General features: G+C 35.4%; 7 protein-coding genes across 10 annotated transcripts; 1 reads left to right on the forward strand and 6 right to left on the reverse strand.

The window, feature by feature from the left end:
• Positions 1-1,564: 1,564 nt before the first annotated feature.
• On the reverse strand, positions 1,565-15,178 carry LOC106134635 (protein amalgam-like). The gene is made up of 11 exons (XM_013334730.2): positions 15,130-15,178; positions 14,871-14,928; positions 14,355-14,407; positions 10,756-10,853; positions 7,176-7,383; positions 6,690-6,842; positions 5,508-5,636; positions 4,798-4,935; positions 4,297-4,446; positions 2,226-2,315; positions 1,565-1,686 (listed from the first exon to the last, which is right to left on the reverse strand). Exons 1-11 carry the CDS (start codon positions 15,176-15,178, stop codon positions 1,589-1,591), a joined length of 1,224 nt encoding a protein of 407 aa, XP_013190184.1. The 3' UTR covers positions 1,565-1,588.
• Positions 15,179-16,809: 1,631 nt separating this feature from the next.
• Positions 16,810-20,920, reverse strand: LOC106134634 (uncharacterized). The gene is made up of 2 exons (XM_013334729.2): positions 19,171-20,920; positions 16,810-18,605 (listed from the first exon to the last, which is right to left on the reverse strand). Exons 1-2 carry the CDS (start codon positions 20,918-20,920, stop codon positions 16,810-16,812), a joined length of 3,546 nt encoding a protein of 1,181 aa, XP_013190183.2.
• A 704-nt stretch (positions 20,921-21,624) lies between these two features.
• LOC106134632 (uncharacterized) lies at positions 21,625-23,376 on the reverse strand. The gene has a single exon (XM_013334725.2). It carries the CDS (start codon positions 23,374-23,376, stop codon positions 21,625-21,627), a length of 1,752 nt encoding a protein of 583 aa, XP_013190179.2.
• Positions 23,377-24,150: 774 nt separating this feature from the next.
• On the reverse strand, positions 24,151-43,556 carry LOC106134728 (guanine nucleotide-binding protein G(q) subunit alpha). 2 transcript variants are annotated; one of them, XM_060945743.1, is made up of 9 exons: positions 43,262-43,556; positions 42,584-42,782; positions 37,179-37,363; positions 36,051-36,205; positions 33,580-33,708; positions 31,963-32,092; positions 31,531-31,684; positions 30,104-30,211; positions 24,151-27,269 (listed from the first exon to the last, which is right to left on the reverse strand). In XM_060945743.1, the coding sequence occupies exons 2-9, from the start codon at positions 42,699-42,701 to the stop codon at positions 27,187-27,189; spliced, it is 1,062 nt and encodes a 353-aa protein (XP_060801726.1). In that variant the 5' UTR covers positions 42,702-42,782; positions 43,262-43,556; the 3' UTR covers positions 24,151-27,186. The 2 variants fall into 2 exon arrangements, with proteins under 2 accessions (XP_060801726.1, XP_060801727.1); XM_060945744.1 differs by lacking the exon at positions 43,262-43,556 and adding an exon at positions 42,861-43,153.
• A 2,344-nt stretch (positions 43,557-45,900) lies between these two features.
• LOC106134652 (fatty-acid amide hydrolase 2-B) lies at positions 45,901-64,635 on the reverse strand. 2 transcript variants are annotated; one of them, XM_013334746.2, is made up of 9 exons: positions 54,889-55,177; positions 53,843-54,025; positions 53,278-53,497; positions 50,677-50,894; positions 49,631-49,760; positions 48,451-48,590; positions 48,015-48,155; positions 47,435-47,704; positions 45,901-47,131 (listed from the first exon to the last, which is right to left on the reverse strand). In XM_013334746.2, the coding sequence occupies exons 1-9, from the start codon at positions 55,123-55,125 to the stop codon at positions 46,829-46,831; spliced, it is 1,842 nt and encodes a 613-aa protein (XP_013190200.1). In that variant the 5' UTR covers positions 55,126-55,177; the 3' UTR covers positions 45,901-46,828. The 2 variants fall into 2 exon arrangements, with proteins under 2 accessions (XP_013190200.1, XP_013190201.1); XM_013334747.2 differs by lacking the exon at positions 54,889-55,177 and adding an exon at positions 64,524-64,635 and having other exon boundaries at positions 45,903-47,131.
• A 28,833-nt stretch (positions 64,636-93,468) lies between these two features.
• LOC132902098 (uncharacterized) lies at positions 93,469-94,721 on the reverse strand. Its single transcript, XM_060945914.1, has 3 exons — positions 94,710-94,721; positions 94,081-94,315; positions 93,469-93,824 (listed from the first exon to the last, which is right to left on the reverse strand). Exons 1-3 carry the CDS (start codon positions 94,719-94,721, stop codon positions 93,664-93,666), a joined length of 408 nt encoding a protein of 135 aa, XP_060801897.1. The 3' UTR covers positions 93,469-93,663.
• A 42,960-nt stretch (positions 94,722-137,681) lies between these two features.
• LOC106134630 (uncharacterized) lies at positions 137,682-139,977 on the forward strand. Of its 2 annotated transcripts, none has more exons than XM_013334723.2 (4): positions 137,682-137,786; positions 138,573-138,741; positions 138,907-139,060; positions 139,583-139,977. In XM_013334723.2, exons 2-4 carry the CDS (start codon positions 138,579-138,581, stop codon positions 139,959-139,961), a joined length of 696 nt encoding a protein of 231 aa, XP_013190177.1. In that variant the 5' UTR covers positions 137,682-137,786; positions 138,573-138,578; the 3' UTR covers positions 139,962-139,977. The 2 variants fall into 2 exon arrangements, with proteins under 2 accessions (XP_013190177.1, XP_060801840.1); XM_060945857.1 differs by having other exon boundaries at positions 137,719-137,786; positions 138,578-138,741.
• The last annotated feature ends 4,202 nt before the right edge of the window (positions 139,978-144,179 follow it).

Consider the following 144,179-nt stretch of genomic DNA (forward strand, 5'->3'; position numbering starts at 1 on the left):
TCATCAATTGAAATTAATTTTCATAACGTATCCTTCAATAAGTTTGGAATATTTAATACATCGAATGGTTTCAGTTCGAATAACATTTATTTTTACTGGAAATTGAAAATACGACAAAAAGCTTATTCGCTTTCGTTAAAATTTATTTTCAGTACTAAAATATCAAAAAACCTTTATATTATAACCCGAATAAGTTTTATATTGTAAACCAGAACATATTTAGGTTTAGACTTTAATATAAACAGTTTTTATTGATGATCTAGTACTTGAATTTTGAAAAGTAAGGTTTTATGATATTTTAGTATAGAACAGATAGTTGAAACGGACGATTATTTGTTTTTGAAAATGTGCTAACAATGCTTGTACGAAATAACTTCGATACAATACCCGAAAGTACAATTACTACATACGAAAGCAGCAACACTGAAAAATCGGAGGTGTATCGAAAGCGATGGCATTTTGTATCATTTGAGTCTGTATGAAACACGACACACATGAACGGAGCTCCTCTGCTTCGACTCCGATTTCGAAGGTCTGGTGGCTTTAAAAGTCCAACTTTTTATTATGATAACCACAATTACATAATGCATAAGTACAACACCGGAATTGTAGTGATGATAACATGCGCTGAAGAGGTTTGTGAGCCGGCAGACCATGACCAATGGCCTGGGTGGTTCTCTGGTCACGAGCATGGAGACATATCTGGAAAAGAAAAATATATAAGCCGTCATACAGTGACGGCGGCCATTGTAGTACTGACGATTAAAGAGATTGTTTAAGGATTAGTTCACACTGAGACGAGTCGTGACGGGACATACAGTAGAGTGAATAAAACTCTTTATATTTCCGTTATTTAAGATATACTACACGAAAAGATAAATATACGATAGACGCGAGAATCTCCATATTCACAGGATGTAAACTAACCCTAAGTGCTGGAAATAACAGGCAGAAATTATGTTAAAAGACAATTTTTATTTTCCCTGTTCGACATTGGCAACAAATTAGACAAAATGGGCTAGCCCATGGTTAATCAAAGATCCATATTGATCAAAGATCATCATCTTGATCGATTGAGGATCGAATCCAGGCCCTATAATCCGGATGCATTCAAAGATGCTCTCAAGAAACCTTATCAAAAATAATACCAACTTATTTTAAAAGTTTTAAAGGAACATACCAAATATAATTCCAATTACTTAAATAAAATTAAACTTAGTTCAGAATTTTGAATAGAGCAGCGTCTAATGCACTGACCAGTCCAATTAGCCTAAAAGTGCTTTTCTAAATGTGGCATACAGTGTTTAAGTATTAAAACCGGTATACGATTAAAATAATTACTGAAAGAAGGTACAATTTTAAGATGATTAAAATTATAGTCAACATTTAGTCAGAACAATTATTCTATTAGAATTACAATAAAAAAAATCTTATGTAAAAAATCTTTAGAAACAAGTAGGTAAAACGATAACATTGCGGTTTCTCCTAAATTTTGTCGTACACGAATACAGTTTTCCCATGTAAGTAAATATTGCTTTAGAACAAGTTGACTCAGTATTAGTACGGGTAACACCTAGTAATGAAGATGTCAAGTCTCACCCAAGTTCTGCATTTGTTGTTGACTCAGCACTACTACGAAGTTGTCTGCTTCCACGTCGTCATGCGGCTCTTCCTCTAATTCAGCATCTGTTTGCATACAAATATTAGGTACGTACAATTTTAAGAACAGATTTTTGAAAGTATATTAACTGAATGAAATATTTGATTTGGCGAGTTTTTGGTTTAGTGCCCTTTTTTGTGTGACTTTGTCTTGCGCAATATATCGATGGAGCTATGTATCGAAAGGGCACTACATCGTACGGTAATGCTCAAATTACGGGATAAGACCCCTCATCACCACCACCATCATCATACATACTTATGATCACGTCTAGATCCTTTGCGGGGTAGACAAAAACTCACAGTCTTGAAAAGACCGTAGGCCTCGTTCAGCTGTATGGCTTTAAAATGGAATTGATATTCAAATAGTGACAGGTAAGCAATAGAAAAGTTAATGTAGGTATGTAAGTAGCTAGCCCGTCGTCTACAAGATGAATCCAAAACTTATTAGCCTATCCCTTAGTCGCCTTTTACGACATCCATGGGAAAGAAATGTTGTGGTCCTATTCTTTAGTGCCGGGAACCACACTAATTTTACTTATATTTTGTATTGATTGTATACTTACAAGGTTGAAATGTAGTGGTCGTTTCCATCTCCTTCAAAGTAGTTTCTATTCTCACCGTTGATGTGCTTGTGACCGTAGTCGTCACCAACGCTAAAACAACAGAAAAATTAAGACTGATCACAAACAGAAAAGTAAAAAAATCTGAAAATCAACGATAATATTGTCGAGGCGCTGATGTGACTGACTTTGTTATTGTCTTAATCAGACTAATGTGGAAACTTTAATCAAAATTTAAAACGAATAATAACTACATATAATTTAAAAACAAACATTTTAAAGAGCCTCTTCCTGTACCAACCTTGCCTGTTATGTAATATACATACATACATACATACATACATAAAATCACGCCTCTTATGTAATATTCAGGCCTTAATCCACGGAAACCCATTTCGATCGAACCATTCGCAAATTGTTACAGCTAAATTATGTAGGAGACATAACAGCACCCATAAAAATATTGGATGCAAAACGTATTTAGAGAAAGCACATTGGGCGTTTTTAAGCCGACCGGTTTCTATTCGGAGGAATGAAAAAGTAACCGCCCGTTTTAAAATTTCTGCGATATGTTGATTTGATAGTACCTACATTAATTTTGCTGTTGCTAACTGATGCTCTTATGGGATAACATAGTAATGAGAATGAACGAATTAATGAATGTCGTAACCAATATGAACCAATATATTAGGTTCTTTTGACAGAGGTTAAATAAATAAATATACGAGACAAATTACACAGATTGAGTTAGCCTCGAAGTAAGTTTGAGACTTGTGTTACGAGATATTAGCTCAACGATATTTTATTTTATGATAAATACTTATATATATGTAGAGATAAACATCCAAGACCCAGGCCAATCAGAGAAAGTTCGTTTCTCATCATACCCTGGCCGGGATTCGAACCCGGGACCTTCGGTGACACAGACAAGCGCACTACCGTTGCGCCAGAGGCTGTCAAATAAAAGAATCGTGTAAAAACTTGACTTACCTAACCTTAGTCATCGTCATGTGTGCACGCAAGGAGGTGAGGCCGCAACTTGGTCTTATGATTTTTAAAAGCTAGTTTATCATTTAATGCACAAAATAACCTAATTAAGCGTTTACGAGCGGTTAAAAATCTGCTTTGCCGTGCCGTCAAATGTATACTATTTCGCTTTTATGCAAAATTTCGCAGTTTCCCTAAAACTCATTTTAATTTGCGACGTGAAAGACGTTTAACATTTTTAATTGACGTTGTTATAGCCCGGACCCGACGCTTATTAATGGAGAGACATTTAATTGAATGTATTATTCGGGTAATAAGTTGCCCAGGCATTTTTCAGAGACAATTTAGCTTGTAACTTTTACGTGACGGTAAGCGGTAGGTAAATTTTAACAAAAGGTGTTTGAATGGTCAGTCGCTATTTTTAATATACCTGCCTTACCTTGCCTCTGAAGTCATCATAAAAGTTTTCGTATTTTATTAGCAATTGAATATGATTAGTCTGTTTTTAATGCCTATATGTAAAAAAAAGAAATATCAGATCTTTGTGTTTTGAGTTGAGATACAAATACAAAGATACCAGGTATCATATTTCATTATAACTATAATAGTAAATGCAAAATTTATATTAAAGAATCAGGTAAAACTGAAAAAAAAATCCAAGTACACCATAAAAGACGGTTATTGTCTTAAAATTGTAAACCTACAAAGAGAACTTAATGTCAGCATTTTCCAACAAAATAATTAGTTTGTGCCGAGTTATAATTAAGTTAGGAGTTGATACTTTAGTTTCTGTTGTCGACGGCTTAGTGCGCCTTTACATTAGGTCGCAAGTAGTGCGGCTGCCGCGCGATAGTAGCAGCGCGACAGTCGCGCCGTTCACACGTGGCTAAGTTCTATATGAAAATGAAAAGGCGCGCGACATTTGATTTTTCATAGTGGACAGTTTAGTCGGCGGCTTCCAGTGTTGCAAACGCACGTTCTAACATAATTTTACAATGAGCGAAGTTGCGTGGCTATATTTATAAATGCGTCCACTGCTGTCGCGCTGCCACCGCACTCCTTGCGACTAATGTGAAGGCGGCCTTACTGTAGAGTGTGACGTCATCTCGCGCGGTTCCCAGCGAGTTCTCCGCGGTACAATGGTAGGGGCCGATGTCATCTCGCGAAACGTTGTTGATTCTTATTAGGGCAACGTGTCTGTAGCTCTGCGAACTTGTGACGGCTTGATACTTTGAACCTGCGATGGTAAATAATTACTTAATTTTTAAAGACAAGTACCTACATAAATAAATCTGAACCACTACTCGATACATCAATACTATCTATAAGGGGATCAGGTTCTATCTAGGTCAGATAAATCGTTTATCGTATAAATCAATGATATAAGGAAGTCAAAATCTGCCCCAACTTTAGGTACCTACTTACAAAGCTGACAGTTATTTTCGAAATATTTAATAAATATCTTAATGATGATTCCTCTGTGTGTGAATGTGTTAATTACTTATTTATTTACAAATTATATCAAGTATTTAACGACGAAAATAACAAAACAGACGATAATTTAGTGTATATAGTTAAACATATTGACCATTTTGTAGTTTGTATCCATCGAGATGAGTCCAATAGATGACTGGGGTGGGATTCGCTTCAATCTTGCATTGGAGCACCACAGATTCTCCAAGGTAACCGCCTATCATCTTCTGAGACACTATCACCGACGGTTTACCTAGTAAGAAATATAAATATTTTTTTAATTATAAATTATTATAAGTATCAGAGAAATACACAAAAAGTATCATGTTTATTTAAAAAAAATTAATTATTATTTTTTCTTTATAAAACAGCTATGGAATTTCCTGATATTTCTACTAAAATTTCATAAAATATTTTTGGGGAATAATCATACCTACCTACCTTCTTATAGAACTTCTTCTTATAATTTAAGATTCAACCTTTTAATGAAATATAGAAATGGAATAACTTATTATTCCGAAGACTATGATCAATATTATAAGAGCAAACTCTCAAAAACTTAAACTTGGGATATTTCTTAAAATGCCAAATTATAAGTGTGTAATCTATCTCTTGAATACAAAACTTATAATAAATAAAAATTACCGTTAATTACGTATATACATAATTATGTACTAGCACATGTAGATAGAAGTACCCTCTTGCAGACTGAGACCGGTACAAATACTATTCCATTAGTGGCGATACAAAAGAAAGCGCCATCTATGTGTCGCGTTACGGCATGTATGAGTATGAGAAAAATAAATAAAAATTACTATAACGTACATAGAACATGTAGAAGAATCCTTTTGCTGACAGAAGGCGGTATTCCATTAGTGGCGATGCAGAGGAAAGCGCCATCTATGTGTCGCATCACGGTCGTTAGGTTCAACCACACGCCGCTCCATTTGCTCACTGTAAATTTCGTACTTAAATAAAATCACGCCTATTTGTGCCATTTAGTTCACGGGAGTTTAGAATTCCTATTCTTCCCCTTCATCTCTCTCTCCCACGAATGTCATGAAAGGCGACTTAGAGAATAGGCACATTCATCTAGTGCAATTTTTATCGTAATCCAATGTGTTGGAGATCGGGCGGGAGTCGCTTCGTGTGAAAACTTACGTCCAGGATCATGGTTAATAGGCGCTACCCGTGCTCCTCTCCAGAGAGGTGTGGATGTATCCAGGATTTATGCCAGGAGGAAAAAGATAAAACTGCGCATCTTTCTTATGTAGGCAGAGATTGCCTTTCCACTCGCCTCGATTCTTGCTTGGTTCTATCGCTTCATCCACTTACTTCATGTAAGGTTCAAGGTAGGTAGGTACTTTTAACCTGACCTTTCGTCAAAAGCATATTTTGTTATTATATTTGAACTGTGTTCGTTATTTTCCAGACTAGCAACCTTATTTTACTACCTACTCACAAAAATCAAAGTAGGTAACATAGGTATTACAAATAATTTCTAACAAGAACAAGTTCTCAAAACTAATGTTAGACTTAATCAAATAATAGCGCTCATTCCTAATAGAATTACTATAATTTAACTTGCTAAATTTACACTACCAAGAATTCAACTTAGGTTCTAACAAATTAAGTTATTAGGTACCAGAATCTGTTCAATTTATATAATGTAAGTAGGTACTAGATACTACTTCGGTGTATGAATGGATTTAGAAAAAAAATCTCTGCAGCTTCTAATTTTAATTTAGGCAAAGAAGTTAGCCTATTTCGTTTTAAAGGCCCTGAATATTGTAGGCCCTGAATAGTGTAAAATCGAAATAATTTATCTTTTTTACGTTAAATTCAAGAATTCCAGACACAACATTATTTCAACACAATCTAGGAATTTCAATTATTTGACAGGGTATCAGGTTTCCGCACCACAGTGTCACCTATATACTCGTAACATGTACTTACTAGTGATTGACGACTCAAAAATTGACATATGGAAAAGGATAGCTTACGTACCATTCTGGCCTTTGACCTTAAACTCCATGGAGTCCTCCCTCCTCCAAGTGATGGTGGGCTGGGGGGTGCCGGCTGCATCACAGTGCAGGGACACATTGTCCCCTTCTCTAACCATCACCTCACCATTACTCCCACTGACGATATCTGGTGGTACTGCACAAAAACTATATTAATGTAAACACGATTCAGTCTGAACCGTGTGCTAGCAACGTGGAATTGGAAGACTCTCGTTTTATTGACTGATATATCAGTTGTAAATTCGTACATTATAGTACCTGGGTGACCAAGTTGTGCTCTGTGGACGTCCGAAAAACCATCAAAACCAGTATAAACAAAATAATCACCAAATTGCGGTACGAAAGACAAATTCGAAAACCACTGTACTGTGTTCAATAAAATGAAGTCAATACTTATGGAGAAAAAAAAATCTCGTTTAACAGCACTTAAAGGATTACATTCATTTACTGCTTAATTTATTGTGCTCACCAGCGATATGAAGATGGTGTGTCTGCGTGATCATAGGCTCTGTATTGACCTGACACATATAGTCTCCAGCGTCAGACAGCCGTACGTCCCTTATGGTTAGCGCCCACACTTGGGGGTCCCCCCGGATGACCCCCACTCGGTGGTTCTTCGTTATGACGTGGGGACCAATAGTTAAAACAGTTTGGGTGTCAACGCGTAACCAAGCCACCTGTATAACGGAAAATATTATGTAATTTAACAGTGTACATAAATTAGGATAACAAATGGATTCAATTGCCGTGTGGTTCCTAGCACCAAAAGAAAAAAGAATAGCACCACTTCCATCTCTCAAACAATCAATGGTTGTCGTAAAAGGCGACTAAGGCTGATCAACTTGGGATACTTCTTTTACGCGATGGACTAGCAACCTGTCACTATTTGAATCTAAATTATATCATTAAGCCAAAAACAGCTCAGCGTGGTTTTTCATTCTTTCGGGACTGTCTACCCCACAACAGATATAGACGTGATTATATGTATGAATGGATTAAATTACAACCTTTATTATTATTATGAACCATTAAGAATTCCACATTATGCCTTTTGCAATTTATCTGGCAAAACATGATGTCAGTTACAATCTTAATTAATTTTGTGTTTGAGCAAATATGAGATGTTAATTGAAAATATTACGGCTTCCGGTATCCCCAAGCGGGTAATATTTTTAATTTACGACACAGAATTGTGGTGTAAATTAGAGCAGCAAAATTCACGGGATGATCCAGTAAAGAGCTTAGCAACTTTCTTATTTATTATGTGACTTTTGAGGATTACACATCAGGGAAATTAATAAGTTTATCCAAAACTCGGTTAATATTTTTTTAATTTTGATTAACAAGTACTTACATTTTATTTATCGAAGAAGGGGAATGGTTACACAAACAGTTTCCTAAATATGTATGCATCACACATATCACGAATATATCACGAATATCACGATGTTTCTTTCTAATTTTAAATCATACATATTGTTGTTTATGTTGGCTTTGTCTACCCTGCAAGGGATATAGACGCGACTAAGTGTTTATATGTATGTAAAGTAAGTTCAGTTTGGTATGGTATGGTATGGTAGCTCAAAAGCTCAACTAATTTAAACGGATTTATTGGTCTACTATCAAAGTCGACCCCTCGGAATGATATCATGATTCAAATTGAACAGAGCCTATTATTTGTTGATGCTCCGAAGCCCATACAATCTCTTCCTAATCAGCCTCGCACAAACGACCCTCAAACGAATTAATTCCACGGTCATTTCGCCGAATCTGACTGATTAGCATTTAACGCCTTTATTGTGATCACAGAGCAGTGAAGAACCGACACGTGCCCTACAGCGCATTTTTGTTGCTTTGTGCTTGAATAGTAAAATCACACAAGTGACGATATAAATAAAATAAAATGATACAATATTAATTGTGATGTTTATTTTTTGTTCACTTGACCGTGATTGATGACGAAAAAAAATTTTTTTTTGTAAGTATATTGATTGGCGCCTTGAATAATTATGTTGGTATACACACGAGTTCTTATTGGCAATAACGCATTAAGTTATATATATATATATAATATATGGGATTCCAACATACGCATTAAGTTGGAATCCTATATATAAAATATCATTAATTATAATTCAATTTCGTTCATGTAATTTTCCTTCGGCTGAACATCAAACGTTTTTTTAGATCCTATTGAAAAAATATATGCAGATGCAAGTTTGAATGGAGTGAAAATATATCGTAAAGAAAAGATGAATATATAATTCAAAATTATAAAAAAATATAAAGTTATTTCTTCTTCCTCCTAGGTTTAGTCCCGGTTCCTCACCACTCTGGAGAGGAGACCGGGGTACGCCTTTAACCATGGATCCTGGATTATGTGTGTCACGTTTTTACACGAATCGACTCCAATATGACTCAATACTTACTGGGGAACCTAACACGTATAATATGATGAATTCCTCACGATGTTTTCCCCCGCCGAGGAAATTCGAGTTTCCTTCGTTTTGAACTCTGACCTTTACTTTCAAATCAATTTTAGTTTCAACTTTATAACTAACAAACCTTAACGTATGTACTATTTCCATTAGTTAAACTAATAGTTGCCATATATCATTATCGGTAGCAAATGCGTTTCCATTCAACATAGTACGGTAACATACGGTAGAAAGGTTCAAGAGAATAGGGTAGCCAGTTTAAATGTACTCGTACATTAATTATCTTTATTTAGAATTAGCATTCGCTTGCGACTCCATCCGCGTAAAAAGTACCCTATCTAGTATCTCCTATTCCGTGCTCCACGCTATATGTATGCGATTTTTTTTAAAAGCAGTTTAGGAGTTTTAACAGAGAAGGGCAGAAATAGGAATACAAAATTTTTCTTAATTATTATAGGACATTTGAACATCACTTAATAATTGATATATAGCTTTTAGTTTCATATCATTGGTTGACGTCAAATCAATTACTTTAAATTAAATTTACTGCGGCTTCCAAAGCGTCAGTGCAGAAGAAGCGGTAACAAAACGCACTGCAGCATTTTCTTCAATAACGTCAACTTCGCAATTATCCAAATTTAGAATAGAAATGTGGACGAGAGAATACATTGTTATAATTTTTTTTTTGTGGTACAACTAAGTGCAATCCCAGAGCTTTTGATATGTTTGTCGCGCTCCACAAAACTACTACTTTTTACATAAAATATGGAATGTATGTATGGTTCTTGAGTAATAAAGGTGAGAACTAAGAGCTGATTCCACAAAATTTAAACGGGCACTGGTAACAACCCAAATTTTTCCTCTTCAATTTTAAGCAGGCAGAGCTGAGGGCCTAACAATGATAATAATGTTTATTAATTAATTAATTTAAAGTTTATTGTACAAAATACAAATGTATTGCACAAGAGAATTTTATATCTTATGCTAGAAATAGAATCTTATATTTAATGCTAGAAAAATTATCTACCAGTCACCATGTATAAAATATGTTTGACATAAAATCAAAAATATCCGCAAATAAATTTGAATGTGTGGTCATCCTAAACGCGCCCTACACTCGTAAATACGGGCAAAGTGTTCATTTGACACATTTGTCCCCAGCAGAGCAATTACCAAGGTGAAGTTGCTCCATTTAGGGCAACCGGCTCTTGAAATGCGCCATTGTTCTCAGATTTCGTCTCGCGTTTTAATTAAGAGGCTACTATTGATAGCGTCACAGCTTTGCATGGTAATTTCGAAGATCTGCAAGAGATGCATGTGTCTTTGAATTGATTTTTTTTGTGATAAACTTTGGACCGAGGTTATAGACTAACTTAATATAGATTTCAGAAGTAACCTGTGTAGTTGAAAAGTAAAGGATGTTCTTTAAGTTACGAGTAATTCACTAATTGTTGAAGTTAAAATAAAGCCGATGAGACATTTTATTAACTTGGTCATTCTGTTATATAGGTACAATGATGAAAGGTTTGGTCCAAAGATTCCTGTTGTACATTTTATACGTGCATAAAGTTTAAATAATTAATGAATTATTGAGAAATAATCGATAAAAACCTTGTAATTTTGCAGATTTTCCACTGTGCAGGTCAGGGTGGCGTCCCTGCCCACCACCACCGTCACGTTGGAGTCCGGGCCCTTGAACGTAGGTTCATCTGTCAAATAAACATACAATTTACATACATACGATCACGTCTTTATCCCTTACGGGGTAGACAGAGCCAACAGTCTTGAAAAGACTGATAGGCCACGTTCAGCTATTTGGCTTAATGATAGAATTGAGATTCAAATAGTGACGGGTTGCTAGCCCATCGCCTAGAAGAAGAATCCCAAGTTTATAAGCCTATCCCTTAGTCGCCTTTTACATCCATGGGAACGAGATGGAGTGGTCCTTTCCTTTTTTTTTTATTGGTGCCGGGAACCACACGGCACATACAATTTAACAGTTATTTTTAGTAAAAGAGGCCGAAAGGTTACTAACCTTGTTATTCCCCATGAGCCGTGGGCTAGTAATCTTGAATTATTTGGTCAAAATTGAATTAGTGGGTCATCCAGCTAAACGTTGCGTAACGTTTCAGTCTTTTTGAGATTGTAGCTCTGTCTTCCCCGTTACTAATAAAGTCGAAATATAGTATGCAGAGGTGGAAAAGAAAATAAGCAGATACAATTACGTATATATCCCTTGCGGGGTATACAGAGCCAATAGACTTTGAAAGCCAAAAGACTCTTAGGACTCAAGTTCTTGTATCGACTTGATAGAATTGAGATTCATATAGTGATAGGTTGCTAGCCCGTCGCCTCAAAGAAGAATCCCAAGTTTTATAAGCCTATATTAAGTAGATTCACCTCGTGGAAATACTAGTAAATAAAAAAAAGAACTTGTTTTTGAAACGGGAGATACTCTGAACCTCACTCACCCAATGCTGAACGGCGTTCAAGGGAAGTACTCTCGCAGTTTCGGGTACTCTGGACCTGACCTTTTGCCAGGACGTCCTTAATTTGATCAAGGTACGTTCGTCTAGGCCTTCTCACTTCTACCTTTCCATCCACACTATATTTGTATATCGGCTTAGTCAACCTGCTTTCATTCATCCTCACCACACGACCAAACCATCTTAACATACCCTTTTCTATCCTTGTTACTTCATATTCTTTTACAGCATAACATAATATAATTTGATATAAGTACATTACAATACATACATACATAAAATCACGCCTCTTTCCCGGAGGGGTAGGCAGAGACTACCTCTTTCCACTTGCCACTTCATCCACATTCATAACTCTCTTCATGCAAGCTCGGCGGTTTCGGTACATTACAAACATACAAAAAAAAAGTTAAATACTATTTAACTTATCAAAAAAAAGGTATATATTAATTAATACTTAATCTGAAAAAGATGTGGTGCTCATGTGACATGGTGCCAAGAACTCCGGCTGCATTCTCGCGCTGAATGGCGTATTTGGAATTTTGTAAAATGAAGTAGACGAGACTTACTTGTTTCTCTATATTATTTAATTTCTGAATTTATATTATTAAAATTCTCTCTAATAACATCTTCCACGTTGGATGGGTAACATTTATGATCACTGGTAAGTCTGATCGGGGATGTCCTGGCTAAAGGTCAGATCAAGAGTACCCTATACCGGTTGTCTTGCATGACAAATCTGGATGAAGTAAAACTATATAGTGGTGGCATCCGGCAAGGTTAAGATATGTACGTGATTGTCCGTATGTGTTTTTGGTATAACAAGTGATATACTTTTATGCTATATAGCATTTTTACATATGTAGACATATTATGTTACCGCATTCCATCCCTTCAGATCCTCTGGCAAATTACCGAGAAGCCGGTTGTACAAACAACGGTAAACAAACATGGGATTCGTTTTCGATTAGTACCTAATTCGTAATTATCGCCATAAATTTTGTAATTAAGTCTTACTTTAATTACGGTCGTTAAAATATAATGTTTAGACAAGATTTAAATTATAGGACCATAAACTTCTGTTTTTTTGTATCATACGGTTCCCGGCCCCAATTTTAACATCACTTTATTTTTATCCGTTGAAATATGTTTAGAGGTACGTCACTTAGAAATTAAGCATATTTTAAAATATTGTTTAAGCAGATCAAGAGTTCAGATTAAGATTTTTTTATTCCAACCTTCAAGTTTAACAAGATCAGATATTTAAATATATTTTTTTGAATACCTATTCAAAATACTGTCTAACGCATACATTAATAAATATTAATAATTTTATAAGTATTTCGTAAGAAACATTATTTATTACAAAAAGAGGCACATGTGGATTCCTCTTTGAAAATCCTTTGATAAGAGACGAGACGAGCACGAAATAAGAATAGAGAGAGACGAGATACCAAAAGAACATTGGTCACTTGCTCCCGATCAAATGCACCAAAGTTATTCGGTACCCGCAAACTCATTACGGGGGCTTACCCGCTTTAGTTTCGCAAAGGCGATTTATAACTAGGAGTAGGCGGCATCGGCAAAAAAGCTGCCAACAGCTTCGGGCTCTAAGTAATTGAATAGAGGCTTGCGGAGGCCTCATTATTGACTTTTTTCTTTATAAAATTAGGAGAGTGTCCAAAATGTATGTCGAGAGAATTTGTTAGAAATTATTATTCTTAGTTTGCGTTGTATTTTTTTTTTAAATCTATTGATATAAAGTTATTATCATTAAAAATGTTGCGGAGATAAGACTTTGTGAAAAACCTGATACTCATACCAGGATCATGCTAAAAGGCGTATCCCAGACTCCTCTACAGAGAAGTGAGGATGCAGCTGGGATTAGCGTTAGGAGAAAGATAAATTAATTATTTTAATCCTTTTTGATATTGCGTCTTGTGGATGAGTCCCGGGTCCGCTTATCACTACTGCTAATATTAGGTGATGCATAACTTTTCTATAACTGATAGTTTAGTTTTACTCCTTTTTAGTTAATAATATTTAAAATGTATAATAATAACTATATATCACGTAAGTGGGAGCAACGTAGGCATTTGCAGAAAACGCTACGGGCGTAACAGAGCTACACACGAGGGTGCTACGACACTTGCTACGAGCCGAAAATCGTCAAACTGGCTGTGGCGAAGTGGTAGCTGAGCATCATAGGCACAGAACTAGAACATCATATTAATAATGACGTTGTAATAATGTTAAATACAACTACGAAACCTAACTAAGTAGTAAATAAATCGAGTTAGAATTATGATGCGTAGATGTTTGCTACAAGCTCTACAGAGAGAGCTACGGTCGTAGACGTGCTACGAAACTTCCTATTTGTTTGCAGAACCGGCCGGTTGTTATTGTTGGGCCACACGTCATAAAATCGTAATATAAGCTTGATGAAATGAATGCATTTCTATTTAAAAAGATAGGTATATCTTTTAAAAATGATTATATTTTTAAACAAAATCTGGTTTTCATAGTCATAATTTGGAAAAAAAAGAAAGAATTTTTCTACGTGTAAGAGTGACTCCCGCATTTTATTAAATTAAAACGAATATAAAAATATATGTAGGAATTCTGGCAAGTAGAAAGATGAAGTTGCTGTCTACCCCTCTGGAAAATAGGCGTGCGTGTGTTAATATAGCTTAATAAAGACAAAATATTGTACACAAATAGTTTTACCTTTAGCATCACTACCGCAAAACAAGATCACCGAGATAATAAAAAATTCAACACTTATTTTGTTTATATAACACATTTCTTCTTTTATTTTAAAAATTATTTCTTACACTTATTATTTTTAACACTTTTAACTTGAGTCCGTCCCTCTTTTTATAATGAAAGTTATATTAAACACTACTTTTACACTTGAAACTTGAGTTCGTAATAAAAATGTAAGTTAAGTCACTTGTACGAGAACGCGTGTAACTTTCCCGTGGTTGCCTCAAGAGTGCTCCCGAGGGTGCCCAAACCAAACTGACGGAATCCAGGATTGCAGAAAAGGCGGGAGTATTTGCGCGTGCGTACAAAGATTTAGGAATTGAAAGTTTGTTCCAACAAATTATTCTGGTTTGGATCCAATTCTGTAGAGAGCTTATAAACTCACAAATTATGTTTTTTTTTTCAATATTGGTTTTTTATCTTTGTTCCAAAATAACTAGTCGTTCGAGGAAACTCGCGAATATTTAAAACTTTAACAAAATTGTGAATAGGTATCTTAAAAACTGCTTCTTAATCGATTGTAATGCCCCACGAACTCAAAAAGTCTATCGACAGATTCTATATACAATTTAAATTTCATCATAATCGCGTTCCAATACAAAAATACTTACAGAAAACGTGTTTAGGCCCAAATTAATTAGTAGACCTACTACCAAAATTGTATAGATTTGTCTACCTTTAAATTACTTTAACCGTTATAAATATCAGTATTTGTAAAAATAATATTGTTTAGTACTTTCGTATCCTTTGTTTATAAATTCTTTATTATCACGCCAAATAATCATTTCGGTATAAATTTTGCAAACGCATAGAACTAGAAAATGTTTTTTTTTGTACAGGTGTCCATTAGCCTCTCCTAACAGTCTTCTGTTTGCATAAATCTACGCTTGCATAGAATTTTTATAATCTAGGGAATGGTCATTGTATCTTTAGATGATGTGTTACGAACAGAAAAGCTGAGGATGTATTTATGAATAGGTAGGCAACCTATATTGAGGAAGATTTTGCCCGTAAAAAAGTATGCAGAGATCGTGGCATGTGGAAAGATGTAGTTTCTGCCTACCCCTCTGCGAAAGTATGTGTATGTAAATGTATGTTTGTCCATACTTACACTACCTAAATTATTTATGAAATTGAAAAAAATACATAAAAAATTTGATAAACTCTAAAGTTTCTCTGCCACGCGAAGATGAAAACCATCAGTATAGATATTTCGAAAATTAGGTAACAATAATGGTCGCCTTGCCAAACGTAACACGCCACCCATCCCGCGACCGACCGCCGCCACGCGCCTTGCCAGCAGCCAAATACATTATTTTTATGAGCCGACGCGCAGTAACCCGCTTCCTATTTCGACGCTTTACGCAATATCTTGAGAGTAATCGTACAGATATTATTGTTGGATGTAAATCAAATGACCCTCAAACAAACCACTTTTATTTTAAAGTTTACTGCACTTTTGGTCACTACTGATGTAATTTTTGTAACCCGCTTCTTGTTTCGATGCCTAACGCAATATCTTAGAAGTCATTTGTATAGATAGATACTCTTGGACATATTTATTATATGACCCTTATACAAACCGCTTTTATTTCTTACTACTACCAAAATCTATCTAGTATTTACAACTGACTGACTATCTTTCCTTGCCTGATAATTTTTTCAAATACAATACTTAATTTATCTACTTTTGAAAAATTACATTAAAAAATTAAGCAATTACTCCAAATAGTCATAGACAAAATAACTAGCACGGTAAGTACATTTATTGGCGGAAAAATATTTTACAAAAAAAATTATTGTACTTACATAAATACACTGCATGTCAATCACATTGAATGGAATTGATAGTATCATCATGAGGATACCTCAAGGTAATGGATTTTCACAGTCCCAAGATTTCGAAGGAAAAGCAACCAACCGTTAAAGTAGTTTTACCTGTTTCCTGTATTAGGCGGACTTGGCTTTTGAATCTTGTGACTATTAGTTTAGTCCGCCCTAACAATACATATAAAACTTTTCCGTTACTCAGTGACTGACTGAAAAACAACCCACCATTTTACACGGGCGGAACTGCGATTGTACTCTTGACGAAAACTCTTGTAATATTTTTAATTCTCATTATTGTGAGAATAATACTCAACTGATACTTAAAATAAGCAAAAATAGTTGTTAGCTGCCAACACGTTTTGGCTGCATTTCGACACTTTAATATAAAAAATAATGTTATGCATGTATCTCGAAATAAAAATTGTGTGCCAACAACCGATTCATTGAAAATAAAATAAAAGAACGCTCAAGCGAGATCCAAGGTTAAACGAGTTGACGTCAGAAATTCAAAAGGTTTTATTGTAATATATAAAATATAAATTATTTTAAGTGTTGTTTAGGTACTAGTAAAACTAGATCTATCTAGCTACCATTCTTGTGGTGGTTTGAAGCACATTTCTATAGCAAAGTATAGACTGGACACCAACCAGCCTATCGCTAAAAACATAAAACACGCTGAAAAATGATCGAAACCAAGCGGTGTTATGGCATATCCTGGCGGATGCTGAAAGAAATAATTGGCTTGATCCAAATATCGAGCATAAAACATATCAGTGAAACCGGCTTCCACCAAAACTTTTAATATTCTATTAATCGCCGGTATGAACGGAGAAAATTTCTTAAAGTACAAAACAGTAGGGCTGATTACAATTTGCTCTGGAATGATCTGAAGATGCTTCGATCCATTGTTTTTTGACAGGTGGTGTATTACTGATGCTTTGTTTAAAGCAATAGCAAAATTTATATTCCCCTTCATAACTTCCACAAGCGCATCAGAAATTTTATCAGATTTCACCGGTTTCCAATTTCTAATGATATCTTCCTCTTCTGTATAATAGTCTCTCAACGATTTTTGACCTCCATATGAATATCCGCGCGCTATAGCATCTCGAATATCAGTGAAATAATCATCATAGTAAGTGGTTTTCAGAGTATTAAAAAGAGTCGCTTGATATGCACTTCTCATCACAAAGGAAAACCATATCCAACTGTAGACTATAACTTTAAGCGCTGATCTGGACGGCATTTTTGAAATGGACATCCCCAAAAATATAACCACTGATCTAAAGAGCAAATTTGATTTAAATCGAGCAATATTCAATGGTTTTCTGATTCTGTTCCATATTTTTGTTTTGATAGAAGCACCAGTAATTATTATCAGAATAAACATTGCGAATAATACAAGTCTCGTATACATTTTTAAAGGACGGAAAAGTTTTTCCCATGTTGGTTTAAAGTCTGGTAATCGCGTGGTCCAAACCATTTCCATGGAATAATAGGGGAACGATATTTGAAAATTGCCATATTTCGTAGGAGTTAAAGGTACAGAGGCCATAGATGCATGGACACGTTTGTTGAAAACGTCTCCCAAAGACCCTGTCCAGTTGTTATCTACACTATGTCCCCACTCTGTCTTTTCGACGGGCAACCTAATTTTTAACGTAGCGTTTAAAATAGATGCAACAAGTTTTATGATATCACCATCTGCACCATATGGCTCTTTGTTGTCATCGTGCAAATACATATACGGGGGTTGATGTATGGTCGATATATAAAACGAACAGCCGTAGAAGTTGTCCAACTTTTCTGCAAAAGCTGTAAGGCAAGAATGGTTTGAACATCTTAAATCAATACTCATTTCTTCAGGGCTCTTATTTGTACATTTATCTGGTTTCATTGGATAATATGTAAGTGTAGTAGGTTCGTCTTTACTCTCTGTTGGTCGGAGAAATACAGAGTTCACCATAAACACTTGGGATATAGTTTGAAAGACCTCATCTTGATCACATCTTTTGTGATCGTTATTTGCGCAAACAATAATTATTCTTGCCGAGACGTCATAATGCGATTTTGCAAGCCACGCGAGTATATGTGCCAATTCGTTGGAGTCATGGCCGAATATTACGAACTGGGTTATTTGTACACGATTTTTCGGTATGAATTCCCCAAATTTCAGAATAACAGGTTTGCTGTAGCTGCACAAAAAGGCTTCGACACAAGCAACACAACGCAGTGTGTCAAATATAACAAGAGTGATAAATCGCCATTCAAAATTATAATATGCAATTTTTGCTGCCAATTTTCCCAGGTTCACCATGACGGTTGAAACATTTTCTTGATTTTTCAAAATAAGATCACATTCTTCGGCCATACTTGATTTTACTGATATAAATATACCTTCATGAAGTAGGAAAACAATACAATTTAATATGCAATGATGGTAAAATGAAACATACAAAACATGCCTGAAAAAAAAATCTAGCTACCAATTTCACATAATGTTCCATTAACTTATTGTTTGAAAATGCATCAAGCATTCAGCATGATTCAATTGCATAATGGATTATGAAGTGAATGTATGATTTCAGGGTTGCTTAGCATTCAGAAAAAGTCAGTCTTTGGATATTTATGTTACAATATCAATGAAACAACATGATTTTAAGTTTTAATACTGATGCTAATGATTTAAATAATTTTATTTCATATTTATGATTAAGATAAAACATTTATTAATAAAGGTAACGTCCACATTCCGTCCCCATATTAAAAATAGTCAGTTTTCAAATTTAAACATTGAATTTAATAAAATTACAATTTGGCCATATTGGTTCTTCTTAACGTCCGGGAAAATTTTCAGCTTTCCGGGTATTACTACTTATAAGGGCAGTTATCTCTATTTTACGACTTAATTTACTATACCTACTCAGTATTTAAATTAATAACTTGCAACTTGTATTATATTTGAAATACGAAATTTCTAACACGAAAAATGTTGCAGATGTCACCCATCCTGCCATCAGAATCAAATAACAGCCCTTATAATGATCAGCCTTCAATGGGCCGCTGGTTGTGGCTTCCTTAGGGTCCAACTTTTTCATATAATCTTTGTATGCTTTGTCTACGAATCCACACTCAATCAATAGTTTCAGTATTGCATTAATAGGCTGTTTAAGCGGGGAGAATTTTTTGAAAAATATAACGGTAGGTGTCTTTATAACTATTTCACTTAAAATATGAACTTGCAGATTTTTTGTTCTAATCAATGTAATAGCATTTTCGCCGCTCATGGCAATAACAAATTTTGTCCCGTTTGCTATTTTGTATAAAGTAGGAATAATGTCTTTCGCCTCTACTATTTGCCAATTATCAAAGACAAACGGGTCATCGATGTAAAAATCTCTTAGAGCTGCTCCTCCTCCAAAGGGATACTTAGCATCGTAGGCATCACGTATTGTTTCAAAACCTGAGAAATAATAATTACTTCGTAGCACAGGAATGAGGCAAACCTGATAAGTAGTTCTTAGCAAAAAACAATACCACACCCATAAGATTACAAAGGACACAATTCTTTGTTGAGTTGGGAGTTTTACTAGTGGCAGTCCCATACACACGAGCCAGGAATAGAAAACTAAACTGACTCGTGGTGGCTTCATGCCTAGTTTTTGACTGATTTTTGACCAGTATCCACTTCGTACAAAATAGGCAACAGCAATAACAAATATAAAACTGATTACTACTGCTGCTTGTGTAGAGGTCTGGACTGGATATAGAAGTTTGAATGAGGAAGGTTGTAAGGCTGCCGGATGCGTAATCCATAGAACGTTAGCATAGTAGTAATCTGTGGACATTTGGAACGAAGAAAACCTGGACAAAGTTATTGCTGCAGAAGTCATTGAAAAATTAGCAAAATCATCGTAAACGTCGCCAAGAGATCCTAACCATTGTCCGTCTTGATCCAGGTTTCCCCAACCAGAACCACGACGCGGATTTGTAACATGAAGTGTTGCATTTAAGGCCTTTATAATAATACGTAGTAAATCTCCGTCTATCCCTGTGGGTACGTCATTTATGACAGTCATATAAGGCACTTGCTGGTATATGGACACTGTTATAGGACATCGATACAGATTCTTGAGCTTCATTGGAAAGATTTCATTTAAATAAGTTTTAGTTTGGAAGAAATTCAGAGTGCTCAACTGCACTGGCCTTACAATGTTGCATCCGTTTATAAAGGGAAAATAAGAGTACCCAAGCACTTCTTCTTTATCGCCATTTTTGAGAAAAATAACATCTGTTATCTTGTGATCCCATAAAAGTTCTACAGCGTCTGCTTCCTTACAATGTCCTTTTTCTTGCGAGTCGCAAATGACAATGTGTTTCCCGGTGTTATCAAATTGGTGTGATTGCATCCAATCCAAAATATAGCCGATATTCGTAACGCTGGATCCAAATATAATATATTGTCTGGTTTTTTCTGCAAAAGGAGGGTAAAATAGTCCATTTCCAATGATGTAACTTTTCTCATATAAGCATAGTAGATTTTCAATACCATACAGCATTGTTGAATTGAAGACTACAAAAGTGATGTATCGCCATTCAAAATTTTGGACAGCAATTTTCGTTGCTGTTTCAACGAGTTTATTCATATGGTATTCGGCAGGTAAAAATAAACTATGATTAAAATTTGCAGTTAGCATGACGACTGGTGAACTGCAGCCAATCTGTGTCACGTGCAGAGTTATCACGTGATGGTAATTAGTCTGAAACGAATCTGATATGAAAGTGTTATATGACGTGATCGTTGTGGGCGTATCATCGCAATCTTGTCCATTAACTAAATTACATGGTTTTTACCTGTATTTCATTACAAAATCAAAATACGTAACAATATTAAAAATACAAGCATAGGTACAATAATGTACATTTATTAAAATTATAACTTGATTGAACTCGATTACATTTTTGGAAGTAAATTTTATGTAGGTACAAAATAAATACATATAATGAATCTTTAAATATCTACTTCATTTCCCACGGATGTCGTAAAAGGCGGCTAAGGGATAGGCTTATAAACTTGGGATTCCTCTTTTAGGCGATGGGCTAGCAACCTGTTACTATATTGAATCTCAATTCTATCACTAAGCCAAACAGCTGAGCGTGGCCTATCAGTCTTTTCAAGACTGGTGGCGCTAGGGATATAGACGTGATCATATGTATGTATGTTATTTGCGAAAAACCAAGTAATATATTAATTGTAATTTTTTGTGCAATATAGAGTTTACAAACGAATATACATACCTATGTATTTTAAAAAAGATACAAATTGCATAAAGCTTAGGATTGTAATATTTTTTACATTGTAACTTACCAGCTATCGCTTGGGGTTTGAAGCAAGACAGTGTCAGATATGAAAATATTTCGTATACAAAATTTCAAATAAGAAAACTGTAGCTGATATTACCCATCCTAATATTATAATGAAATAGCAACCCTTATAATGATCTAGTTTTAATGGTCCGCTGGATGAAGTCACCTTGGGCTTCAATTTTTTCATGTTGTCTTTATATGCTTTGTTAACAAATCCAGATTCTATCAAGGGCCTTAATACTGAATTGATGGGCTTGGCGAGAGGAGAGAACTTTTTGAAAAATATAACTGTCGGCGTGTTTATCACTGTTTCTCTTAAAATATGAACCCGTAGGTTTTTGGCTCTGATTAATGTTATAGCATTTTCGCCACTCATAGCAAGAACAAATTTCTTTCCTTTTGCTATTTCGAATAAATTCGGAATTATATCTTTCGTCTCAATCATTTGCCAATTATCAAAAACTAACGGATCGTTAATGTAAAAATCCCTCAATGCTATATTTCCTCCGAATGGATAGTTAGCATCGTATGCATCATGTATTGAATCAAAGTCGGAAAAATAATAGTTGCTTCGTAGCACAGATATAAGGCAGACCTGATAAATAGTTCTTATTAAGAAACAGTACCACACCCATAAAATAAAAATGGCCATAATTCTTTGTCGTGACGGTAGTTTTATCAGCGGCAGACCCATACACACTGACCAGGCGTAGAAAACTATACTGATCCGTGGTGGCTTCATACTTAATTTTTTACTTATTTTAGCCCACAATTTACTTCTAACGAAATAGGCGACTGCAACAACGAGTATAAAACTTATTACCAATGCGATTTGTGTCAAAATTTGGACTGGATAAAGCAATTTTAACGAGGAGGGAATCAAGGCGGCTGGGTGAGTAATCCAAACAAGTTTGGCATAGTTGTAATCAACAGACATTTGGAAGTATGAAAATCTGGACACAGTTATTGCTGCAGAGCTCATTGAGAAATTTGCGAAGTCGTCGTACACGTCACCAAGAGATCCCAACCACTGTCCATTTTCGTCGAGATTACCCCAACCGGAGCCACGGCGCGGATTCATTATGCGGAGAGTTGCATTCAATGCTTCCATAATAATACGGAGTAAATCTCCGTCTATGCCTGTGGGGACGCCATCTTTGACAGTCATATACGGCACTTGTTGGTATACGGATATAGTAATGGTACATCGGTGCAAATTTCGAAGCTTTATTGGAAACATTTCGTCGTAATTGGTTTCATTGTCATCGTTGTTCAGATTGCTTAATTTAACTGGTCTTACATTGTTGCACCCGTCTATCAAAGGAAAATAAGAGTACCTAAGCACTTCGTTTTTATCGCCATTTTTAAGAAAAACTACATCTGTTATTTTGTGATTCCATAAAAGTTCTACAACATCCGCTTCATTACATTGTTGATTTTCTTGCGATTCGCATATAACAATGTGTTTTCCGGTATTATCAAATTGGTGTAATTGCATCCAATCCAAGAGCAAAGCGATGTTTGTAATGTTAGTACCGAATATAATGTACTGCCTGGTTTTTTCGGCGTAAGGAGGGTAATATAGCCCATGTCCAATGATATAACTTTTGTCGTACAAACGGAGTAGAGTTTCAACGCCATACAACAACGTTGAATTGAAAACGACGAAAGTAATGTATCGCCATTCGAAATTTTGGATAGCAATTTTCGTAGCCGTTTCGACTAGTTTGTTCATATTATAATCGGGAGTTAAAAATAAACTGAAATTTAATCTTTCAACAAACATGTTGACTGGTAGACAGTTAAAGTAACGAAAAGTAAGTCTGACGCAACGATTTGACACCGTGGTAATCAGGCAGATATGCATCTTGTGTAAATGCATGTCATAAAATGTGATTGATTTGGGCGTAGCGTGGCAATAATTCTGTAAGTACAAAGTTGGTAATATGACACACATCGGAAATTTAAAACCATACAATCAAAAATAGAGTTACCTGAAAATTATCTTCAATTGGTTTCAGTTTGGTCATACTTACTACTTCTCTTCGTGAGGCTACTTGGGTCTTCCTGTATAGGCTTGGTTTTTTTGTATATCCTTTGAACACCCGCAACATGCGTTATAAATCGCATTTAATTAACGAAACCAAACAAGCCTTTTAAAAGTCACTTGACTTTCTATCTTTATTTTGGTAGTATGTATATTTGCAACAAATGCATGCGACTTTTGAAATAGGTAACTGAAAATGTACTGAACTGATTAAATTAAGACTGGTAAACTTAAAGTGGAAATATAAGCAGTTCGGAACCTTTCAATCCATATTATATATCGTTGCGCGCAATGCTTGTAAGTTGTGTCTTGAAAAGGCATTGAAATTGGGACAAAAGTCGAATGTGTATGATTTATGCTAGAGTTAGTAATATATAGCTTAATCTCTGTGATATTATGGGCCTATCTTTGTCTTTGTCGCACCTACGTCAAAGTTATTGGGCTTTATTTTTGGCCAGCAGTAATTATGTTCAAAACAATGAAATTCAACGTAAAATGAAAAGAAACCACGCGTTTAGCTGAAAAAAATTATATTTTATGAGAAATTATAATTTACAATATTTCATACAGGCATCCATCTTCAGTCGGAACTTAAGCTAAAATCCTCACAATCTCACGCAAAAGGTAAAGCAACGTTAGACTATAATAGTTTAGCAATATTTGTGTAGTCACCACCCAACCGTTAAATCAAACAGTTAAGATCCACTCCACACGAGTTTCAGTCCATTCGTATGGAAGATACGAATTCGACGCGGTGACGACGGCGCGCGATAAACCTTACTCCCAAATCGCACGCACTTGCGTATGCGCATGGAACGACTCGTACGTCAGGTTAGTTTTGACTGTACTCTTGGTGTAATTTGACAATCAATGCGATCTAGACGCGTTATTTGAAAAGTAGGTAACATTTTATAAAGTCCAATGTCAAGCTATATTGAGTTCTACTCTTGAGAGCGTACGGTTTAACTATTAAGACGTCGTCAGCAGTCACGTTAGCTATGAATGCGCTACGGTGTAATTTGGGAGCAAGCCTCGGCCAGCCAACCATATTGCTCATCAACAAATAAATTTAATGCCACAACTAGTACCATTTCTGACAATTTCATTAAAAATATAAATTCGGTAATTTTAACAGTCTCTCCCTGTTTGTATATAGAAGAATGAGTCATAGTTGTTTGGTTAAAATGGAACTTAATTTAGATAAGAGGTAAACTTAGAAAAAGTTCAGATTGCATACTGGAACCCGAGAAAGAAATTTTGAATATTTCTTTGAGTATGTAACCATCCAAACATTTTCTTTTAAAATTATATTAGTTTTGTACGCCCTTAAAATATTACAGCAACCGACGCTTTTATATTTGATTAAATAATATTTAACCAATCTATAAGTATCATAAGAATTGCCAAACAAATAAAAAAACTGTCAGAAACTTGGTAGTATGTGGCTCTAATCACCAATTAGAATATGTATTGTGCTTTGTTTGTTTTTGTTGCTACCTATATAATCTGCGCAATGTATTCAAACTTAGTATGGAAACGACACATCTCATGAATACGACACAATTCCTATAAAATTATTCATAGAAAGTTCAATTTTGAACTTGATGCAGTTGGCACAAAGCACACAGTCGGCTGGCCAGCGCGCCGCCCGTCGGTCACAGCCAAGCCGCGTCGGGCCTTTTCACAATATTGCTGTAAAGAAATATACTTTCCTATGTACAGGGCATACACAGAGATTGCACTTGAGTGGGTAACATCAATAGAAAGTTCCAATATTGTGCGCTAAGTTACAATTTCACATTATTTTGAGCATTTCAGACAGCTGTATATTAATTAAAGCATACAGTTTTGCTATTGACAGTCACATGTCCGACGCCTAACCTCAGAGGTAATCGATATGCTCTGGACGCATTAAATAAAGACAACAACAAATAATTTAATGTAAGCTATTATACCGACAAAATAGAAACTTTGTTTCTTACTATACATAAATAACGAAATAATAACACGAAGCAACACACTAAATTAAGCATAGCATAATAAAATACTCTAAATATGGAAAACAATTATAAAAGATTTATTTTGTGCTTCACGTACAGTTAAAAAAATTGCCAATAGCAAAACTTGGCACTGAACTGTCGGCTCAATTCACTCAGCACATTTAGACCCAAATGTACAATATATTACATACATGTGGTACAAGCTTTCGTGCAAAAAACAGGTATCGGTTTTTACAATTCACATTTCGCTTTATTGTATCCCTTGGGTTCCTAGTAAAAAAAGTTTATATCAAATGCATCAAAAATGTCCTTAAACAACTAACGTAGTATTTCCTTATACTCGACATACTGCTAGCTGAATGGAATTCTCATACACGGATCAAATCAGAAGAAACCAAATATACCAGACCACTGCATAAAGCCTACAGTTAACGTAAAACATTTTGCGTCAAGTCAATTCGTGTAGAAAAACACCATATTTAAATATAAACAGCTTAAATAATAACATATATTCAAGTAACAAAAATTCCAATGTACAAAAGTAATGTAATATTTAAATTCAATTAATAAATATATAAAATCTTCCAAGCTAACAGAACAAACGGTATCGATATATATTTTGTATATTGATTTGTTTCACTTATTGAGGCGGGGCGAGCGATCAGTGAACACATTGCCGCGCGGCGCGGCGCTATACCGGGACGTACTACGCAATACAGGTCAAACGTTCCTTCGGGCCATTTCAAATATAGAACATTCTCGAACCCACCAATAGCGATTATTTTCTTCAAATCCTATTAGTTCGATTTTTAAATACTTTAAAGACGAGCTACATCGAGGAACTTAAATACTAGGAAATAAGATTTTAAGTAGTTTATGTTAAGATAGCAGAGGTTTTGTACATTTAAATAATTTGTTCTAATAAATTGTAAGAAGCCGACGAAACCTCTGACGTGCGTTCTATAGTACCACCGCCGCCTCCAAAACTCTGCTCTCGACACTTCAACTTATACACAATAATAACGGAAGCGTTTCCTGATACGTCATTAGTTAGTCCTGTCTCGAGCCACGAGTCGATACTAAACACTCATTGGACTAGTTTGTTCAAATCCATCCGTTTGGACATAATAAAATGTATACTAATGTAGAAAGATATTATGGCAACAAACTTTACAAAAATCCTAAAACAATGACTAAAAGCAGCATGGTAAGGCCAAGTCTCACCATAACTTTTAAAATGCACAATTTAATATTCACCAATACAGACACATACATAAATTGTGAATAACTTCATCATAAAAAAACATGTCAAAAACGTGTCGCGACGTTGGGACGCGCACGAGCGTAGTCGACGGGCCGCGGCCCGGTTGTAACTATTTTTGGGTTAAATGACTTACAATCTATCCTTACTTTCTCATTAAACATTTTAAGGTGAATAAGTTCGTCCATACGATTTCAGTTCGTGAATTTACACATTCTGTCGTGAAGTGATGATGTTTTAATTATGTGTTATACACAATCACAGATCTGTGTCGGCGGCCGCGGCTCCTTACACCAGGTTGTACTCCTTAAGGTTGGATTGCAGGATCGTGTCTTTCACTGCGGCGAACACAAATCGGATGTTTTCGGTGTCTGAAATCATAATAGTCATTAAGAACATATTTTTGGATAATAATATACATATAATCACGTCTATTTCCCTTGCACGGGACAGACAGAGCCAACAGTCTTGAAAAGACTGAAGGCCACGCTCAGCTGCATGGCTTTATAAAGAAATTTTTTTGAATTAAAGATAATCCGATAAACCAAAACGTAGTTAAGTAGATTAACCAAATACTGCAAGCCCTGTAGGGTTATTCACGAAAGTTGTAAAGCATATGTATAACTTACCTACTTAATTAATAAATAGAGAGGATGTTAGCTTTTAGGCGATTTGCTAGCAACTTGTCACTATTTGATTCTCAATCCTGACATTAATCCAAACAGTTGAACGTGGCCTTTGAGTCTTTTGATGACTGTTGGCTTTCTCTATCACGCAATGGATATAGACGTTATTATATGATAAGACCTAATGCCTTGTCAATTCACACGATATTCCAATTTTAACCACTTTCGACGAGGTTTCGCATAACGATCACCAGATTGCTGCATCAGATCGGAGCATGAATTAAATGTATGTAGGTATTCATGGCGGCGATGGAAGTAATTAAATTAAATTAAAAAAAAAATAGTACTTCATCGTAGCTTTTAGAAATCGGAATATAAGACGACAAAAGTGGCTTATTGCGACGTTGCTATCAATGGTTTGTCGTTTCCATATAGCTTTTGTATAATCATTTCATAAGTTTTCTTGTACATCTTTACAAATACACAGAAACTGCGTGCGTATCAAGTTGGACACACAATTCATTTTGTCTTATTCCGAATTCTATGTTTTGTACCTATACTAGATTTATGTATTCCTATTCGAAGTTACTTCATTAAACTGTACTTTAGAAAGTTGTTTCAATAAAAAAGCCAACAAGACCGAATAAAACCGAACAAAACACTGTAAAATTTTATCCAATAGCACCTCTTTTAATCATTGTATATTTAATGTAAATTGATTTGATTTCTGTAGTTTTATTAAGATGTTTATAAACTAACCATAGTGGTCTAATAATAATCAAGTGACGATAAAAATCCATGTCATTCTATGTGTTTATCATTGTCAATTACAGTAAAATCCTCACCTCTCTGGAGTAGAGACAACTTTTTTCAGTAAGTAGGTACCTACATTGGGTATTTATCTAATATAAGAATAATAAATTTGGTCTACTATTTAATTCTCAAATAGATTTATTAAATATACATCAAAACAATACTTCTCATGAACATGAATTCAAAATCATTCGTCATACTCGTACGTCTCGTCATAATCTTTTTTTATGATGAGCTGCTCCTGCTTCTAATATTATTTTTTTAAGTTTTGGTAATAATAATATGTTTATATAAAGTTATTTAGTTTTATTTACCCTAATTACCCATAAAGCCTAAATAAAGTTGACCCTTAGGTGCAAGGTTTTTTTTTCTGTTATATAGTTAGTTATATTACCATTACCCATAGTTGCGGTTTTTGCCATTCTCAATTACGAGTCTTTTTAGCTCGCATATAATCTCCCGCTACCAATCCAAGGTAACAAATAATTTATCACTATTTTGCAAAAAAAGGTAAATCTATAGGAAATAAATAAAAGCATGCACACAATAAGAAAAATAAACGTTTAATGCGTCATAACAATAATATAATAGAGGCATTTACAAATCATGCAAGATTGAACTCCTTCAATGCGGACTGCATTATGGTGTCTTTGACGGCACAGAATACAAGCTTTATGTTTTCCGTATCTTTAAAAATATCCAAGGCAGCATGCGAATAGTAAAACAAATAAAGAACATGCAAATTAGCACACATAAAAAATAGAACGACAAATTAATTGCGTTGGAAAAATTATATATATATATACGAACTACTTGAACCGCTTATATTTATTTCTCTCCCTAATTTAATGGTATGAAAAGAAATAATTTTGTCACTGATCAATTGCATTCTCAGTCAGTGTATCTCTTTACATGCCGTGTCAAATTTTACGGGCGGCTTGGGTATAAAAATATGACGAAATCATTTAATAAGCGCATAGTAAGAGGGTACAGTCCTCTGAAGTTAATTTTGATCACAAAAAAAGGAATGTGATAAAAAGAGAAACTTGTATTCAACAACTGTTCCAAATCAATAGGACAACGATGAATAAACAAAAATGAAAGATTTAATACAAAATTTACATCTAAATTCTAACTACGGCATTAATGTCAAGCAATTAACTAAAGACACATGCAAAAATTGTAGCTGTAACAAACACGAGCGCACGAATAAAGTAAAACACACGCGATCAACTTACCGATTTATCCATGCAAGGAGACCTCTAGTTGACTATAATTTGCATAAAAAATTAGCCCTTTCTTGATCAGAACTATTTCCTAACTGTATTTTTAATTTTTATTTATTTATTGAGTCTCTAAACATTCACGACTGAATAAATTACCGTGTAGAATTTTTCTGTTATACCTATTGGATTTTTTTATTGTTTAAATTTGTTGTCATTTGTTTAATTTAAATGTTATATTGATACCTGTTACTGTACATTTTTGGTTAAATTGTTCAAAGAGGTGCTGCTGGAAAAAATAGGACACTTTAACATAGGTATTTATTAAAAAAAGTACCTAACTATACTTACATATATTAACAGTGACGTGTATAGCACACATGACAGTGTCTACCTAGTATCTTTTTAGGTAACACGAGATTTCAAGTTCACAATAGATTCACCATGTGATTGCCTGTTAAAATGTATGTATCAATAATCTATGCATGTTACTGAAAAAAATTATTAATTCTTAAACTTATTCGTTCTAATATTACGACTTACCAGTCGCACAGGTGAAGTGCGAATAGATGATTTTCTCCGCGTCCGGATTGAGGTCGACGAACATTCGCAGGATGAACTCGCGCGCAGCGATCGCGTCGCGTTGCGGACCTGAGTCGAAACACACACTCACACATCTAGCGATACTACGTTATACACAATGTTATCTCTGTTGCTGTTGGATCGTTTGATGTAAAATAGGGATTTTTCTTTTCGCGAAAAGTTCTTAGAAGTTGGGAGGAAAAATCGTGAGGAACATTAGGGCAAGTGCGGGGTTATGCATGAAACATACCTACGTTGGTCAAGTATAAGTCTTATGTCAAATTTAGTATAGTGAGTGCCAGAGCTGACGTATGCTGAGAAGCTTGTCGACGTTTATGAATAAGAACGCTGAAGTTTAATGCCACGTAAGGTGGGAAACGTTCCCCGAAAGTCGGCTTGCTAAATGTTACACCTAATTTTTTCAACTTCAACCAAGTCCATATTAACAACGACTCTTTCCAACAGCAACTGAGAATAATTTAATTGGATAAAAAAGGATAGTGTTCTAGCTTATACTTAAAACTCTAGCTTTAGCCACCTTTGCAGGATAATGTAAAAAGTCTTCATCAAAGCTACTACTCTTTTACAAAAGTTATTTCAAAGCAATAAGTCACTTCGATGAAGATTTTTTTGTATTCCTGTGACTACAAATACTCGATTCATATTCGTGTTCAACCTGTGGCAGTCGTGAAATGCGAGTAACAGGAGCGGTCGGGATCGGGATTCTCTTTCAGATATTTCTGCAGAATGTACTCCCGCGCCGGTACTGGGTCGCATTTAGGTCCTGATTCATAAATAAAAATCAAACCCAGTGCAAAAATAAGGTGGTAATTCGTTTCACTTTTATATAACTAACGCGTCGATTTTACACGACGTAAGGACAATCTCATTATAACAGTGTTGTTGATTTGAGCCACAACATTTTACGTACTGCTCAGTGTTCAGATGTAGGTATATAATGACAGAAATGAAAGTTTAAGAAAAATGACGACCTGCCCTCGTCGTATAGGTTTTATCGAGCGAAAAAGTATTGTCTCGTTCACGACATAATAAAAAGCGAAACAGCGACTGATCCGTGTTTCAGAAAGATATTGGATGCAGGTTTCAACATGTTTACCAATCCAATCTGATTACCAGTGGACATGGGCATCTTGTGGCCGAGAACATGATAATTCTACTGCATGGTCCTAAAAGTCCACCCTCACATGTTTATTTTCTCTGCAGTGCAATCTCCCATATCACTTTAAAATTGAGAAACTAACATTTAAACGTGCGCGTTGCAACCGATTCTGCACATCTCTTAGCGAAACCGCTTTCCAATATTATAACAAAAAAAAAAAAATTGATATAAAGGATTATAATTCTGGTTTACAGAAAAATGTTTTTACCTTCGTACTCCGGGAAGTAGTCGACCAGATGCGAATACATGATCTTCTCTTCGAGCAAATCCTTTTTGTTGAGGAACAGAATTACCGACGAATGCTGGAACCACGGGTACGTGATGATAGTTTTGAATAACGCCTTCGACTCCTCCATTCGATTCTGGAATTGGTTTTTATGTTGGTTTAGAAATGTTACAGCCAGAAGGTGAATATGAGAGGAATTTTGGTTCAACCTTCACTCTCTCTCAACATGACAAATTCCTTATTACATTCAAGTTTTGGCCATCAAAATTAGGGTTTGTTACACAATACCTGTACAACATATTAGCAAAAAATTTTATGATGCAAAAAGGATTTTGGGCAATAACGCTGGCGGCGCACTTATGTGTCAAAAATCGAGTTAAATTACACAGAATTAATGTAATAACAAAAACTCACCTCATTTTCGGATTCGAATAAAATTTGATCATATTCACTAAGAGCTACTAAGAATATGATGGATGTGACGTTTTCAAAACAGTGGATCCACTTCCTTCTCTCGGATCTTTGGCCCCCGACGTCCACCATTCTGTCAGAATAAACATTTTTTCATCATTCCGATTATTATTGTTACTTTATGAAATATACCAATAAGAATAAGAATTTAGAAATAAGAATTTTGAAATTTTGAAAATAATTTTTTCTTTTTTTTAGTATAAAAAAGACCAAATTTTATCAAATATTATATTAGTTTAGCGTAATCGTATCGGCATTTTATTACTGCATATAAACATGAAAAAATTGATACTGTTTAAATTTTAAATTATCCATAACCAGGGGTTTTTTAAATATTTTAACATCAGAATGTCAATTGAATATATTTTTAAACAGAATATATTTTTATACATAGAAGGAAATATCAAGAAAATTAGTAAACAGTTTGTAAGTTTCTTGGTAACAAAACATCTACAGGAAATGAAAGCATAGGAAAGTTGAGCCAAAAGGAACCAACACTTACATCACAAAACTACCAACATTAATATTATTAAAAATAAACATGCAAGATAGTAAAAAAAGCACCAACAACGATATAATAGAAACTTATAAATATATTTAAAAAAAATGCAGTATTAGTAACATTAGTTGCATATTGCATTCATGAATCGTGAGCAAAAATTGCTACATAATTCCCATTTATATCCGGTCCGATATTCCAGAATAAGGCATTTTTTTATTTGACAATATTGTCATTTCTCTTTGAAAATAAAATTTTAAATTTTTTTATAAAACTAAATATATATATTATTGAATGATATTGTGTAAAAATTTATTAGGTAATTTTGATATCGTACGCGATTTAAAAAAGGAACACAAAATTTCATAATATGCTTAGTGTTTCTAATAAGTACCCAAAACGGTGTAAAAACAAACGCACAATGGATAATCTAATAACAGCGCCATCTACCGGGAACTTAGTAAAGGGTCCGTGAGCCAAACCACACTTTATTAGGGTGCCTTTCTACTGTGTCCGTTCTAACGAACGTACCGAAATATAATTCCGTCTAAATCGAACGGGTACTCAAGTATGCCGGTGGTGGGCTGTCGCGCTCGAAGGATGTCCTGCTCAGTGGGCAAGTAGTCGTCTTTCTCGATTCTCGCCAAATCGCTTAAATAGCTGAAATAGATCATGCATACCTAGTAACAAAGCCAAAGTAACGCATGCAACAACCTTTGGTAATTTACTGATAGTACTTTTCGACTGTCATAACATCACATTGCGTTAATCTTGTATTCGCCAAGAACGTATGGTGAATAAAAGGTTTCGATGTGAAGAAGACTTGGTATCATGAAATTAACATAACAATAATTGAGATTGATTTAACAAAATGTTTTATGAAAATTTCACGATAAAAACAGTGTTCAAGACCACATGCACATAAATTATAAAGCGAAGTACACACAATAAATCCTTAAAACACATAATATAAATATAGAAAATAAAAGAACATAGAACACATCCCCGTGTCATGCAATATCGAAGCGGCTGCATGCATTTTGCACCCGTTGTATTTTTACCTAAATCGTATCTCCTCCAAGTCAAACGGGTATTCAATGATACCCGTTGTGGGGACTCTCACACGGAGGATGTCTTGTTCGGTTGGTAGGTAATTTGGTGACGCCACACGGTCTATCTCCTGCAAGTAGCTATAGAAAATTTTTCTCTCAGTTTTCTGTGTAAACGAAGCTTTATCTAACTCATTGAAAACAAAATCATATTTTGTTGATGTTTGTTTGAAATATCTTTATTGCACAGAAATTTACACAGTTACAAGAAATAATACATAGAAATAAATCACTAAATGTTTATAAGCATGGATATGTTATTGATACATGATTATCATAATCATGTATCTAAAGGATGATACATACATATAATCTCGTCTATATCGCTTTCGGGGTAGACAGAGCCAACTCTTAAAAAGTATAGTGCGATAAATATTCTATAAAATTAAAAGTTTTCATGGATAACGGGTTAAGTACGTAAAATGTTTTTGATTGATCAAATTTGTCTCTATTGTACACATGTGTAGTTATATATTGATTCTTAAAGACTGATTATTAAACATGACAGCCAAGGGACCACTCAGCTATATTGATAACTTATAATTTAGCTTTGCCATTTTGAATTAGGATAATTACCGACATGCGATTACTCATGAATCGGCCACTTAAGCCATTATAATAGGTGTATAGTAAGTGATGTAATCGTTATATTGTCCATAATGCTGTTATAATAAGCGATTATTTAGCAAACTCGTGATGTAAGGATTTATAACATTTTCATTTGAATCGGATGCGTGTACTCAATTTGCAGTTAAATAAATGATGAAATGAGATTCTATCGAATCAATGATAGATTTTTCCAAATGACGCACCTTCCTTTGTACCGTGTGACAGTTAAAGATGCAAGTTCAAGGCTCAGTGCTTGTAACCCCTAGTCTTAATGTCCATCAGTTAGAGAATAGTTTTATTATATAAAAAAGTAATAAGCCATGTTATTCCTAAAATAGACCTTTAGGAATATGTGTACCGAAACAAAACATATAAACAAATACAAATCTTTTCTCTTTATTGTATGTGTGGATAAAATGTTTTTATAATGAAAGGATGATCGTGGTATTCTATGACCAAGGGCTGCTACTAGCTGGAGATAAATAAGATTCGACGAGACATAGATATATAAGATCTATTTAAATTAACGTTTAATGAAAATTACATACATATAATCACCTTATGATAGAAGTGAGGTCACAAGGACAGGTTGCTAGCCCATCGCCTAAAAGAAAAGTCCATAAGCCTAACCCTTAGTCGCCTTTTACGACATCCATGGGAAAGAGATGGAGTAGTCTTATTCTTTTTGCAATTTTTTTAATGGCAATTACTAGCCGACAAACCCTCCTATCAATCTCCTGTTGGTGGGATTAATTCACTAACTAGTTTTTGGCTAGGTCTTCGCAAGTGTGAATATTAAAAAAGAAAACTTTCCTAACCCTATACCTACGTCCATCTTTTTGTATGTCTAAGCAAAACCCAGTGTTATATTTCATTTCTAATCTCTTTCTCGGATGGGTAGGCAGAGACTACATATTTTCACTTGCCAAGATCTCTCTTTATGCAAGCTCGACGGTTTCAGGTACACATAACCCGACTGACCATTTGCCAGGACGTCCTTAATTTGATCAAGGTACGTTCGACTAGGCCTTTCCACTTCTACGTTTTCATTCACACTCTCCTTATAGGTACATTTGCTTAATCAACCTGCTTTCATTCATCATCTCAACATGACCAAACCACCTTAACATTCCCTTTTCTATTCCTGTTACTAAACCTCCTTTCACATCACAACATTCCCTTATCACGCTGTTTCTCACCCGGTTACTCAATTTCACAGCAATAATACTCTTCAACGCTCTCATTTTAACCGCATTTATTCTTCTTTCGTGCTTCTTTTGCCACACCCAACTTTCATTCCCATTCATTAATGTTGGGACCAACACGCCCTAATGCACAGCCAGGCGAGCCTTTTTGGATAGTTTCTGAATGCTCATAAAGGCATGCAACGCTCCATTCACCATGTTCCCCGCGTTCACTCTCCTTTCAATATCACTATCATACTTGCCATCTGATGTAAACTTTGATCCTAGATATAGAAAATCTTTCACTTGCTCCACTTTTACACCGTCAATTAAAATATTACATGCCGTCATACGAACATCTCGTTTTTAAATTAGCTTTTGCCCCAGCTCTGCCCTTGCAAAACCTAGGTTATTTTTGACTGTGTGAGAATTTTATTATTGCCGCCTGGGGGTTGGCGGGAAATTTTTTTGTATACCAGTTTTCACATCGGAGAAAACCGCATCCTAATCGGTGCAATAGACGCGTGATGTGAGTACAAAGATATAATACAAACAAAATTCTAAAAATCAAATTTATAGCTTCTGTCGGTTTTATATAGGATTTATTTGTTTTTTTTTTCTTTAACTTACTATTTGGCTGAATCGGTGAGCTGGTACTCCCGCCTGCGATCATAGCACTCCTGGATGCCGGAGTCGGACCAGAGTCCCTTGATCGCCTCTACGTACGGACTCTCGAATGTGGTCACACTCTCAAAGTCGATCGCCGATATCAACTCCGCCTTTTCCTGTAAAAAAAATTAAAGATTTTGTTTGTTACTAATAAAAAAAATAAGAAATTGAGGGCCATACAGAACTTGTGTCAACGACCGTAAAATGTAAAAAAAAATACATTAATTAAAACTATAAAGAAATAATGTAGATTTTACAATAATTTCAATCTAGCGGCATCTACTAGCAATATTTTTAATTAGTTAGTAAATCAGTGACAAACATACGGACAGAATTACATATAAATCCAGTTCAATGGTTATCGATTTAATTACGTTTAGATAAACTACTGTGCCTATACACGGATGTTAGTAGGGAGGTAGTGCTGTCGTATATTTGAGATAATTTCGATGATTCACCTATGGAGAACTCTGAATTAATTAAATAAATAAATTCAGTATAAATAGTTTTCGGTCATGGGAATTACCAAATCAATGCTTTTATGAAAAACAACTTTAGTATTTCTGTGGTAAACATATGCCTATTGTGATTTTTAATGAACGTGTAAGTAATTTGCGAATAATTTATTTTGCTACATTGTTTATCAAGTACGACCATAATAAGTAGACCCCAAACGAAAATTTCCATTCAATCAATATCTTGATTGAATAAGATAGTATTATATATATATTAAAAAAAAAATCTGACACACAATTTTGGTACTATTATAATTTGTAGATACGGTTGAAGAGATCAACAGAGATCTTACATTACGTTGGGGCCCTTGGGCACACAAGAACATATGCGGTAGGATATAGAAAGGAAATTGTAATAAAAAGTGAAAATCTTCGTTAAGTTCGGAACTTAGTAACAAAATGTTCAATGGCGCCCTACATTTTCCCCATAAGTGTGTCTCGCTGTCTAGCTGACAACACAAATGTTTAATACAAAGTGTGCTCATTATCATTTCGCGCGCACATTTCGGTCTGACCAATGAAATATAACAATTTTTTAAAGAACAGCATCAATTACAAAAAACATATCACTTACTACGTTGGACGGATTCCCGTATTGTATTTTGAGTAGTTCCATAGCGCGTATCATACTCTGCATCGCCATAAAGATGTTCTGGTACACCAGCTTGATGAAGCCGCGCTTGTCGTCGTCGCTGTAGCCGGAACCGTGGATGATTCTCATCTGCTTGATGAATGTTGATTTGCCCGACTCGCCGGTACCTGTGAAAAAAAATATAACGTCGAAATCAGTTCGAATTTGAAATGCAAATTTTTACTTCTTTTTTTTTTCGTTATGGCAACAATACTTTTTTTTGTCATTGTCGAGTTTTACTAAATATTTCGGATGAACCTCGTCATGGTTAAGTAAAGAGAGCTGTAAACGGATCCTAAAACATCCTCTGGACAGATAATATATATATTGTTCAGTAAAATAACTATATTTCATTGAAAGTAACCACCATTTAAGGAACACGTAAGATTGAGCTACCCGACCTCAGCGCCAATTCCTCGCCCTGTTCACTCGTGGTCGACAGGTGGTTTGCGGGTGGGCGAGTAGAGATCACGACGTTTTCGAATAGATGTCTTTGATGATGTTACGAGTAGTTTATATGGACTAGTTTAGAAAAGTTTTACTTCATTTTGAAAACAAAATAACAGAAATAAGACTGTTTTTAGAAAATTATTGAGACTGGTTTGTATTGAAAGAAGGCTAATAACGTCAGATTCAGATCAGATGAGAAAAGACAATTAATGTACAGCTAATTTGTCTGATCATGATCTAAGGATAATCAAATTATGAGAGCTGATAAAAATTGTACAAATGGTTTATACAGTCACGTCTTTATTTCCTGCGGGGTAGTAATAAATAATTTTGAAAAGACTGAAAGGCTATATTCAGCTGTATGGATTTATGATGGAATTGAGATTCAAAAACAGGTTGCCAGCCCATCGATTACAAGAGGAATCCCAAGTTTATAATACTCCTTTAGTCGCATTGTACAACATCCATGAAAAAGATAAGGAGTGGTTCTATTCTAAAGAGCCGGTAACCACACGGCAAACGGTAGAATCTACATTTCAGATATTTTTGCTAAGATTTATTTATTTATTTGTAATAACGACGTTATCGTAACATCGGTCAACGTCTCACTGATAAGCTACTCGGAAACCCGTGTGAACATTTGAATGTTTCTATATGTATATCATCTCCGATGGAAGATAATAAAAACCTTAATTTGTAGTAACTATTGCTTATGCTGATTCCGTAAAGTGATACCCATATCCCTTTTTTGCTTGTAAACTGGGTCTGCTTGCCCTCGTGGGACAATAACCCGCAGAAACGATACGAAGCCATCTCCTAACTCAATTGTGAGAAGGAGTGTAGAAGCGACCTGGGGGTCACTCGTCAAAACAACCGCTTTGGTTAAAGACTTGTATGACCCTGCCACGCATGTCAACCCTAAGGGCTGTCCATTGGAAGACTGAATTCCGTTTCCGCCGCCTTTTAATATGGGGAGCCTACTGAAGTAGGCCCTGCCTCTTGAGGCATTCGTCTTGACAAAGGCTCACCGCAATCAGACCAAAGAGGATCAGTTTCGTTAGTACTAGTGCCACCTGCATAGCGTAGTACCGTAGTAAAAAATGCGGTTGTAATTTCGTGCTGGCTGCAACAAAACACCGTATGTACAGATATAAGACTAAGTTAGTATAGTACACCGCTGCAAATAATTTCAACAACATGCAGCTCATTATGCATGTATCAATTAAAATTAGTGACAAAACCATTGAAAAACCCAATGTATTTTGCGTGATTAATTTCAAGCGCACCCGTAGGTTGATCTCTCGTCATGTCATTTCGTATCCCGAAACAAGTAGGCACTTTTAGCGATTAATCGATAGGGTAAGGGAAGGAAGATTCCTACTTTCCTCCTCAACAGTTCATCTGAGTAAACTTTACTCAGTTGACTGTTGACCACTTAAATGGAAGAAAGGTGCGTCCAGCCGGTAAAAGGGCGCCTAATTTTAAAATTGTACCTGTTAGTTAAAATTGAACTTACTGGATCTCTCCAGTGACCCTATAAGACCCTGTACAAGTGGTTTTGTCACTCAAATTGTAAGCGGCATATTTGAACCCCTCATAACTTGTTAGATTTTTCACGTTATTGGGTAAAAAGGGCGTTAACCTGTAAAAAGCTTTATCTCTGTCTATACCATGATTCTTCGGTGTGCGGTGGGGCTAATACAAAGCTGTTTGCAGATTTCCGATTTACGAGACACCATCGAGTCGGGTTGCCGCATCGCATGTCGCAAAACTTTGCATCTAAATGTTGTGGCAAACTGGATTCTGCGACATATGCAATGTAGTGCTTATTTTGAAGGCAGTGTGATACATTTTATTTAAACTACCTTTCAGCTAGATTTGCCAGGCATGCTTATTGACGACCTGTCTGGCTAGTAGCAAGTCTGTCCGGCTATTGCTATGCATGGCGACCTGACAACCCTACCAGGACAGGACCTAAACCGGGGGGATAACGCTAATAATTGCAATTAATAGAATTAATTACACATTAAGCACAAATAACACATACCATTTTTAACATACATACATATATAAAATCACGCCTCTTTCCCAGAGAGGTAGGCAGAGACTACAGCTTTCCACACGCCACGCATAATTCTTTCGCTTTATCCACACAACACTCTCCATGCAAGTTTGTAGGTTTTTGGTACTCTTGACCTGACCTTTTGCCAAATCCTCTCCGATTAGATCGAGGTACATTTGTCTAGGCCTTCCTTTTTAACATAGTTTTATTAATTGAAGAGCATGCTTTCACAGTAGTTCAAAAATCAATGGAATTGTTTAAGCCGCACACTAACAAGATAAGTTGAACATAAGCCTGTTGGGCAGCTCAGCTGCATTACATAAAGTGAAGGTGTAGCTGATACTTATTACCTTTAACATATACCTAATATCATTTGTACTGACTGTTTTACTATTTACTATTCTTTACAATCATAATGTAAATATGAAGATGATTAGATTAAATTAATAATTTTTTTAATGGAGTAGAACTGAAAAGGTAATTTTAGTCATCTGTAAAAAAATTGTAACACGTGAAATTTAAACTAAATTGAAGAATATTAATTGGTTTGGAAATTGATTCTCTTATTACTATGAAACCATTTAATTATACACACCCTGGTCTCTGTCACTCACTGGGGTGTGTTACATCTTGAACACATGTTACACAGATACAAACATATAATGTCATCTTTATCCCTTGCGGGGTAAACAGAGCCAAGTCTTGAAAAGGCTAAAAGGCCACATGGCTCTGTCTACCCCGCGAGGGCTATGGACATGAATGTATGACATTAGTGATTATGACAGGTTGCTACCCGGACACCTAATAAAAGAATCAGAAAATTGTTGTGCTTAGTTATTTATACAACTGACAGAAGGTGAAGAAGACAGACCAACATGCCTTTTGAATAACATAATCCCATTGGAAACATGAGTTGCAAGCATTCAACATCCTTATCACACTTTATAAAAATAAATTCTGGTAACATTAACAACCCTGTGTATGATAAATGAATTTTATTCACACACACTCCATAGCATTAGGATTATTGGAGTGGCTCTACCACTCCATATCTTTCCCATAGATGTCGTAAAAGGCGACTAAGGGATTGTCTTATAAACTTATGATTCCTCTTGTAGGCTAGCAACCTGTCACTATTTGAATCTCAATTCCATTATGAAGCCACACAGCTGAATGTGCTCTTTCAGTCTCTTGAGACTGTTGGCACTGGAAATGGTAATGTAGTGACAGTCAGAGTTAAAATTTGACAGAACCGTGATTGTGACCTTATGTGCCATGCATAATTTTCATATCTGTATCCCCTATGGGATAAACAGAGTCGATAATCTCAACACTCAAAAGCCGCATAGATTTTGAATTGAGAGATAGAAAACAGGTAGTAAGCCCATCTCCAAAAAAAAAAAAGAACAAAGTCTGTAAGCCTTTCCATTGTATATACCATCATAGGAAACACTAATGGTATAAATACCAGACTAACACTTTTTACCTTAGATACCATTGGCATGACCGACCGAGCCCAGAGCAATGGGTCATGTATTAGAGCCCTAATAGTAAAGAATGGGTTCATATATAAATTATGTGTTTTTGAGATTGACAACGACTTAATGGTTGAGATTAATCAAGGCCTTGCATAAATGGGCCTTAAGCGTAGTGCTAGTAACAAATGTGTTCTCTAAGAAAATATGAGTCTTCAAAATTACTAAATCGTCTCAATATCATGGTTGTTCTTGTTACGATTATTCAGTGTAATACTTCAAAATGGGACACAAATAAGTGCTTTCCCAAATGCAGATTTCATTATATATTTTTTTATGTTAATAAAACACTTCAATAAATAAGCACAGACACATCAAAACCAGGCACTAATCAATATCTCTTTAGTTCTGTCAATAAAATATTTAGCACATTTGATGAAAGACGTGTGAACAAGGAAACAAATCCATTATTGGATCATATTCCACATAAATGTTATCTGTGGTAGGTGTACATACATACATATAATCATGTCTTTATCACTTGTAGGGTAGACAGAGCCAACAGTCTTGAAAAGATAGATAAGCCATATTCAGCTGTTTGGCTCAATGATAGAATTGTTGTAAGTATTCAATAAGTGATTTAATTTCGCAGTATTTATGCATTAACTATGCAATTAATCTATGACCTATGCCATCTATAGATATGTGATAAAAGTTTATAAATAGGGACCATTTTGTTCATCATCACGGCTAACATAAACAGGTGTATTAATTTTAATAAAATTCAGAAAAGGTAAAATAGCTTATGAACATTGACAAATCTTATTTTCTTTTTTTTTCTCACTTTGAGGTTTATCAAAAATTTAGAGAGATAGAAGATAATATAATTGCCTTGTCAAATTCATAATTAACCCCCATTTTTTATAAGAGTGTTAGTTCCCTTGTCATTATTTTTATCATGGGTATCAAAAAATCAATTTATTCTGTTTGTGTGAGGTTGGGACTTCCACAATATATAAAAATTGTCACATGAATCCTATGAGAAGAATGTTTAAATATTCATAATCACTTAAAAAATGCAATGCTGTTTTACTAGTATTTAGTAAATTTCTTCCAGTCCCTCAATAGGTAGGTAGGTATACATTGTTCATAATTTATGTAAAATACCTTCTCATAAAAGTCAATCTTACAATGTTCTAAAGATATAATTATGATGAATGTTTCTGCAAAGTACTGGTTGTTAATTATAGGTATTAGAAATTCTTGATATAAAAATATAGGTTATACCTATCTCAATTCAAGTTTGGAGTAATAACATTTAAGGCTTCACAATATTAGTAGGTAGTGGACAAAACACTTACCAAGCAGTAGTAGTTTGAGTTCTCTTCTTGCATCTCTCTTGTCCTTTCGGAGTTGCCTCTCTATTTCTTGATTGATTCTTTTCTGTTCTTTTGCTTCTTCTGACATGCAGCACTCCATGATTTAGAGCGGAGGGCCGCAATCCGTCCTCACGCGCGGAGCCGTCCTTTCGGCAGGCCTTTCAACCGAGGCACACCACTCCTAAAATGACATTTCTATTACACTCAAATTTCACGGTATTTCCGCGATAAAACCTTCCCAATTCACTATAACACATACCAACACGACGACGCGCTAACAATCATCCGAACTAGACACTATTAAATACTAAAACCGACACTCCGGCGGTCACTGGGTGTGGTGACTTATGATCGGTCATATACATAAACGCTTCTGTCAACTGCCGACATAAACACTTCGGAATCCGTTTATATACGACCGTGGAACCTTGCAAAGCTATCATATAATCTTGTTAATGTAACTAGATTCAAGAAACCCATGGCTATTCCCCACACGTGTGTATTAATAAGATTAAAACTGTGAGCAAACAGCGGATTGATGATACCTAGGTAATCTACTGATAACTAGAACGGCCTATGTCTAGGTTACGATGTGATTTTTTAGCGCTCACTGCAGGAATATAGGGGCACTGAAGTTACACTTTTTAATTTATTACGTACCCAAATGAATATCCATAGGGCACGATCAACTGTTCCACTTCAATTGCACTAACCACGATTAATCACTCAAGTCATACAACGTCCGCCTCTCAATATGGCGCTGGGAGATTTCGGGCGATGATGTTCTGCGCGTGCGTTAAATGAATATTAGCAAATTAAAAAAAAAGAAGGCTGAAATGAATTCTTACTGAAATATATCTTGTAAAAAGTTGATTCAATCAATGTATGTACATAATTTAAATTAGATTAATGAAATGCATGTAGGAAATTAATCTAATTTTCATGTTCATCAAATTATTGACAGCTAATCACGCATGAACTGTCAAAATGTCATCGCATTTTAATTAAGTTTTATGGCATTAAACAAAGTAATGATAAGATTTTTAACTGATGTATAATATTTTTAATACCTGTGATTTCGATCTTTGTATTAATTTTTCTATTTTATATAATTAAAACAATATTTCATATTTTTTTCATAAATGTTTCGGCTGTATGTAGTTGTTTTCTCATGGCACATGAAACCCATGAAACCGAAGACAAAAAATGTTTGTCTATGTATGCTTCAGATCAGACTGACGTAGAATGTAAATTGTTACGTCTCGTATTAGTCGAACGATACCAAATAAATCGATTTTATAATCGATTGTGGTATCTCTACGTCTAAAAACATGAATGTATTCATTTGAAAAAAAACTGGTCAAATCCGAGTCTGACTTGCGCACAACGGGTTCCGTATAATTTTAGGGTATCTGGTAAAACGCGTCGCATATTGGTTCCTGATTCTCATTCCAAATAGAAAAAGAGGTTAAAATTTTGCCTTGTTATCCAACAAAAACAAGAAGTGTGGGAATCCATATGGTTGGCGCTATTTCAAACGATGAGTTGACTCGACAGCATGGTAGTTGCGGCCGCCAGCCGTCTCGCTGGATGAGCGTGGCGAGCGCACGGTGTCCAAACATTCTGAGATTTCGTGGACTATTTTAATTATTTTTATCTCTTAAACTAGTCAGTATCTTGTTGGTTTTACATTTTATAAAGTTAAGCGTGTTCATAATTTAATATATGATTATAAGAAATTTTTTGTTATTTTGTGAGAAAGGTGAAACTACTTCAACTTGTTTGTTTCTGTAAGTTACTTCTTTGTTTCATACCCATAGTATAGGTACTTATTATTTGTCCTTTTAGTTGTGAAGACTGTCAAGGTTTTATTTTATTTTGTTATACTTATAAGAATTCCTTGCCAAATACTGTAAGAGGTGTACTACTACCGTTGTATTTTTGGCGTAAATAAATAAATAAATAAATAAATAAATAAATAAATAAATATGTCTCTTAATATTTAGGGCATTCATATAAAACGTGTTTTACCACACAGACTGTACCATAACAAAAATCTCACGCAACCAAAAAATAATCACGATTCTTATATACTTAGCAGTAAACGTTTGTTTTATTTGAATTTGTTTAAATATATAATACGTACATTCATATAAAGCCGACTAAGGTGTAGGCTTTATAAACTTGGGATTCTTCTTTAAGGCGATGGGCTAGCAACCTGTCACTGTTTGATTCTCAATCATATCTTAAAGCCAAATAGCTGAACGTGGCCTATCAGTTTTTTTAAAGACTGTAGGCTCTGTCTACCCCGCAAGGGATATAGACGTGATTATATGTATGTATGTATGTAAAGTACAATAGGCGGACTTAATGCTAATAGCATTATCTAACAGTAAATAACTGTATATAAAATGAATTTTCTTCTTCTTTGTTTGTCTGCGCCAGAGTGGTCGATTCTGGATTGTTTTATGTGCGATGTCCAATGGGTCTATTCACGGAGTCGGATCATGTCTTTATCGCTTGCGTGGTAGACAGAGCCATGGGTGTGGTGAGGAAAGTCGGAAAGTATACCCCGGGTCCCTAAACACATGATCAGAGAGAGATTGTTTCGTTGAATTAGTATCCCTTAACACAAATTTTTGACATTATTTTAAACTATAGCTCATTTAGTTAAATTGTTCCTTAAACATTTATTTATAAGTACCTACCTACTTATTTGTTATTTGGAAAAGTCTGTGTGTACTCTTGTAAACTTTTCTGTTTTCTTCATTAACTTAGATTTTATCATAGACACTAAAGATAACTATAGTTATTTATAAGTTTAGTTACCTTGACCGACCTTAGGTTGATGTTCAAGGAAGCCATACGAGCTGGCCAAAGCCGCGCAATGTCGAGAGGCTGTCCTAGACATGGGATTAACCTCGAAATTGTGAAAAACCACCTTGTTTTTTTATAGATCCTGTAGTTTATGGTTTATGCTACGAGTAGGTATAAAAAAGGTTATAAGATAATTTTAATGTTATTTTAAAACCGGGCTGTGTCACTATTGAAAATACCTCCTCTTCGTTTTACCCTTTCTAATAAATGCTTTTTGAATGTTTTATTTGTTTGTTGTAAAACCACTTTATAATTATATAGTGTGGAGTAGGGTCATAGGATAAATAATACCGTGCGTGCGTAGGTCTGGGCGAAAGTTAGTATGGATATAAATTAACATAAAGTTTATATTTATAAGAAAAATATTTATTTTAAATAAAAAGTCTAATACTAAACGTAATTTTACAACACTAAACTGTACAATATATTGCAGAACAAATGTAGAATTTTGTCACTAATTATTCAATTGTATTGTGATGTAAGTACTTTAGCAATAATTTATCTAATAAAAGCCTACAGTGATGTACAAATGAATATATTTACACATAATAGGTACCTTATTAATTATTTTTATTTTTTTCACTGATTTTATATTTTCAAATAGTATTATGTAAATTTATGCACGATTATAGGAATTAAGTACAATTGGTAGGCAAGCGTACATTTGTAACATTTGTTTACGGTGGAATGATTGAGAACACAGTAAACTAACTTCTTAGATTTCTTCAGTTCTTTTCAGGTAATTCATGAATCTTAATCTTTATATCTAAATGATAAGATTGTCAAGAAAATTGTTTAAAATTTTACAAAATTCTGAGATACATAGGTACTTTTTAAATAGACTTATTACTTATTTAACAAAAACACATACAAATAGTGAAGGCTACGTTTAGCATAATAAGCTGTGTTATGAAGGAAATGAGATTCAGTGATAGTGTCCAAAAGTCTAGAAATAATAGTAATATCACAAGATTAGGTGTTCTCCTACTGTTCGTTTTAAGAAAATAATTTTATTGAATACAATGCAAATACTTATTATTTGAACATTAACTAAACTTTCTTAGCAAGTTTAGTGTAAAAATTGATCAATGTTTCAAAGATATTTGAAAATAAAAATATAATAAAGCATGATAAAATAAGGGTAACAACTAGGGAAGACAGTATTATGACAAAAACAGACCTATACATTATAACAAACGAATACCCTGTCCATAAAATGTTGAATACCTACATTTTATTACCTACATACATTTGATTTTTTAATTTACAAGGGAAACAGTTACAAAAATCTTTATCTTCATCTCATAAAAACATCCAAAATATCAGATTCCTAAACCTAAGTGAACCTAATCAAGCAGTCTTAACAACTTCTTCGAGATCTTTATTTGGCGGAACCCATCCACCAAACGCCTTTTCAAATTCTTTAGCTACAGCTATCGTCAAATGATCATTACACTTGTTCGCCACAATCTGAATACCGACTGGCAATCCTTTGGGAGTTAATTCAATGGGGCAAGCTGTTACTGGCAACCCCAAGGCGTTGAAGATCGTGAGGTACCCGCAGTTGAGGAATTTGTAGTATATCCGATAGTGTAGATGAGCCGGGTAGGGGAATGTGGGGAACAGCAGCACTGCGTCGTCTGATAGAGCTTTCTGGAAAATAAACACATAATTATGAGTTTATTTTAGTAAAATAGGTAGGAGTGATTGTCATGAAAAAGAAAGTGATTCTAAAGGTAAGTATTTACTTAATAATTTGCCGTAGTAAAGGTGATATTAAAATACTAGATACCTATTAGTGCTGGAAAATAAATTACCAGCTCCATGATTGATAATATCTAAAAATCTATGTCTTGTAAAAATAATCTAATGAAGTTTGCGCGTCAGTCTTTTAATTTAGATCTTGTAATTTAACGGGCACCTACCTCCAAATTTTTTTGGAAATTTATTCCTTACCTCAAAATCGCTCTTGATCTCATCGAAAAGTGTCAACAAGTTTTTGTAGTAACTCTTTGGCAAGGCGTCGAAGAATTTCTGCAGTGGTCCGTACGCCACGCACAGAAAATTATGGTTCGACATTCCGAACATTTTCTTCAGAACTTCTGGCCATATTGATATCCATTTCTCTCGGTTCTCTGGGTCTGTGTATATGTTCTGTACGTGTCGTATGTTCATTAGCACTCGTATCCCAATCTCCCACATGTGTTCTATGTTCTTTATTTTCAGCTGTAAAAAATTGTTAACGATTGAATTAGTTTTTAGAGACCTTTATTGCACAGAAATTATAACAAAATTAACTCATCCTTAACATATGCCTAAGGTGATGTACAAGAGGCGGACTTATTAACCTTTTTATTATTAACCTAACAAAGGCAGATAGTTTTCAAACAAATTTGTCTTTTTCCTACGATAAAAAAAAATAATAGGTTTTAATATCATCAGTTGCGTAGTTTCTATCCATACAACCGAAATTATGCAACCAAATGTTTACGTTAAAACTGCCTTTACTACTTTGATATGGGACAGAAATACGTACAGGTTGAACTTCTATGTTGTAGGTATTCTTGATGTATTCTTTGGCTTTTTCTAAAGCGTTTCTGACGTCTGCCCCGATAGGGTTAGACACGTTACTGCCGTCACCTTCCATGTAGTAAAACTTCAATTTTGTTATGTCCACCTGAAAAAATGTACAAGTTTCGTTTAAGTTTAAGACATGAACAAAAATGTACCTAAATAAAAGCCGACCTTACGTTACAACATACTTACTTATTGTTATGATTTTGGGGGTAAAATTATTAACAACTGGTATATTGAAAATTCCCAAGATAGTAATTTCAAATCTTGCTTTCGTAGTACTGAAGAAGACTAACTATCACAAAACATACATCTTCCCCAGAGGAGAACAAAAGGTTAGAACCTTTATGTATGTAGTTACGTAAAAGAAATATCATATATATACATAAGATACTTACAGGCTTATCAAATGGGACATCAGGACTTCCAGGTCTCTTCAACACCTTCAACAGCAAACTCAAGTCTTCAGCATACCGTGCGATTGGACCTAATGCGAAATATTCTTCAAAATCTGGATCTAAGCAGCTTGGAACGTGACCTGAAACGGAACAATTCATGTTTATTAACAAAGGAATGAATTGGCGAGTTTCTTTTCAACATTTCAACGATTTGTATTCTCTCTCTCTCTCTCTCTCTTTCTCTCACTTAACATCGTCTTATCCCGGTGTATTCTTTCCTAAAACTTAAAAGGTCTAAATTTACTTTAGCATTCAACATTTAAAATTTTAGTGACAATGTCTAAGATGATCTAAGTTTTAAGTTGTATTGTAATTTTAATAATCAGACAGAAGAATCGTTCTGCAAGAATTGTCGGTACCCCCTGTTTTATATTTTTTATAACCTATGTTCTATGTGTTTTATCGTATATCGTGTCGGAAAAACTAGCCTAAGGCAAGAAACAGTTATTAATAACTGTGTTGCTAAAGTAGCGGATATTCGCAAACTAACGTGCTAAATAATTTAATGGATGGACAGTTCATAATTGGCCAAGTCAGTACCTAACGGACAAATGAAATCGAGGTTACATAATATTCGACGTGTAAGATACAAAGTAAAACTAGCAAGATAGATAGATAGATAGACTTCTGTCAAAGGTGAAGTTTAATAAATAAATGTAAGCTAAAGACCAGTGGACATGAGTGTCACGACACCTAATATTTAGGTCTAATAATCTTAAAAATAATATCTCAAAATTTACGTAGCCGATTTTGATGCCCCACTCACTTTAAAAAATCCACTCCTACATACATCCGTAGTACAGATATACTATTAAAAATCAGTCACAAATTATTTTCACCCCAAGTTGATTGGTAGATCACACTGGCTTCGCGCGCTCGGTAAATTAGTTAAAATTATAAGCAATACCTAATCTTAAATGCTTGTATTTGATGATGAAAATCATGGACACTTGTTTAGTTTAGGTATTTGAACGACTCACCATAAAGAGGTCGCAGAGATCAGACGGCTGTCTTTGTTATTCTTAGATCACGGTTATCAAGCTCTTTCATTGAAAGAGTGAGTGATAAAAGGGCTGGTTCCTTGTTTTTCCCAAGTTAGAACTTCGATGAGTATATTTACCTTCAACTGACAGAAGTCTAGGTGTGGGCTTGTGTCCGAAGATTCCGTTGAACATAGGCGGCAGTCTCAGAGAGCCAGCGATGTCTGATCCTACGCCCATCACCGACGCCGCTGAAGCTATCAACGCCGCCTGAAATCATCATCACCAACGTTGAGAATGTAGGAAAAGTTGGGATTTTATAATGTGGCAATTTTTTAGAGATGTAGGCAAAGGCCATATCTTTTCACTTGCCACGATCCCTGCATACTTCTTTCGCTTCACATTAATTACTCTCTTCATGCAAGCTCGTCAATTTCGGGTACTCTTGACTTGACATTTTTATATATTAATAAAAGGTACGTAGGTATCTTTTTAAATTATACATTTATAAAAAATCCTGCCTTTTGCTCTCACAGAGTACGTTTAGCTTTTCTAGAAATATAAAAAGAAATTATGGAAAAAGGAGTGGAATTTTGGCATTTTTTATTAAGTAAAAGTAAAACGAATGAAATTAAGTGGCAAAAGCGAACTGTAGGTTATCAGACTGTATAACAAAATTGTGTCAATGTCCAAAACTAATTAAAACACTGTCAATGTTCAAATTATACAGTTACTGTATTCATTAACCTCAGGTCATTGAGTTAATTACCTACTTGATGATTATCATCGCTTTCCAATACCGCAGCTCAAACGAATGTCCTTCACTTTTGTTATGATGGATGGGTTGTTATTCGTTGGATTTGAATAATTTGTCAAACAGATTATTAGATATCAGTTTTAAGTCGTAACGCACTCAATATGGTTTCAAAATATACATCCGCGCTTTTACTGAATAAATGACGACAAAAGAAGGTGGATAAATCTACTGTCAGATAAAAAATTACCAAGTATGCTTTTAGATAACTCTAGAAGAGATTTCCGAACGCTGTGGACATTATTATGGGTCTCCCAGATCACATAATGCTGAGGAGTGTTGGTCACTGCCATAGGAGCATTGCCTATAAAATTTCCTGAAATTCTCACGAGATCACCAACAAAATTATTATATAAAATTTAACACCCTCACCTCTCCCCCAGAAGATCCGCCAGTCGTCCTCTTCTGATCATACGGGTTCATAGTCAACCCTGTGACATTATTATAGGTCTCCCAGTTCATACAAAGCTGAGGAGTGTTTGTGACTGCAATGGGGATGGCTCCGGCGGCCCTGGCGAGCTTGATGATGTCAGCATCGCTTTTGGCAGGGTTCCTGTACGGGTATACAGTGCCGCAGTCGTTGCTCATGCCTGAAATGTTCAGTAGGTTTTGTTATAAGTCTTGTAGGAATAACTAACTTTCATAACTATACGTATTACGTATACCAAGAAGGTTGCCTACAGTCTTAGCTGTAATTGTTATAATTGGGAAATTAACGGAGTGAGTATGCTTACATTTTATTAAGGGATTGGATTTTGCTAGTGAGCGTTTGTATTGCATTTTAAATTGTTTTTAACAATCAATTGAAAAGACTAAATTAAGACACGTTGTTGATATTTTAGACTATTGGGTTCAAAGTTTTAATTGGTTCTTCAGTAATTAACAAATAAACTATGATAAACGTTAGGTGAATGTAAATTTTTCTTAAGCATCAAATGCCTCTGAGCCAGAAAGGACACATATACAATACATAGATATAAGTAATCTATCTTTACTTTGAGGTATATAGGTACCAAGATTACACTCTTACACTGCCAAGATGGCAAGTGATATACATTCAGTCAGAAAAGTATCGGGAATGGATTATTTATTTATGGTTCCAAATTCAAATTTTTGTTTTTTTTGTTGTTGTTAGATTGGCACAACTGTTTTCCATTTTGGCGCGGAGTTTGAGTTGCATCTGTTGTTTACATTAAATACAGTGCTATTTTTAGTTATATCATATCTAGTGTGTATTGCTAATTTCATAATGGATAAAAACATCGAACAAAGAGTTTGTCTTAAATTTTGCATTGCCAATGGAATATCGTGTTCGGAGTCACTGAAAATGTTACAGAAGGCTTACGATGAATCGACTTTATCAAAAACTCGTGCTTATGAGTGGTACAAAGCGTTCAAAAGCAGTCGAGATGTGATGGAAGATTTGCCTCGCTCTGGTAGGCCATCAACGTCTGCAACTGAAGTTAACATCGCAAAAGTGAAGGAAATAGTGACTGAAAATCCTCATTCAACTTTGAGAGAGATAGCCACCGAACTTTCTGTATCTCACGAGTCGATCCGTACCATTTTAACTAATAATTTGGGTATGAAACATGTTGCCACTCGGCTAGTCCCAAAAGACCTGAATTTTTTTCAAAAACTCAATCGCATGAGAGTCGCTGAGGACATGCTAGAACGAGTCAATTCCGACCCAACATTCATGAAACGCATTGTTACTGGTGACGAGACGTGGGTTTACGAGTTTGACATGCAAACTAGTCAACAAGCTTCGGAGTGGCGCCTTCCAACTGAACCGAAACCGAAAAAACCACGCCAAAGTCGTTCAAAAGTCAAAGTCATGTTGACTGTTTTCTTTGACTATCGCGGTGTTGTGCACTCGGAGTTCTTGCCGGAAGGTCAAACGGTAAATAAGGAATATTATTTGAGTGTTATGCGGCGTTTAAGAGAGCAAATCCGACGAAAAAGGCCAGATTTGTGGAAAGAAAATTCTTGGATTTTGCACCATGATAATGCACCTTCGCACAAGGCCATCATTGTGAACGAATTTTTAACCAAACACTCAACAAATACCATCGAGCAACCACCATATTCACCAGATATGGCTCCAGCCGACTTTTTTCTTTTTCCTAAACTCAAATTACCACTTCGTGGCACCCGTTTTCAATCGGTAGAAGACATAAAAGAGAATTCGCGGCGAGAACTGACCTCAATTCCGGAAACAGCGTTTAAAAAATGTTTTGATGATTGGATTATTCGTTGGCGTAAGTGTGTCGTTTCTAAAGGAGCATATTTTGAAGGTGATAAAATAAATTTGGATGAATAACAAACAGTTTGTGTATTATTGATCTTTTCCTGCTACTTTCTTGACAGAGTAGTATGTACCTGTGCCTATTTTTATTGTACTTGGAAATCTATGACCAAACATTACATGACTGTTAATTACCGTTCATGTTAAGTAAGTACCACTAGAGCGCTGATGCCCAGCGCATAATAAGTGATTACGGATAGGAAATTACAAAACTGACTGCAATTAACTGATTGTGATATGTACTTGTAATGGTTACGCCTAAATTTTAACAGAAATAGAAAAACGGACCATCTTTGGTTCATTAAATAAAAGATGATTTAAGTAAAAATAAAAATTAGATTAAAAAAGGAAGACATCTTTATACATGATATCATGATGAAGACATTTGAATGGCCGAATAAGGTTATTTTTTCTGCTTTGGAAAAAATAATGTAGGAATCCTAACTGAGGTCAGGGTAAAGGTATATTTATCGAAACAGCTACATGAACAACTTTTGTCACAGGATGATCCTGTACAGACACACAATAATATAGAAGCAGTCAACTAAACAAAGGTTCGCTTCATATACCGGTCTTGTTACACGAACAACTAACATTAACGGAACACCATCAATCCTATACAAAAGCATTAGGCAGAGGTACAGCAACAAAAGTCATCTTCATACCTTCCACAGCGATGCTTTCCTTCACAGTCATAGGAATACCCAACAACGGGTACTCTTTAGCCAAGTCGTCGGGAGACCTGTCCGTCGAGGCTATCATCTTGTCTATGCTCCTGGCTTCTCGAAGAGCCTGCTCATATCGAGGTTCCACTACAGCATTTAAATAAGGATTGACTTCTTTACATCGTTCTATGTAAGCTGTCACTAGTTCTTCGGAGGTGATCTGTGAATAAAATAATGGATTAGTTGCTGTGGTATTAAATTTAAATTTAAAAATTAAACATATTCTTTCCCATGCGGAATTTGTGTGCAATGCGCGCAACATATGTTCTGTTATGCTACATGGGACATATGGGTATAGAAAATGGTTAAACATAAAATAAAACTTATAAGGCTGATAACTGAAGAGAAAAAAATGTCGATAAAGGAAACCCTGAACTCCGAAACTTAGAAGTGGGTTTTGGGAATTCCGTTAATAATTAGGTAATACTTCTGATTCGAATGTTTGATCACCATACAACAAAAAATATTGGACTCATGGATTAACGTTAACAAAATTCTCATAAACCTGTTTATTCCTGATCATCATCGCCAATGTTGTGGCAGATTTGAAGAGTATGGGGTTCTTAGGCGGCGGGCACTTCTTGGTTCGCTTAATGTTCAGGAGTACCGTCAGGGGGTACACCAGGATCGCCAGCAATGACACCAGGAACCGGAGAAACCGGCGCATGAACCCGTTCATCATGGCTGTCTGAAAAATGGAAAGAACGGGTATCAGCAACAAATCGAACGAAATTGACAATAAAATTTTCCTAATGTAATTAAACATTATTTTTGGTATCCACCAAGGTTCTGCGTTACATATTTCTACTAAATCAAAGTATAAATTTTTATAATAAAGGTTTATCTTTGGATGCGGTTTATTTTGTAAATTTTAAAGACACATAATGGATTGTAATTGAAAGTAGATAGCTCAATGTCGTCTATAATTAAGTAATTATGTAAAAAATTATGTTGTAGATATGGTGTTAAAGACAATAAAAAAATCATATTGTAAACCCAAACCTATGCTGAAATGTATACTTATTATCCCATTCCATCCCAACTTATAAATGCGAAAGTAATTTTATTTGTTTCTTGTATCTTCACACGTTATCTGCTGAAACAATCTTCTTGAAACTTTGCGTATACTTCTATAATAAAGAGTTTGAAGAAGAGAAGAACATAGTGTACTTTTCATCCCGGTAGAAACTAAAGTTCCCGTTGGGTTTGCAAATACCCAGTCCTCTTTTGTATGCGGCGCTATATTTGCGCGGGCAAAGCTTCGGGTAAAATCTAGTGTACTAATAATAAAATTATTTCCTTGTCAAATCTTAAAGAATTTGGTTTTTATATTTTTTACTTTCATTTTATTGTTATTCTTTACAACCCAAAGATACAATTCAATTTATATTATACATTTGTATGTAATGAATGATAATTCAATATATTATGTTTATACATTATATATTATACATAACCTATATCAATTTATTAGGTGTTATATTAGGTTTTGTGTGCTTGTATACTTACTGTATGTACGAGAAAAAAAAATGAATACAAATATACATATACCTCTGCCGCTATAATTCCCACTACAAAACCAACGACATTTGACCCCACATACTTTATCTTCACCACCGGTTTAGACAGATAAGGCGGATACAACAAATTGTAGCTATTTAAAAAAACTTCTATCAACACAAAAGACTGATACACACTAGCACTTATCACTAACAAGATAGCTCTAGTAAAAACATTTATACTCGCGTGAAAACATGAATTTAACATGTTGAAACATAAATGTATCATTATAACAATAAAACTGTAAGTGCGTGTGTTTGTAAGTGATAGTTTCACAGCACTGGGGTACTGTTATCGAATAGTCAAAGTCAAAGTTACATCGATTAAGAGTATTATCACGGGCATAATACAATGTTGGTGTGACTACTTTTGTATTATACAATGTGTCACAAAGAACAAAGTGTATTTTCCATTAATTAGGTTAGAATTCTAATAACTAATAGTAATACCTAGAGGTACCTACAATAAAATGGTATAAAAAGTATGTCTGTATTGAATATTTAAAGAAATAGTTATACCTACTTAGTTAGTAGACATATGATCATATAGGTACTATATGTATATATGCCTTAGATAAGATTTTGGAAAAAATCCGTATAGATTATAACCGCTAATCACTGTAAATACTGGAAACATTTTATAATGGGACTTATTTCATTATATGGATATTAAACTTGGACATAATTAACAATTCCAGGAAGGGTAGAATTCATTTATATACACCTTACATAACTTTTGTAAAAAAATAATCTTGTCCTAAGTGTAACAAATACTTTACTCAAGACCGCATAAAAATCGGTTTAGCGAAACCCGAAATAATCGCGGACAAACATACATACCTTAATTTTGAAGGTGGTTAAAAGTACCCTGTTTTTTATAGTTTTTTCATTCACTGATTTTTACAATTTTCGCGGGAAGAGAAGCTTTGACATAGTTGTTTTTTCTTCAGTACCTACCGAACTTCTTACATAAGATTGTAATAAATAATTAACACGAATTTGTGCATTTGAACATTACGAAAACGATTCATATCTGTTCAATGATAATTGCATTACATCTTTGTTTCGAAATCTATGAAGATAAAAATATTCAGAGTAAAACACATGTTCTATAAATTTGTAGGCTGTGTTTTGATAATACACTTTTTACGTGATGATAACGGAATTATTATAAGTAGTTTGTCCATGAGATAAGTATTTCGTAATGTGATTAACATACGAAAGGTGTAAGATCTAAACATATTCGGAATAACGTGAGACAAAAGAAACTATTTTGTACCTGAAGTTACACGAATGATGTATTTTCAGACCGACAAATCTACATGTGACCGTGCCGTGGTGCCGTGTGGTTCCCGGCACTAGTACAAAAAAGAATAGGACCACTCCATCCCTTTCCCATGGATGTCGTAAAAGGCGACTAAGGGATATGGTTACAAACTTGGGATTCTTTTTTTAGGCGATGGGCTAGCAACCTGTCACTATTTGAATCTCAATTATATCATTAAGCCAAATAGCTGAACATGGCCATTCAGTCTTTTCAAGACTGTTGGCTCTGTCTACCCCGCAAGGAAGAGACGTGACCATATGTATGTATAAATGTACATCTTAGCACAAAAAATTGAAGACGATTAATTTGTATCTATTAAAATTGTCAATCAAATTCTGTTTAGATCTGATTATGGATCGAACCTGACATCTTTTGTTCTACAACCACCATTTGTAATCCTATATGTATAGAATTCTTAACATCTGCGGGGCTCGAGTATGCTATCTATGTACCTCCTATTTTTTTTCTTATGTTTATCATTCCTATACATTTTCTGTGTATGTACATGATAATTCATAATTCTATTATTATTGTCAGATATAATTACGACATGAATTGATAAATACAAAAATAAATAAAAATAAGACGAAAATCTGTCGCTAAAACTACGTATGATAAAGTAAATCATGTACTTGCCTACTGATGAAAAATGAGTCATCTTTTTTTGCAAAAGTATTAAAATCATTATAATTGTGTAGATTACAAACTCTATTGTTATTTCCTCGGCCGAAATAGAATGTGGGCAAGTAATGCAACCATGCAACAGTCTAACATTGCGGTATCCGGCCGATTAAGGTTAAGGGTACACTCAGCCTCTTTCCACACATTTTCTATTATGTACTAAGTAAGAGTCTCGGCGGTCGAAAAAATAAAATAGACTAATATATATTTTATTACCTATATTTTACCATATAATCGATTTTACTTTAATATATCTAAATGTATAGTCACAAAATCACTATACAGCGCCACTTAAACCATTTTTTTCTAGTTACGCGAGTTTTTCTATATTTTAACTTGGCGCTATTCTCTTGGTCCTCTTTGGAAATTATGAGATGCAAAATAATGCCACTTGCTATGATCCCTGCATATTTCTTTGGATTCATCCACATTCATTGCCTTCTTCAACAAGCTGTAGTACAAATAAAACTTTCTTTGTATAATAACTTTGTCACGAAGATATTCAGTTTCGAAGTAAGTTTCGAACTTACTTCGAGGCTAACTCTGAATAATAAATAGAATGCATACATACATCCCTTGCGGGGTAGACAGAGCCAACAGTCTCGAAAAGACTGGATGGCCACGTTCAGCTATTTGGCTTAATGATAGAATTGAGATTAAAATAGTGACAGGTTGCTAACCCATCGCCTAAAAAAGAATCCCAAGTTTGTAAGCCTCTCCCTTAGTTGCCTTTTACGACATCCATGGGAAAGAGATAGAGTGGCCCAATTCTTTTTTGTATTGGTGCCGGGAACCACACGGCAATAAATAGAATTTAACGTTATTAATCGAAATTCTTTTTTTAATCAACTCAGTGTACCAAAGCCCTAATACTTCGCAATCGGTCCCGTTGGCTATATACCGATACGGCGTTGCGGATTACCGGTGCTGCGGCACAGAGTAAGAAACACCGCGCCGTACCATCGGACCGAAGTCGGTTACTGCTCTGTGTAAGTATAGGCCCTGTGCTTGTTACCTTCTTTCTCTTATTCTTACTGGCAGTCAATAAATATTTTAGATAAATGTAGCGTTTATTACCACTAGATACCGTATAGATTCTAGAATGAAAAGCGATGATCGTATACTCCATCTAATGATAAATATATCTATGGCTAACGCTTTTGCGAAGGCGCTTTCGTTTGTCGATTGACATTTGCTTCGCTGATCTTCGCTTGAGGGGCAGATCAGAGACAGCGTCTTAGGATTAGGACACCAAATATATCTTCAAAGATAGCAAATAAAGCAAACGTGATTGCAGCGCATCACTCCGATGATTCGGACTTGTATAACCGGAAGATTGGAAGAACCATGGTTGGTGGTTGTATTGTTCTCAGATAAAATTCGTTAATCATTGGCAATGGGCTAGCTATCTGTCATTATTTGAATCAATTCTTCAATTCCATCATAAAGCCTGACAACTAAAGTCAGCAGTCAGCCTTTTTTTTGTAGGCTCTGTCTACCCCGTAAGGGATAAAGACGTGGTTATATGTATGTAGATCATGTCTGTGAGCGATAAAATATAGATCACCACAATTATGATTTAACTTTAGTGCTGAATATATCCTTGGAAAAAACTTCTAAGCAGTCCATACAATAAGAACAATTGAATATTTGCTAATACATAATCCGAAACGGGTTTTTAGTCAAATATTCAATGAGCAAACCGACCGGATAGGCAAATAATTTGTTTCTGGTTCCTAGTCTGACCGGTTACGAGAAAGATGACCGGCATTTGTTGTAGGTATGGGCACACCTTTATGTTTACAAATATCATATAATTTGAGCCATATAATATAGTGCCGCATGGTTCCCGCCACCAATACAAAAAAGAATAGGATCATTCCATATCTTTTCGTAAAAGGCGACTAAGGGATAGGCTTATGAACTAGCGATTCTTTTTTAAGGCGATGGGCTGGCAACCTGCCACTATTTGAATCTCAATTCTATCATTAAGTTAAACAGGTATCCAGGCCTATCAGTATTTTCAAGACTGTTGGCTCTGTGTACCCCGCAAAGGATATAGACGTGACTATATGTTTGTGTCACATCTTTAATCACAACGGTGTAGACAGATGCTTAAGCTAAGATTCGATGGCCACGTTTATTTGGTTGACTTAATTATCGAAGTAAGAATCGAAAATAGTGACACATTGTATTGTGATTCTGGCAAGGCAAGAAGGTTCCTTTTTGCTCACATTAATGAGAATCACGTTTCATCATCATATTCCGTATGCTCTCGAAATACCTGACATAAGACTATTCGAAACTCCGAAAAAAAATGGTTAGGTTTATTCTGAAAGCCTTATCAATTTCTGTGCGTTTCAAACAAAATTGTACAAATCTTTTCTCTATAGTCGCCTTTAGTCGCCTTTTACGACATACATGGGAAAGAGATGGAGTGTTCCTATTTTTTTTTTATTGGTGCCGGGAGCCACACCACACGGATCATATTCTGTATTCTGTATTCTAAACCATTATTAAATTATATCCGTTTGGCAACCGCAAAGCCAAGCCTGGTCAAGAGTTGCGAAATATATTCTCGCGCGTCTCAATCTTGGTGGTACGAGTACCTACCTACTTCATTCATGTAGATGACAACATAACCACTCTTTATGTACCCACGTTACGAATACCGTTCTAGATGTATCTATTTGTTTTACCTCATTGCAAGCTTTCACACCATTAGTTGTCATTTGCTTAAGGTCATTGAACTCGGATATTGAAGCCATATCTTAGCCTAGTTTTCTATTTATTTCTTTCACTTTTTTTTGATGATGGTTAATTCACTCTTTTGGTAGTCCTTTCTATGTAAAAAAAATTGGTTTCGCTAAAATTAATGTGTAATTTGGTAACTGTTTATCAAATAAGAAAAAACATCCATGTTCGTATCTGGTTATCCAAAATCAGCTATAAAGGTGGAGAAAATAATATAGAAGTGTATGGTCAAGCTACTTCAGAATTAAACCGCTCAATTTCCTTCGGATCTTGTGAATAGCCCTCCTCCTGGCTTTAGTCCCAGTTGCATCCTCACCACTCTGAAAGTCTGTCAGGGGAAAGGCTAATAAGCTTGGGATTCTTCTTTTTCTTTCTTTCTTTGTGGTAACATTTAACAACCTGTTACTATTTGAATCTCAATTCCAATGCAATCCATACAGCTGAACATAGTCTTTCATTCTTTTCGAGACTATTGGCTATGCCTAACCCGTAAGGGATAAAGACGTGATTATGTTCTTTACGTAACTTCTGACTTCAATCATGTCGTTTTCTATGCCCAATCATTGTTTTAATCTACATATGTGACCGTGACCCCAAACCATATACTTACATAAACAGTTCTTATATCGCTGGTTTCCGAGATGAGCCTTCACAAACGAACGTAGGAATTTTGATTCAAGTTGTGCAAGCACAACCTTCGATCAATTTATAACATTAATATGATTTAAATGTAAAGTATGATATTATGGTCTTGCTAAAAAAACTTTATGAGGTTATAAACCACACAAATTCTTTCCCCTTTCGTAAAAGGCGACAAAGAGATAGGCTTATACACTTGAGATTCCTCTTGTAGACTATGGCTATAGCAACCTGTCACTATTCGAATCTCAATTCCATCATAAAGCCATACAGCTGAACGTGGCATTTCATACTTTTTAAGACTGTTGTCTCTGTCTACCCCGCAAGGATATAGAGTTTGTTTTTAATTTTGATGTAGCAAAATGATCATTCCATTTTACCTTCGAAACCTTCGAAGTCATCCTTGAATATATATTTTTCCACATTATATGCAGGTTACAGTTTAATTACTGTATTTTTAGGGTTCTTCTTATAAAAAATTAAACCGAATTTTTAAACTCAAATGATACTGAATCCAGACGGAAGTCATTTCGTGTAAAGACCTTATTTGCTCAATAATCCAGGATCCTGGTCATTGGCGTACCCATGGCTCACCTCCTGAATGAAGATGTAAACTTAACCAATACTAACTTCAGTATGAAGGAAGATACCTATTCTGAAGATGAATTACTACCAACCCTTTTTAATCGTCTTAAATTATAATAAAGAATATTCTGAACTGTTTTAAAAAAATCTGATGTTGCCAACACAAAAAAAACCATGTTGGTCTGGTAGCCAAGAAAACAAATGCCAACTACTTTTCTTCCCGCAAAGATTGTAAAAATAAATCAAGGGAAAAGGTTTTATCTTTTTGATTCTTCTTTTAGGCGATATGTAAGCTGTATCTTTGTAATAATAGCAACTATGAATTCTTGTATTTTTTTTTTAAATTTTAACAATGTCTATCCGGAACCCTATAAGCATAGCTCAATACGCACTTGCTCGTTATAATTACCGTATTTCGACAGCCACTACCTACCTACCACAGCACGGTCGGCTGACCAGTTTCCAGCGTTACGAAATTCGCACGAGTCGGCTTCAACTTGGCCGATTTTGTGTTCGTATGCACATCATCACGGCATTTAAGGTACAGTCACTTGCAGGCAGAAATGTGTGATTGAAGTTTTCAGGAATATATGACTTCCTGTTAATACGAAGCAGAATCTAAGGATGAGTGATGAACAGATGTGGGTTAAGTTTCCCTGCAAGCGACTGTACATTAGAAATTATTATAATACTTATGCAAGTTTACTCAAGCACCCGATTCTGTGTCTCAGCCGTAGTATCCAATTTATAAGAAGATTTATGATATAGTTTGTATATATTAGATAACCTATCTTTTAAGTTAAGCCAAATTACAGGAATATGTAAAATTTTAATAAAATTTATTATGTAGTTAATCAATAACATACATGTTATCATGAGATTTTTATATACTTAGAAATTGAGTTGAGTCTGTGCCTGTGAAGGCAAGTTTTCAAATCAAATTTACCGGGTTGCAGTTTTCTGGCGTCAAGAATGAACACACGGTGAAAACGAAATTATGCCTCTATAAAAAATTATCTATTATTTTGCAGTAGCTTTTCAGTAAATTTATTAAAATTTAATAAGAAATCTTCTCTGTAAACTTATGTGTAAACATACACTTAAATGACACTATGCTCTTCAAACTAAGGTGACTAATAATTTGGTATTATAATGATTATAAATTATTTTGCAGTAGCTTTTCAGTAAATTTATTAAAATTTAATAAGAAATCTTCTCTGTAAACTTATGTGTAAACATACACTTAAATGACACTATGCTCTTCAAACTAAGGTGACTAATAATTTGGTATTATAATGATTATAAATAATAATATGATGAGATGTTTAGTAAAAAAAATGAATAACCATCCTCAACCTTATAACTAATAATAGATAAGTTAAGCAATAATTTAAAGGTCGCATAATGCACGCAGGAGTCGGTAGAATTTATAGAAGATTAATTTTATTCTATGACCTTTGAACTTTCATAATCTATATTATGTTGAGAGTCTTGATAACAAAAATAGACATACATAGTTTAGTTGTAGGTTATCTTAAATAATCGTGATCTGAAATGCTAAAAAACTGAATATTCAAATAATTAGGTAGCTACAAACTAAATTTCCAGAAAAAAACTGTTAAAAAGTAAACCGTTTTTAAGTGGAGACGAAGATAAATAAGATTCAAATAAAATAAATAAATAAATTGATTCCGTTCTAAAAACTTAATACAGCTTTTACCTAGTGCATTATAAAGCAATTACCACAGATAATAAGCCAGATGCACCGAGAGATGTGCGGTTAGCGGTGCTGCATTCTAGACAGACCACTCTAGGCAGGCACGGACAGGTCAATAACAGCTGTTGCTAACTGTAATTTAAGCCTTTTACATTAGTATGCTTCCAGCGACGAGAAATTTTAAAAATGAAACTTTTTAAAATTCGCAATACATAACTATTTCCATTCTTTATTAAATTTTAGAAATACTTTTAGAATTTATTTTTACAAATTTACGGTAGTTACTCTTGACTTGATCTTTCATCAGGACGTCTTCGATTTGATCAAGGTCCAAGATCTTGATCTTTTCCTTCCAACAACGTTCTCATGTACAATATATGCCCTTATACATTTGCTTAAAGAGTACTTACTGAGAAGAACGATACGTATGATAAACTTTTATCCAGGAAAACACTGTTCAGATAGGATTTGCTGAACGACAATGTCCGGGAGCGAAACTGCGGGCAACAGCTAGTGTAGTGACAGACTGTTCTATCAACATACAGCCCAAACCACTGGACTGATCGTGAACGGGAGATAACGGTATTTTTCATTTTACGCGGGCGTAGCCGCGGGCGCTCCCTAGTCTTCCTAATATACTCACAACATAAATAGGTATTTCATTGTTTTTGTTACAACATAAAAATATGAGACAATATAAGGCGGGCTTAACCCTAAATGGGATCTCGTCCGGTCAAACTTCGGATCATTTAAAATTTTAGTAGTATTGTGCATAATTTTTAATTAATGCTTGTTCCATGTAATTCCTAACATCAATATTGGCACGAACGAACAAATATTCACTTAACTAAACCGGTATATGCATAGAACTGAATTCCTGCCTGATTGATTAACAAATATAATTATTCTAATGCGCAAATTTAGTTATTCATTATGCGTCTCTCTTTTCCTTATAATGGGGTATCCCCGATTATATTTTGGTAGGTTCATAGATAAAAAATATGAATTTTGAATTCATATTTATGACTTATGTGAATAATTAATAGTTTTGACAAAACTCTAACTGACAGAATAGCAGATATAGGAATAGACTTTAATTTTTCTAAAAAAAATATATCTTAAACACTAATTTTCGCTTTCGGCTTCGCTCGCGTATATTATCGAGTACTAAGCGACATTCTGCTACAGCTTTAAAACTGTAAAGATTGTTGCAAATAGTTTCCGTACTTTTCGCATAAAAGTGAAATAAGCATAATAACCCCACAAAGGTTCTCAGCTTAACCCAATGTTTGACTGTTAGATAATGCTATCAGCATTGAGTCTCCCTATTGTGCTTTACAAGATCTAAATGTTACAATATAGAATATATTAATAAGTAATACAAATTTTTGAGTAGGTATTATGAACTCAAAATAGCAGTATCACCGCCGCCGTGACGACGAGTTGGTAACGAAAAGTGAAATCGAAATCGTCTTGTACGTACCAAGTTTTGGCAAGCAACAAACTTTCTGTTTTTTTTCTTATTTTTTTGGAATTCAATTCGATCGCATGTTTACTTTCAGATCATTTTTTTGATTCATGTACGTATGTACATTTTTTTTATTAGGATTGGGTTAAATAAGAAATATATATAGTGTGCTTAGAAGTTAATGTGCTGAGTAGGTAAATTATATCTTTGCTTAATCCTTATTTCAAAACTTAAGTTATTCGATACATAAGTGCTTAAATATTAATTTAATAATAAAATAAAATACTTATTACATATTATAGTATAGATACTTATAACTGTTATCAGCATGGTAGCAACAAAACGCAAATAATAACAAAAAAACTTAATGCTTGTCAAAAATAAACATAGGCTAAAGATATAAATAAAAGGTAAGACACATTGTTCTTATTTTAAAAAATAAGGGCTTTTACTCACATGTTTTAAATTGCAGTCCAAAAAGAAACAAAACACAAACTTAACGTAACAGTTCAACGTGCGCACCGAACGGCGCGCGGAATAGACTCCGCGATTCGAAATTCAAACTCTCGACTCTTAGCTAACTTCTGCTCGCGGTTTCACCCGTTTTTCTTAATAACTAGCATATTATTTAAAGTGGTCTTATCAGTAGAAAATTTTTGCTCTTAAGAGCGTTGGACTATTATATCACACAAGATTTTTTTATTTCACATAGGAAAATGTTTAATTTAATTAAATATAAGCAGGTATAGTACTTACCTATATAATTTATCATTTATTTTAGCTGAAGAGTAAGCAAATCGAGTACCTACTTAATTGTATTATTCGCGTGTTAGTGAATATTATAGTACTGTGAGGAGCTTTAATTTTATTTTAACACCATGATTCCATATTTGATGATGGCTCTTTTCTATTTTTTTTCTATTATCTGAAAGTGAAAGTCTCCTTAGAAAAAGTTTACTGCTTTCGAACAAATTGTCGTACAATGTACCTAGTAGTGTTAATAAAATTCAAAATATAAAAGACTTGAAATTTAAAGCAACTATTTGGATCATGGTAATACAGACGTAGGTGCATCTAGAAATATACAGGTCTCTGGTTTACGATGTTTTTCTTCAGTATATTTGTTTATTTTATTTAACCTATATAATAGTCGCATCTCATCAACGTGCAATATATAAGTTTGAATTATAACTTGGAATGATGGGCGGCCATCTCGTTTTGCGAGCGTACTTTTTTTATTTTTTCGAATATTAAACAAAATTTCGTGTTTAATGAGGATATAGTAGTGCCATCTAGTGAGAGTATACATATCAAAGCGCCACCTGTCACAGCTTTACGAACTATTCACAAACTAACTTTTAATGTACATACAATATCAATAGATGGAGTTAGTAGTATGATTCGTTGTAGTTAAAAACTTTTGTAATTATTATTATCTATTAATTTAGTCTTTTAATTTAGTTTAAACTGATATAATATATTATTACATCTTTATTCATGAGTAGTATAATTAATTTTAAGTATATGAAAATAATACACACAAATAAAAAAACATACTACCCGATACTAGATGGCGCTAGGAGTTCCATAAAAACAAAATTGATTCAAACAAGTTTGTTGTAATACCAACTACACTGGAAACAATATTTGGAAATTCAAAAACAAATGCGTTCTTCTGAAAAGTAAGCAATTAAAGGCATTTCGAATAATACAGTCACGGATGACATTTGGAAGAATCCACAAAAAGTCTTGGAAAACATTATTTTGGGCTGATATCGAAGACCTTGGAATAGGCATGTCACCATGCACTATCATCAGTTGATAATACAAACGATAGAAATATTAAAAAGTTTGATTTTCATGACAAATATTTTAACATTGGCCCCAATTAATAGGTAGGTACTCGTATAATAAATGCGACAGTTAGCTTTTTGTGTTTGTAATTTACTTCTTTACAGTCTGAAACCGATTTTAATGAAACTTAGTAAAAATACAGTTTAGACCTTGGAAAAGGATATAAAGTACTTTTTGTCATTTCCTACGAGAAAATAAAAAGCGGAAAAATTCAACGCCAAATTTCGGCCGAAAGCTAGTAGGTACCGAATAAAATAAACACAATATAACAAATTGAGTAGGTACTTACCGGTAACAAAGAGTGGAATAAAAATCAGTTAATGACAAAAGCGAGTTTGGCGTATACGCGAAAGCGGTTACTCCCCGCGACATGTTACCATAAATCAGGGGGACGCCCCCACCCGCTCGGGTAAGGATGATCTTTTCCCCAGATCCTACATTTTTATAACACAGGGTTACCAGATACAAATTTGAAAAGTCCCGTAAATTTTGCTTCCCTTGAATTTTTTCATAGAAGAAAATTAGAATTATTTTATCATCGCGGTGCTTAAACCAACCTTAAACCTGAACCAATTTATGTTACGGGTAAACGTAACGGGTACGTGGTAAGTATTTACCTGATATAATGAAGTAAAGTTAAACGTAGTTTCTTCAATAAAAAGTATTTTTTAGGTAGTATGTAACAGGACTCGCTATGAAAGAAAAACCAAATTCTACTTTATGAATCGGCGCAAATGATTTTTTTATATGAAAAATTGCTACTGCGCATCCTGGAAGTTTTAATTTTTAGGGTAAACATATTTGAGATATCAGTCAACTTTTTTCTCAACTGCAGGAAGTATACGTTGAGCTTTCTAGTCACTGTTATTATGACATAATTCATTTTAAATTTGGTGTTTGAAAATATTTCGAATACTCCTATGGAACATAATCACGGCCTCCTTGACGTTAGTATCGCTTGCGTCCTCGCATGGGAACAGCTTTGAAAATTCGTAGGTACTTTGTTAATGATACATGATTGCCTGATCATGGTACAATTAATTAAACAGAAATAATCAAATTACATATAATAATATAACATAACATAAAATCACGCCTCTTTCCCGGAGGGGTACGCAGAGACTACATCTTTCCACTTGCCACGATCTCTGCATACTACGAACGAAAAACGTTCGATCTAGATGAACGTATCAAATAACAATTTTTATTATATTCATGAATAAGTAAAGAAAAAAATAGTTGAAATGATTGAATGACATTTACGACATCTAGCAACCCTAAATAAAAATCTAATATTTATTTTAATGCTTTTTTTTCTTATTTCATAAAACAGGTCAAGGCTTTGTACAGTGGCAGAGTAGGAGAGGTTGCGAAGGAAGTTGCTTCGTGTAAAACCTGACTTACCCAATCCAAGATCATGGTCACAAGGCGCACTTCGGGCTCCTCTCCAGAGGTAAGGAAGTAACCGGGATAAAAGTTAATAGCAATCAAGTGTAAACGTGGCTCTCCACTCTCTTCAAGAATGGTGCCTCTGTCTATCCCGCATGAGATATAGACTTGATTATATGTATTTACTAGAGGCCACCCGCGACTTCGTCCGCATGGAAACCCTATCATTCCCGCGGGAACTCCGGGATAAAAGTAGCCCATATATTATTCTGAGTCTTCAGCTACCTACATACCAAATTTCATCGTAATCGGTTCAGTAGTTTTTGCTTGAAAGAGTAACAAACATCCATACTGACATACTAACAACTTTCGCATTTATAATATTATTAGGATGTAATATTCTCAGGGTGTTTTTCCTCAATGTTTTTAAAATAAGTTGGGGCTTTCATATCTTTATATTTATGTACTGGTTGTTCACGAAGGTATTAAATTTATTATTACGTTACATTTATGGACCGTTTTGTAAACTTCATATATATAATTCTGTTAGCTTTTTTGTCCCTTTTGAATTATTTTATCGTTAACAATTCTAGGCTAACCAGAATATGTGATTGTTTGGAAGGCAGAGTTTCGAAACTATTAAGTACCTAGGTACAAAAAAAAAACTTTTGAATTTTATAATTTATTCTAAGGATTATTAAGATTATAAGATATTTTGAAATAAGTATTACTTACAATGTTTTCTTTGTATTGAATATAAGGTTTGTAGCATCACATGCGTCCCTTACTATTGTAACTGTTCAATTATAGATAAAATCTCCTGAAGATTTTTCTCTCATCCTCTACTTATTGTATTTGATTTTTTGATAATTGAATCATTTTTATCATCATATAAAGTAAAGTTCTCTTTATTTTCTCTGTCTGTATGTATGCTTTAATCTCGGAAAGCCGTGACAGTATTTTGTTTTTGTTTCAAATGTTGGAAAGAGAGAAACAGAGTTATCTGAGGAAGATTTATATCTATAAATGATAGCAGCGCGAAGCCGGGGCGAGTCGCTAGTAAGTGATATTACATTCTAGAATTTTAACGTTGATGTTTAATTCATATGAATTGATTAAAAGTTCATTATTTGATCATTAAGAAGTAGCCATACAATTAATTTTTTAGGACGTCAGTCTATACATATAAAAAATCTTTGTGTATGATTTATTGAAACAACAAATGCAAGCATTTCGGTCTAAGTTCATTTAACGATCAACAGTGTAAAGTTTTATAGCTGCATAAATAGTTACTACGCAAAATCGTGACAAATAGTAGGGCCGCGGTTGACGAATATGCGATCCTGAATCTTCGACGTACCCTACGCAGCGATCCGACCCTAAGTACCTGAAAAGGTGCCAATAAACAAGCTGTTTCTAAACGTCTTATGTCACTATTCCTTAATATTTAAAAGAAACATTGTTGAAAAAGCTTTAAGGTTGATTCTCGCTTGTTCCGCATCGATGATACACTGACAAAATATTTACTTTGGTGGAAGTTCTCCAAGAAACAACGGGTATTCCTCTATGGGTCACCCTAGGGAGTGGGGGGAGGGATCCCATCTAAATCTCCCGAACGAGGGATTCTGAGGCGAATTACCGAAAAGATGTTGCGTTACAAACTTCCTGATATTTCCTTGGATTATTGTGTCCGTGTGTAAATTGAAACAATTTTGCTTTTGTTGCAGTATCGCCTTCATTTCAGCCATAGGAAGCCCAATGCTGAATATAGCTAGTATCGCAAATTTAAGGTCATGGATTAGATAAGTTAAAAAGTTAATTGATACAAGGTCTAATTGACCTCACATACATTTTTCCCCTTTATAGTATCAAAAAATGTTCTTCTGAGTCATTTTCCCTAAGTAAAATTAATAAGAATAACATTTTATTTGATACTTCTTACATTACGTCTCCTCTCTTTAATTTCGTCGTTGTCTCTTGTTGAAATTAAAATCCCGTAAGTTCTCATTGCCGTGGGAATATCAGGGACCTCTCTCTTGCCCTCGCTCCCCCCTCCCTCCTCAAACCCTCCCAAAAATTAAAAAACGTTTTGTAACGTTGTGAAACAGAGATATGACAATTATTAAGTGACGTTTGAAATGTCCCATAATAATTAATAAAAATTTTGAATTTCGATTCGTTTGTCTATCAGTCAGTCAACGTAGCAACTTTATAAACATATAAAATCAATGATTATTGAGCGAAATTTTGGTAATACCCAAGCAGAGCCATGTTCAAAGATAGTCAATCCAGAAGTAGGACGCACTCTTGTTTGCAGAGCGCTACGCTTAACTTCATTCGTAGCGCCTTACGTAGCAAAATAATTAATTTTTCCTGAAAAATTGCGACGACATAAAAGCTTTGAACTACTGATTACTGGGATGTTAACGATTGCTTTATTGACAGGGTTGTGAGAGAGAAGGTGAAAATGATTTTATATTCTTTATAGTACCATATTTACACTAAGAAAAAAAAATTGACAAAAATAATAATAGCAATGAATACTCAAATGGTGTGCTAAAGCCTGGACGAACGTACCTTGGTCAAAACGCCAAATCGGGGATGTCTTGGCAAAAGGTGAACATTACCTACCCAAAACTGACGAGTTTGCATGAAGGGACTTATTAATGTGGATGAAGCGAAATCAGTATGCAGAAGACGTGGCAAGTGAAATGAAGTAGTCTGCCTACCAAATAAATTGTCATTTTTTATACGTAGTTTCATTTTAGAGATAGAACAAAAGTATGAATGTATGATAGCTTTTAAAAAATGATTTGTGAAATCTAATACTGCATGCATTTGCAATGCAAATGCCATCATCGCTTTTCGCCTCTTCTATCTGACTCTCGCCGAAAGATCGCAGGCACGATTCAAAATTCAAGAGCAGGGTCACGAAATGGCGCGAGTTTCAAAATAAACCGTGTGAAACAAGAAGACTGTTAGTAAATTTATTTTTTGTTATAGTCAGTTAAAGAAATAAGTCAGTTAAGTATCTAATATTAAATTTAATAATCCTGATAATCTCCAGTATAGGTTACTTTGTACGAGGACGTAATTGTCACGAAACAAGATTGCGAGAACGAAGTCACAGGTAAATGCGAGTGTAGGTACTCGAAATGAAATTATCACCGCATCGATTATTCGATAATATCATGAATATAGCTGATCAATGTCAACGTTAATTCCATGCGTCTTGCCGCCCTTTTTTCGCGCCAAACTTTTCCAATATGGCGTCCGGCGAGAGCCACGCGCTGCCACCATTAACCACCGACACTTCACCGTGGCTATAAACTCACAAATCATGAAATGTGCCATCAAACAATGCACACCAAAGACGACCTAAATCCCAAAACATAAGATTCATTGTCACAACACCTCGTGCAAGCAACGAAATGTTACGCCCAACGAATTATTTTGAACCTTGAAACCGCAATGAGGAAAACTTATTTTCAATTAATCCCCGTGGAAAAACGTGGAACGAACAAAGAGAGCGAGAAACGAGGCCAACATTCGTTAATAATGTAATGTATTCGTCTACATTATTTCACCGTTGACTGGCGGTCGGCCTTACTTCTAATACTCGAAGATAATGTTTACAATGAATTATATATATATATATATAGTTAACAAAATATAGGCAACCAAAATAACAAATTAAAACGTGATATTCCAAAGTAATTTCTATAACTTTGTTTATACTTATGTTTTATTCCTTTTTTTTAATTTTACTCGACAGAATAATTTTACGCCGGACTGTGAACTAAAGTGAGTTAAACTTTGCCGCGCTTTTTGTTTCGCAGTCTTGTCTAACTGTCTAATAATATTAACCAAAATATAACAACGTATGCTACGTTGTTATATTTTGTTTTATTTTAGAAAATATTGCAAAATTAAAACAAAAAAGGTGTTTTTCTGTCGGCCTAATTTATATGGCATCGGGCGTTCCGCATCTAATCAATACACGGCTGGCGCGGCCGCGGCAAGCGCGTCACTCCGCTTCGGGGAAAATCGGCTTAGTTCGGCAACGTTCACCAGAAAGAGACAGCATAACCACTCGGGCGTTCTCGCTTCAATCGTAATTCCATTTTCCGCCCGCCTTGGCAAATTGAAATGTCGTAACTCTTGGGGGAATATCGGCTTTCTGCCCAAGAAAAATACTCTGCGAAGGCATTGTGACGATGCTTCTGATATTATGGAATATTTCCAGTCCATCATACAGTTCGAGGGCGTCCCCTAAAATGGCTGTAATCGGGAATCTGGCCGGCACTTGCCCGCTTGATGTAGCTATATAGAGATGTTAGTCCCCCTTCACTTTCGATGTCAACTGGATTGCAATGGTTATGATTTCATGGAAATATAATTTTGTGACGCCAAATGTCTTGTAAATAATTTGAAGTTTGAGCATTGCTACAATAGGTGCCGCGGGAAAAATGCCTTGGGGTAGGTCACGTTTTGTTTTGTTATAACGTATCATAGGTTAGATATATATTTTTCTGTAAGAGCTTTTAGCATACAAGACCGTAATTTTTGTTTTGATTATAATAAGATTAAAGAAAAAAATATAATAATAGTTCTCTTTCATAAATTTATAATGGTGAAAATTTTTGTGAGCATATATGATAGGTCTGAGAATCGGCCAACATCTTTTTCTCATACCCCTAAATTATAAGGGTTCACCCTTAACATTTTTTTAACTAGAAATTACTTAAAAAATATTTATATGGCAAAACAACGTTTCCCGGGACAGCTAGTAATCTATAAGTAGAAAGAGGTCAGGTACAGTTACCTGTAGAGAAACATGACCCCCTGTGCATTCCAAAACTTTAATTCAAAACATTCAAGTTTTTCTGTAGACGACTGTATCTTGTAACAGTGATGCTTAAAAGCAGGACGATAACTAGCTTGATGATTAAAAAAAAAACTGAATAAACAAAGTAGTAAATAAATAAAGTAGTGACAGATTCTGACCGTCGATTTTCCCGCAAGTTTCAACATATAACAATAACATATAATCTAACGAGTACATAAAAAAGAGCAAGCAAAGGTACAAGCAATTCCAGCGGTAATATTAGTGGGAGGCCCACTAGGTCAGATAAATTGAACCCTTCGCGTTCACACGTAAATAACATGTAGAGTTCGGGATAGGGGGTGGGCGACATACAAACCCCATCCGTTCATATTCTACCCCATAAACCAACAAACACAACCTCAAACGAAAATCAACCTTATATTCTTAAACATAAGATCTCTTAAGGTGGTTTTATCAGGTAAATATAAATTTGCTACGCGTATACTCGTACAAAGTGATATTTTCCAGTTGAAACCAGTTTCACCAATCGATATTAACGCTTATTTCCGTGTATGTAAGGTCGTGTTACAGATTTTACAAGTCAAGCAACCGATGGACCATAAGAATGGATTTCGTCGAACACGCAACAGGAGTAAACTTTTGTCATGGTTTGTTAATCTTTATGTTTTATAGTTTTATTTTGATTTCGTGAAAAACACGGTAGCTTAAGCATTTCGATATTAAATTTATCGTTTTCATTTCATTTCATTTCAAGTATATAACTAAAGTAAAAACTTTAATAATACTTAGTTTAAATTTTTTCGACATTTTTTGTGACATAACCTTAAAGTTCCTTAATTTTATTTAACATTGGATAAGTATTTGTTTTCAATTTACCTGATGGTAAGCGACGATGAAGACGGAGATGATACATGCCTATCCAAAAGATACCCATTTCTTTTTCTTTTGAATGTTCGCGGCCAGTACTTGTCTGGGAATATTTTTTATATGTCCTCTTTTCTTAGAAGACATAGAGGCTGGCGACTTGGTTAGGGGTCAGGGGGTTGGTGGGGCGGGTTGGGGGTGAGGGTGTTCGAGTTTTGCATTAATAATGTTGATATCGGCCCGCCTACCGATTAATTTGATTAGTTGACTTGTGTTTGGGATAACCAAGGGCCATTAACACGCGTCTTTTGTCATCGCTACTTGATTCCAATTCCTATCAAGTGTGTGATTATTATTAGAATTTATTGGAAGTAATTAATTAATATGATATGTCATTGTTTCATATATCCATATGTACGTAACATATAATTACGCCTTGTAGGGACAGAGCCAACAGTCTTGAAAAGACTGAAAGGCCACGTTCAACTGTATGGCTTTATGACACAATTGAGATTCAAATGGTGTTTCCAAGTAGCCCAAGTTTATAAGCCTATTCCATAGACGTCTTTTACGACATTCAGGGAAAAGATATGAAGTGGTTCGTTTCTTAAATGCCAAAAACCACACGGCACATTTCATTGTCATAGTTTCGATGTGTCCAAAACACATCGCGTATGCTTAAGCTGAGTTGTAAGCTGTTTCTCCAGATACCTTAAATGTCAAATCAATTTATTTTGTTATCAAAAGCCATGTCTTCTTACTATTTTATTCTCACATTAAAAAAAACTGCTGACCTTTTCAATTAAGAGAAAGGCAGGTTTATGAACAGATATTAATTTTGGATCTTCAATTAAGAATTGATGATCTCTTAATAAAAAAAAATATGCACGCTGAAATAGTCACAGATAAAGGCTTAAATCTACACAACCTTAGAGCAACGTCTTTCAGCATACCATCAAAATAAATCACCTTAAAACAACGGTAACGAAGTATCGTGCGACCAACACTGAACAGAATTAGCTGGTCTTTGTTTGGTCAAGACCACATTTACATAACAGCGTTACAATACACAAATTGGGTAGATTGCAGACGTCGATAGATGTCGCTTAATAATTAGGATCGACGTCCGTTATTAATAGGGGTCGATGATATGTTGTGGTCGAAGTCATGAGCGGATGAAAGACTACCCCATTCCAATATATATTGTAGCAGGAGCGATGATTCGGCTCGACAGCCACCAAAGGGAAGATCTTCCGCCAGGCTAGGTGTTATGCCTGGGGAACCGCGGCTCCGACGATGTTGTGTCGGAGGTTGTATATATAGCTCCAATCCGTGAAATCTCTGAAAATGCGTCTTAGATTCTTCGCTGTTATTGGTTGAGCGCGTCAATTTCTTCGCGATGATTGACAGTTGTTGTGAGATTGGATGTTGTGACGAGTGGCGTAGAGATGTCGCCACATATATTAATGAATATATACGGACAGATTGCACAGGGCAACCTCGAAGTAAGTTCGAGACTTGCTACGAGATACTAACTTAAAGATACTATATTTTATAATCGATCATCGACATCAATTCTGTCATTGAACCAAACAGCTGAACGTGACCTATCAGTTTTTTCAATTGGTTCTGTCTACCCCGCAAGAAGTGAGTATGACTGAAATATCCAAGACCCAGGCAAATCAGAATAGGTAAGTCCGTTTTTTATCATGCCATGGCCGATATTCGAACCCGAACGCCTGTATCACAGTTAAAACACTGAGATGATTTATAACCTTAATATAATACCTACGTAAGTACCTATTTGGTAAATTAATGCTAATTTCTGATATTGGAAAAGTCAACGTTGTGAGTATTCCTGCACATTCAGATAACAAGTCACTTGGTCGCTTCACGTAGGTACATCATTATCCAATGACAAATATCACAGTAAACTAGTATGTGGCTGATTTTTAACAATTTTCGTCTGCAACTCCGTTCAGTTGTTTATTTATTTAAACTTTATTGCATAAAATACAAACGTAAAGCACAGTTGGCGGACTTTACGCTAGAAGCATTATCTACCAGTCAACCATTAGGTCTGACAGATAACTGTATGTGGGGTCAAACTTAATAAATATATTTATATCTACACAAAATATAAAATAAAATAATTATAATATAAACATACATAAAAACTACAATTAATAAACAATATACATATATACAAAAATAAGTGCAGAGATTACCGAAATGAGTGAAATGCATTAAATACCCTTATAGGTATTAAATACCCTCGCGACTCAAGAGAAACCCGTATACCCGTTGCAATGTAAAGTCAGAGACCTCTTTCTTTTCAAGGTATTTTAGTAACTGCCTATTCCGCTATCGCTTGTGGTTTGCACTGATTGGTTTACGCAGGGGTTACTCGGAACAATCGCATATTATAATAAACGCTAATGGACAAATGCTCAGTTTAATTATTTTTAGAGGTTTTGAATATTAAATGAAATTGCCTACTGTTTTCAGTAAATTACAGAATCAGTATTTACATAAATTAACATTAATTTTAATTGTTTTTTTTTTGGCTAATGATCTGAAATGAATAGACAGAGCTTAGTTAAAGTTAAGCCAAGCCCTTAGGTTCAACTTCTATAGGAATTTCGGGATAACTGTACCTTAACTGGAGAGGTAGTTTTCTTGAAATTCTTGTAAAAAAGGTCTCCTAATTCCTAATTACTTAGCTACTAAATATCCGATTTATAGAAAAAGTTAGGTATCATTTTTCAATCGATCTTGTGACGCTTTTACTTTTGACGTTGAGAAAGCTAAGGGGTTAATTTAAATTAACTGAACAAAAATTTTCATTATTTAAACATGAAAAAGCTCAAAAGATCCGCTTCAAATCATAAACAGAATACAAATAAAATCCGAGAATTTGAAATAAAAAGTGGAATTAATTAACGCTCAACGATGGGAGATAATAAACTTGCATTAAGCGATACTTTGGGAAAATTCGGGAATTTCGGGGGGCGGGGGACCCACCCCAGGGTGTCTTAACCTTTCCTTAACTTCTACAAGTGAGATTGAGTACGTAAGTATATAGAGCAACTTTAATTAAGACGCCTGTCTGTTTTGTTCGTGTGCATTGTTTATGAGAATAGAATAATTCGACGCTAATTAGTTTGAGAAATTACGTCTGGAATCGTGGGATGTATAGGTATAGGATTCGAAGTACATGTTTAAAACCTTGCTCTTAACCTTGGAGTGAGTAGTGGTGATTATTTTTGGCTGAGTTGTCTAAAATGTGTTATCCGTTAATTGATCTTCTCATGTGAAATGCTTCTTGTCCTATAATTCCAGAAAGGTCCGTTCACTTACTAATTATAAGTCCTAAATATACATGATATATCTCAACGACTTCTCTAAGAATAAGGAGTATATCAGGTGTTCTCAAGACGTATATGCAACAATTGACGGATGTAAGTACGTGAAATTAAATAATTATTCAGTAGTATTCGTGACAAATAAAATGATCTAGTCTCTGTCTAACCCAGCTTTGAATAAAAAATTAAGGAATTGACATACCTATGTGTACTCTGTTCTTATGAAGGGTTTCTCAGTTATTTTGCAAAGTAACGAGTCTGTGTTCATATGCCATATAAATTGTCACACCTAATCCACACCAGTCACACCGAAACGCACTCTCGCTATCTCAAGATTCCCGGCCTGATCTAAGTTTGACTGTGGAAAGGAAAGTTTCGACCGATGAGGCGCTCAAGACAAAGCGGGTACCTATAGACCGGCCTTTATTAGAGCAAAACCACCCACAGAGTGTATACCACCGATTTGTTAATGTACTTTGTTGCTATGACAATATTTTTCGTTATATAATATTATTATATTTATCTATCTCAACGTTCAAATGTCAACTATAGCCTCTGCAACGCATTGCCAAGAGTGGAAAGGTGGAAGTACTTACTTTTTTTGTACAACATATGTTCTGTTTTTTTTTAGTATAAGAAAAGGCGACTAACAATCTATCTGCAGACGAAAACAATGGTTTCGCTACAAAGATTGTTATATCTAATACTTACGTTATTTTTTAAACTAAGGAAGAATTTTTGCAATTTTCTACGGGAGCAAAATCGCAAAAAATTTGCAATTTATAATAAAAAAAAGTTTCTTCCTATAATGTAGAAAGTCTAATCATTCTATCCTTTCCCATGTCATTTTAAGTTTATAAAGAACAAATTCAGTAGGATCTAATAAGAACTAAAATAGTCCAAATTCACAAAGTTGGGTGTGAGATGTATTCGGCTTCTTATGACGACTGCTGATAGCTGCTGTAACAGAAAAGAAAACTGTAAAAGTTCTCCTTTGATCGATTTTGCTTATGGTGAAAAGTTCCAAGCATAGTTATGATACCAATAGGTAATCTCAAAAAAGATAAATATACTTGAAGTGGCCTGAAAGATTCCTAGTTATTACTAACAAGAAAACTTGCTATTGATGTTTTTACACAGCAAAGTTCTGAGTACCTGATGAAGCAAATAAATGAGAATTATGTCGAGTAATCAATATAGGAAGTGAAGACTGATCAGCATTCGAACTTCTAATAAAGAGATTCCTTATAGAGTGACTAACTGTTCTTATACAATCCTTATTGATCAAAATATAAGAAAATGTCAAGATAAAAATAATGACGCGAAACTTTGGGCAGTTTATACGCCAAGCTGCTGTGGAGAAAAACAGTATTCTTCGTTTAACCGTTTAGAATCATTCTCTCTATTAAATAATTATTCTTTTGAATTTCCAAAATTTTAATGAAGCCTAGGCTACATTAAATGACAAAATTTGTCTATACTTATCACACGTTTCTAACAAGTTTTGAATTACTTATTGTTATGAATAAAGCTAATAAAACGCTTTAAAGTATTCATTAAACAGCTTAAAACGAACGACTTTTCAACATAAATCAAGAAACTTAAATAACAAATTCCAAGATGAGATAATGTTACAATTTTCGGAAGAAATTGAAGGAGCTCGGCTGGCTTGCTGTGAATAAATTATAATGAGAAGGCCGGTGCCTTCGCAATATTGAAGGCGTTTTGATCATTAAGCGACGCCGTCACTCCCGCTTCCCGGAATTTTTCCGCGATACGGTTTTCCCCGTGGCCCTCCCAAGAACACTCCAAGCCCTTTCATCTTTGGTTTGTTGAGATGCAAACCAAAAAAGGTCGATCCGCAGGGATGAGTGTTGCTCTTCAAAATTATGCTGTGATAAAATGTCGACTTTGAACTGAGAATCAAAGTGAGTATTGTAGGAAATTATCATTAGCTTTTTCATACATGTTGAATGGAGATTCTTTTAGCTGCATGTTTTGAATAAATATTATATGATACATTTTTAGATAGTTAAACAATAATTGCTTTAAAATTTACGAATAACACGTGACTGTATATGTTGTGTATCTTTTTGTTGAATTCTAGATTGGAATTTTTTTAAATTAGAAATTTCTTCAGACACATGATTGATAAAGATTTTTGCTCAATAGTTTTGGAAATCAAATATGTATAATTTGCATTGGATAAATGAATTATCTATAAGGTTGTTCATCCTCTGTTATTGTAATGTCACCTTGATTTGACCATTTGCGGGCTCGCGAACGACTGGAAGTCACAAACATTGGATTAAGATTAAAATTGGAGGAGGCATCTAACTACTGAGTACCTAATTTATGCAATTACAGGTTTATGGCCAAAAGGCGCACCCCGGGCTCTTCTCCAGAAAGTTAAAAGTGTAACCGGGATTAACACCAGGAAGAAGAAGAAGGTGCCGTGTGGTCACTTTAGAATAGGACCACTCCGTTTTTTTCACATTGATGTCGTAAAAGGCGACTAAGGGATAGGTTAATAAACTTTTAAGCGATGAGTTAGCAATCTGTCACTATTTGATTCTCAATTCCATCTTCCAGTCGTATAGCCAATCAGTTTTTACTGGTGGTTATGTATGTATGTATGTAGAAAATGAAGATGTCGTGACTAGCCAATAGTCAGATAGATAGATAGATGGATAAAACTCTTTATTGCACCATAAGAGTAAAACATACAAAACAGCACAAAGCGGATAGAGATGGTACAAAGGCGGACTTATCGCTTCTGCAATCTCTTCCAGTCAACCTTTGGGTGGAAGGAAACCAAGTCAGTTTATTAGCCTTTTCCTCGATTGACTTGTACATTCTCTACGGAAGGAAAGCAGCTATCACACGCTATATTTTTTATCTTCGCTTTTAGACCCGTGAAAGTTTGGATCAGCCTATATAGCAGATAAGTCTAAACAAAAAATGCAAACCGCATGAATTTAATCAAGACCCTGTCATGCGAAACAATATATTTTCAAATTGGAATGTTGCGGAAATATCGATATCGATTTAATTTAGTTTTCGACATTGCGAATGGTTTTTAGTAAACTGTTTTATAATTATACTAGTGATCCGCCCTGGTAGCATTTATATAAACAGTCCTCATAAATTCCTTCTTCCAACATTACAGACAGACAGGAACAAAATCCGTCCTCAACTTTCCGGAAATTTGCGCAAACATACAGACAGACAAAAATAGAGGGCCTTTATAATATGTAATGGTGAGAAGTGATAGTGAATATTGTGAAAGTGATATTGATGTTACAATTTTTTTAAATAATTGAAATGTTATTAAAAATTAATTAATATTGTATAGAAATCAGAATTAGATGTTCGGTCTCAAAGAATGCCGTACGCTCGTAGCAGTCGTAGCACGCTTGCTACGAATTTCTATTTAACGTCTACGGCGTAGACCTTTTGCCTATGCTTTTGAATTTGAATTACATATTTATAGGACAAAAATGTTGTTTTGTTTAGTTTTAGATTTTTCTATAATAACAAACAATATTTTACGCTTATTGTTAAATAAAATTTTAATGTTGTTAGATAGCATCTAATAACATATGTACATACATATGTTTGGTATAAAACTATGTAAAAAACATGGATAGCTGAAAAAAATACTAGTCAGTCCGCGGCTTCGTTTGCGCGTATATCGTATTGTAAGTCGTATAATGCTGTGATTTTTAATCCCAGTCTGTTCAGTACTACATACATACATAACATCACGCCTCTTTCCCGGAGGGGTAGGCAGAGACTACCTCTTTCCACTTGCCACGATCTCTGCATACTTCCTTCGCTTCATCCACGTTCATAACTCTCTTCATGCAAGCTCGGCGGTTTCGGGTACTTTTGACCTGACCCTTTACCAGGATGTCCTTAATTTCATCAAGATACGTTCGTCTAGGTCTTCTGTTGTTAACTTTTGGTGTTAAACAGTCATACATACTCGCTTCAAAATATTCGTAAGAAGATTCATATATTTAAGATGCTAAATTTTTGACTCCATGATTGTTCTTAGTAATATTTGCCATCTCCAAAACTTTAGTAGCTCGTTGGTTCTTGGCTCAGTCGTCTGGAGGGTGGCGGGTGCCAGAGTACGTAGACTTACGTCCCGAGACAGAACGGGCCCGACACAATATTGAAACAACATATATATACATATTGTCACATCAATATAACTTGCGGGGTAGATAGAGCCCACACTTTTGAAAAATATTTTGTCTATTGAAACATATTAATGATATTTTGGGGAAAATATGTCTGTTTATTTTAAAATAAAAGACATGATGATAAGTGCAATAAAAAATTGCAACGACATGGTTAAGTACAGAAGAAAGAAGATATCTTTGTCAGACTACCGGTAAATAATGAAGAATCGGGTAAATTAATAAACATACATTCCGTTGTGCTGTAAAATCAATATAAAAATATTTTTTTTATTAATGTTTAATCTTTGAATGTTTAAAACGCATTTTATATTAATAACAACATCCACTTTAAACTTTCGTGCGAATAAGCACGAATCATACCCTATATATTATATAGATTTTTATTAGCATATCTAAAAACTTCTTTTATAGCTATGGGTTAAAACAAATATGGGAATGCTTTTCAAAATACGTTCGCTATGGTGTTATTTATACACGAAATCATCAATCCAATAAACAGACCGTGATTGGATGTCATTTCCCCGAAACCTGAAACGGAATGATGACGTCACGCGTCCCGTGACGTCACTCGCCCACGGCCGATCTGAAATAGGGCTGGAACCTTTGAGTCTCAAAACGATGATGTATTGTGTTTTGGCGGTGACGTTTGGTCGATTTAATTCGAGCAATGAATGAATGAATGAATATTTATTCGAAAACCAGGAACATAGTGTACTACAGTACATGAAAATAAAATTTTTACATGGTTTTGAATAGTGACCCAACTTAGCATATGTTGGTTATCTCTGAAAGATAACCAACGCTGGTCTTCCGTTGGTACCTTAAGAGTAACAGCACGAACACTCGCAAGCGACTGTCCACTACATACCCCGTTGGCTGGGTGATCAGATTCAGAAAATAAGCTTGATTTATTACCCGTACGCAATACACATATATATGTATACTTCTTCTATCTACGATAGTAAATATAATATATGTAAGTAATGATGTTTAACAATATTCGATACTGTAGCTAACTTTTTAATAAGCAAGTGCGATGCATATCAGAAGGGCTCTCATATTTTCCAATACTAACTAACTTTAAAACGTCAACGCGCACGAAACCCATCAGATCAATTAGTAATCAAATTGGCTGGGACACATACTGGCGATCTATCGATAACAGTCCGTAACTATCGATACTCGAATGTGTGGTCACAGGATTCGCAGGTGTTAGCGTTGTTCATGTGTGGGTCGAACTGCGCATATGGCGTTAGCAAGGGTGTGAGGAGGGGGAATAGAAGCGGAGTAACTGCTCATGCTCGTAGCTAGCTTGGTACATTTTATTGTAGCTTGCCTCTCTAGATACTACTGACGGCGGAGTGGCGCGCTGAAGTTTATCGATGTCGATAAAAAAGTAATGGCGCGTTATTTTCCTTACCATACGTTCCTTTCTATTGGATGTGACGCTCTACGTTTGAGTTCGGTTCTGGTTTATTAGCCGTTTCTGAATTGTTCAATTTTAAAACTGGATGGAGGAACTTATCACTCAGAGTTACTGAGTGATAAGTTCCTCCATCCAGTTTTAGAATTTTATGACTGAATTAAACGTTTTAAATCCCATCCGAAACTTTGCCCGCGTAAAATAAAATATTGAGATATTCTCTTTAAATGCTTTTCTAGCAACATACAAGTTAATTTCACATCTCTACATCCAGTGGTTCATAAATTGATGTTTGGCAATTAAAGGTAGTCTTTTGGGGTTAGAATTTAGAAATTTATGTTATTATCTAAAATGTACACTATACCTCCACTAACCCATGGTCTATAATTTCCCTATCTTGAAGATTTTACACTATCTTACCACCAAAAACGGCGCTGCTCTCGCGTTTAAACAATGTAAATTTTATAAAATATCGATATCGATAATTTCTATGACATCACTAGGTAGGTTAACTCGTCGTCGGTGGGGCGTTGCCGGCTGCCCTGTGTGTGGCCAATAATTTTATTACTAGTTCATTAAGACACCCATTGCGGTACTCAACTATTCATTTCTTGTTTGGCATAGTAAGCAACGCTAAGCTGACCTTGTATTCAGATGGGTCGCCAGAGAAACGATATGTGAAAAAAACTTCGGTGACAAAGAAATAATAAAAAAAAATAATTTATGTCATACAATTGTCATACATATTTCTCTATTTATTTTATTACAAAAATTCCATTTGAAGAATCGTAACCATGTTGAAATGTTAATTGTGTCATTCCTGGGGAGAAGCCGTGACCACGATCTTTGAGTGGTTAAGTCAGTAGAAGTAATAACGCAAAGCAACGGCGGCTCTTACCACATCACAATGTTGAAGTTCCTTATATCCTATATAACTTCAAATAAAGGCCTCAAGAAAAATATGCATTGGTTTAATTATAAAGTATGTAAAGCATAACATCACATGAATTTTAATTAAAAAAGTGGAGTACTATGTCCGTTTGTTAAAAAATTCTTAGAGAAACAGAAAATCATATTTTCCTGACTGACATCTAAAAATATGCGTCGCTTACAAATAACAGTATAAATGGTACATCATTAAACAAGAACTGCTAATCCTCTTTCGAGTAATCAAAACTTCATTCATACGTTCCCAGAATTACAAAGCATGCCCTTCAATATTGAACACTGCTTCTGGTGTAACAAGATTGAATTTGTAATAACCTTTTTAACAGAGTGTTAGATGGAATGATCATATTTAGGGGAATGATAATATTATAAAACATACAACTACAATGTTAGGTTTATGTTTTATAATAGAGAGGGTAAGCTCTTTTATGCATTTTATTTTTGAAGTGATACATGAAAAAGAAAAAATTATAATCCAAAAATAAATTAGTAAAAGAAAACATGAATTGGAAAACATGGTTTCATCATTTGCCGGTAGAAAGTTGTAATGGTAATTGCTTTTTGAAAATCTTCATTCTATTAATAGGTAGACCTGATTGTATTAGGCCATGGTTACACGTCATTGTTGCCTGCATTATTACATACGTACATGTAATCACGTCTATATCCCTTGCGGGGTAAATAGAGCCTTGAAAAACAGTCTTGAAAATACCGATAGGCCATGTTCAGCTGTTTGGCTTACTGATAGAATTAAGATTCATATAAAGTAACAGGTTCCTAGCCCGTCGCCTAAAAGAAGAATCTCAAGTTTATAAGCCTGTCCCTTAGTCACCTTTTACGACATCCATGGGAAAGAGATGGAGTGGTCCTATTCTTTTTCCTATTGGTGCTGTGAACTACACGGCACCCCTGAATTATTAGTCTCATTTTTTTCCTTCTTATGGACACTTCTTCTTACTGTTAGGTACTAATTAACGTAATGTATATACGGGTAATTAAAGTATGGGACCGACTGAAACAAGGGATTGATATATTACGCAGATAGATTCAAACTTAAATCCATTCACGAGTCAGATACCATAATCATTCTGCCATTGCCTCACAGGGTATACAATTATGCTTCCATTTCCAAAATGGCAGCGAAAGCTGAAACCTCCAGAGGGCAATTAAAATTCGTAATAACTCGAAAGTAAAGTCAACGTAAGTTAAACAAAGCGGGAAAAATAATTAATCGTTGACACGGCCCGTAAAAACGTTGCCACGCCGCGCGGTTCGGTTTAATTATTTAAACACAGCGAAAAGCGCAATGAATTTATTACTCAGTGAATAAATGATAACATCGCGGTGAATTTGATGTCAATATGTGTTAACACTAAGCTATTTAGTTCACGACTCTCCCCCTTTCCACCCCACACTCACACACGCAAGTGCGCGCTCGCTCTACTACTACGAGCGTAAAAGCAATTTTTCACAGGTTTCCCGACGCACACATACTTAGTAAGACGAATGTAGTGAGTCCTTTGCCCCACGAAAAGTTTTGTTGTAGAGAATTTGTTCGCTAGTTGTGTCTAGACTCGCCATGCTTTTAAGTTGGAGGTGAATCCTCGGAGACTTGTTCCACAAACTTGCCACGAATAAGCACTGAATTTTTTATGACATAACGTAGCAGATTATGTTGGTAATTTATGATTGTATAATATTGTTATTAATACATAATGATTTTATTTCATAAGTGATTCAGGATTTTTATAGGGTCTGTCTGTAGTGTACCGACATTTTTATATTGTTAGATATTTATATTTGTTTGTTTGAATGTTATGTTTACCAAACTTTTTTAAATATAGGTTTCGGTTTTAATTTTTCATAGATTACTATCTAAATAAGGTATTAATAAAACTGAATGCTAAAAGAATCTCAATAATAAAATAACCTATTGCATTTTTTTATTCTCCTGGTATCCACAATATATAGCTTTGTTCCAAAATAAAAAAAAAATACAATGCTAGTAAAGGATCAAATAAAGTTTGATTCTCCGAAGCGGATGACGCAAACGTAAAATCGCAGAATACCCAAGTGCCGCGGGAAAATCATGGCAAGGGAATGCATCCAAAATGATTATGGAATGTGCTCGAACGAGACGGGAACATTGCAGTCACACTACGTTCAGTCGGTTAGACAGAGATCAAATATTGAATATCATCAGTTGTAGAAATGTTCTTTGTCGAAAATCAAAACTGTAGGAAAACGCACCATTTGTTAATGTTTTAAGGTTGAAAATTAAATGCGGGTAGAAGAAACATAGGTTAGTGTACGGATGAGCGCGGCGGGTGGGGGTGGGGGTGCTCGGTGGCTCTCAACTGTGGCAGATAATCAATATCCGCTTGGCTTGTGGACACTATAATAATATATGTTATTTTATACCCACCCTTTTCGCACAGAAGCCTGTCCGTTATTCCTCATCCCTCTCGCACCATTATCTAAAATGGACAGTGGCGTAGATTTGGTAAATGATAACTGTGAGAAAGTATTTATCAGGACAATGAAGCGTGATATGTAATTATATAACCTATTTATGGTTTGGTGATATGTGGGTGTTTGGGGGGTTTGTTAGTCGGGTTGTTAGTGATATATTTGTTTTTATTGACGGTATCGAGGTAGATCCGCACGCGATGCGGGCTTCTTCATTACTAGAACGGACTAGTTCACATTGCGAGACTTAATTGAATTACGTAATTAACTTATAACTCGCATATTGGATTGTCGGCTCTAACTAGAGCTCTATGTTTTATTAATTCTATGCTGGTTTTTAGTGTTGAATGCTTTTATGAAATTCGCATTAATATGTTATTGAGGTTTATATTTTCGATAAACTAACTCAATTAAAATAACTGTATAAATTTATTTACTGTTACTAGATATTATTTATTATTTAGATTGAAATATTTTATACGCACAAACACAATTTTGTACTATATTTAATTAAAAAACTGTATTTTTCCATTTTGCGAAAATTAGTTATATAAAAACAGAACAAAAGGGATTTTGAACAAAACATTGAAGTTTTTCAACTTCATTGTTTACACAAATCATTGATCCTTAACTTTTTATGAGTACATGTTGGCTTCATGCGAACTTAGTTCGCATAAAAACCTTCAGCTATAGAAACTTATCAAAGAACTTGTGAAGTATAAAGTTTGCAGGAAGCCTTATTGCTGCGTCCGATACAAAGACTTTCAATTGGTTTTTTAAAAGATTACGTCTTAATCTTTTGCGGTGTAGACAGAGCTTAAATTGTGGAATTAATGAAATGAAGAACTTTATATCTTTTAGGATATAATATGAATACTGTTGTGAATATTTAAATTCATTGACACAGCTCATATGTATATAAAAGGCTACATATAAGAAAAAAGATTATTATTATCAGCCTCTATAAATGGCATGTGATTCCTGGCACTTTAGAAAAGTGTGTTTTGTTTTTATTCTCTCTTTCTCTCACGTGTCTCTTCCTCTTTCACGTGAATGTCGTCAGAAGCGACTAAAACCTAACCTAAGGCAACAACCTCGAACCATTGTGAAAACCGTTCCATTTTTAACAGGGTCACGGAGGTCATACTTTGGCGATTTCGTATAAATATCTGACTCAGCCAATCCTGAATTATGGTCATAGACGGACCCTGATCACTCTCACCCCTGTAACATGAAAACCATCCCCAAATAATAATGGAAACATAATTTGATTGAATCCCGTCTGGCGTCAAATCGGTTGAATCATGACCTAAATTCCTAGAAGAGCCATTTGGCAGAAAACCACTACGTTAATCTCAGTTACATATCCCAACTTCTCTGGAGAGAAGCCCTAGGTGCGCCTTTTGGACATGATCGTTGATTGAGAAAGCCAAGTTTTTACACGAAACGTCTCCTGTCTGATCACCGCAACCTTTTCTAGGGAACCTAACTCACATCGGATCGAGGTAAAAGCTGTACTAGATGAAAGTTCCTGTTATCTTAGAGCCTACTCCATAAAAGACAGTGATTCATTTTCTTCATCATCGTCCTTTTGGCGTTTGTCTCCGTATAAGGAGCACAGTGTTCGCTACTTCGATCAACAACGTCCTAGTCAATTACTTGAAATCTCGTACTCTCGACTAAACTTCGTGATCGTAACATGATCTTTTATTTAGACCTGATCCGTATTACTTAATTCCTTTACTCTCAGTCTCAGCATAAAGTCAGACGCAAAAAGTCCATTTAGACATACATGATAATATACTCCTGTGGCGACATCTCTACGCCACTCGTCACAACATGCAATCACACGACAACTGTCAATCATCGCGAAGAAATTGACGCGCTCAGCCAATAGCAGCGAAGATTGAATTGACTATTATATATACAAAAATTGAAGATTGAAAAGACTGTCAATCATCGCTCCCGCTACATTGGTGATCCCGACGTGATTGGAAGCAACCTTCTTCTTCATCAACACCAATCCTCAGCATCACTCCTCATTCTGCAAGCAGTCCATTCAGCAGGTCCATCGCAGCCGACTCACCGAGCTTCCTGGTCCTGTCTCCACCCGCACTCACTCTCATCGACTTCAGCGACCGACGCATCTACCGCAGCCCACGCCTGGATTTCTTCGACGGCCGCTCTTCTCTCCAGCGTGGCAGCTCTGCACGATATCTACCGGCGCCAACAAGATGATTGACAGTTGTCGTGTGATTGCATGTTGTGACGAATGGCGTAGAGATGTCGCCACACTCCACCAAAGATTTTTATCTAAAATAGTAAGACAGATTACCACCATTACCACCACCCATGGCCCTACCAAACTTCTAATTATACGAACCTACTGAATCATGGGAGGAGTACGTCCTCTCTCGTTTACTCTAATAACAGCACACCTTTTCTTGACTCTGTACAACATTTCTTTAACGTTCCTTTAGTTCGGTATTACTCACTTTCTATTTTAGGACTATACACGTTTCGCCTCACATAGCTATGCCATCCGATAGGCCAATCCCAAAGTAAGGTACTTCTAGTGTCTATAACTCCGTTTATTAATTCGCGCAGATTAGATACAGCATATAAATATATTGTTATCTATAGTATGGGCGGAAGTTTGATAAAACGTGTATTGAAACAGTTTATCTGTTATCGATTGGTTTACGTCCCTAGTCACTAGATATTGTTTATTAGGAAGAAATGATCATCGTTTATTGATTCATAATTAAATAGTAATGCATTTTTTTCATAATTAATAGGTTGCTTTTATTTATGTCTCGTCTAACCATGATATTAACCATGAAGAAATATGGGTTAGGTTCCTCTGCAGTGGTTTTTAGGTCAAACGGGAGTTGCACTGATCATGGTCCAAGGCGCACCGTGAGCTTCTCTCCAGAGAGGTCAGGATGTAACCCGGATTATCACCAGGAGTGATCATGATTATCTCCCTCACGTCTCAGTTGCGACCGCCCTTGAAAGGAGTACTAGGATTTTTTCCTTAGAGATGGACCAGGAAAGGAACTGGACTGGACTGACAAAACAATCAGTCATTGTTTCAGAGCTATTTCTTAACTAGACCTTGAAATATACTTTTGAATACTTTATGTGACCACAGTAAAACTTAGGGTTTGGTCTACTCTATCAAGGGTAAAGAATGAAATCAAGAACCCTTCACATAAACAGTTAATACTAAGTAATTGCCCTCTTCATAAGATCAGCGTTCAATTTGCGAACATTAATTACCTATATTAATATCTGTAATTCACATTCAATGACCAGGTTTAATTGGGCACGCAGGTATGGACATAATCCGCAAACAATATCAAGGGAATCTGCATTACCGGCCGTGTTAGGGCTTCCTAGTTCGTTACGTTCCTGATTCACGTATAAAATTTTAATATAGTTTTAAGCTGTTTCCCCTTATTACACACATACATAAAATCACGCCTCTTTCCCAGAGGGGTAGGCAGAGACTACCTCTTTTCACTTGCCACGATCTCTGCATACTTCCTTCGTTTCATCCACATTCATAACTCTCTTCATGCAAGCTCGGTGGTTTCGGGTACTTTTGACCTGACCCTTTAGCAGGACGTCCTTAATTTGATCAAGATACGTTCGTCTACGTCTTAATATATTTTTTAATTTAAATATGTATAATTGTTGAATGAAAATTAAGTATTTAAAAGACTTCCCCTAAAAAAGAAAAATATTCTAAATTTTTCCATTTAAGTTTTTGACTCAATACCACTTTGATATGCTGCTATGATCATTCTTAATAGAAAATATAAACACACGATTTACAATTTGTTTTCTAAAAAACAATTTTATGAATCTAATATTTCTTCCGAATTACTTATTACCATCTTACACTTACAATAACAAAAATGGTAGGTAGGTATCTGCTTATTGTCAAAAAATTAAATTATTCATACTTGTAGTAGGATAATGGAATACTCAAAAGATGGTGAGTTAGGAACACGGCGAGTTAGGAATACGTTCTATTTACTTACGTGTCAACGACATATTATGTACCAACGTACAAATAGAATAGGCACTACTGACGTAATACTAATGTGTAGTGTTATGTTAATTAAATGATTATGCACAGATTGATATGCTTTATAACGTTACTTGATGACTGAATATAATGGCCATTGCTACAACATACTTAATTTAACGTATTCTCCTTCTTCCTGGTAACATCTTCACTTCTAAGAGGACTCAGGAAACCACTTTGACCGTAATCCTAGTTTGCGTAGGTCAAGTTTTTATACGAACCGACTCCTGTCGAGTGTTCTCCGCAACCTTTGAAAGGGAACCTAACCCTATTTCCTTAGATGCCTTTTACGATCTTCTTGCTCCTGGCTTTAGTCCCGGTTATATCTTCACCTCTCTGGAGAGGAGCCAGGGGTATGCCTTTGAACATGGATCCTGGATGGAGTCAGGAGCAGTTTTACACGAAACGACTCCCGTCTGGCCTCCGCAAACTTAGCAGGTAAACCTAACCCTTTGATCTTGAAATAGGATCCATGTTGCCTTTTACGATATTCATGGGGCAGAAATGGAAGGGTCTTATTCTATAGTGCTGGGAACCACAAGGCGTATAAACGTATAAGTAAATATTATTTATTTCTACCTGACTTATGTACTACCTACCACAAGCGTACCTACTACATAACTCAGGTAGTATTATGAGACGAATCAAAAAAAAATACCAGTAATTTCATCATCAGAATCATCGCATTAACATATACATTTTCAAATGGCATTAAAACTATTAAAAAAGGGCCTTCGAATCTGATCCTATTCAGATCTTTATCTTCCAATCGGCGACCAAACAATCCATCACTCGACATACACACGGTCCATACGTGAATCTTTTCAACTTAGTTTTTTCAATTAAGTTGGACACACGCCTGTATTTTTTTCGGGATTATGCCCCTTCGTCACGTGCACCCTCGCGACATATTGCCTGCCTGCACCCTTCGAAGGACTGACCTTTGTAAGTCCGAATCAATTTCTGAAGCATCTCGTATTTTATTTCATAGTTTATTGTCTCTTAAACATCAGGCAGTTTTAGTTTTTAATAATAATTTAATTTGAAACTTTATTGAGCCTTAAAGCTACATCAGTTGAAATGGATGCTGATAGTATTCTTAGCTATTCCACCTTGGTTCACTCACTCTTATATAAAATTGTTTAATTTTTCTTCCAACGTATTGTTTTTGATTAACGAAGAACATGTCTTGGCATTTTTTTTTCAATTTTCTTTACCCTTTACCCTGCCAAAGGATAACGCCAAATTTCAGTGTTCTAAGACTAATTTCAGAGCAAGGTATATTGACTGTGTTTTTTTATTCTTATTCGTCTAAGAAAAACTAAAAATAAGGTGAAACTTATTAATGAATCAAATGTTTCGTGTTAAACAACGAACTAAATGTTTATACAAGTCTACAGTAACTAAAAACTGACTCCCCAATTTGTATGTAACCCTTTTTTAATGAAACACAGATTAAAAACTAAATTCAAAGTGCTGACTAACACAAATAAGTGAGGTACAACTCACACATCAAAATAAAGTTGTCCTTAACACATGGCTTTTCAAATTTTTGTGAATTAAAAATGGTTCTTGTTGTAATTGCATTACGAGTTACTTTCTTTATCGGCCAATGTAACTTGATACGTTGAATGTGTGTGCAACAAAATGCAATATTGACACAGAAGGGCCACAGATTCACCGTTGATTTGCAGTAATTGATCGCTTCGGGCTATGCGACAGGGGTCACCATGACAAAATAAGGAGAACATGGAAATGGAACGAATACAAATGTTAACGTACGACATTTATAACTGGCATGATAAAGGAAAGGATAAAGACGTAATTGTATTTTTTGTTTGTAAGTATGAATACTTAAAACACGCCTCTTTCAAGGAGGTGCACAGATTAACCGCATACTATTTTTGTTTTATCCTTAATGCAAGCGCTTCAGTGACGGTTACTCTTGACCTGTCATTGAAAAGGCAAAATATTTAAAAAATCCTATCAAAAATAAAACAGAAACATGTTTATTTGGAAATACGCAACACTGTTTTGTTTTTTTTTTTATTAGATCATTTAAGTACCTTAGAGAATAGACTAAACAGTTCTGTAGTATCCTTATTTTATGTTACAGTGTTTCACTTAACGATCATCGGGACACTGCTGTTTATTTAAGCTATGGTAATCGAATTTTGATGTAATTTGCTTAAAGTTAATACAGCTACGCTAGTTTCCTTTGTTCGTAACGTTTAATGACAAGTTAGATAAGAGTCTACATTGTGTTTTGAGTATTTTTATTACCAATGTTGATTTGATTAATATTATTATTTCTCTGATTCAATAACTTTCATATTTCTTTTTTAATTTAGCCTTTCTTTAAATAATAACAGGTAGCTAGCCCGTCTCCTACAAGAAGAATTCAAATCCTACAAGAAGAGTTATTGCCATATGTTAGCTTTAGAATTTATATGCGTATCACACTTTTTCAGTCGTTTAACCACCGATTCTTTTGACAGATTTACAGCTTGTTAAGTATTCTCTACATTAAATGACTTTTTGGCCAGCTTCCATGTAAAAAGCATCCTGAAATCCATGCAACATGATCCCACATTGCGGAATTTCCAAATCGCATTTCTTTGTATTCGATTATGTTACAAAAAGTATTGGGTTGCCAGACATATGAAAATAATGACTAAATAAAAAAAAGTATATTTTACGTATCAAAAACATTGTTTCATTTTTTCATTTCCAACGAAGCTCAATTAAAAGGCTGCCCGTACTCAAATTAATCTCCCAGTACTGAGGAGTGGCGTAAACGTCGGCTTAGCCTCGGTTCCAAAGGCTGGGGTGTGGAAATTTACATATTATTAATTTACATGGCAACACAGCCCGCTCCCAATCTGTGTAATTTGGGTGTTTAGTTGTAAGTGTACGGGTAGATTCCTATATATTGTAATTGCGTACGGTGTAAGCTCAGTGTGTTGTGTCAAAGTATCACTGAGATTTTCTTTATTAATGCTAATGCCTGTGAGTTTTTCCTGTCAGTAAATAAGATCTGAAGACATGTAAAGTTTGTTCTTAGTATCCTTGACATGATACATACATATGGTTACGTCTATATCCCTTGCCGGGTAGACAGAGCCAACAGGCTTGAAATGACTGAATGGCCACGTTTAGCTATTTGGCTTAATGATAGAATTGACATGATCTATGCAAAAATTTCTCAAGTTATGCTTACCTGTATCATACCTGTTGGATTAAAGTTAATTTAAGATAAACTTTATAGTTTTATTTTGTGGGACTTCAGGTATTTCTTGTACTTTGATCAAGAGACCTTATTTTAAAAAGAACATGATATAAACTTCCTGATAACCGGAGGTAATTATAAATTCTGCAAGTGACGGTAACAGCCTAGTAGTAACCATCTAACACTATCTTAAGTTATATATGCAACAATTTTTGCAAAAAAAGAAATTAGGGGGAAGTCCCTCAGTGGCGGACACCTAAGGTTATTTCAAAATAAAACATAAAATATTTAAGGAATGTTTATAAAATTATGACTTATATTAGATAACAAAGTTAGAAATCAAATTAATTTAACAAAAATGCAACCTCTGCTAAAAAATAATTACCTAATACTATCAAACAAACTTTGGTAACAAAAAACATAATTTTAAAAAGTGGCACCTAGTACCGGACGAATATTTGTGCACGCAACTGACACCAGTTTCATCACAGTTATAAATTCTTGAGGGTGTGAATGTTGTACTGTTTCATCAGCTTTTCAAGGTTGTCGTAGAAGAGATCCACTCGTGGTTTGTTAAATCCTACGGGGCGCATCATGCTTGTCGATTCCGGTGTTCTCAACGAAATGTCAGAATGCCTTTTCATGAAGTCGTATTTTTTTATTGCGACTTTTATTTTTTATTTATCAGCACTGCCTTTTTCTTTATTAAATCGATGAGGAATATTCATGACTTCAGCTAAGTCGTATGCTAATTTAAGAAACTTCTTTTCTGGCATGCATCTATTCGATAAATCTTTAATGTGGTCCACCAAGACTTCTTCATACTCTGCTGAGAAGGTGTTAGTGAATCTACCTAACTTTGGTTTCATTGTTACTTCTTCTCGATTTAGGGCCTTTATTTAATGTATAGTGCTTTTAGGAATATTGTATCGCATTGCAGCTTGTCTTACACTCAGTTCTTTTGACATAACCTTATCAATAGCAGTTTGTAAGCTCTGTGGATCCCAGGATCCTTTCTTTTTCTTCTCTTCCATTTTAACTATCTTCTTTCTTCTATACTCTAAAACAAAATTAAATAATTAGAATAAAATACGTAATTTCTTACAAGAAATATCAATATGTTTACTGTCCGGCACTAAGGGACGACTTAGTGTCCGGTGCTAAAGAACACACATTTTCGTTCATTAGATGGTACCTACTAAAATTGTTTAAAAGATGTAATAATTTTCTACCATTTTACGGATAACAATCGAGTACTGATTTTATCTTTGAATACCACTCAAATGTAAATGCATAAATATACTAGAATTACTTACGTTGATATTTAGGTGACGCAGTGATTTCGAGCCTAAAACAGCAAATGGTTACTCCTGCCGCGGCCGTGTGCGTCACTGGCGAGGCACGGCGCGTGATCTTGTTCCTGTGTGCCCCAGCACCCCTTTCACATGTATTTTGAAACGAACTGATTTGTACTCGCTTGATAGTACGAGTGTCCGGCGCTAGGTGCCGTCCGGCGTTACGGGACTTCCCCCTACTCTTTGTTGCCTGGCACTTCGGAATACTTTCTTTTTAAAATTAAGTCTACTCCATACCTTTCCCAAGGATGTCGTAAAAAGCGATTACGGCTAAACGAGAAAGGCTAATAAATTTGGGATTCTTATGGAAGGCGATAGGCTAGCAATCTGTCACTATTTGAATCTCAATTTCATCATTACGTCATACTCTGTCTACTACGCAACGCACATAAAACGTAACTTTATGTATATATGTTATGTTAAAATTAAATATTATATATGGTATCTTTTTTCTATATATATTATATATACATATATATTTATTTGTAGTCTCCACCTACCGCTTCGGCAAAGAAGCGTGATTTTATGTATGTATGTTATATTAACATACCATAGACCTACACAATAATCAGAACATACAGACCACGAACGCCCCAGGCCATTTTTACGTCGTCATCATCACAGCCACCGTTCCGGACCCCATCGCCTCGTCTCCATCGAACTAGAATGAAAAGTAGTGGGTAATATCCCCATTTGCATATTTTAATTGTGAAGCGAGGGCTCCCCCGCAGTGTGAATGTGGCATCGTAAGAAATTTGCATGCATAGCCGCGACAGCTAGACTACAAATTGATCCGTCTGTAAATAAAGCGAAGTAATTGATATATAAAGTGTTTTGGGAGTTATTACGGTAGTGATGTGGAAGATATGAGTTTTTGGTATAGGTATATAGTAATATTTGTTGTGGTGTCGTGTGGTTCCCGGCACCAATACAAAAAAGAATAGGACCACTCCATCTCTTTCCCACGGATGTAGTAAAAGGCGACTAAGGGATAGGCTTACAAACTTGGGATTCTTTTTTAGGCGATGATGGGTTAGCAACCTGTCACTATTTGAATCTCAATTCTATCATTAAGCCAAATAGCTGAACGTGGCCATTCAGTCTTTTCAAGAGTGTTTGCTTTGTCTACCCCGCAAGGGATATAGACGTGACCATATGTGTGTATGTAGTATGTAGTACTTTGTTTTCTCGATTTGTAATGGTTTCGTAAGGTACGAGTAAAGTCAATATTATAAAGGCGAAAGCAAGTTTGTGTGCAGGATCCGTTAGTTACTATTAAAGTCTCGACTTTCAGCTAATAAATTGCAAGGTACAGATATAAATTAGGTATCTGTCTCAGAAATAATCTCTCAGTTCACCTGAGAGTACTTTTGCCATTCGTTTTTGGCTGCTGTCCAAGTCTGTTCTTGCTAACGTACACACCTGAATACTTTAAACAACTCATGCGTTCACACATAAAATAGTGTCGAATCGTAAAATCCTAATGTCCAGGTTTATCGATTAGTAACTGCTCTGTAATATACGAATGTAATACTTGTTTCACATTGATGTAAAACTTGCAACTAGTTTGGTACTAAGTCAAGTGTTAGAAAACCATTTAATATACTATTCCACATTGGGAAAGGTCGTGCAATGTAGATACCGGCATTTAAGAATTGACCCATTGAAATATCCCCGAGTATATATCGTAAGTAAGTATCATCAGTAAGGAGTAAGTTGGAACTGCAGTAGGCCCTCTTCGTAACAAGATCATTAGAGCATAACAAGATTCATGTAATCTAGGCACCTTGCTATTACCGATTCCTGATTCACCTTTATAGGTGGGGTGGATCTCCTCCAAAAGATGAAACCGGGACGATAAAGGCTTTGAAATCATATGGAGGAGACACTTCCAACATTTTACTTCATAAAAAGAGGTAAGACTAGTCTTGGTGGACGTTTGATAGACCCTTTACGTAGAGTAACACGTGGAAAGTAGCATCACCAGTAGTGAAGACCCAATAGTTGACTTCTGGTTTAGCTCATTAGTTTCATCAACTGGCCTAGCAACTTGCCCCAATCTCGCCCAATCTGAACCCACCTGGAGACCTCGTTCGATTTTCAAACATTTCCAGACATCACTCGTTTATAAATAAAGAACCGAGTTACGGTATTTTCGATTATCGAGATGACGTGAGGGTGTTAGAGGCGCCGAGCGCGCGGTGGTACGGTGACGTCATAGCTGTGTTCATAGCAAGGGTTGCCTTGTTCTAAACGGGCTATTCTGGTGTCAAACGTCATGTGAAACTATTTTGAGCGACACTTTTTATGACGGTTTTTGTCTACGGCTTAACGGTTTATTGGTATTTACTTAATTATGGATTTTCAATTTCATCATTGGATCATAGAGCTAAACGTGGCGTTTCAGTTTTATCAAAACAGTTGGTTCCGTCTTACTCTGTGAGGAACAACGACGTGATAATATGTATGATGTCTGTCAACCCACAGCTAAAACCGCTAAGAGAATTTAGCTGGAATTTGGCGTAAAAATACTCATGATGATCCAGGAATAATCAAATAATGGAGCTCTTTCAAAATTCTCATGAGAGTTATGTCGTAGGCTAAAGGCGTATTATCTGGTCGCGATATCTAGTATAAATATTTTCAATCACGAAGATGCCCAAAATATTAGACTAGTATGTATATATAATATATTTTCTGTTACCTGAGAAAAGCCAAAGACAGAACAGCCTCGAAACAGCTCGTTAGCGAATCCGTCAAAGCGTTTCAGGACGGATACAACCTTCAATAATGGAGAACACGATGAAGAATATATATATTTCTAATCACAGAAATGTCCTAAAAATTTGACAGCGTCGATATTATACACAAAGAGGTTTAATCCCTAAATAGCTTCTGCGTCCCTATCACATTTGAAAGTTCACGTTGTGCTATTTTTAGCAGCTAATAACTAAGTTTTGACGTTAAAGCCGTGAAAACTCGGAAGTAACATTTTCATATTTTTGTTTGTTGTTTCAACAAAAAATTTTAAAAATGGATTTTTTTTATTTTTTACACATTTTAAATGTGAATTTCTTAATAGAGTTTGACTAGACTAAAACAAAAGAATTATTATCTTCTGCAAATGATTCCGTAAAATAAGGGGTTTCGGCAAATCTTGTTTGCTTTATCACGAACCCAAGAATACCTTAAATTATTTATAATTACCAATGATGCCTTATTCGTAATTTACCATAGATAAAAAATCCGCGCGAAAATACTTTTCCTTCAACATTGCCACTTTTTTGCTAACGCCATCTAGCGGCGGGCGGCCACACTAAATGATGTGAGTAGCCACTGATATAAATTTACTTGACAATTTCTTCTTCCCCCTCGAGACTCATCTCTATGAATTGGGCTAGTCAGGTTTTGATACGAAGCGACTCCCGTCTAACATCCGCAGCCTTTGCAGGGGAACCTAATACGCATTGCAAAATACTTAAAGCTGCACGTCATAAATAGGTATGTTCTAGGCTATTCCCAAAGTCGTCTTTTACGACATCTATAGAAAAGCGATGGAGTGGTTCAATTCTAAAGGGGGAACCACACGACACATAAATTTACACGACATTGTGTTCTACAAATGCTACAGGCCAGGCCACTTCCGGATACCCGTGCATAAGTTAACAACGCCATAATTCTACCACTGAGTAATTTTGTACCCAATTTCGGTTGTCGCATACCTATGTAGGTAGGTGGGACTCGTGAAAATTTAATGGAAAAGCTAGTTCGACGAACTAGGATCGAGTTACGGGTTCTCAGAAATTAATATTGATGAATTTTGTATTATGGGAGGTCGTTTTGCGCAAATGCGCGTTATATTATAATTAGTTAGCAACCGTTGCTTCTTAACTATTTTTACATAGCAAGGTTATAAAACGCTTAATGTGGTTTAATGCGTTTTACGGCTGCTTAAAAGCTTGTAGTTGTACCCAAGAAAGCCATTGGTAGGTCTTCCGAAAATCCCTATTTTATTGAAAAATTGAGTACGGTTGACCTGAATTGGTGAACTCAATCTTAAAAAGGCCTATCGCTCCTTGAAAATTCATGCATTTAACGGCATTTTGTCATCACGTTCAAACCTAATACAGCGTATTATTTCTGCTTTAGCCGGAGGTTCGCCTGCTACATACTTACTTCTTTTTCAAGAAATCACTCCCACGAAATTAAAAAATGATTCACAATAAAAGCTTTGCTCTCTCACACTCTGGTCTAACGGTCAAAACGATCACTGCAGGGAACTATGAATATTAGGGTTCCATAAATACTTAAGGTCCCATCATGGAAACCGTTCTTAGGAAAGGTACGGTACAACAAGTTAGTCAGGGACCGGCCTCAGGGAGTAATCCTGTAGGATAGTTAAGGGGGCGTAATATAACAGCAAATTAAAATAAGGTTCTTGGATAGCCATGCTACAAATAAATGCTGGTCATACTCGTATTATGTACCCAGGATACTTTTTCCTGGGTGGGTTGTGGGTTTGATGTTTATAGTTTCATATAGAAAAGCTGTTAGTTACTAGTTAGAAGTGATATAGGTAATACAGTTGTTTCCATCTCTTTCTCACTCTTTCTAATTATAAAGCATTTTCAATTGCATTCTCGGCTGTTGATTGATTAAAAGCTAAGGCCTTAGTCCAGATACCACCAATAATATGAGTGATTTATAGGCGTTGAGAGACATTCCCTTAGAGGTTTAGTATTGCGATCGGGAGGTTTTAATGTCATGAATTAAAAGAATTTTACTGATAACAAAATAAACATGGTTCAATAAATAAATTCTTAACATTAGAATCCCTTCAGAGCCAAATAATATTTATCTAGAATCGTATATTTTACAAAATTTCTAACAATATAAACAATTGCTGGATAATCAACAACACGATATTAACCTCGTAAAAATATATTCTAAAGATGAATTTTAATCCGCCTATTAAAAACCTAGCTCTTAGTCTAGAAAAGCTTAAGAATAACATAGAGGATGAAAATATCAAAATTAGTTTCGTCTTTCTGAAAACGGCAGAAACATTGAAAAGAAAAGTCATGTAACGAAATTATTGGAGTGATAAAAGAAGGACGTAGGCATCGATTGAGGACCACGACCCCTGACCTGGAAATGGAGGCCATGATAATGTGTACTTGGAGACCTAAATAGACCTCGTAAATTGCTTTTAGAATCTGGTGGAAGTTTCTTTACATTTTGTCACTGAGATAGTATTACGAAGTTCTTAATTTCGGTAAAGTAAAATTTATGATATTTGTAATAGATCTTTTTAATCTTTTTAATTGAAAGCTTAACGTAACTATAACATTAGTAGGTAGTAACATTTCTTTCAGATTCAAGTTGCTTTGAGTTCCCTGCAATTTATTTTTATCTATTACTGATTTTTTGACAAATTACACCTACCTACATCAAATTTTACGGACGATTAGATCATCTCAAACAAAAGATTGCAGAGGAATCGTTCACCAGTCCCTTTATAGTCGGTCACCCCGTGCTACATCCAATTAAGTTTATCGAAGAAAATAAACCAAACGCGTGTTTATTACGGCCGTCTACACAATTCCCCTCAGCGTATTGTCATTAAGCCAAGTTAATAATCCTGGCTCTAGGGTTCCGCTAACCTAGTAGATATCTGGTACAACAATATCGAGACTACAGGCGTAAGTAGGTCGAGCAGTAACCAGTTTAATCTTGCCTGCTATTTTCCTCGGCGTTAAGCCAGTTTCTAGGCGGCGAGGAGGAATGAGAGATCAGTTTACAGTGGTCTTTGAACTTGTGCGCTTATTATTTATTCACACCACAATGCCTGAGAGGTGTGTTTTACAATTTTTCAATTCCCCTGCCACGTGAGCGTTGCACGTCTCTGTTTCCGTATTTGGGAAATGTAAATAGCAATGTTTTTCACCTGAATAGGGATTAAGGGACTGAAGCTGCTTAGGAAAATGGTGATGAGTCACTTAACTGTTTCAATTAACGTAATTCTTATTAATGTTAAGTCCCTTCAAACTCTGCACTGAAAAAAACACATGATTCCCGTGTTACCGACAAATTATTCAAAATGAGGATATAACTTGTACAATGGTGTGATTAAAGTCAATTTTGATGTTCTCATAAACAATCTTAGACCTCACAAGTGTTAAACAATTATTCCCAATACCGCCGCCGATCCAGCATCTGGTGAGTTTTATATCTATTATAAATCACTGCGCGTTATTGGAAAATTCTAACGAAGTGTCGATCTGGGTCGGTGTTGCGTTCTTAAGGTGCCATTCCATTGTAACTTACGGGTAGCTACGCAAGTTTCTTTTTTTATATATAATAATTTGAGTGCGTTTGACCTCATTCGCCTGGTGATAAGCAAGATGAGGCCTAACTTGATTCCCTTGAAAATACCCAAGTTGTATGTGTCGGGGAAGAGAGATGCAGGGAAGTTTCAAGTCTTCCTTTCGTAGCTACTATTTATTTTCGCAAGTCCGTAGCGTTTTGGTTACAGCTATCCGTTTAGATACATATAATAATGACGTATACCCCTGATGTAATATGTCAACAATGTTCTGCTGGGAGGATATAACATCAAAATATTGTCAAAGTATTGTGACCTGTGCTGGCCGATAAAGCTTGAGTTTTGACTGTCATTACATCTTTATAACATTTGGCTAAAATATTGAGCCTCGGTAACAGAATAAAACATATTACAGGTTGGCATACTGGTTGTTATAGGATAACAGCAGGTTTTAAATTGCTTAACCTACACCCATTGTCTACTTTAGGTTTTCGACCTTTGCTTTAATTTTAAGCAAAGGTAATCCAATTCATAAGAATTGGATTGAATTGGATTATCCAATTCATCCATCATAGATGGTATCATTAAAAAGTCAAAAAACTTTCCTGAAATCAGAGAATAAAATGTTTAGCTATGTAACTTGTCATATGCAAATAATTGTGTAGCTATGAAATTGCAGTTTAATTCTCTGAAAGTAGAATTTGATGTCTCTCAAGAAAAATTCTTTCCGAGAATTCTTATTCTGCCGTAACACTTTTATGCAATAAATGGTATGTATATATCACGAATCGCGATATCATTTGTAGTATCGATATCTTAAAATTTATATTTTTCTTTTCTACATTGTTATAAGTCATACAATTAGTAGTAGCGGATAGAACAAAGGAGTCCTTCTGTTTTTGTAATTCATTCATTCAAATAATCACGTATATAGTTGTTGCGGGGTAGTCAGAGCCGGCAGTCAAAGACTGATAGGCCACGTTCAGCTGTTAGACGCCAAAAGAAGAATCCTAAGTTTATTAGTCTATCCCTTAGTCGCCTTTTAAGACATCCATGGGAAAGAGATGGGGCCCGGCACCAATACAAATAAGAATAGGACCACTACATCTCTTTCCCATGGATGATGTAAAAGGCGACTAAGGAATAGGCTTACAAACTTGGGATTCTTTTTTAGACGACGGGCTAGCAACCTGTCACTATTTGAATCTCAATTCTATTATTAAGCCTAATAGCTAAACGTGGGCATTCAGTCTTTTCAAGACTGTTGGCTCTGTCTACCCCTCAGGGGATATAGACGTGACCATATGTATATATATATACCAAGAGAAAAATTTGATTTGATAAAAACTACACATCTAAGATATTCCAGCCATATTTCGACATAACCCAAATTAGTTTAAGAAAATGTCTTCGGTTTCAAACAAAGTCGTTTCAAAAAAAACTCGTCTGAACCCGATCTATATCTGGTCGGTTGTAAATTAAAGAATAAGAACGCACCTATTCTTATTCGTAAATCAACGGAAGATTTATGGTGAAGTTGATAGTGTAGTGGGTTGCATATGAGTAGAGCATAGAGTGGAGCAAGTTTTTTTTTACTCCTAATAATGAAATTATTATTATCAATGAGCCTTACAGCTGGACGTGGTTTGTTAGTCTTACAAGACTGCTAGCTCTTTCTACCCCGCAAGGGGAGACGTGATTTAATGAATGAATAATTAAATTTATTGTGCATTAATCAGGTAAGTCATATATCTATTGCAATTGTTGATGGTATTAAATGTATTGAATTTGCGATACCCCAACTTACTGGGAAGGAAAACATGATAAGAAATCTCAAACTGTGCAAATACAGACAGCTGGATTTGATCCAGACTGGGTCAGTTTCCCCTACAAAGGATGCGGGGGTCAGACTTTGTGTAAAACCTGACGGGCCCAATCCAGCAAAGGTATACCCCAGGCTCAGGCTTTGACGATAGAAGGATACTGTACCTTTGACAGAGATGTTTGTTCAGCAGTAGACTTCTATGGGTGAGACGATCATACATACAAACATACATATAAGCAGCTATATCCCTTACAAGTTCGACAGAGCCTTAATGATAGGATTGAGATTCAAATAGTTGCTAGCCCATCACCTAAACAACCTCAAGTTTATTAGCCTATCTCTGAATGAAGGAACCTGATGATGATAGCATACGAGTACTTAAAATGTAAGATATTTCGCAGTTCTTTTTTTTTTCAAATACATCTGTTGTGCAGTCGACGGTAGAACAGTGACGATGCCATTCCAGCTATTGATAATACTTTATCGCTCAGATATGGTCACGTGTACAGATAATTAAAATTAGTAGGTACGTGAGTTTTCACCATAGTTTTTGTTGTGACGCAAATGATTGTCTCGGTATTTAATCAATATGAGTGACAAGTTACAATGTAGGTATGTAAAGGGTATGGTTGTTAAATGAAGATAACATTAAATCGACATTAAATAACATTAATGCCGTGTGGTTCCCGGCGCCAATACAAAAAAATAATAGAACCACTCCATCTCTTTCCCATAGATGTCGTAAAAGGCGAGTGAGGGATAGGCTTGCAAACTTGGGATTCCTTTTTAGGCGATGGGTTAGCAACCTGTCACTATTTGAATCTCAATTCTATTATTAAGCCAAATAGCTGAACGTGGCCATTCAGTCTTCTCAAGACTGATGGCTCTGTCCTGCAAGGGATATAGACGTGACCATATGTATGTATGTAATAACATTAAAATATAAGTGGTTACGAGATGAAACCATGAACCAATATGGATTCCCCTGCATAGGTTGCTGAAGTCAGACGGTAGTCGCTTCGTTTAAAAACCTGACTTGACGTTATCGTGACTAAAGCCACGAGGAATGAGAAGAAGTGGTTGTAATAAAGTATACGATGACTGTATTTAAGGGCGTCTTGGCAAAGGGTCAGTTCAAGAGTAACCGAAACTACCGAGCTTGCATGAAGAGAGTTATGAATGTGGATGAAGCGAAGGAAGTATGCAGATATCGCGGCAAGTAGAAAAATGTTGTCTTTGCCTACCCCTCCGGGATTGAGGCGTGATTTTACGTATGGTATGTATGTATTTAAGGGCATTATTTTGGTTGAGCAAATAAGTAGGTTTACAGAAATCGTGATAAGTAGAAATTCTTGAGGAGGAGAGAGGCTTGATTTAATACATTTGAGGTAAACATACACAACATATTTATTCTAGACACGTCAAACTAGGTAGGACTTTTAGGTCTGTGAGGTAAAAAAGTCACCTTCATGGTGCAGTGTAGGCAGTTTGGCTACGATATATTTCCCCAGATAGTTATCGATAATTGAAAACATTAAATCATCACAATATTTTTGTTACTCAATTTGAAAATTAACGGAGAGTCCAATGCAAACATTCACTATCAAATGAAAGCAATTAGTCCGCAGACGTGATATAAAATTACAGAAATAAAAGAAAATAAATCCGATACGAAACAAACACGCGCCACGGCGTCGGTTGTAAGGTAAACAAATCCAGAAATAACGATTAGTCAAGGAATCTCAATGTATTACCAATCTAAGCAGCTTTTTATGTAACAGATAGAAAATAAACCAGCGTTGGTAGACTCAAGCGTCTATGGTCGCTTCTGTAAGCTGCCTACCTACCTTGTTCGTGTACCAATGACCTGTTTGAGTTATGTTTGTATATTAACCGATGCTTTTGTGGTGAGGGAAACATTGTGAGGAAATAAAAAGTCATTAGCGTAAACAAACTAAAACTGAGTATACGTATTTTTTTTAATGGTTTTATCAACTGGAAATATGCTCTTCTATTGTGGCCATTATAAAATTTTACCGAAATACTTTAGAACTTCCAAGCTGTGGAAAATAAAAAGAGGTAAAAAGATTCAACTTTTCTTTTTACGGGAACCCTACAAACGCGTTTCACGTTTGGAGCCGCATTCTTTTCGTGCCTGAAGATTAGACAATGTTAATCGCTACTCACCAAGAGATGGCGCTAGAAGTATCGTCTCAACTCCAACGCGACGCTAATGTTTAAAGTATGTTTAAATAGAAATAGTTGTGAAGTTTCATATTGCATTCGGCTGGCATACTGCCGGCTGAATTTGCATATAGCTTAGATTTTCTCTAGTCTTGACTTTCGAGTGCCAGATTAATTTGTAACACTAGCTGTTTGTAACTTTGCGTTTACGAATGCAAAATTCTTAATGAAAAGGGTATTTTATTATTTATATTACGAACAAATTTTTACTCGTATCTAGATCTAGAGACTTAAAGTGACGTATATTCAAGTGTAAGTTACCAGTTTTTTTAATTACTTTAATTGTTCCGATTTTTATTCATCCGAATCTTGCTTCCACCATAATGATTTATCAATGGCTTTATCATTTAAGTAGGCCTGTTATAAATATTGGGATGCAACGATGTGTCCTTATGCGTTTGTAATACCTCTTAAAAAAAGTTGATGAAGTTTTATCGTTTAGATGTCATAAATTGTTGCAAATTGGAGCCAACATTCGCCGCGTCATCTGACGACAGAGCGACGCGCGAGTCATCTTCAAAGAGCGCGGGTTAGCATTCTTCTGCATAAATCTATTCTCTGCCACTACACTCGAGCGCCGCTATAAAAAGCCAATATAAACCTAAACGTCGTTGAGATCGCCCGTATTATCTCGTGATTATCGCGTGTCAAAACATCGCCACGCTCGCGTCGCGATACTTCGCATGTAATCTGATAAACGATGTATTTCTGCACGCTTCGCGCTTTTCTTCCATCCCTTTCCTTCAACAGCAACGGCTCACCTGCCCTCCTGCTTCCGCGGTTGTCCGTTTCATTCATGCATTCATGTACACCTCGACGGTGGCGCACTGTTTACAGACACAAACAAACAGTACAGCAAACCGCTTAGCTTTAAGTACGAACGTGAAAGTGATATTGTCATGTAGCGCCGTCTCGCTCTGAAAACCGAACGCGTTCTCCACCGGCTACGGATAGATGTCGCCAGCGGTATCATTTTGTGGTAGCATTTGTAGTAAATGTCACAATAATTTGGGCGCGACGTTGCCGGACTTCGCCACCCGGTGGCGGGCACGAGCGACTCTCTTAACTGCCAAAGTTGATAACACAAGTGTGTTGACTTTTATGGTTTTGCACAGAAGGTGGATTTTAGGATTGGCTGTTGTTAGGATTATGTTGGTTGTAGTGTGTGATCGTCACGTAAACGTAACGAGCGTGGCACACAGGCGCCCGCAGACAGGGTTGTCAGAAGGCAGTTAATGCGTCGCACTGTGCCGCGTCCTGATCGTCCGCTTATTGCGCGGTCGGTGCGCAACCGCGCGGTTTATACCGTTTAATTCAATTTAGTAATTGATACGTTTGTTGGTTGACTCCATTATTATTGGACTTCTTTTGATAGGTTGAAAAATGGATGCTTCTGTTCAGATGCATTTTGGAATCTATGTCTTATTCATTAGCGATTAATTAGTTAATTTTTAATTTATTTTATAACCCTATCGTTTCGGATATGTTTAAAATGATTTAACCTGGTATTAAACTTCTGTTTTATCAGTTTCATGAAATTTTAATAATTTAAAATTGTAAAAATTAAATTAATCATATTTTAATTAACTCATTTAAACATACATAACGAATTATACAATATGTAAACATTAACTGAACAATTATTTTATCAATGCCTAATTGTGATTACAGTCAATCGCCCGGCTAAATAAGAGCAAATTGACAAACTGCCAACTCCCTAAACATGGTAATTCACGCTTCACATTCTTCGATACTTTGCTTGAGTTGTTGCTCACACACAGTTACGAAATTTTCATTGCCCTAATACATCTTCTAATAACAAGGAGCTTCAAACTCTATGCCAATATAATAAAGTCAAATTTCCAATGAAGGCGTGTACTCTGTTTCAATTTCGAACAGAACACACACACGAAACATTTATAAGCGTGATAGTCGGCGTGCGTACTTGTACAATATGATGGCATGTATTGTATCTACTATTAAATGAAATGTGTTGCTTTCACATGTGCACACAAGTGTACAGAGGCGTTTTAACTGTGACATTCAAATTTGGATACTACGCAGACGAGAAAGAGTCGAGTTTAGTGTGTGCTAGTCTAAATTAGCTTGTGCTCTTTTTGTTTCAGAACAAATAAGTTGGTGTCGGTAAACGTGTGACCTGTTATTGTGTGTATTTGGTTGGTTTAATCACAATTTAGAGTGGGAGGTGATATGGCTTTCGAAGTGTTGACCTAGCAACATGCCGCAATTGAATTTTTATGACGAATCGTCACGGTTAATCTAGAAGAGTAGAATTCGTTTTAAATATTTGTTTTTTTTAAAGATATACCTACATCCGATTTGTCATAGATCAATGAATAGGTCGTGAAGAAGTTTGCCAGAATTTTTCCCAAAATTGTAACTTATAGACCAGGTTGAACCGTTGGACCATCACAATCGCTTTCCCATGGATATCGTAAAAGGCGACAAAGGGATAGGCAATAAACTCGGGATTATTCTGTAAGGCGATGGGTCAGCAACCAGTTACTATTTGAATAGTGTGGCCTATCAGTCTTTGGAGACTGATGGCTCTGACATAGACGTGAAGAATAAAAAAAAAATAATAGTTATAAAGTAGATGAATGTAATCATTATTTTACACTTATTCGTCTCTGCAATCCACAGAAAAAGTGGAATGGTATATATTCTGTGCTCTAAATTATACATATCATATATAATGGGATCTCATGTACCATAATATTTATTCACTAAATTTCAATTTCAGCGTTTACCCCTTACGGCGTAGACAGAGCCAACAGTCTCAGAAATACTCCAAGACAGCGTTCAGCTTGGTGGCTTAATAATTGGATTTGGCAGATTTTCGTAGTGTACCTACATACATACATATGGTTACGTCTATATCCACTGCGGGGTAGACAGAGCCAATAGTCTTGAAAAGACTGAATGGCCACGTTCAGCTATTTGGCTTAATGATAGAATAGAGCTTCAAATAGTGACAGGTTGCTAGCCCATCGCCTTAAAAAATAATTCCAAGTTTGTAAGCCTATCCCTTAGTCGCCATTTACGACATCCATGGGAAAGAGATGGAGTGGTCCTATTCTTATTTGTATTGGTGCCGGGAACCACACGGCACTTTCGTAGTGTGCCAGTTACATTTAGTATTAGGTGCGAGAAAGTAAACCGATGAGGGTTACATTTGGCCGTATGCAGATGTTCCTAAACCCAGTCTCCTTGGACAGTCCTTCGACATCTGTATGCCCTTGAAATGTTTATCATTCACGAGCTTTAAGCTGGAGATTCGAGACAGTAGTTCAAGAAGCAGATTAAAATTCATATAGTGATAGATTATCAGTCCAATGCCCTAAAGGAAAATCCCAAGTTTAGAAGCCTATCTCTTGGAAAATTTTCTCAATCTGGGCGGCAAGATTGCACCGAATGATTGTGCTTACGCCCTTAGTCGTCTTTAACGACGTCTATGTAGAGCAGTGGTCCTGTTTTAAAGTCCCAATAAGATATTTCCATACGAAGGTTTCAAGAGTATTTGATATAGCTACCCCTGAATAATCAAAACTCTAAACTACCGAATACCACACGGCGATTCAAATGCACGGATTTCAATTGCCTGAAATCATAGACGATAGAAGCTAAAACAAAGGTTTTAACCGCTAAAGAGTGGCTTTGGAACTTTTAAACTGGTACTTGCGTATAATGAACGTAGAAGACAAAGAAGGCGGGCAGGGGGTGTGGGGGGGGGGACGCATATGCACCATACGTACAACGATATGCATCACTGCAGTCGCCGAGCTGCATTCCTGTTGCTGGCGAACATTAGCTTACTGTGGATACACTTTTGGATCTAGATTTTTTGAATTGACGGTCGCTATCGCTAAGTCAACCTACAATAATATAAAACGTATAATATATACATACATACATATGGTCACGTCTATATCCCTTGCGGGGTAGACAGAGCCAAAGTCTGAAATAGACTCGAACTCAGGTGGATGGCTTGTTGATGATATAGACTTGAGATATTTATATCATAATATTTCCTCAAATGTGAGTATAAAAATATTTTCAACAAACATGGAATTAAAATAACATAATATATAATCACGTGTATATCTCTTGCGGGGTAGACAGAGCCAACAGTCATCAAAATACTGAAAGGCCAAGTTCAGCTTTTTGGATTAATTGATAGAATTGAGATTCAAACAGTGACAGGTTGATAGGCCATCGCATAAAAGAAGAATCCCAAGTACATAAGCACATCCCTTAGCCGCCGTTTACGACATCCATGAAAAAAAAAAAGATGAAATGGTCCTATACTTTTTTCTATTTTTGCCGGGAACCGCACGGCATGAAATTAAAGGGGCTTTATTAAATGAGATAAGCATATCCTTCCTAAGATAACCGTGGAGCGTCAGTTCGACTCTTAGTTATAATCCGGTCGCTCTCTAATTTACTCGCCCGCCCGATGCCACACAATAACAACGCTATTTCACTTAGCGATTATTGCTCGATTATAGCCTTTTCGCATGACTCTTAATTGTATCGAATGTAATGTCACATCAGCGTTGAAAGCATGAGTTGATCTTCTTTTTTTATTGGTTCATCTTTGTTGGGATCGTGTGAATGGTTTTGAGGTAATTAATATAAGATTTTTTTTTTATTGTTTCGCTATGATATTGAAAGCGTGTTACTATACTGTTTACAATTATTATTTACAAATATATGTGAGTGTAGAATTTCTTTACAATATATTTAGTGGAAAGCAGTAGTTTGATCATCAATCGACAACGTTTACAATTTATTCAATTAAATGATTACGAATAAAATAAATTCCATAAAAAATAAATTAAATAGCTAAATTTCAATATAAATTTAAATATAGGACGCCATATGAAAGACTTCAACGCGTGGAGCGTTGGTATTGCAAAATATACACAAGGATGGAAAAACAAATATATTTACTGTACTTATGTATATAAGATTTAGTAACCAACCACTGTGTCAAACAAGGAAAGTATAATTAAAGGTTAATTTATTACTTTCATAGTAATAGCTAGGTATAATTGTCCCAAATAACTCCCTCTCATTAGTATAAGGCTTAAAAACAGAATCCACCACACTAATTACCTACATACCCTCTCCTCCATTTCTCTCTCTCCTTTCTGGAGAGTAGTCCGAGGTGCGCCTGGGTTCACGATCTAGCCCCCGTAGCATGGGACGCACGACGCCGTTTTTATCGCGCGAATAACTATCGCTGTCCCGTTTCACGTCACAATAAAAATCGAAATAACGATAGTTTTGTAAGATGCTGATTGCGGTTGGGTAAGTCAGGTTTTTACACGAAGCGGCTTACGTTTGACCTTCGCAACTCATCCAGAGGAACCTGACCCTGATTTAAGAATTATATATATATAAGAAGATTATACATATAATTATCTAGCCCTGACCATTTACTCCGCCTCCTCCTTAAGGAGTATGGGAAGACCCCACGACGATCTAATTATCTGAATGTGCAGGTTTCCTCACGATATTTTTCCTCACCCCACTATAGCAACCGTTGTAAATAAAACTGCAGGCGTTTTATATGCAGTAAAGTACTGTGCTTTCATAGTGTATGCGTATTTAAAACAAACCATAAGAAACAAAGGGATCTTAGCTAGTGAGGTGTAATCAGGCTTCTTTTGTGTAATGTACTCTTTCTTTTTTAATATCGCCGGGAAAACGGCAACGTACATTTTTCACAATAGACTAAACCCGAAACGTTTTGCGTTTTTAATTACTGCCTATTTCGTCTGCTAAGATCAGTTCATTTTGCTCTTTTTGCAATTTAGAAATTACGTAAATTTTCTGATTTGTTAACTGAGCAATACGAACTTTTTTTTGTGGCTAATGGATGTATGTACTGTAGCAACGAAAGAGAGGAATACGTAAGAAGGAAATACAAATACTGAAAGCCAGTAGGAAACTAACCAATTACAGTTATTATTTCAAGGCATTTCGCCGAACGTTTGACAAAGAATACCAAAACTAACGTACCTTGAGATAAAGGACAGGTCATGAGTTCTAAAAACCGACGAAATATGAAAAGATTGATTGATGTGAATGATGCAAAAGAAAAATTGTGAAGGAATTGCGGCAAACGGAAAGTTATGTATTTTTTTGTAACTAAAGCATTTTGTTTTAGACTTAAAGTAATAATATAAAGCCAAACATATCAAAAGAATTCCAGTTACAATAATATCAAAGTCCCACGTTGTCTCTGACAGTTTGGCCTTTACGATTTCGTGTCTATATTTTCCTTGTGGCCTTTTCATCTCTCCCCCTTCAAGTTATATTCGCAGAAGATTGAAACTGTGTAAGGTTCGGGATTTCGGATCACAGGTTGTATTTATTTTTAGAAGCTAGATTTCATGGAATATTCAATGAATTGACATTGAAGGAAAATATGTATCTATATAAGGTTGACTGCTTGAAAATATTATTGCATGATTATACAATTATGGAATACTGTTTGCAAGTAGATTTTTTTAATTTTTAATGTGTTGGTTCTGTTGCGTTTTCCTTATCTCTATAGAGAGAAGCCAAAGGCCCGAATTTGATCACCATCTTGGATAGTGAAGGATGGTAGTTTTAATACGAAGTTACTCCCATGTGACCTTCGAAACCATGTAGGATGAACTATCACAGCATATGAAAGAAGCCAGTTGCCTGAATGTGCACTACAAGTTTTCTTACATTGTTTTTTTTTTCACCATAAGTGCAAAATATTTTATACAGGGGCTACGGAACATATAAGTTCAACAAGTAAAACTACAGGAATTCGACATCTACACACTACTCCTTCCAATCTCAAATTCCTTTGTAACACGCACGTGAAACGTCGCAAATAATAATCACATACATAGAATAAATTACTTCATACGTAATAACCCATTCCAATAATAATAAGGGAGATCAAGATGTGTCATAAGAAGCGATGAAAAGCGCTGGCAACATTTTTTCAGCAAATTACACGGGCGCCAAATCATTACACACCCAAACACAGTCAAAGAGGCAAACCGAAACACTCCTGAAACTTCCGAAGGCTTTCCGGCCGTTAGAAAGAGACAGACGATCGACTTACTATAAGAACTCGAAAGAACTGAAGTTTTCAGTATGGTAAGCGAAACGTTTCATTAGTAGGAACTACGGTATAATCTAGTTAATTTTTGTTCTAGGCTTAACTTACGTGAAAATCAATTTTTGGAAGTAACTTTCGTTTTGGTAAATTGTTGATTGTCTTTTTATAAAAAATTGCTGTTCTTGCTTGTTATAAAAATTAAAAGAATGTATGTGTTAACTGCTTCTTATTTTGCACTGATTTAAAAAGTTAATTACGGGAAAGGCTTTTCAAACTTAAGATTATTATTTTAGGAATATTGTAGTTAAGTTATCTGTTGGTTTCTTTCAATCATAATAAAATAAGTCACCCACATAAACATAACCTTTAGGCTCTATCTCGACAAAGATGTTAAAGTTCCTGTGTGTCAAATTTCATCAAAATCAGTCTGTGCAATAATGTTCCACTGTTCACATATCCAACGCGAGAAAATAGCGAGAACTCTGAGTAGGATCGGGCGATGGTGTGAGAAGGGTAGCTAGGGAGTCAAGAGTATGGGCGTGGGGGGCAGAAAGTTATTAATTCTGGAAGCGAGAGGCGCCGCAGCCTACCGACGCGACTGCAACAGAGTGGAGGCTTACCTTATACTCGCTTAATGTTCTTCTGATATTATTACTGCGATCTGCTTACATTTTTGAACGATTTTGCTTTATTTCAGGAATGTGTTAGTTTAGAATAGAGTAACTTGTTCAGCGGGAATCTACTAAAATTTCATCATTCTAATCACGTTTATTTATCAGTTGCTTGGAATAGATTGCAGTGCGTTTAGTTTTGTACTTTCTTTTTATAAATACAAGTTGGGTCTGTTGAATGATACATAAGAGAGTGAACTGAATTAAAGCCAACATACAAGTTCTACAACGGGATACAATTACTAATTGCGTTGTGATGTTTATGTAATTGAGTCAAGCAATGGTCAAAAGCTAAGAACACACAACCCGCTTCTTTTTCAACAAATTTAACAAACCTTTTTATGATTGAGAGAGAAAAATTCAATCGGGACAGTAACTCATCGAAAAAACAATATACATTGCCAATCGGTGTTTTATGTTTAATCTGTTTTTATCGCTTTGTTTACATTGAGTCCTAATAAATTGTTTTGTTGTGAGATATGGTAACGCATTCCCCGAGTGTCTCGTGTAATTGCTTAGCCAATTAATTAATACATTTGTCGTAAATATTTGTTTTCAGAATACAGTTTATTTGTTATATTAAACTGCTTAATTGTAGCCAATTATTTTCTTGTATATAAATAATCTTTATTCTACTAAAAGAGCAAAACTAAATTGCCAGTAACAAAGGCGAGCTTATCCCTTTATATTTTGAGAAAAAATTATAGATAGATAGGCATAAGTTCATGTATTTCTTAGTTCGATTTCACCAAAAATTTCTAAAACTGCCATAGATTTTGATAAAATCAGGCACATTTCCAAATTATTTTGCTTATTTCATGAATCAGCTAGAATACCTGAGAATACGAGCTAAACTAGTCTACGAAAAGTACAAAAGTAAACAAAGACATAATTTCACAACAAGAACAAACATCGCCTGATAGCGCTGAAAAAGGAAGGTACCAGTGAATAATTAATTCGACAGCAAAGTTCACTTTAGGGCAACACACCGGGCGAGCGCTCATACGTGATACAACAAAACGTAAACAAACATTCTGACGTTTCATTTATATGTTTGTTCTCATATTTTTAAAAGTCAGTCCATAAAGGTCTGAATATGGGCATATTTTAGGGGTGGATCTATCTCGATATATCTCTATGATAAAAGCGTTTTTTACTGAATTCCATCATGTCCGTTTCTAAAGCTTTTCGAGATTTTACTTAAATAGCTGAAATTAAAAATCTATGAATAGATTACACAAAATATTATGCCAGGCTGAGGTCTCTTGTAAATATTTGATACAACACAGTTGTTAGTTGGCCAATCCTTTAGTTGCCTCTAACCATTACTACTACACTACTAAGATATCCGCAAGAATGAACGAAAGGATCCTATTCAACTGTCAGAGACTAAATTGTCTCGTTATATTGATTCTATTATTTTTATCCCCGCGGATATTTTGGAAAATCCTGTAAAGTGCATTCCTAAAGTACGTATTGTATCTACTACATGCCAAGTTTCAGATCTCTAGACCCAGCGGTTTGGGTTTTGCGTTCACATGTCAGCCTGTCAATCTCAACCTCTTATAAATAATAGATAAACACTTTGTTAATCTGTGTTCATAAACTGTCAGAAGTGAATGTCCATAACTCTTGTACATCAAACAATGTAATGAGATCATCGACAAAGGATGCCTATACCTCGATCTCCATAGAAAATCAATTCATTAAGGTAACCTTTAGCATTTGGAGTGCGCAATACCGGACCGAATACAATATTAGCTTGGAATTACATTTTGATTAGTGTTGGACATAGGGTTTCTGTTATAGGTAGAGTGCGCAATAGCTTTAAGTACATTCGACAACATAAACGGCGTAAACGCAGGAGTGGCAAAGTACATCCATAGTTTGATTAAAGGGTAAATATCGCCTGTAGGCTTCTAGACATGTCTTCTGAAAGGGATTGAAGTCATAGTCACAACATGAGGTTTTTATTAATAATTGTAATTTAACCAACAAACATTGGTACAGATTGTCACTACCACCACAATGAACTTTCTAAATATTGAATCAGCCATTCAAACAATTGTTAGAAGAGGAATAATTTGGCAATGTAAATGTGAGAACTCTTGTTAAAACGAAAGAGTTTTCATACTCTTTGGTTTAGGTCGACCTCGAGCAAGTGAGCGCATACAACACTCATATCGATCTTAGTATGAATATTTGAAGGCGACCCGTCCTTGCAAGCGCATAGAGTTGGGAATGTTAAAAGAGAGGGCTCAAAGTATAAGTTAAATTAAAATGAAAATAAATAAATTTCAATTTTCTATCTTATTAGAATTGAAATTAAAATTTGTGAATGGAGTTACAACAAAGGTTAAACATTTTATTTCACTATAAAACATACTAGACTTGCTCTTTGGGGGCATGCCTCTACAAAATTTCGAGAAACAAAAGTACTCTATTACATCACATTTTATGAAAAATAAAAATACAAATCTTTTCGCATATATTGTACATTACATTATTATGAAATAACCACTGACTAAAATTAGTGACAAACCGTTGGAATAAAAAAATAAAATCAAATCGTCAACGATCAATAATATTTTTGTTTTTTTTGTTGAAAATGGCTACTTCTCAATCTACTCAAGACTACATTCGAAGTCCATAGATGCATTAACAACTGAGCATTGGGAATTAGTGACTTAACCCAACTTGCTCGGTGAAATACATAGTAAACGAGTTCGATTGCCAATTCTACCATGTCAAGGTTTCTTACTAAGTCGCCTGACCATCAGTCATATGGTAAATAATAAATTTGTGGGGTTTCAGAAGTGATATTGAATTAAATAATTCTTTATAATATATTTATACACACTTACATACATAAAATCACGCCTCTTTCCCAGAGGGAAAGGCAGAGACTATCTCTTTCCACTTGCCACGATCTCTGCATACTTCCTTCGCTTCATTCATAACTCTCTTCATGCAAGCTCGGCGGTTTCGGGTACTTTTGACCTGACCCTTTACCAGGACGTCCTATACGTTATAATATATTTTTTTAAAGAATTGCTGTCAGCATCTTGGGACTTCTCAAAAATGATTTTAATAGACCTTGACGTAGACATAGAATGGCGCCATTCGCAGATATACTGGCAAATCTTAACGCAAACCGATGAACTTGCATGAAGATGGTAAAGAATGTGGGTGATGCGAAAGAAGAATACAGGGAATGGGACAAGTGGATACTGTAGGTAGTTTCTGGTTAACCCTCTCGAAGTTCGAGTTTCCCTGTACAGGTATGGGCGAGGTCCATTTTACTAAAGTTAGAAGGATCTAGTATCTAATTTAGGCAGTTATAATGACTATTGTTTTCTGGTACCAACTTAATTAGTTTTCCTTAATCCATCTTATTTTTTAGTTAAATAGCGTTTTTACCATGTAATAGGTAGAATATACCAAATTGTCTATGCTTTAACCTTATTTTTAACAATTTGATAAGACCCATCACGACAAACCAGACTTTTAAGTACCTACTGTCCATTCGTGTAAGCCCTGAGGTACGTCATAAGTTATGTCAAACTTATGACATCCTATTCTAAATGGACGTTAAAAATAAAATTTGCATTAAACGTATAGAAAACTGCCAATATAAATCTGGTTCCGTCCAACCTCGCCGTTCCTGTATATATCGTCTATAGTATTCGTAATAATTGGATTGCCAGGCGCGTATTTAGGTCGCCGTTAGCTAGAACTATCCAGCTTGTTGTGCCTGTTTTACCTTTATATCGAGGTCATATTTTCTGCTCATTATTGTTTTATAAGTAGGTTGCTTAAGAATTCTTGACGGCTTGGTTTTGACGGCTTGGTTTAGGTGCAATGTCAGGGTCGCCATGGGAATCTTACAAAATGCGAGGCTTATTATCTTCTTTACGTTAGTGTTGGGGATGACCAAAAAGGTCTGGTTTAAAAATGTTAATTTTATGTTTTTTGTTCGTTTTGTCAGTGAAAAGTAAAGACTGCATTTTCACAATCTCTTTATTTTATTTATTATATACATACATATTATCACGTCCATATCCTTTCAGGGTAGACATAGCCAACAGTCTCGAAAATTCTGAAAAGCCACGTTTGCTGTTTGGCTTAATGAAAGAATTGAGATTCAAATTATTAGATTATTTTATTTATTCCTGGCGCTATAAAGGGGCATTTCTGGAACAAGAAGAGCTGCGGGTATACCGGGCATAACGAATCCATAAGGGAGATAAAATTGACATAAAAATTAAAGCTGATTCAGCTCCATACCAAGAAACAAATATTGACAACTTGTATAAGACCAACCATATTATATAAGTTGTCAACAGTGTCTTCTTGTGGCTAGAATGGAATTTCTATAAAAAATCATTCTATCATTTCAAAATATTCTCTTAAAAGGCCATTGATTTCATTAAATTTTTGATTATTTTCAGGACTTAACCCGCCAGCGTTCCGAGTCCATTTCTGATTAATTTCCGCCGGCGGTATGAAAATTTATGAAAATCAATTTACACATGCATCAAAAAGCTATTAAATGCAGCTCACTACGATATGTTTATTATAGTAATTGGATTGCATTAAAATGTTGGTTCATCGCTTCGCTATTTAGGTCACAACGGTACGGTAGCCACCTATATGTGACATTTGACGGGCATTATTATTTACTTTAAACTCTTATATTTTATTTAATAGGTATTGTGAGTATTACCAAAAACTGTTATGATTTAAACAAATGTAAAGGACGGTTCAGTTAGTTACCTGTCACGATTATCTTCGAGTCTACTGTTGTCGCTGTCCACCCCGTATTATCTTACTTATGCGGTAGTGTATTTTTTTACTTATGCGGATCAATGGATACTCAGACTCAGACACAAATTGTTCAGTAATTTTTTTGAAACAGACTAGTTTGTGTAATATGTTGGTAAAATCAACATATTACTACCTACCATAAGTATGAAACGTCGACATAAGAAGTTCCAAGCACGTCTGCCTCAGATGCGAATCCCGCGGTATTATTGCGGATCTTACGAACTGCCCTCGTCACAAAATAACGACGATGTAGAACTACCGATGCCTGATAGGCTGGGATAGATTTCTCTGTAATGATGCGGAGACAGATGGGAGTTACCTTGTTTAAGTTACTTAGTAGTTGACTGCAAAGTTAGACCTTGTGATAGGTACCTAACTTTTTTTTACATTTAAAAAATTTGTAATTCAATTTTTACAATCACAAATACTCCTTGATCAATTCTCATGCCCTACAACATAAATTTTAAATTTCGTCAACGACAGAGCAAGGCGCCATCATCGAATGGTCGCCTTGCTCTGCTAACCTGGCCGCCTAATTTTCTAAACACCATCCTGGTTTCTTAGATTTCTTTCGTTGCATCTACTGAAGCCGCTCTGAATCTCCAACGATGCGCGAATTCTTGGAGCGGCCTGAAGTTCGCCACAGATCGACGGGATCAATCAGACCAACAGTTGGAAACTTGAATAAAACACAAGAAATGTATTTTCGCCCCAAGTTGGAGATCTTGAGAGAGGTCGATGCAACCGGGAATAATGCCAGATAATGACGATGAGAATTTAAACTTGTAAAAAAATAACATCATCTTTCGGTATGTCATTCTGTTCTTTCATTTATTTGTGTTTATAACTTATAACTCATTGCTGTCGTAATTAGATACATTTTTGTTTCAAGTAAGTATTAGGGCACATAAAAGGTATATTGTATTACAATTTACATTAAACCTTTATAATCCGGTTAAAAATTATTCGTATGTTTGACAATGCTACTTTTCAGTGTCAATACACTGTTTAGCTATCTCATAGCTTCATTATTAGCGGGTAAACCCACATGAAGTAGCTAGTAGAACCATAAAATAACATGATTTTGGTAAAACATTGAAACGTTTAACGTAAGCAGTGCGATACAGGTGCGGCCGGTACATTATTTAATTTATTTGAAAGCTTTTATTAGTACGCACAAACTGTACTAATCTATATATGGACATACACCCTTATGGCCTATGAAATGACCCATTTTAATCTAACATAGAGGTAACCAGTGATTTATAGGCGTATTATGGTAATTAAAAATTAATGAATGTTGCATAAATTACTCTAGTATTTTGCTCTATACCAAGATATAGGATGACCGTTTTTGCACGACGGGTTTGGTAACCCAGCATTTAAATTAAGGGTCATTTCATATCACGTGGATGTTGAAAAACACGGTTTAGGGAATAAACACTTTCAACTAATGCCACAATCGTAATCCAAGCTGGTTTTTGTTTCTTCATTACTACGGTGCCGCGTGGTTCCTGGCACCAATAAAAAAAGAATAGGACCACTCCATCTCGTTTTCATGGACTGGAAAAGGCGACTAAGGGGTAGGCTTGTTAACTTGGGATTCTTCTTTTAGGCGATGGGCTAGCAACCTGTCACTATTTGAATCTCAATTCTATCATTAAGCCAAACAGCTAAACGTGGCCTATCGCTCTTTTTAGACTGTTGGCTCTGTTAGACGTGATTTTATGTATGTATGTATGGTTCCGCAGGTTTGGCTCTTCTTCTTCTTCTCAATGTTACACTTAAATTCAAAATTCAAATTCAAAATTTTTATTCATTATTATAGAATACTTCGTATCGCTTAATAATTGTCAAAACGTATGGTTTAACAACATTGGTTGACGTCAAATAAATTACTTAAAACTAAGTTTACTGCCGCTTCCAGGGCGTCAGTACAGAAGAAGCGGTAACAAACTGCACTGCAGCATTTTCTTCAACAACGTCAACTTCACAATATCAATTAAACTTAGAATAGAATGTGGACGAGAGAATACATTGTTCAGATTAATATAATTACATCAGATTTAATATAATTATATGAGAAGTGGTCGTGGTTATTCATCGTTATTAATTAACAGGTCTTACAATCCGTCATATGTTCTTACTTTAGTGCTTGATACTCTGTTTTCTGCATCTTGACTGTTCAACATGATAAATATCAGTTTAATTTTTTCAATAACAATTTTATAACAGGTTTTTCAATTTCTTGTAAAATAAACTAACATGTGCTAATTTGTTGATAAGTAGTCTCCTCACGACTCAGGTTGAAGGCACTTATATAAATCTATTTGACATTTCACCCGCCAAACGTCTGCAGGTCGTGTGGGGTAAACTATTTTATATCTGTCTCATTTGTGTTATGAATGAGTTGGCAACGGTTAATTGTTCTGTGGTGTTTGTTATTGTCTTATGTTCTTTCTTCCTCTGGACATTAGTCCTGATTACATTCTGACCTCTCTGGAAGACAACGCGGAGTGCACTGTTACCCATGATTCTGGAAATCTGTCTGTAAAAAATATACGATCGAATTGAGAACCTTCAATTTTTTTGGAGTTGGTTAAAAGTTACGAAGCGACCCTGTCTGAGCTCCGCAACCTTTGCTAAGGGGAACCTTACCCGTATTAGGTCATAGTTTGGTTACACAATCAATAGCCAATGTACTGTTTTCCTCGCCATAAGAGCATTTAGCACTCAAACAGTAGTAACACACAATTGAATTGAGCACCTTATTGAAGTCATAAATCCTTATTAACGGATCAGGTACTGTCACATAAAAAAAGTTTCAGCGTTCGATACGTCGAGTGTCCGTAGTACCGTCACAGGGTAAGTGAGGGCGGGCGGTCACCCACCCCACTCTGCGTGATTGAACGGGTAATATAGACAGATTTTAATGCTTAATTAAATGTGAGAAAACCTTATTCGTCTCTCCTCCTGGTAACTTTAAGGTGTCTGTAGTTTGGTTAAAAAAGGTTCTAGTGTTTCGAGTCTAATGATGTCACCATGCGCTCTTACAATAGGAAAAATAGAAAATATCAAATTGATTCTGAACTATGGATTCAATATATAATTTAATAAATTATAATGCTACCTTCGTCATAACGGGATAAATAAAAAATCTATTTAAGAGCATTGTCCTGTGACAATGAAATCATACAGAGGTATTTATACAAAGCTTGATATCTTAATTCACGAATGAGATTGTGGGATTCACTTAAAAATCATCTTATATGGTCTTCGTGCTTTTAAAGGATGGCAAATATGTTGAACGTATTTTATAAAGTTACAGAACGCAATAAGTAAGCACCTTCGTTGGCTTGAGATGTTTTTTAATTTGTTGATAATATTACGAAACGAGTTAATTTTAAGTCGTTTAAAAATTAATTAAGAAACGTAAAAATACTCCAAGTGACGGGAGAAAACGCCGTTTGAATCGAAGCGTTAGCGGACAGTACTTTTGCTTAATTAAAAATAATGTCTGAGGCAGTGTTTCTCCGACAATAACCGAGTCGGGTCGAGATAGCTTGTTATATAAATTTCTGTAGCCTCCCGGGGGAAGCCGGGAGAGCAAGGAAGCAGCGGAGTGTGAGTATATTATACCCATTTTCTGGGTCGTCCTTCCTACAAATACGTTTTATGCGGAAGCCAGCAGTCTCAAGCGAAACGACGAAATCGAAACCTTGTTTCAAAAGGTGAAGGTTCAAAATACGATGTTGCTAAAACCGTCCCGGTAAAAGGTACTTATTTGATTAGGGTGTCAGGCGTATCACCGCGAGTACGAGCAGAGCCCGAGGTTTCGGATCAAATTTGCGTATTTCGATTTTTTGCTTACATCGCCCTCTGTACACAAAATTGATGTGAAATTGTTTTTTGATGTATACTGTGTATATTTTTCGATAGTGATAACTATTCTGTCTAAGCAGATTCCGTTAAGTCAAGGAAATATCGAAAGAACCTGCATATTCAGACAAAAATTTAATGTGTATCCATGATTCAAGCTTGACCTTGATTCTCCTGATGATAAATGATTGGTGAGGAACCCGCTACTCAAATTTGCGTGAACGTTTGAAGCGCCTACGCATGGTAAGCAGTCAGGGTGCAATCCCACTTCGATGGGTGACCGCAAGTGAAACCCTATGTGATGCATCACAAAATGGCGGTCAATCAGCCTGAAAACCTGTCACCAGTGTTGGTTACAAAAGATAATTAGACAAAGAATCGCTGTGTAGACTTACCCACTCCTAGATCGCGGTAACAGTCAGGCCTAGGGCTCCTCCTCAGGGACAACAAACGTGCATGATGGAGTGTCAAGTAATCCGTATTAGAATTCATATCGAGTTCCCTGAAAGCCCTTCGTCTCTTTCATGGGGAAGGACCTCTATAAATCATTGCGAAAGACGTTAATATCTGAACCACACAAAAAGAGTGCGGCCGTCGTCATAAAGGGTCGTACGTGACGGCATACGGCATTTGATATCGCGTATCACCGTTCACCGGCTCACAATGTAAACAGGATTACAATTGAAGGCGAAATATTTTCGTTATTTTCATTTCTTGTTTGAGATATTCCTTGTTTCATTTTTGCTTCTCTTTCTTCCTTAACTTTACATGTTCTTAACTGCACTCTGTGCTTTTGGATATCTCTTGATAATTACTTTTGCAGGTGCCCACGGAAAAAAGGCACTGAAAAAACCTTACCCTAGTTTAGCTAATGGCTAAGTGGTGAAATTTAGATACTGATAGGTTTCTAAATCATCACATAAAATAAAAATCCCAAGTTTCTTTCAAAATCTTTCCAAAACTCTCCGATATTGTCACGATTCGCTACCGTATGCAAACTAACCGATCGTCTGGTCAGTATATGAACAAAAAGTAAAAAAGTCGTCGAAATGAACGGTCGATCGATCTCCGGTGACGTTCCCGATTTTCCATTGGGAAATGAATTAGCTGAGAGCTGAAGCGACGAATTTACATTTTTATTGACAAGCAATCTATTTCCCAAGCAGATTGCAATTGAAGCTTGATATACATATATTATACGGATGTGAATCATACTTTAAGGTACAATGCTGCCTTATTCATTGAAAAAAGTTAACACATTTAGTTTTTAATTTACCGAGTTTTAAGCAGATGTGTATTTTATAACGGCTTAAATATAATGCTTTTGTGATCATTGGAAATTGCCTGTTCAAGAAGTTCTTTGGAAGCAATCTGAAGTCTTAGCCAAATACAAATATCCATACAACTGCACGGTAAAAAGTAAAAATAAAGAGAGGTCTAGGAAAAACGCACTCATTTCGTAGTCCCAGACTAGACACAGACCAGTTAAATTCAACGACATCCAGATGAAGGTGCAATGGTATAATGTAGTAAGAAAACATATCCCACAAAATGGAGATTTAATTTTGAAATACAAAATTAATATTTTAAAATATGCTTACCTACGTTGCAAAAGTTACCTTAAATAAATTATTTTATGAGCTAAAGCGAATGTTCGCAAGAGCGGTGAATTACGGACGAGGCTGCGGTTTAACAGCAAGTAAACTAATGGTAGAATCTTAATGTTTTCTAAAATATACAATTTTATTAAATTTTCTTTTAAATAGATGTAAGCAACATACATCGTCAAAATATTAAATGCATAAAAGTAGAGCTTTGACTCTAACTCTTCTAACTCTCACCACACACACCTCACATCTTAATTTTTTAGGTTCAGATAAAGGTGATAGTCACAAGACTCGAAGGCCACAATTATCAGGAAAGTTTCATGATAGACTTGAGATATTAGAATACAACGACAAGTTGCTAGCCCATCGCCTAAAAGAGATTATATCTCTAACCAACATTACATTCTTCAAAAATCTATAACTTTACAAAGAGCTTGCTACAAAACTAATTTAATGAAAACATAAAACCCTAAAACATCGGGTGTCACCCACACGACACAACCACATCGGAAGAGTAACGCGCATAAATGTCACCGCTCCCACTTTCATCTCCAAATTGAGCCGAAAACGGCCAGTAATTATTTAAACCGTCATATAAATTACTGCTCAAACTTTTCACGCCAGCACTGAAGTTAATGAAAGTACAGAAGTTAAACTATCGCAAAATATATTTACGATTTTATCGGTTAAAAAATTGAAAACAAGTGAATCTGTAAGATCATAGCAAGTGGAAAGCCATTGTGTCTAATCATTAAAAATGCTTCTGTAAGCCTCTTAAAGTAGAAAGCTCTATTGCTCTTTTTAATTAAAATTACATAAATTATTAAATCCTACCCTGTCTTTGCCTTATTATACGTCACAATGACTAGATCTAAGACAGAGTCTCTTGTGAATTTCAATAACTAATATTTTTCGTGATTTCTGATCTACATTGAAGGATAATTCCCGTATAATAATAAAAAGAGGATGATACCTATTCCTTTTCATTCTCCTTAACATATTAAGAAAAAAAATGGATAAATTTGTTCTAATTTATATGAAAAATACTTAATTTTTTTTAAAACTTATGCTTAACTAATGTTCTATGGTCTCTATATTTTGTTAAAACATTGAATGAGTGCGTTGGCACACAGATTGCGGTGTATATGTGCGGGTATCTCGCCGAGCGCTGAAAATGGTTCCATCATTTCACTCCTCCATCCTTTTTCAGCATTGTATAACTTCTATACGGTGTGTAGTATATTGAATGGTCAGATTATTAGATCAGAACTTGGACAAAAGCTAAAAAAAATTACAAAGATTAGGAATATTTTTTCAGGAAATTCTGGCTTTGTTTTTGGAAGACTTTTCGCAAGCAGTTTTAATGTAAATTATAATTTAAATAAACAAAAACGCAAACAGAAAAAAAGTTATGATATTCTGCTTGGAGCTCAAAAGTTAAGAATTTCAAAGTGCTTTAAATTTCACGCACTGATGAATTGAACAAGCTTATTTCCCATCTTTATGCTAAAATTCTTTTTGAAGAGGCGAAAATGACAGCTAAATTCAATTGTATTCAAAAACAAATGAAGAAACTCTGCCTCTCACACGACTCACAATGTCAATCAGCAGAATTGGGACCATATCGTTTGGAAAGCGTAAATGATCTGCAATATTTCCATATACTGTACAGGGGTAAGTATCAGCTTGAAACATATTTAGCTTTGTTCCCTTCTACGGTTAATCTGTCCCGTTTCCTCCCGTGTCAAGTGCAGATAGACTTTTTGGGTCGGTCGCGGGGGAGGGGGGAGGGGGATAGGGAGTCCAGGGGCGCTACCACCCTTCCTGATGATGAAATATTGTACACGTGGTCTGATTTTGAATGACAACGTCTCCTTACGCGGGAGAAACATTTACAGTGCGACGTTTTATGGCGAATTGAGGATTTGTTTTGTGTAATGATCATCCTGTATAATACATTCTTATTTTGAAATTTGCGTGTGGGTTTTGGTGGGTAGGGAGGCTGTGAGGTGTTCGGCTGATTCTTTGGCGTTGTATGATATGAATATAGGCATTTCTTGGTTAGGTATTTATTTGAGGTTTAGATTCTATTGGATATTGATTTATGGTGAAAATCTTCTTTCTTGCTTTATAATAAAAATAACATACATACATATCATCCACATTGTGGGGTAAAAATACCACGTTCAACTGTATGGTTTTATGATGGAATTGAGATTCAAAAAGAGACAGGTGCTATTCCATCGCCTACAAGAAGAATCCCAAATTTATTAGTTTTTACCTTAGCAGCCATGGGAAAGATATAGATAAACTTTTTTACAATGAACTTATTTTTATTGCACGTAACCTAACTTACCTAAATATTTTTTAGTCCATTAGATACATATTATAATTAAAAACAAATAATTACCTACATCGTACCTTATGTCTTTTAGACCCACTCCAATTTGATGTAACCTATGACTTTTCACTTATAAAAATTCCATCGTATTTGTAATCAATTTATTGATAAGTTCCCTTTTTATGATATTTGAAGCAGATATCTATATATATAAAACTCTTCCGTTACTGAGTGACTGACTGACAGACAACGCACAGTCGAAACTACTGGTCGTAGACAGCTGAAATTTGGAATGTAGGTTCCTTGGGATATGTAGGGGAGCACTAAGAAAGGATTTTTGGAAATTCAACCCCAAGGGGGGGAAAAGGGGTAAAAACGTTTCTATGAAAAATCTTATTCCTTGGGTTTATAAACTTGAAACTTGGCATGAACACGTACATAGGCAAGTAAATATGTTTGACATTATAAGTTTTTTCAAACTACCCTCCAATCGTGATTTAGGGGGTGCGATTGGGTGACTGATTTATTAACGCACAGCCGAAACCGCTCGGTATAGGAGTCTGAGATTTTGTACAGAGGTTCCTTTAGTAACATAAGTGAGCACTAAGAAGGGATTTTTGAAATGTCAACCCCCAAGGGGGGGAAACGGGATAAACTGAGCCGGGGCTGCGGGAAAGTTCTAACGAGATACCGTGGCCCCGGAACGCAAAGGGCAACTGAAGGAACGAGGTGGGTTTTAGTCAGTAAAAGTCTGACACTCCCTTCCGTTCCACCCAGAGCGGGAGAGGTCATTTGATGATTTCCCATCCTTAAAAAAAAAGACTTTGTATGACAACTTTCAGTCGTCTCTTTAACATACATAATAACATACATAATTATGTACATACATGCATAACATTAATAACATCACGCCTTTAAATCCCTATTTTGTGTTAACACTACCCATACAAACAGCTACGAAATTTGTCCGCATCCATTTTCACCTAAATTCTTAACGTTAATGAGATTTACTTTTTATTATCAGGTCAACCTAATAGCCTCACATGTACGTATAACTTCGTAAGAATTTTCTTTCAACTCCTAACCGTTGAGGAGTTGTACCTTCCATCATCAGCTCATTCACATGGGATGATGACTATCAGACGCAAATACTTAAACAGATCTATGAAATTGTCAAAAACGTAATTGCCTGTAAATTTGAGGTTTGCCCTTGATTTCCCTGGAATACCATCATCAGATCCTGACTAGGTAACAACGGGACCAACTTGAAAGTATACTCTACCGAACAAAAAAAGAATCACGTAAATCGGTCCATAAATCTCGGCGTAATCGGTATGCATAAATAAAACACCCGAATTTTATTTTCTATTAACTATCACGAGTTGTCTCGATGCTCGATAGATGGCGTTGGCATCGAGATAGATCGCGCTATGGTTTCGTTACCGTCATTTAGCTAGGTAGCGTAAAATATTTTAATTTATCGTGTAATTTTAGCAGCGCCCCTAGCGGACATACGCGAAACTACATATTACACACTAAAAATATTTTGATTTGAAATTATTATTCGTTTGATTCATTAACTTTTAACTTGACTTATTTAACTTATTTTACTCTCTATTTCAGTTAATTTTTGATTTGTTGATTAGATTTGATATTTTTGATAGTGATAGGTGTCGAAGTGCGAGAAGTCTTAAATATTGGTTAGTAAAAAATACGTATCAGTTGCGGAAAGCAGGATGGCACTAAATAGGATGGGATGGGACAGGATAGGACTGGACGGGGCAGGACGGAACACAACAGGTTGGGACGGGACGGAACAGAACGAGAAGAGACGGGACAAGACGGGAGAAGCCATATGAATTTAAACCAAATATAAACATAAAACAGCCCCGCACGATACGGGATAAAAAAATGGGTGAAATTTTATGGCGTATCCCTATAATATAAATACATTTGCGCGGGCGAAGCCGCGGGCAAAAGCTAGTTAATAGATAAATGTTCAATTAAAGGTAAGGACTACAATTATAAAGACCGCTTCACACATGTCTACTGCTGGCTTACCGGTAAGCCAGTATTACAGTACAGCGCTGTGGAGTGTGAGAGGAAAGAATATTTTTATTATATACATATATATGTGGGTTGTGAACGATTTTTATTTAAGTTGTTTCGTTTAGTTATTATTAGCACTAATTACATTTATTTTAGAAAAAAAGATGATGTGAGATGTCAAGAAGTGTCAAGATATGATTGATGTTTGTAAGATGAAAAGCTTATGAAAATACCGAAAGATTAATATTTGTTTGCTATAAATTCAATTGAGTAATCCCAAATATACGTTTACATTTTTTCATTTGCCGCGGTAATTCTCTACATGCAATATCGTCGGTATCGGTACTCTTGAACTGACCATTTGCTAGAAAGTTTTTATTTCGTGTTTGATCTTATACTAACAATATAATGCACAAATTGTACAAAATTTTCTTTAGTCTTAGGTCTTGTTGCTTTGTTTCCTTGTTGTACATTAATGTGTAAATAAATGAATATTTCCATTTTATTTTTTTAATCTTTAACTTACTATTTTAAGCAATCAATAACTGATCATTTTCTCCTTAAATTCCTGGGATAATATGAAAAATTTAGAGTAATTTATTCAAAATCCCAAAACCCACCTAGGTACAGTAATCCCCTCAAATTTCGAATGTCTTAAAAAAGGGAGTTGTTAGGACTCCCGTAATCGTCGAATATGCATGAAAAGAGTAATGAGTGTAGAGGAAGCGGAAGAGGTCTGTAAGGATCGTAGCAAGTGGAATTCCATAGTCTCTGCCTACCCCAATGGGAAACAGACGTGATGGTATGTATGTATTTATCCTCCCCTTAAAATCAAATAAACATTATAAATTCGAAACTTAGTGAGTATAAATAAAAAATCCCACTAATTTCGAGAAATCCTTTCTTACTGCACCTCTTGACGATATAAAGAACCAACATGACAAATTTCAAGTCTCTAGAGCCAGCGGGTTTGCCTTAGCGTTGATATTTCCGTCGGACAATGTACACTCTTATAAAACGATACGTATATATTTCGATAAATAAAATTTCTATTCTACAGATTCCTATTTGACTTTAAATATACTGGCCCAAGGCTCGTCTCACCGTGTAGAGTGGCCTTAAAGGTCGCAAGGCCTGGCCTTGGCCGGGTTGTTTATTAATTCGTGCCCGATGCCCGCCCAGCGCCCGCCCGCCCTAACCCTAATGGGCGGGAAACACAGCTTTTAAATTTCAGCCCGTTTCAGAAATTTAATCAAGTGTTTTTTTGCTTTATGGCTTGTGAAAAATTAGCTTCACTCTTATATTTATTAAAAGTTTAGACGTTAACTACATTGTGGTAATTTATTGCTTGTTTGTGTGTAGATTTACTTTATTTGATAGGTAAAGAAAATTTATTATTTTCGATTTACCCTAAATCTTATTGAATTCGTCAAGAAATATTTTTTTCAGGAAAAATAACACTTTATGCACTTCCTAAATATACAAATAACTAGGTCGGGCCATACCCATAAATGATGATCAAAATAAATATCTCTCTGATACCAAACAAAACAGCAAAATATCGATAACACGTGATGAAATAGCTTTCTTTTTGTGCCAAAATGCCGAACTGTTTCCGATATATATAAGACAATAATTTACTTACGTATATTGAGCAATATATTTCAGGAAGCAACGGTCAGCAATATGTAATCAAAGATCATAGGTAGCCATTTCCCTAATTTATGTTCCCGACGATCCCGAACACTTTAATCTGCTCCAAGTGTATCGGCGGAGAAAGCCGTATTTATTCCCACTTCTTATTTTCACCTTCCTAACTGTAAATAAAAGACTAAACACCAATCTAATATCAACCTTTTTCATAAAGCTATTGAGGTTAAACTCCTATGAGATAAAATTGCAATTGAAGGATAGATCGGCCGACTAGTCGAGTGATTAATTCAGCCCTTACCTCAAGAGGAGATTTATTGGTTCCGCCGTACGCAAAACTGCGGGTTGGTAAAAAATCTCTATCGAAAATTGAATAGAAAAGCCATTTCGGAGGCCGAGGCGAACGAATCTGCGGCTCACATGTTCTTTCACGGCTATCTTCATCTTATTTACCTGGGCTTGAACGTATTATTATTTATTTCTCAGTTTCGTGCGAACTTTGAACTTATTCTACTAAATCTATAGACAATTTAATATTATCACATCACAATGTTCCCGATTGTATACTCTGAAAACGGGCATGCTACTGAAAACAGTTTCTACATAAGTTTTAATATAAATAAATAAATGTATTAACAGGACAAATTCCACTACTAAAATCAGTAATGCTTGCCTGATAATAGCATAACATCATTTGAAATTGAATGGAACCATTTAGGTTATCATCGTCAAAATGGTAAGTGATCGTGAAATAACATATTATCAAAATATCGATTTATATAATATATTTATGTTCAAGTATACAGTTTGAATGTAAGTATTGATTATTGGTTTAAGTTTATGACTATAGTGACAGTTCTAGGTCACTGCAGTTTGTATTGTGTAAAAAAGAATCGATATTTTATTACAACGTTGGATTGGAAGAATTAAGGAGTGTTTATAAAGAGGGGTAGTCAGAGCCTTTTTATAAAACCAAAGCATGTCATATATGTAGGTACCATACCATATCTTAACACACTATTCCATATCCCTTCACTCAATTACACCGATTATGTACGTTTCTTCTTCTATCGTGCTTCTTCTGCCACACCCAACTTTGACTACCATACATTGTGTTGGGACCAACTCGACTATTTGCACCGCCGGGCAAGATTTTTCGGATAATTTCAGACTGCTCATAAAGGCATGCAACAATAATGTTACATATTACATTACATATGTATTGCTTAATAAAAAAATAATAATACCTACATTGCGGTTGATTATCGCAAAAAAGTCGGGGTGTCCAGAACGACCCAACATTCCCGTAATATGTTTGGGGAAGCCGCCCGCCGGGGGTTTTTATTTTCCATCTTCCCATACCCCTGCACGGACATACGTGTAGGTGCGTCGTGTCATAGATCACGGAGGAGAGGGAAAACGAGGATTTTTGCCAAGAAACGTGCGAACACTTTCGATTACATTGAAGGTTTGATAATGCCTTGTCTATAGAAATTTTTGTTTCGGTTTTATTTACTAGTGTTCAATGTCGTCAGCTTTGAAGCTTTTGAGAAAAGGATATCGGTGATCTTTAATAAAGATTTATATAAGAAGAATATACATTTAGATAAATCTTTCCCTTTATTTACCAGTATAATAATGTCATATAATAATGTCACTAGAAAATTAATAAAACTTAAAAATTATAGCGTCAAGAATCAATGTTAATTATAGGTATAACCTTACATGGTGCCTGCTATGCTGCAGATTTTAAAATAACAGCCAGTAAATTAACTGCGTCTCGTCCGATAAGAAAAGAGAAAAACCTCACAGTATTGAGTTTTAAAAGTTTCAAAATAGCAATCCACGGCATAGTCTTTGCGCCGTGAATGAGGAAGTAGGATATCTCTTTGTTCCGGCGAGTCGCGGAGTTACGCCCGCACAATGCGAGCCGCGGCAGAATGGCGTCTATTTCCGTACAGATTTCTATCACATATTTGCATTTTAAAGGCGTCTATTAATACTACGTAGCAGTAAAGTCTTAAATTTCTATGGTCAGTGTAAGTGAGAAAATGTGCTCATGATTTTATTGTACTTATAATGTGCAATGGTTAGTATTAGCGCCTTTTGAAATAATGCAGTGAAAGGAACTTAAGAAAATTGTTATTATGTGATGAAAATATTAAACTGAATTTTGTTTTCCGATATATTACAAAATCAAAAATTCTTGATCCGTAACAACGTTCTTGCTTAAAGATGTTGTTTAAGAAATATCTCACGCCAATGTCATTATTGATATTAAACATTACATCCTAAAGATTTTTCCTAAAGTAAGTAACGATCATTCTCCTTTTCAGCACAATAAGGATATACCTATGTAAATTTAACTTAAGTTAAAATTACAAATGTCTATTTCTATACCCCTATTTATAGCTCTGATATGTGACAAATGTTAGAGGTAAATTTAGTGGGGTATGGAACATTTCTGTCCGTAAATAACTTCATGAAAGCCACTTTGGGAAGAAAGCTTGTAGGCTTTCGTAAAGGTCGCGTCGACGGGAAGTCAACAAAGGAATAAATACTGTATCGCATGACTTCGGAATGACGTAACAATGAAAACTTTTGGTCCGCCATACTTGATTTAGGTCGATTTGCCATTTGAAGTAATAATTATAAAGGGCTTAGATTACCTTCAACCTACAGAATTAGGAATAATGACTATAGAAGTGGAAGGTACTGGTGACCGTGAGCTCACCACTGTGTTTGTGACATCATAATGTTGTAGTATCCATTGCTTTTCTGTTTTGAGATTTATTAACAGCTTCATAATTGAGAAGAAAATTGTGTGCGATGCAAGATTATTTCCATTGAGTATTAAAATAGCTAATCAAATCAATTTATTAAACCTATTAACCATTTGGATCGTACAAATTTTCCTTAACTTTCCGAGTGCTTTTTACTTGATATTTTCGTAGTGAATTTTTGTGTTAAACGATAGAATAAAGGCCAGGTTATCCTATCAGGGTCACAGGAGTCAGATGGAAGTAGCTACATATACCAAACTTCCTTACTCCTGCATCTAAGTCATAGGCAGAATGCCGGACTAATGGAGCCAGGATTTTGAACCTGATCGGGAATAAAATTGTTTAGGTCGCTGCCTGCTTATGGATTTTAAACAAAAGTTGAAAGAATAGTTTAGATGTATTTACCCCGCTAAAGTGGTGACGATGGTTGTGGCTCTGTCTTTTTTCAAGTCAAACCTGGACTGCTAATCCGGTATTTATTTTTCAAATGAACGTAAATTTTAAGGTTCACTTTTTACAACATGACAATAATCATTAGCGTGAACCCGGAACAATCGAAATCTACAACAGTCGATTAAGAGCATTCGCACGAAAATAATCTACTATGAAATAAAATATTTACGCAGATCGATCACTAGCCCAGATGACGGCAAAATATGGCATTGTTAGGCGTTCGTTTTCTCACATATCCAGCCTTTCACTTACCTATTACCAAACATCGTTGGATTCCTATTTACCCTCAAATCAATCAATATTCAACCTTATTTTAAACTTCACAAGTTTCGACATGACTGTATGTTGAATTTTGTAAGGCATTCGAGTTATTGTAGTTGTCCATGCGTGGAAGTCATTTGTATGTATGTAGATTAGAGGTCATCACACCGTAGTATAGAGAATTAGAGAGCTGTGAAGTTGACACCAGGGTTATTGAATGAGGTTACGTATTTATTATTTTGCAAAACAAAGCAAACTCTTTTGAAATGTGATATTAAACTTTATTGAGTATTATAGAAGGCGACTCTTTCATTATCAAGTTTCTGATAGAACCATATCACTGGAGAAAACTGGAGAAGTCATGAGTTAGTCATGTTTTTACACGAATCAACTCCCAACCCATTTGACCTCCGCAACCTTTGCAGGGAAACCTGACCCATAACCCTGATCATGGCTAAAGCTGCACTAGATTAAAATTTATCGAGTAGAATACGTGATAGGCAGTTTTATAGGAAAGCTGAATTATCAGGAACCACACGGCAAAAACTTACAATAATAGGTAGCACGAAATACTTATTCAAAATGTGAGTTAACTAGGTAAACGTCGGTGGCCGCCATTGGCTTAACAAATGATCTTTTTTATTCTGCGCCCGCGCACCGGATACTCGGCGGTTCCGATGAGAATGTCGATCCCGATCCCGATTTTTTTATAAAAAACCGGATGTCCTTCGTTCGACCGGTTTATGAAAGGTGTTGAACATATGTCTGCATTATTTTAAGCCGATTATATTGATTGTTATTTTTATTACGTTCATTTTAGGAAGGTTTTGTGGGGTTGGAAATTGTAAGGTCAATTTTGTATTAGCCTAATACCTAGAGTAATAGGCCACGTTCAGCTGTTTGGCTTAACTAAGTAATTGAGATTCAAACAGAGACAGGTTGCTAGCCCATCGCCTAAAAGAAGAATCCCAAGTTAATAAATAAGCCTAACCCTTAATGCCTTTTACGACATCCGTGGGAAAGACTACTTTTTATTTAAAACTAACAAAAGTAAGATTTTCTAATATAAAATAGCTGGATAAGTTCAGGTTTAATTTACACAATAATATGATAAACTCATTTTAAATTTGACTGGTATAGAATATAAATATAGATTGCAATTTATTGAAGAGCAATAACTTTAGAATTTCATCAAAATTATTATTATAACTTTTATATACTTTGCTTTACCATTACGGTATTTACTTTTTTACGGCATGTAATGTGTTACTTTCATGCTTCTTAGCTAAGTAAGTGAAACGTTTAAAGATCTAAATAAGTCATATCAAGCTGATGGCTCCGACAATTATATTCACACATTCAAATTAATGAACGGCAATAAGGCAGAAGTGTATTATCAATATGCAAGTAAAGCTGCATTAAGCTGTTTAGTTGTAATTTTAGGGCACCTGTCTGTGTAATCACCTGCCGACAAAACGCTGAGACGAGGCGTTGCACACGAGACCTGCGTACAACCTGCAGAAGTGCTGTTTAACGAAGATTGTTTCCATTATACTGAACGATATCTACACGATATTCCTGTCTTCTTCCATATTTAAGCCAGATATTTTATATGCGGAGTTTTTTTTTTAAGTTTAAAATTGTACCTATTTTCTTATTTTCTGTCCCTTACCTGGATATGATTTTTTTGGATACAGGGTTGACTGGAAGAAAAACATGCAGAACATACCAGCAGGTGCACTATCGTCTGAGGTAAGACGCCATTAAAGTAAGCTATGTCCATAAGTCCAGTTATGAAGACGAAATATAGTGTGAGCAAGCTCTTTTAAGTTAAAAGTTAATCAAAGGTTGCTTCTTTTAGGTAATGGAATTTATACCGTTGTTCCTGGGTTCATTCACAAAATGGTTCCTATCAGTCCTCTGCAACTTTTTTAAGGAAATCTATCGGATTATGGTACCACAGACGGAAAAGAGATTATAAGTACAAAAGATAATAAACGTAAGGAAAAAGTTATAAGTATAATAATTGGAGTTGATGAGAATAGAACGTTATTTTACAGATAATCATGAAATGAACAAACGGAACCATCAGCAACAGTCAATAAGGTCAACGAATTTTGGCATTACCGTTTTCGAAAGGTCTCTAAACACACTTTGACTAGGAAATCGAACCGGTATATGTTATCGTCCACCATCTGAGCTACCGAGCCATCAACGTCAAGAGATTGTAGAACATATATAAACATATTGATTTATGGTTGGAAGTTGATATTGGTTTAATTAGTTCTCACGTTATCTTCCTGTAATTACTGGTTATTTGTTTTGAGAGTAATAATCTTTGATAAGGTTTTGTTTTTCATAAATCTGGTAGTCCTATCTAGATCTTTAATATAATCTTTCGGGCGATAGTCAGGGTTGCATCTTAAGCTTTATAGAGACCATGATACGGAGTGGGTAAGTCTAGTTTCTTACAAAGTGAATTCATTCGGAAAAATTATCCAATTCCCTGAATTTACAATGTAGATACGTACTCTATCGAATGTTTTAAATTAGGGACTGTTTTTTAAAAGAATGTGGACTTTGACTCTTATAACTAATCGCTTTGTTTACCCCGTAAGGTATAAAGACGTTAAATATGCAAGTATATATTTTCAGACAATTGAGCAATGGACACACGCAACGCGACATTGAAGGGGACGAGTCTTAATTTATTATTATAACAATTTTCCCTTTGTGCAAACGTATTTAAATAGTGGCAATGCAACCGCTTAAAGTTCAAGGCTCGTTTGTCGGTTTGTTCTTGTTAAGTGAATGAGATGTACCGACATGTTTAAAATCTTTACTTAGGTACATACGCATACATATCACATAGTTATCCCTTTAGAGAACCGTATCATATTTTGATAGCTTCTGTGTACTTAAAATTGTCTGTTCGTTATGGCTTTGATTCCAAATGCAAAAAATTGTCTATTGTTTAAAAAAAAAATCTTTTCTATTAATAGATGGGTATTAATGTATTTATTTTTATTTTGTCTTCATATGTGTGTAATGTTAGTTCATAATTTAAGGACGCTCCCTCAAGGTAAAGTGAAATTAACTGAAGATTTTGCCTTAAGAAGAATATTTACCCGATCAATTTGCATAAATGATGAAAATGCTTTGCGCTCAGGTTAAACTACAGCTATTAACAACCTAAAAAGGGCAGAGACATACATAATTGCGGCGACATAAATAATTTCCATGCATAAACGTCGTGTTAACTCATTTCACATGCTATTAATTATTAAAAATGTATCGTTATCGATATCATCATATTGTATGACATCAAATAATCAATAAACAATTTTGAATTGGGATAAAATATGGCTGGCACACGTTGTTATGTGGACAAGTTATCGTTTAGGGTGACTGCAGACGGGAAACACGCGATATGAATGATAGGAATTACCATTGTAGAGGTAAATATGAAAGTTATTGTCTTATTTGTATATTGATCTATAACTATATAGGGATATAGACGTGACCATATGTATGTATGTATCTATAAACTAGTAAGAATAACAAAAATATTTTCAGATGACATTACATGACGACATAAAAAAAATTGACGATTTTTGTGAATCTTTACAGAATTATAATTTTATATAACAATAAAGTCATAGTTCGTTGATATTCGCTTGGTTTGTTTTGTTTTGCCGTTCACTAGTTATAACGTTATGTTTAACTTATTTTTATGATTTGAAAATATAAACAAAATGAGTCAAGAATTTTGTCGCATAAGGTGATCAGCCCAACCAGGAATTTACCTTGAGACCTCTTCAAGCAAGTTACTTTACAACCAGTGGGCTGGAAATTAAACAAATAAATAAAATAATATTTAAACAAGCCGCATTGTGTATTGCATATTTTTCTTTTTCAAAAATAGAACACTGCGCTTCCACCATTAACGTAGACCGTCCGAAGCAGTCCGAGCCCACCTTGCTCGGAATAAGGACAAATTTAATTTTAGAACAGTGTCGTTTATAAATAGGTTCATTGGTAAAAAAGGTGGCTGTAGACAAAAGGTGTTTCGCCACGTGCGACGCGGCAGATGTGGTGAGCGTGTCGGCCGTATGTGTCGGTATAAAGGCCCTTTTACACCATGCGTTTACCGTATACTACCTAGTTATATAGTTAAGCTTAATCTTCCTTTTTTTTCTTAGGGCCTAATTAACTTCTGATATTCGGAAGACGCCTCTTTCATTGTTATTGAAACCAAGTGTTTTGAAGGAATTGGCAGTTTACCTTTTTGTTCAACGAAAATCTACGATAACACTACGACACGACTACACTAAAAATTTCTATTTGAAATGAGTGCAAATACTAAACACATTTTGAAAGGCAACTTTTTACTCAAGAAATTATTAATATCACATACATATTATCACGTCTTAATCACTTACAGCTGACCCAACAGTCTCAAAAAACCTAAAGGCCAATGGACGGACACAGTGGCAGATTACTAGCCCATCGTCCAAAAGAGGAAACCTTAATTAATTAGCTTTTTCCCTTGATAGACTTTTACATTATGCACAGCAATAGAATCAGCATATATTCAGCCTAAATTTAGGACCCGAGTTCCATTTTACTGTTGGACTATGAGAGATACATACAACCTCCAAAACCTTTGCAGGAGAACCTACCACGTATTGGATCAAGTTAAAAAATAGCATAAGGTGAATGCCTATTCACTTAATCGACTTTTATGACATCCATGGAGAAGGGAGTCTTATTCTAAAACAGGGAACCACACGGCACAATTCAGAAATATTAATGTTACGATATAAAAAGTCTGCATCCTTCTCTCGCTTATGTAAATGAGCACGAACACCTCAGTTTTTATTTAAATTTCCAGCTTTACACTAATTGTAATTATACTCTAGTGTGTAATTACCAACTGCCGCTGAAAATACCTGTTGACAAGTTTGTATGAGCGACACGGGTCACGAAGAGATTCGTGCTAAGTACTATAATAATTTTAGTGCGTCGGTGGTAAAATAGTTAAGGTGTCCGAACAAAAAAGCGTGACGTATTCACGAAAGGTTCGCACCCTATGCGGCCATGTACGGTTTAAAGTATACCAACCTACCCAAACTTACACCAAGTTCGCCTCTGTCACCGCGTTATAGAGTTTCATGCCGAGTAACTTGATATGCGGTTGACTGTACCAATGGGTCTTTTGAGTCATGTTTTTTTTTATTTCAAATTGATTGCGAAATTACATTTCTACATTTAAATCAAATAGAAACAGCTAGCTTTACTTAGATCGTTGTGCATAGTTATTTGTTGTGGATAGTACGTGTCATAACACAACATAAACAAAGTGGACTCGTCGAGTGGCGAAGCGGCAACACGGCATTTCTGTGGCGCGGTACTATACCGCCACAAATAGTATCATCTCGCTCACACCACCCGAACTCGGATAGATAATGCCACATGGTCGAATAGCGTTGTCTCATTCAGTTTTGTAGGCAAGGATACGCAACGTTGTGGCGCATCAGTGCGCGACGCGATCTGTGGATGGAAGGTCATCGTGTTTTATCGTGCTAACACGCCATTTTTACAAATTGGAAATTATCACGTGAGTTTGTTTATATTTATTTACAAATTTCTGTTGACTTTTGAAACGCCGATGTTATCGTCAGTTGGAGGGAAACATAAGTCATTTTCTAAATGGTTAAGTTTAAATGGGGGGAGGGGGGGAAGCTAAAAGTGATTTCAAAACTGCTTATAAGTACCTACATAGATAACTTATTGTTTTTATAATTCTTCATACTTACATACATACATATGATCACGTCTATATCCCTTGCGGGGTAGACAGAGCCAACAGTCTTGAAAAGACTGAATGGCCACGTTCAGCTATTTGGCTTAATGATAGAACCGAGATTCAAATAGTGACAGGTTGCTAGCCCATCGCCTAAAAGAGGAATCCTAAGTTTATAAGCCTATCCCTTAGTCGCCTTTTACGACATCCATGGGAAAGAGATGGAGTGGTCCTATTCTTTTTTGTAATAGTGCCGGGAACCACACGGCACCATAATTCTTCATTTAGCGAGTAAAATAAAATAATACTTAAAAGCTAAATTTAGTGATTGCAACCGGTGAATGGTATAAGTTACGATCCGAAGCGAGAAGACCTACATATCTATAATCTGTTAATTAATCTGTTACAGTATTAGTTTTCGTGTTAATATGTATTAAAAAAAACATTTGTACTAAAGTAAGAAAATGTGACAATATCAATATCTAACATGCCTATTGATATTGTCACATTTTTTAATATTATAAATATCAATTACTGTAATTATCTTTCACAATCAATCTCTTACAATTCAATACAAGTTAATCAACTTTATTTTAACAGAACAGAATGAAGGATGACAGGGGAATTGTGACAGAGTTTTGCAAGATCGTCCAACGGTTCCCAGACTTGTATGACCACAACTCTGATACGTACAGAAGATGGTGTGCCGAGAGTGCCTGGGAGAACGTAGCGGAATGCGTCAGGAATGAACTACATGAAGAATGCACAGGTTACTTGCAGATGTTTAGATTATAATCACGTTTTTATCCCACACGGGGCAGATAGAGCCAGTCTCGATGAGACTGAAATCTTGTATTAGATGAATGTGCTCCTAATCCCGTAGTCGCCCTTTACGATATTATTGTGCTTTAATAGGTACTATTTTAAATTTCAGTGGAAGAATTAAAACTGAAATGGAAAGGAATACGGTCTTCATACAACAGATATAAAAACAGGGTCTACAAGAGTAAATTCGACCCAAGGCCGTTTAAGGACTATTATTTACACAACACCTTGAAATTTTTAGATCCCTTTATAAAACCGAAAGGGTAAGTTAATTAAGAATTTGTAAACTTATTCTACTACTCTTGTCGGTGGATTTTTTTTTGTTTCTAGTATCTTTATTGCACAGAAATTAGCACAATCACAAGAAATAGAACATAGTAAGAAAATAAATAACCTGCAATGGCGGACTTAGGTATCCCATGAAGGGATCTCTTCCAGTTAACCGGCAAATCTTCTATTCATATCTATTTCTATTTCTTTAACTTGATATTTATTATTATATTAAAACGCTTATTTTGTATTCATGTCATGTAGAAAATGAATGTTGAGAAAATGCCTTTTAAAATCGATGTTAGAAAACTTTTCTTTCATCGACTTTAAAGGCGATATTAATAGTCATTATTTAATCTTATAATTCTTACTTGTGTTGTATTCTATTATTTCATATTATTACACCGTTATTTTGGACTTTTTGAAAATACGTAATACATAGGTACATATAAGCAACAATGCTTAGTTTATTTAATAATAATCATTTGTTAATTAACAAAGATAACAATTTTCAGGGCGATTCCTAACGTGACAGACACACAAATTGTATTTGAAGAATGTTACGACCAATCAATGCTCGATGACAATATATCATCAGAGTATGCAGCTAGTTCGACTTGGGCTGAGGCAGATGTTGATATAAAACCAGAGGTACTGCAGAAAAATGATAAAGATGATACTGATAGAACAGAGGACTCTTTTAATACAAAATCTAAGAAGAGAAGACGTGATGACAGCGATGTAGATGAGGAAAATGAAGATTTGCAGTTTTTCAAAAGTATTCTACCTGATATAAAAGATTTTACGGCTAAAGAGAAACGCAAATTAAAAATGAGTATTTTGAAAGTGATAGATGAGATTGATAATGAAAGAAAAAGTGCGCGAGAAAGTTAATTTACAAATAAGTATTGTGTTAAGATCACATTTTTACCTTAATTTAAAAAAGAAATCTTTTGACCAAATAACATTGTTTTAATAAATTACTGATAATTTGGTCATTTCGCTCTACACTGTAATTTTACAATATTTGGGTAAGTATTTGTTTATGATACAAATCAATCTATTACATAAACATATCATTCACACATCCTTTGAAAATGTTATATAACTCTTCCCGATTCGGAAGAGTCCTGGAAAGTGGCGGTGACGTAATCGAAGACGCCTACCGACAACCGACGTATTATATCTTCCACCCTCATTTACATGGAAATGAGATTTGAGAACATTCTCGGCGGCACAGCCCTCAGTCTTCTGACGCCTTCTTTGCTTAATTACGACGAGAACACATAATGTGACGTCACTATAGCCTTTTAAAATTGCCCTATTAGAGTGAAAATCAGGTTTTTATTTTCTGCGTTTTTTTCGAAGGTCTTACCTACGATAGATCTCGCTGTGGAAGCAACGGTGATTTTCTAACTTCAGTTACCGAAACAGAAAAGATTATTAATTGCTTAATCATGATTTGTTTTTTGATGATGATAAGGTTATAAAAGTAATGCCTTTATACTTTTTCATGAGTGTGGTAAGAACATACGTCCACACAGATTATGACGACGCCTCTTTCTTGGAGGAGAAGACAGAGCTGCTTGCCACTATCACTGCACACTTCCCTTGGTTCATCAACATTTATCAATCTTTTTAAACAAAACTTTTCGTCGGTTTCGGCTTTGAAAGTGAGTTACTAGACTGAAGGTGATGGAATTTTTTTTAAAAAGTTTTACTTTCCCAAGAAAGATTTCTTTTCCGTTGCCAATTATGGTTCTAGGTAAAAAATTACGATACCGTACGTAGATAGCGAAATTATAAATAAGAGTCTTAAAGCTTAAGTAGTGATTTTAAAAAGCTAACAACACTTTTATGAAGGTAAGAATGAAGCATAAAAGCTACAAAACAAAAGGTATGAAAAATTCCGAGTGCATTAAAAATCCATTTCACTGATAAGTCCATCAGTGTTCTGTTAATGTCGACCTAATTACAGAGTAACAGTGTTATGGGACCATTTATACTACGTAGCCGTAGGATATTGGGTCAGCTTTAGTTACTGTACTGTGTATACGTACATGGAGTTATAAAACCCAAATACTGTTGCAAATATACCCCAGATACTGTTCTACATACATACATAACATATAACACTGGTAAAGGGTCAGGTCAAAAGTACCCGAAACCGCCAAGCTTGCATGAAGAGAGTTATGAATGTGGAAGAAGCGAAGGAATTATGCAGTGATCGTGGCAAGTGGAAAGAGGTAGTCTCTGCCTACCCCTCCGTGAAAGAGGCATGATTTTATGTATGTATGTATGTATAACATATGTATAATCACGTTTTAAGCCCTTACTTAAATGCGGAGAAGACAGAGTAAATGGCCTGCGTACAGACCACTTTAAAAACTTCGTGTCTGTCCGACGAAATCGATTGCGATGTCAAATCTCCCATACCAGCTGCATGGGCAAAATGTCATGAGATGGTGGACATCATCTGCGGCCTAGAATACCAGTAAGGCTAATAAAAGTATAAATCCATCATTAGGCCTGTCCTCTTATATGCAGTGAGGCTGTGAGACATGACCAGTGCTTGAAGATGCGTGTAACGGAGATGACCATGCTGCGTTGGATGTGCGGTGCTTTGCGTAGAGCGAGAACTTGAAGAGAGAAAGAGTTGAGAACCCCGTGTGGAACTCCCACGTCCACGGTAGCCTTTGTGTCCATAATATAGCAGATATAATGCAAGAGAGCTGTTTACGCTGGAATGGCCACGTGTTGCGGAAGCCTGCCGACTTTTTGGGGAACAGGCATAGCAACCTGAGTAAGGGCTAAGAAGAAGTAGTAGGCGATCCCTAGGTAATAGCGCATTTCGGTGAACGGTGTAACCTGGAACAGGCAAAAATGAGTGAGAGCATATAATCACTATATCTTTGGTGTTATGAAAAGGTAAGTTCCTTAGATTTTTTACATTAACTTAAAATAAAGTTGCACCTTACAGTTTTAAATAGAATATCTCTTTTTGTGGTTCCTAACAACAGGAATGACTGCATTTAAAATAAAAGTATGTAATTTAAAGTTTAAGTATGCAAAATACTTTCATTTATTTCAAGACCATCTACTCTTTTTATTAAGGCATAAAGACGTGATTGCATATATTATGTATATATAAAAGCTGTCTTAATAAGACAAATTTGTCATATTTGTCTTGTCTGAAGACTGTCTCGTTTGAAATTTATTGATAGCGAAGAAGCCATTGTAGAAATTTATGCTAACAAAACATAAAAAGTTCAAAACGAAATTAAAATTTGGAAACAATTGATTAAATCTAACAACGAATACCTAAATCTTTTTTATCCAATACAGCTCCTTAGTGCATTACTGGTTTTAATCTTCTTGTTACAAACGTAGTACATTTTCTAGCGTATTTTCGCGGCCTGAAAGCTACATCAAACATGTGCGTTGTCTCTTTCACGCTGCACTAACGCTCATGAAGATGAAGCGAGATAGTTAATGTACTTTCCCGTTTACAATTACGTATGGACAACACACATTGGCATCAGAGTTTCAGAACACGTGAGCCTCCCCCTCCCTTGACCGACCCCCCTTCGGAGGCTAATACCATTATAGTAATTAGGATATGCTTAGGCATAATTGATGTAGTCATAAACTAGGTAGATTCCTTTGCTGTTGTGTACATTAACGGGATTGACTGTTTAGACATTTGATATGTTCTGTGCCGTGTGGTTCCTGGCACCAATAAAAAAAGAATAGGACCATTACATCTCTTTCTTGCGGATGTCGTAAAAGGCGACTAAGGAGTAGACTTGGGATTCTTCTTTTAGGCCAACAACCTGTCATCAAAGTATTCCCGATACTTTTATAGAAGAGATCGACTTACTTCTACCCCATGGACGTCGTAAAGGGCGACTAAAGGTATATGCACAAATATCTAGTGCACCTTTTACCATGATCAATGCGTTACGATCCCCTGAAACGGTTGCTGAGGTCAGATGGAAGTCGCTTCGTATAAAATCCTGACTCACCTGGATTTTGGTCAAAAGCTCATTCGGTCTCATCTCCAGAGAAGCGAAAACGTAACCGGGTCTAATATGAGGAGAAAGGGGATGTTATAACATATTCGCTTTACATATTGATAAATTCTATTTCCAGGCTAATAAACTTGACATTCTTCTTTTAGGCGTTGGCCAATCAATCTGTCACTATTTGAATCTCAGTCATACAGCTGAACGTAGCCATCAATCATTTCTAGACTTTTGGCTCTGTCTACCCCGTTAGAAAAAACGACGTGATTATATTTCTATTACTACAGAAAAACATCTTCAATACGACAAATGTGATCGCACTTACACTTAACATATTTATGATCTCATACATAAACCATTATTCTAGTTAACAGCACTGATAGAGTCTCAGGTATTGATCCTAGATACTTGAGTATTGCATTCAGCAAGGTAAATTATATACGGAACGCATGCATTGCCCATTAATCGAATTAGTACAGCCTTTACTACTGAAACCAAACTATTGTTTTATATAGTACGTAATATCTTTATAATATATGTACTTAATTTCGTTTAGTTTAGAATAGAACTAATCTATATCTTTCCCATGGATGTCGTAAAGGATAGGTTATTAACTCGGGATTCGGAGACTGAAGACCGTGGAAAGAGGAAAAAAAGGTAATAAAGCAAACTCCGGATTAACTGGAAACCAAAGGTATGACCTTAATATTATTATTTAGAGAATTAAGAAAATTAAGGCTTATAAACTTGGGATTCTAAAAGCGATGGGTAAGCAACGTATATGTATCGCAATTCTATCATTAAGCCTAACAGCTAAACAAGCCGTTTCAGTCTTTCAAGACTACTGGCTCTATGTACCCCGCGAGGGATATAGGCGAGATTATATGGATGAATGAATAGAACTTAGAAGTGTTAAATTGAATTGCCTTTCAACACTACAGTTGGAACACTAATATTGTTCAATCTTTGGTGGACATTCCAAATCACCTAATTATACCACCCAATCAACCATACAACAACGAGTTACAATAGTTGGGCTCCATTATGAACTACATCGCAACCGAATGCTACTCCAATGTTAATTATC

Source organism: Amyelois transitella, chromosome 9, assembly GCF_032362555.1.
Source record: "Amyelois transitella isolate CPQ chromosome 9, ilAmyTran1.1, whole genome shotgun sequence".
Taxonomy (NCBI): Eukaryota; Metazoa; Arthropoda; class Insecta; order Lepidoptera; family Pyralidae; genus Amyelois; species Amyelois transitella.

Excerpts from the sequence above, each read along its gene's own strand:
- LOC106134635 (XM_013334730.2), bottom strand. The coding sequence starts at position 15,178 with ATGATTATTTGGCGTGATAATAAAGAATTTATAAACAAAGGATACGAA. Across the intron at positions 14,929-15,129 it reads TATAAACAAAGGATACGAAA|TTCGTGGGGCATTACAATCG; the intron begins GTACTAAACAAT and ends AGACTTTTTGAG. Across the intron at positions 14,408-14,870 it reads AGATACCTATTCACAATTTT|TGTTGAATTTTTTATTATCT; the intron begins GTTAAAGTTTTA and ends AAACAAAATAAG.
- LOC106134634 (XM_013334729.2), bottom strand. The coding sequence starts at position 20,920 with ATGCTAACTGCAAATTTTAATCATAGTTTATTTTTACCTGCCGAATAC. Across the intron at positions 18,606-19,170 it reads TTTCAAATATAATACAAGTT|TAAAATCAAGTATGGCCGAA; the intron begins GCAAGTTATTAA and ends TATTTATATCAG.
- LOC106134632 (XM_013334725.2), bottom strand. The coding sequence starts at position 23,376 with ATGTTTGTTGAAAGATTAAATTTCAGTTTATTTTTAACTCCCGATTAT.
- LOC106134728 (XM_060945743.1), bottom strand. The coding sequence starts at position 42,701 with ATGGAGTGCTGCATGTCAGAAGAAGCAAAAGAACAGAAAAGAATCAAT. Across the intron at positions 36,206-37,178 it reads ACGGGAATCCGTCCAACGTA|GAAAAGGCGGAGTTGATATC; the intron begins GTAAGTGATATG and ends TTTTTTTTACAG. Across the intron at positions 30,212-31,530 it reads CTACTTCCCGGAGTACGAAG|GTCCGCAACGCGACGCGATC; the intron begins GTAAAAACATTT and ends GTTTCGACTCAG.
- LOC106134652 (XM_013334746.2), bottom strand. The coding sequence starts at position 55,125 with ATGATACATTTATGTTTCAACATGTTAAATTCATGTTTTCACGCGAGT. Across the intron at positions 53,498-53,842 it reads TGATGATCAGGAATAAACAG|ATCACCTCCGAAGAACTAGT; the intron begins GTTTATGAGAAT and ends TTTTATTCACAG. Across the intron at positions 49,761-50,676 it reads GCGGATCTTCTGGGGGAGAG|GCGGCGTTGATAGCTTCAGC; the intron begins GTGAGGGTGTTA and ends TGATGATTTCAG.
- LOC132902098 (XM_060945914.1), bottom strand. Across the intron at positions 93,825-94,080 it reads TGCGTCACCTAAATATCAAC|AGTATAGAAGAAAGAAGATA; the intron begins GTAAGTAATTCT and ends ATTTTGTTTTAG.
- LOC106134630 (XM_013334723.2), top strand. The coding sequence starts at position 138,579 with ATGAAGGATGACAGGGGAATTGTGACAGAGTTTTGCAAGATCGTCCAA. Across the intron at positions 138,742-138,906 it reads ACTACATGAAGAATGCACAG|TGGAAGAATTAAAACTGAAA; the intron begins GTTACTTGCAGA and ends TTTAAATTTCAG. Across the intron at positions 139,061-139,582 it reads CCCTTTATAAAACCGAAAGG|GGCGATTCCTAACGTGACAG; the intron begins GTAAGTTAATTA and ends AACAATTTTCAG.